The sequence below is a fragment of the Pezoporus flaviventris genome, unplaced genomic scaffold (assembly GCF_033815535.1).
Source record: "Pezoporus flaviventris isolate CSIRO_AGI_PZ_B2104156 unplaced genomic scaffold, CSIRO_AGI_Pfla_v1 ptg000076l, whole genome shotgun sequence".
NCBI lineage: Eukaryota > Metazoa > Chordata > Aves > Psittaciformes > Psittacidae > Pezoporus > Pezoporus flaviventris.
Window position 1 is genome coordinate 1,163,290 of NW_026892624.1, and position 119,463 is coordinate 1,282,752.

At 39.5% G+C, this 119,463-nt stretch overlaps 2 protein-coding genes across 6 annotated transcripts; one reads left to right on the forward strand and one right to left on the reverse strand.

Annotated features, from left to right (window-relative positions):
* The first annotated feature begins 1,246 nt into the window (after window positions 1-1,246).
* LOC133279414 (relaxin-3-like) lies at window positions 1,247-4,285 on the forward strand. The gene is made up of 2 exons (XM_061473103.1): window positions 1,247-1,562; window positions 3,811-4,285. The coding sequence occupies exons 1-2, from the start codon at window positions 1,331-1,333 to the stop codon at window positions 4,176-4,178; spliced, it is 600 nt and encodes a 199-aa protein (XP_061329087.1). The 5' UTR covers window positions 1,247-1,330; the 3' UTR covers window positions 4,179-4,285.
* An 8,705-nt stretch (window positions 4,286-12,990) lies between these two features.
* On the reverse strand, window positions 12,991-81,315 carry JAK2 (Janus kinase 2). Of its 5 annotated transcripts, XM_061473082.1 has the most exons (25): window positions 81,073-81,315; window positions 72,081-72,225; window positions 65,806-66,056; window positions 58,998-59,121; window positions 58,094-58,211; window positions 57,390-57,535; window positions 55,686-56,007; window positions 53,252-53,371; window positions 48,484-48,641; window positions 47,096-47,207; window positions 45,262-45,448; window positions 43,728-43,855; window positions 43,114-43,248; window positions 42,195-42,282; window positions 41,271-41,398; window positions 39,934-40,072; window positions 38,325-38,476; window positions 37,175-37,325; window positions 36,354-36,490; window positions 32,994-33,183; window positions 31,952-32,076; window positions 26,081-26,253; window positions 20,940-21,057; window positions 19,112-19,225; window positions 12,991-17,205 (listed from the first exon to the last, which is right to left on the reverse strand). In XM_061473082.1, the coding sequence occupies exons 3-25, from the start codon at window positions 66,023-66,025 to the stop codon at window positions 17,098-17,100; spliced, it is 3,393 nt and encodes a 1,130-aa protein (XP_061329066.1). In that variant the 5' UTR covers window positions 66,026-66,056; window positions 72,081-72,225; window positions 81,073-81,315; the 3' UTR covers window positions 12,991-17,097. The 5 variants fall into 5 exon arrangements, with proteins under 5 accessions (XP_061329066.1, XP_061329067.1, XP_061329068.1 ...); XM_061473083.1 differs by lacking the exon at window positions 81,073-81,315 and having other exon boundaries at window positions 72,160-72,225; XM_061473084.1 differs by lacking the exons at window positions 55,686-56,007; window positions 57,390-57,535 and having other exon boundaries at window positions 81,073-81,313.
* Window positions 81,316-119,463: the final 38,148 nt, after the last annotated feature.

Consider the following 119,463-nt stretch of genomic DNA (forward strand, 5'->3'; position numbering starts at 1 on the left):
CTTGTCTGTAACAGAGCACCAGTTAAAACTTCAGCTGAGGGAGAAGCAGATCGAGGTTTTGTTCTTCAGGAATTTCAGATTAGCAGCATGCACTTCTGAGGACTACTGACAGCCTGGGTGATGGTTACTATCACTGTCTACTGTTGAAGTGATACCACCGCCTGAAACATGTAAGACCGGACCAAAAAGAAAGCCCAAGTGTAAACAGCTTTGCAAGTTGCTCACTGTCTTAGCCGTCCATGGCTTGTTTCTAGATTCAGCTCAGTGTAAAACACCCAAGTCCTCCTTAAGAAAGTAACCGAGTCTACATCTTCTCTGCCCACTTAGGCAAATCACTCGGTTGTGGACTCGTGTCTTCTTTGTGCTCTCCCTCTAGACTGGGTTTTGAGGGCAGACACTGACAGTACTCAGGAGATGGAAAGCACAGCCCTCATGCAGAAGGATGTACAGACATGAGCTTCACTGAATTTTTAGGTAGATGAACTTCCCTGGTTTTCACGGTCTGACAGTTTACGAAAGAGGAGAGCAGCCGGTTCTTGTCCTGTTGCGCTGAAAAAAAAACCAAACAAAGCCAAACCGAAACACAGCCAAAGTATTCTTTGGGAGGCAGCACAGCTGTTTGGTGAGACTGACGAATGCCACCCTTGTCCGTGAGCGCCTGCTGGGGGCTACTGATAAAACATACAGGCATGGTGCTCCACGACCCAGCACGTGTGCCACTGAGCATGGGTCTTGAGAGTGACAAGCCTAAGAGGAATTCAGGCTTTTAAATCCCACCTCAGCCGTCCACAGCTTAAACAGTGGAAGAGAGTTTATTTCACTTTACTTGCCCTGTCTTTTTGCTTCAAGGAAGCTGGATGTAGGAGTAGTTATGCAGGTTCTGCACAGGGAAAACACTGATGAGCACGAGTTTTTCCCATTTTAAGGGCCATTGGGGAGGGCACCGGCAACTGGTACTTGACCACAGAAGAGTAAACCCGGGACGGAGCCGGAGTGCCGGGGATGAAGCACGTCCCGGACAGAGCCGCTCCGAGCCGGGAGGCTGCGGGCGAGGCTCAGCTCCGCCGCGGCAGCACGCAGCGCGTCGGCGGTGCCACGGGACCTGCCGGGGGCCGACCCCAGGCCGCTTCCGAGCGCAAGTCCCGCCCGGCGGGAGCGGGGAGCGGGGAGCGGGGGCGGGCGGTGACTCAGCGCCTCCCTCAGCCTATAAAAGGCGGGAGGCGGGCTGGTAGCAGCAGCGCGCTCGGCACGCGGGGAAGGCAGCTGTTAGGCGCGAGGCCGCGGGCAGCTGGCGCTGAGCGAGCGAGCAGGCAGGGCAGGAAGCGGAGCCATGCGGGCCAAGCTGCAGCTGCTGTGCGCTGTGGCGGCGCTGCTGTGCGCCGCGGCACCGGGTCCGCACCGTGCTCGGGGCGCGGCGCCCGCCGTGCCCCCTGCGGGCGAGGGCGATGGGTACGGGATGAAGCTGTGCGGAAGGGAGTTCATCCGCGCCGTCATCTTCACCTGCGGCGGGTCCCGCTGGAAGCGCCTCTCCGCGCTGGCCATGGAGCCGACGGCCGCGGCCGGTGAGTATCCGAGGAGCGGACAGGGCGAGGTTAGCGGCCGCGACAGGCGGACGGCGGCGCGGCAGCCCCTCGGACAGAGGTAGCTCTCGGGGCTCCTCGGTCGCCGGAGGCTCCGTGAGGAGACACGGGACAATGGGATAGAGCGGACAAAGGCTAGCGCCTCGGGGCGCTCCGCGCTCCTCCCGCCCCAGCCGCGGTCGGAGCGTCCTCGGCGCTCCAGCTCCCGGCGCCGCTCGGCGGTTCCCGCGACTTAGGAAAGGAGCCCCCAGATGTAGAGGAGGAGACGGGGCACTCACTGGTGTGGTATTAGTTGGGATAACTCGCGAAGTTTGGGTCTGTTCAGGGACCTTGCTGTGCACGGGGATGAGCACCCCTGCCGGCGGCAGAGTCTCCCTGGGCGCTCTTTACTTAAAAAAGCCAAACGCACACAATAAATGGCAGATGTAGGTAAGTGTGATGCGCCCCAGGAAGCGGTAGGGAGTGCTTCTCGCTGTGGCTTCGCTCCCTTGCCGAAGCTTGTAATTCTCCGGTCCGGGGAGACCTGTCTCGATCTCCCCTCCCTGGCAGGAGCTGTAAGCGGTGCGCCTCGCCCTCCAGAGGTGTGCGAGGGGCGCTGCTGGACGTGGGGTCCTTCTGTGCTTTTATCTGTCGCTTGTGCTGCTCTGTACAGAAGAGTTGGCACGTTGGAGGGCGGATGGGACTCTAGTGCTTCAGTTTAAACGGCAAGAACTGCTTCAGGGATCTGTGGTGGAACAGATAATGGGTAAAATGTGCCTCAGGTAACTTTACAGTCTCACGGTCCAAGTCAAATATATTAAGAAAATGTAAGCAGATGGGGTTTGGGCAGTGTTCTGAAATTACAGCAGTGTAACAGGGTAATTTTAAACCTCATTGATACTGATATTTTGAATAGTGACTATAACATTTTTAAGAAAATTGGAACTGTGGCTAAACTGTGCCACAGAAGAGCTTTTTTCTTACTTGAGTATAGTGTTAATGAAATAACACTGGACCTCAGACAGTTAATGCAGCCAGCATTTTGGGTGTCTTGGGAATGTTTTACTTGGGTTTTGGGTTTTTGTTTGTTTGGTTTTGTGTTTGTTTTTTTCTTTTTCCAGTGGAGTAAAAGATAAAATTTACCTTTGTAATTACAACAAGTTACATATATGCAGCCTCTACTGGGGTTGTGTTCTTTCCCAGCGAACTTTGTTCTTATTAACAGTAGCTTCTGAGAGCAGCAGTCAGTAAGGAGCCTGCACTGTGCTGGATGCTGTCTAAGTCATCCCTGCCCCAAAAGATTACTAAATAGCAGTTACCATCTAACTGGTAAAGAAGCTACAGCCACTTTTTTTGTACATATTCAGGCAGCTGTTCTATCTGAAAGTTAGCTTCCACATATTAATTAGTAGCATTAATGTAAATATAACATTCTCTGGGTGTTCTCATATTCTTTTAGCTTTCTGAAACAAAAAAAAAAAACATACTAACAGCGTTAAGACCACAAGACAAACACTCTGGATTTTCATTTTCACTTAAATGAAAGAGCTGCTTTTCTTCGTATTGGCTGAAGTAAGCAATGCCGCTTGCATTGCAGAAGTAAGGCCAAGAGAAACAGTATGAAGTGAAAGGAAGTAGAGCTGGATTTTTGAGAACACTTCAGTCAGTGAGACAAAGTGTGTTTCTGAGTAAATTCTGCAAGCCTCTGCCCTTGATAAATGAATGAGTGGAAAGCATAGGCTGAAAATAGCTATGGAAAAACACAATCTATAAGAAGCAGTTTACATACTTCATCCAATATTTAGTCCTCCCTACATCTGTTCTTCATATGATGCTAGTTTGTGCAGTTGTACATGGTACAGGAGTGGTCTAATCTAATTTATGGGCCACATGACATAGTACTGTGTGGTTTCTGGGCACAGGTCTTTACCAAAAAAATTAGTTTCTATAGAAGTATTGAGACTTCTAGTCAGTAACACTGAAGTTGAAAAGATAATTGTACCTCATGCATGGCTCTAGCTGTGCACTCTCTGTGTCTACCAGGCAGCATAGTCTTTAAAATGTAAGATTCCCATAAAAGTAAGCTGTAAGTAAATCATGGAGTGGAGACTCTGCAATCCTGACAAGTGTCCTAGATAACAGTACTTCGCTTGTTATTAATGGAAGGGGTTTTATTGCTGTTTTAGGTCTACATGCTCCTTTTGGTACTCCTACAGTCTGAACTGAAAAAAAAAATCTTGTCTTTAAACAGATTCTGTGAGAACAGCAAGTAACAAACTACTGGGAAACTTGAAGCTGCAGTCAGTTTCGGGTCCTGAAGTGGAGCAGCCACGGAGAAGCGGCCAATCTTTTGGATGGGAGATGATTAATGACTTGTATAATTTGAATGACAATAATGAGTATGTACCTGGGGCAGATGACTTTAAAGAACTTGTTCGAAAGGTAGAGGAGGCTGTTAAGAAGGAGAGGGGGGGAACAGGAATTGCAAACCCCATGGGGTCAAACAATTACCTTTGGGCCAAGTATCCCAGAAGAAAACGTGACTCTCTGGGGTTGGCAGGAATTTGTTGCAAATGGGGCTGTACAAAAGCTGAAATAAGTGCCATATGCAGAGTTTAAAATCCTCTCCGCGTTTACGCATGAAATCAATGTTTGTTGCAGTGCTACTTTATTGAATAATATACGGAGGAAGAAAGCTCTTGCTGTATTTTATTTGTGTTTGTGTCTGTGTGCCTGTCAATACTGCTGATTGTCTTTAAAAGTAATAAAAAAAATTTAAGTGTAATTGTAGTGACTTTGGTTTGCTGCAGTAACTTTCAGTCTGTTTTTTACTAAGCCTTTTCATTTTAAGGTTGAGCCTTTAACTTACTACAAGTGAATTATATATTTGTAGCCTTTTAGGAAGAACTTCAATATTTCATAAAAGGGCAATTACACTAAGTGTTACAAAAGTTTTCCTTCTCTGTCAACTGAAGGAACATCCAGATAAGTTATTGAAATGCACTGTGCAAAGCTGTACAGAAAGAATATTTCACCAGTTGAGATTCCACTCAATTCTTACTGAGTTTACTGATTACTTTTGAACATACTTTTCTAATTCCCTTGTAATTGCAGAATCATTTTATGCAATATTGTCTTTCTAGAAACTTTACCACAATACAACACTTGCAGCCAAAGAATTTCTTCTTCCACTCACAAATGGGCTTAGCAGGTGAATTATTAACACAATTATTCCTGTATATCTTACTTCCTGTTTTTTTCCCTACCGCTGCAGAGCAAGAGCATTGGGTGTGCTTAAAGTAATTTTTTCTACAGACACTCAGACATCTTCCTGTGTCTTATGGTGTGCTGGTCTGCTCTGCTTTAGATGTATTTCTAAGTTGCTAATAGCACAGTTGTTACCTTTGGAAAAGGCAACCTGAAGAATTAAGCCATACTCTTCTTTGATTGAAATACTGCTTAGTGAAATTGTTGCATCACTTTATTCCTTTTCCGAAGACACTACTGTTTTCGAATAACCAGGCATCTAACAATCCTTTTCTTTTTAAATTAAAAAAACAGGGCAGAGTGAGTGTTCACTATCATAGAATCACAGAATGGTTTGGGTTGGAAGGGACCTTAAAGCTCATCCAGTTCCAACCCCCTTGCAATGTGCAGGGACACCTTCCACTGGGCCAGGTTGCTCAAAGCCCCATCCAACCTCACCTTGAACACTATGCTCTCATCTTCCAGCTAAACAGCTGCAAAACATTCCTGTCCTGCTCAAATGTCTTGGTCTTGGAGCCTTTCAGTAATGTAAGTAAGAGGCTGGTGTGTTTTATGAGTTGATGACAGCAAGGACACATTGCTGGTCTGGGGGGGGTGGGAAGATACATGCTTCAGATCCTTCTAGGCCTGATACCAGGAACAATGTGTGCCAAGTTACCTGAACAACCACTTTTCCCAACCTCTTGGGGTTTGTAGCAGTGCTGCTCCACTTCTGTTTCAGAGAAGTCTGGTACTTTCCATACCTTGTCAGACTTCCTACATTACCAAATTTATCTTACATGTCCCAGCACTAGGTCTCCTGGGTCTCTTCCACACTCGCTGAATGCTGCACGAGAGAGGGAGAACCATGTGTGTGTATCTCTTTTGCATAAGGTTGATGAGCCTGCAAAATATAAACCAAGGTTTAAAGAGAAGCATTCACAGCTTTGCATTTTAAAACTTTCAGCCCAGCACTGAAGAGTGTATAGATACAACTTCCTCTGTATCCCTCAGTTCTTTGTCTGTGTTGCCTCCTGGAGGTGTGGAACAGAGAAATACCTTCAAAGAGGTACACTCATCCTGGAAAGGACTTTTTATTCATTGAAACCTCATTGTTTAATGTCTACATGTCTACTTTTCAAGGATTTTTTTAGACTACCCTACAATTCCTGGGAATCTTTCAAAAATTTATAGGAGGAAGCACAGGTTCCACTTTCTTGCTGTCCCCCTCAGACTCTCCTTTTGGCAGACCCTTAGCAGATACAGCTTTGTCAGTCTGTGTTCAAGCACACACAAGCTTTTTCTCTTATTGTGGTTCCATGCTTGGCCAAAACTTTACTCGGGCGACAGCAACCATCTCAAGATTTGTCGGTGAGCTGGGTTTGAGCTTGCACAGGGTCCAGGCCACATAGACAGGCCATATTTGAAGCTAAAAGTCATTATCAGTCAGGAGAGAGTATGGTAAAATATTGACTCCAGCTATGGTCACAGCCGTGTACCTATTCTAAATTCAAAGCTTGCTTATCACAGTGACTTGGGCTTGAAAAAAGCACCTGTCCTGCTCATAGCATAATCCTTTTGCATGGAAGTATACATAAGTGAACATTCACCAGTGTTCCCAACTTGGCTTAACAAGTCTTTCTTTCAGACTTGAAGCATCTAAAAATCTCTAGAATTTTTCCTTTGAGCCTATATTTAACCATAAACTTAGAACACAGCTAAACTAAATTAGTTGACCTGAATAGGTAACTGAAGGATCAATGCCCCATGACACAGCCCCCTGCTATCTATGAAGAGATCATCAAGGAGGCAGGCTTTTCACAGCATTACATAGGAAGAGGATGAGAAATAAAGGTGATTGATAGGTGGGACACCAAAGGCTCAGGCAGGAGATACGAAGAAGCCTTTTGCTCACAAGGGCAACCCAACAATGGGGCCAGAACACAGGGAAGTTGTGCTGCCTCCAGCCTTGGGGAGCTTTATTTTCTTGATGTGGTATTGAGACAGGTAAGCAGAAGCATTTTAGTTCATTATATGCAAATATATATTCATTATATGCTAATTTTGTTGATTATATACTGAACATTATATACTATCATATATATATACACACTGTAACTATTTTTTTACACAGGTGCAAGAAGATAGGAAACAGGAATGGCTAGATGTTTCAAATCATACTCGAAATAATGTCTTAATTGGCATGAGAGGGGTTTGGTTGGATAGTTCATACAGACAAGTATGGTCTGTTCAGGAAAGATAGCTAAGACCAAAAGGTTATTTCAAGGATGTGCATGTTTATTCTTAGTCCAGAAGGGCTATCAGATGCTAGAGTGACTAAAGATTTCTCAGTAAAAGCAATATTGATGTCATGAAGGGGACTATTGTAGGCTGTAAATTAAGAAGATAATAGAGATTAGTCTTTCTCTGGGTGACTAAAGGACTTATCAAAAGCATGAGAACTTCATACTAATGGGAAATTTCAATTATCATTTTGATGATAAAGCAGTACAGAAGGGCACAGACTACCCAGAAAATTCTGGAAATGCCTTGAAGCACTCTGAAGAAGATGGAGAAAAGAGCTGGAGGCGAATGTACTATTTAATTACAACTACTAGAAAAGATCTGACTAAGAATGTGGGCACAGTGGGCATCACAAGAAAGAATGACCATGGTATAATCATTTTTAGAAAAGAAAGGAGCATTAAGACAAATCATGACATAAAGAAACAAAACCAGTGTATCTGTCTACCTAATGTCTCTCCCCATTCTCCAGTATTTACTGAAATTACTAAGTGCCATTGACTAGCCCAACTGCACCAGTCATCTAGCACTGAGAACTGAGACTAGGCTAATGTTGTAGATGAGTGGAATGCAAGGTATTTCCAGAGGTAACAGGCAAGAACCTGCATGTGTATGATGTTTGTAAGCTCCAGACTGCCCATGCAGAAGCTATTGTGCATGGACTAGATAGACTGGATGTTAAATTTGATTTAACTTTTTAATTGATATATCAGTATTTCTGAGGAGAAGCCACTTTCAACAGTGACCTGACTAAGAGGTTTTAATGACTAAGGTAGAAAAGCCCATGGATCTGATTAGAGCTCAGTCAGCTGTAGCTCAGGCAACACATCTAGCATCCACATTTAACAGTTCTTTTCAACTCCTCTTGGTGTAATTGTTTAGCTTTCATTTTTTCATTGTTCAAGTTAGATATACTCAATCATACCCTAAGTGATTGCTAACTGGAGTTCTCTGTGGGGGAAAATACACTTGAGACGTATACTCAGTTTAACTAATTTAAATCTCTGATTTGTTAATATTTGATTTCTTAATAAAGTTTTACAAAAGCTCTGTAATAATTGTTATACATATATATAAAAAGTAAAGTTGAAATGAGCTGTCTAGGTTCAGTAGAACTGTAGATAAGATTACAGAAGCAAACCAAGAACAGTAATAGCAACTACTTTTGCAGGACTCTTTTTCTTTCTTTCTAAGAAAACAGTAATAAGATAGCAGCTGTATTACAGAGGGAATGAAATATGGTGTTAATTTTCTCCCACTATGCAGGATCAATCAGTCACACACCACCCAGCTAAAATTGATCAGATGTGCTTAAAATATGTACTGACCGCACAATTTGATCTTGAACAAGATTCTCCTTGTTTAGATGGTCTGATTTGCCTCAATTCTGCTATAACTGTACAATAATATTCTTTTCTCTCCTGGCATACTTAATCCATCTTTGGGCTCTTCTCACATTTCCAGTTCTTCTGTGAATCTTTTACAAGGTGGCAGGTGTATCTTTAGAAGTTATCTGACATAATTTCGTTCTTATTATTGCTTATTATTACAAAGAAACAAATTCTTTGAGACGTCTTGTCTTTAACATCAGATTTATCTCCACAGAGGCGCTAGTTCGAGATCCAAGATTGACAGAAAATTTTGTTTTCCATTCCATCATTTGTGATGCAAGCAGGGTATGTTTGACATCTCCCTCTCTGTTCAGCCACCAATTTGAAGATCTGATACTACAGACAAAGGAAAGCAAGGTAAAGATGATAATTTGCATAAACAGGTGTTTTGGAGAGTTCCAAACTTTTTGCTTAAGGGAAAGGTATTTATAAAATACCATTAGGCTTTCATTATAAACTTAAAATCCTTAAAATTGGATCTTAGTTGAATCTGAAGTTTAAAACCAACTCAGTTTCATAGACATTCTTACTTCTAAAGGGCCTATGGCTTTTGTTGCTGCCCAAACCTATTTGTTTGTGAGAGGCTTGCTGGCAATTTCAGATTACAAAGCCCAATTCAATGCCAGGAGTGTTTCCCTACATAGCATCTGATAGGCCTGCCTTAGTAGGCCCTCATTCTGGTGACTGAGGTTAGTAATGGAAAATGCACACCAAAATAACAGTACATTTCTATTCAATGTCAAGCCACTTGACATTGCTAAGCTTGACGTATTAAGCAAACCAAGTATAGAACAGGTATTTGACTCAGAGCCATCTCAACCACCTATGATCACCTGAGACCAGCCCCGGTTTATCATTCCCAGCTAAAAGCAGAGTTAAGCCCAGAGGACTACCCCACTTCTCTCCTGCCTCACTGTAAGGTTTCTAAGGGGCAGCTCAGTTTTAACATAGAACAGCTCCACCTCAGCCACATCCTGCCCTTGTGTGGTGCTGGACCTGGACTGGCACGTTCTCTTTCATATGCCTCTGGACTGGATCACAGCACAGGGTGCTCCTACACTGCTCCCCTCCTATCCTAAAGCAAGGCTCCACCTTTGCCAGCATGGTCACAATGCTGATCGGCCTGCTCCAAATCTCTGTAAGCTCACCAACTGAGTGGGAGATGCTGACTGCCCATCTCTGAAGCCACATGTCCCAAAGGGCCCAACAGTCCCATACAGGGGGCTATAGTTTCTCCAGGGCAGGTTCTTTTCTCCATATCGTATTGTTCCTGTAACAGCATGGTTGTCCAGACACTTGCAACATGGGATGTCCCAAAAACCTTCATAGAGAGGCTGTGATGCTAGCCCCATATCAATTTCATTTTAGCCTTTGAATTATAGACTGTACAGCAAGGTAGTAAAATTTTGCTTAGTCCTGGGAAATGAAGGGCATATCTAGTACCTTGTAAGTATTCTTCATTTAGATCTTCTCCACAGATTTGAAATTTAAGTTGTATCTTGTAGAGACCATTCAGTATTAGACACTATTCTGCTTTCCATTTAACATTCATTTCTTCTGCTAAGAGAAGACTATTAGTCAAGAGCATGGATGCAAAAAGCAGGGGATTCATTTATAAAACTGTGTTCATATTCTAAATACAACCTCAAGGTCCTGATGTTTAGTTCATGCTCCAGTCATCTAGTTTGGGGTTAGAAGATCAGCTATGCTTTTCATAGCTTTTGCTGATGTTTCCTAGGAAGCACGATTTAGCTCACATTAGTTCATTTTCTTAATGACAGCATTACTCAAAATGAATTATTTGACACCTGCCATAATCTTCACTGCAGCCACTGTGCAAAAGGTTGAACTCCAGAAAGATGAGCCCAGGGCTTGCAAAGGCCTCACAGAAAGGCCCCCACACAACTCCCTCCCAGATCCCCTTGAAGCACACAGCTTTTGGTTTTGGCTGCTGTGACAACCAGCACTTCTGCCCCATAGAGCGCAACCTGCCAGCTCTTGCGCAGAGGCAGGGCAGGGGCACAGATCCTGGGCACCATCTTCCCTGCCCTGCTGCAGCAGGCACCTGGGAACAACCAGGCAGTGCCAGCAAGCATTGAACTGCCAGACCACTGTTGCTCATGTTTCTTCTGTGCAGTGCTGTATAGCTTCTGAGTTAGCACTACTTCAAATATAGCTAAAACACTTTCTTTGAAGGCCTTTCAGTAGCACTACAGCCTTACAGGTACTCTAGGGAGGAGGAGTTAAAAAAACAACTGGTTTATGTCTAGTCACATCTTTCAGATATTACTGCTTACTGCAACATTTTCCAGATATTATTCTTCCAGTCCATTTCTTTTGACTTGTTCACATCACCAGCATCTGGCTCTATGAATTGCATGCATGGGGTTATTAAACACCTGGATTTCCCCCAGTTTTACCATTTAGACCAATTTCATTCTGCTTTAATCTGAGAAATTTTCCTTCTTTGGCTGCTCTTTGCCCTCAAATTCCTATTTTCTAGAGTTAATACTGCGTAGTGTATCACACGCTTCACACGAGTGCATGTCAGATGTGCAGTGCAGTCACAGATGGGTTGCACGGCTTTCTGAGAGCAGCTACCTCCTCTTACAAACACAGGAACCAGCACAGGCAGAAATCACTTGCCCCTCTAGCACCAACCTCGGTACTCACGTGCTAAGCAGTCCCTTTATACATTTCAGATGAGGCACTCTGGAAAATACATGGCAACTCAGTGTGTGCAGACACACAGCAGTAGTGTTTCTTAGGTGCAGAGATGCGATTTGACTTTTAGTAAGCTTACATGGATGTGAACTTCTTTTTTGTAAGTTCTCTAACAGTTTCAAATCTTTGTAACATAAAAGGAAAGGTAAGTGGCATATGGTTGTTTTATACTAGTTGTTTTGGGTTTTCTGATCTACATTCCTCAATGAGCTGATGTTTAGCACAGCTCCACATGGAAAATGCAACTGGATGCACAGAAACACAAGTACACAGCAAATGTCCCACAGAAGATTAAGGTAATAGCTCAATTTAATACGTTATTCCATCTTTCTCTTTCCCTGAAAAAAAAAACATGGAACCCAAGCCCAAGTTCAAACCCAACACAATGAATTCAATACTTGCTGTGCTACAGTATTCATTTAGCTAAAAATTCTTGAACTCCCCGTTTCTGGACATTTCTGCATTGCCTAAAATAATTAACCACAGAAAACTTGACGCATTTTAGTTTTACCTTGTCCTTCTGCTTATATTAGTATTATTTGGCTATAACATTAATATTTAATGTTTCTGCTCTTGGTCCCAGTGATTTGCATCCTGTGATTTGCATTTGGTCCCTTCCAATCTCTAGCATACTGTGATACTGTGATACACATGCGTCTGCATTTCTGGGGCAGATAAATATCTGAACTAGTCTCTGCTGCCTTGGTTGCTTTATACAATTAACATAATTATATCCCACTTGTTTTTTCTTTTAATGCCTCCCTAACCTAACAGTTTGGGGTAATCTTTGCAAACACTGGACAGTTTTATTCCTTTATTACTACCCACACAGAATGTTTCATTTGGTCTGACTGCAGTTTGACAGGTTTCTAAACCTGAATTTCAGAATTCATTAAAACCACTCTGAGTATTTATTTACAGAAGTACAAGAAGACCACCACACCATTGCATTCCATGAGAATGAGCTGAAGGCTCCATTGTCCTGCACTTTATGATACCGGGACAACATCCTTCATGACATTATTACACCCCCTGCAGTATTTTCATCTTCAAACTCCCTCCCTTTCCCAGACATTTGTTCTCTAGAACAATTAAAAATCCCAAATCATGTCAGGATAATGGGATTAGGAGGAACAGCAGAACACTACCTATAATAACCATTAAGCTTCGTTGGGATGGGATTTTGTCACATAAAATAATCTTCAGACAACATACTCTGAGAATTAGTTGCCTTTCATGTGTGGGAAGTGGAGAAAACAGTAGCTTAATTTTTATTGCCACCACAGTACAGTAACTTAAGTATGTATTTGCATGATTGTATTTATATGCATATTTTCCATTTTACCATCGTACTTCTCAAAATTTAGTGACACCATTCAACTCTGCTCAAGGTAAGTGGTGATAATTTTCATGTAAAGTTACAGGGAAGTCACACAAAAAGACAATTAAGGAATGCAAATCAAAAATTGGTTTCATAAGTTTGTGTTAGAAATGCTCAAGAACCGTAGTCTGGTAACAGGTGATCTGCTACTGGTCCCCGTCTTACAGACCTGATACTCTCTAAATACTGACAGTAAAAGGACATGCTTCTTCTTTCCAAAGTAATTGTCTTAAAGAAAAAGACAAAAATCAGAAATACCCAGTCCTACTGTTGTATGTCGTGTATTCTACCCTTTTAAACACACCAGCTGTCTTCAGTAGAGATTTAAACACCAGTAACTATTTTTAGGTATGATATAAAAGAACATTTTGGCAGGCATTTGCCATTCATCGTATTTAGTTATTTTATTTTCACTATCCAAACTCAAAACAAACGCACAATTAAGTTTCAGGTATCAATACACAGTTTCCTAAAAAAAACCACCCCTTTCATGTTCTCTTCCATAAAAGATGTGCTCAAAGTTTTGCAGTGTAACCATAAGTAGAAGGTTTCTTCTTTCCCCTCACCCCCTCCCTAAAAGTACTTTTCCTACTTTAATATAATGTATTGTAAATGTCTGAATCAAAAAGCAAAATTCAGAAGAACACTTCTTAGCCAAACATCTTTTCAGAATTGCTGTCTGGCATGGCACAACCTTAAGCAGTTTCTTTTGGTATATTAATTCTTGTATTTTTCACTTCGGTTAGGTCTCTGTGAGCATTTTACGTTTAAGGCAGACAATACACAATTCAGAAATACGTTAGTGCATATTTTTCATGGTATGGCATTTCCAGTAGACAGCAGTTTTTCGTAATTCACTGTGCATTTTACATTCCAGAAAGCTCTTCAGTGTTGAACATCAGCTTTTTTCCATCATTCTTCTTGTTCTTCTATGCTTCTACTTTTGCTCTCAGAACACTTATCCTGCAGGTACCTGTGATCACACATTCCTTAGAATCTTGCCTTCTTTACACAAGAGTTACATTTGTTAATACTTCATACAGTACCACTTCTTCCCATACATTTCAAGGCAGGTGGTCAACATCTCAAGTAAATGCAACAACTAAAAACTTAACTTTGGGACGGGGGGAGGGAGTGAGGGAGGAGAACCCTGTATTTTTACAGTTATATTCATCTGTACATTTAGTAACAATTATCTCAAGTGGAAACTTTTAATCAATACTAGGACTTGACAACAAGAATGTGAGATTCTCTTCCTGAAAATTCATTGTCTGCCTTATCACATGACAGTTGCAAGATTGTACAATCTATTTTAAAACACATTTTGAAGCTTCACGTATTTCTATTGATAGAGAACAAACCAATGTTACACTAAACAATACTTGTTTGCAGATATTCTGTGAGATCTAGAATAATATACGATATATTGTGCACTTAAGAGAAAAATTCTTTCACTTCAAATGCAAGTGCAAAGCAGTAGTTCATATTTCAATTCTATATCATAGCAGCAGCCATGTATGCATAAACCAGCACTTTTTATACCAAAAAAAAACACAAAACAAACATCACGGCGTTTGAGTAGCATGATTACACTAAAGTATGACAAATGCAATGCCAACTAAAGAAAGTACTTAAAACAAAGAACTGAGTCTGTTAATACAAAGACTATATAAAGATGGCATTACTCAACACTACTGTAGATCTGAGAGCTTTCAAAATGCAGTGCTTTTTGGTGGTGTGGGGTTTCTTTGGGTTGGGCTTTTTGTTTGTTTGTTTGTTTTTTAACAAGGGTTACTACGATTTGCAATAGCAAATTCAGCAAAATCACTGCATTTACATCCCAAAGAGTTTTTTGAGAACACCATTTTGTCTCCTCCAGGACCTAAAATTGACCCTGCAGATGATCACACATCTCCCCAGTGTCCTAAGCACTACTTGGTCCTATTCACCCAGCTAAAAATATACCAAATGATCAAGCCCTTTGCACAAACAGGCTTGTAATAAAAGTCTGTATGTTCCTGACCAACAGCACAAAATTATAATGCAGTGTGAAGATATGGCTTTCTCTAAAAAATATAAAGTATTAAAGCAAAAAAAAAAAAAAATAATCCACGAAACACTTTAAAATGATCCTTGAGTTCATCACTATGTTTATACAATCAAATAAACTGTGTAATCAGTCTTACTAGAGTAGAACAAGAAAAAGACTTTTTATTCACTTCAAAAAATAGCAGACTGGAAGATTTCTTCATTGGATTACATGAGCTTCCCTGAGATTTTTACATAAATTATATTTAGTCTACTATATATTGGAAACCAGTTAACTACTGAGTGTCATACACTGCAAATTTTACATAATTCCTGCATGTGTTATCCAGCTAAAATGCTGTTTCAATGCTTTAAAGCTTTATCTTCTTTTGTTACAAAAAACACGTACATACAACTGAGACTACAAATGCAAAGACATTTTTTGCACAAAATTTAAAATCCTCAAAGCAATATATAGAAATGGAGAAAACAGATGTTACACTGAACAAAGCACTTCAAAGTTCTTCGCAGCTTAAAAACTGATCATGAAATTAGTTTTTAAAATTGTCTATGAAGTGCTTGACGGCAAGAAAATGAACAGAAATATTGTTAAATGCAATGGGCAGCATTCTGTATTTAGCAATCTCCCATATTACAAAATAGTAATTTTGTATGAGTAATTGTGGGAGAGAAACATCATAGTGGTACAAAACATTGCTATACTGGCACTGTGTTACACTAAGTATGGATTTTTATTTGTTTTTTTTTTAAATTGAGGTACTTAAATTTCTGACAAGATGGATGCAGTTAATCACACATCTTAAGGAGGACCCACAGTGAAAGTAACTATGTTTCACTGACTTAACTGCCACAAATTGTGTAAGTGAACACTTTATTTTTAAATACAAATCTAGATATCAGGTCAGTTTGCTAAGCTGCATATCCCCTTAATTGAACTGCTTTCAGCAAAAGTCCAAGAAAAACAAGCATTGTACTTTGCAAACAATTATGCTTAAGTAAAACCAACAACAACAACAACAACGAGATTACTTGAATTAAACAAAACCTGCAACTTCACTGCTCTGAGATACGAGATTATCCCCAAGTTTTATGCCTGGAGGCAAAACCAAACACTTGTCCAGAAATTTTTGTTAGACTTATTTCAAAAGCTGTATTTTACAGCGTTAAGTAATCTGTTCAAGGTAGCTCTGATCTCCTTCCAGTTCTCACTAACTGGGCTCATGTCCTTGCCTTCCACCGAGTGTGAAAAAATTGCACTTGTAATTCTTCCTTTCAAATACTCGCATTTTGGGTATTACCAGGGAAAGAAAAAGGAGGTGACTTGGGCCACTTCATTACAAAACAGACTTGATGTGGTTGTGACTGGCCGTTCAGATACTGAGCCTTAAGCGTTCTGTTTTTTTGTACTGGAGGGAAGGTGTGACTATCTAACAGCAAAGTGAGGAACTGTGAAATTGAGGGCATTTTCTAGATTTTTCATTCTGCTGTAAAAAAGGTCCCAATTTACAGATACATTTACAACTGCATGAAAATTACAAGAATGGGAAGAATGAAACAGCAGCATTTTAAAACAGTATCTTTAGCTTTTCCAGAAACAAACTGAAGATACTGCCTTGTATAAAACGGCTTAATTTCCACTTGTCATCACTGTATATTCAATTTTACAGAGGGAATCTAATACTCAACTGAGGAAAAGAAGACTAAGAAAAACTGGATGTTTTTTTTCATTTTAAATTAAAATTTTCACATGGGTGAGCAGGATTTCTGGCTCTCCAAATTAGGAACAATTTATTCCCTTCCCCTCAAAATACTTACAGTACATAACCCAGCCTAGTATACCTCTTTGCATATATTACTGGCTGATAACTGATTCAGGCATGCACACTGAAAGTTTGTGGGTTACACAACCACTTCTGTTTTATTATACAGAGAAGCCATTTCTGCATCAACACTGAAAAAAATGGTAAAACTGTATTAACAAATGAAAGACCTTGTGCAACACACAAAACAGGGTACCAAATCACTATACATCCAGTCTGAAAAGACTTTACTAGAAGTCTTTTCTGTGCATCTCCATTTCAACAAGGAAATACACTGGGCTTTTCACCTTGTAATCTCACCATATTTTAAGTCACCTCTTTTTTTTCATTGCCAAGTAAGGCAAATAATGGTATTTTAGACTGACCATATATTAGAATCTTTTACTTAGAAAAATAATTCCTCTCTCCCCATTGAGAATTTCAACATATTCTCACAGTAACATCCCGATAAAGAAAACCAGCAGGATTCCTCACTATGCAGATTAAGATAGGAACTTTGCCACACAGATTTTACATTCAGCTAAGATGAGATACACATGTCATGCATACGCCAATTATACACAGCAGACCAAATATGTTTTGTTCTGCATTCCAACATATCATCTGAAGGAGGGACAGTCTTCTCATCCACCCATGTTGTCCCTTATGTGATCCACTCGTTGAGCAAGATCCCTAAAGGTGGGTCGCTGGGTAACATTGTTGTTCCAGCATTCTTTCATGATAGCATAGATCTGGAGAAGAAACAAAGAAAATCAGTGGGTTTAAACCACGACACCATCCAACTTAACTTTATGCTTTCAAGCAACAGTGTAGTGCAAGAGTGTGCCTGAAGTCTTGCTATACCTCTCGGTTTACCTGCTTGATCCCAATGACAGCAAGAAGTGAGGATAGCAAGCTCTGCAAAAGCCTTTATTATAACAGGAGATTTAAAAAAAAAAATAGTATAGAAATTCACTCAGCTAGATTGTAAAATTTTTAAGACATTTGTTATTTTGCTGAGTTTTTATCTTCTTGCTTGCTCTTATTTTTTTGAAAGCTCAAGAATGTTTAAAATTACAAATACTTTAACAGTCTGACCAAAATCAGATTAACAAAGACAGCAGTTAGAAGTTAAGCTTCCCCTGCAACATTAACATACACTTCTCTGAATCAGGATATTTAATTCTCAATTACTCTTCATGTATAATTGGAAAGAAGGCAGAAAACTTCTCATATTTCCAACAACTTTTTAGATGTTGCTTAAGAGCAATCTGCACAGCTCACAGGAAAAAAAGGTAGTTATCAGTTCCTTTTTTTTTTTCCCCAGCAGATCTGAAACTCCTGCATCGATCAAGCTGCTTTAGATACACGTGTCAAGCAGCTTGTAAACTACAGACATCTGGAAGATTTAGTATCTGTGATGTCTGGCCTTTCAGAATGAATTTGGAAGAGCAGTTTCTAACAAAAGAGAAACTTTTCCATCTTGCTTTGGTATCTGAAGAAATGTCAGATATTGGAACCTTTGCATTAGTTTGCATAGTTTCCGTAACACAGATTATGTATTATCTTTTATATATGACATTCAGGTTATCTACAAAAAGCCAGACCTTTACAGTTCAACAACTCTGGTACTCATAATGCAAGAAAGGTTACTTCAGAGACTTCTTCCCCTGTGGCTTCCCTGCTTCATCTGTACTACTCTCTTCGCTGCTAGCCCACTTGCCCTCAATCTCTCCTCTGTTTCTAGTTTTGCATGGGTTATTTCTTTACAAGCGCTTGATTCCAAAGGGATGCAAGCAATAGATCTGAGCTGGAAGTTGCACATGTTAAAAAGCGTAACTATTTTAATTGCATTCTTTCCCTACTGATTCACCTGCCCAGCCCTAAAAGGTTTGACTCAAGCTGAAGTGCACCTGTTCTGACTTAGAAGTAGCATGAAAAGTGTTTTTTAAAACATTTGGAGTGATAGCAAAACCAAAAGAACACTGAATTCATTTGTGTGCTCTGAGGATGGCTTTGCATACATATACACTTCTGTATCTGTGAAGAACATGAATACAAATCTGAAGGCCCTGAACACAGAAAATCTGATTTCATTGCTCTTGGCTGAGAATGCTTGCCAGTGTGTAAGACACAGGATAAACATAGATATTCCTGTGCTTGAGGAAGGAAGAGCAAGAGAACAAAAGTAATCAAGATAAGGAGTTATTTAAATCTTGGAATTAAACATGGAGAAAGTTCTGTAGATATTAAGATACTTCTGGTAAATGTTACAGACTTCTGCAGAATCCATAGTTCACAGCTTTGAGCAAGAACTTAATGGAACAAGCTCTGTAGACTAATCTCACTGCCTCAATAAATTAGTATTTTTAAAATAAAAGCCCAAGTGCTTCAGTACAGCAGTCAGTCATAATAGTCTTACTTCATATATTTAGATAGACTACATTCTAGGCTCCTGAGGGAATGCAATCTGAAGGATCAGGAGAAAAATGTAATTATAGTAATCGTGCAACTGATAAAGTAACAGCACAGTCATTCTGCTTGCATAAATACTTCAGTAATCTAAGCAGAGCTAACAACAGTTTGCACTTTTGGGGTACTCACCCTGACTGAACACCTTTCAGGCTATCATAACATATTAATACAGTAATACTTCACCTCATCAGGGCATCCATCTGGTCTTGGTAGTCGTCCATTATTCTTCAAAAGCTCTATCAAATGAAATACAATCATCTGCCCTTGTTTATCATTGCCAATCATGCGCATGAATTCCTGAAACACAAGGTGTCATAAATAATTTTTAAGGAAAAAAAAAGATGCTGCAATACTCTAACCAAGCAAAAATTCTTTATAACAAGACTTTATAATAATGGAGTAGTATATAACAATGACAAAATTTGGGATTTCAAGTCAAGAGAATGTATTTTTTGTGCGTGTGGATAAAAATAGGATGATACATATACAGTTTGAAGCTCTAAGTAAAAAATTTTCAAGAATGTTGATCAGCACCAGATGATTAACCAGTTTTAAAAGGATAAACCTCGCAGCTAATTCTGAAGAGCTTCCTGAAGTATTAAAACAAGATCTTGATGCTTGGAAAAATCACAGTGAAACAGAAAACAAGTCATACCATACTGATGTATTAAAAAAGATTAACCACTAACTAGAGGCCAGAAGCAGTAGCATAATTAAAACATAGATAAAATTTTGCTATTCAAAAATCAACATAACCCAAAAGGCAGATTAAAATCTCAGACTGTCAGACATTAGAAGTACTATTAACTGAAAATAATTTCTAAGCAGGACACACAGGAATTATTTTTCTTCCAATGCTAAATAAATGTCTTTAATGATCCTTTACATGAAAATGTGAAACAAGTGTCGGTAGAATGTGCAAATGGCTAAAGCTGGGGAAACATTATGAAGACTACAAAAGCTAAGAGAATGTCACGGCTAATTGGTAGAATTCATTTTTCTTGATACATACCACCAGGATAACCAACTTGATGAAGTGGTGGATGCACATGCAGAATTGATTTATTCAAAGTATATTCCACCCAAGCCCATGACTTACTCTACCACTTTTTTTGCCATTTTACCACTTCAGGTGTCTGCAGTGTTTATATTATTATGCAGGAAGAGCTGCCCCTACCTTGGGAATTCTTCCTTCATAGCTTAGTTATTGTACTGAATTACTAAGAGGTCCAGTGAGGTCAATGAAAAGATCTTCCAAATGTATTTTTGCCTGTCATCACTGTTCAGTTCTCAAAACTACACTTGCCAGGACTGAGACACTGGCCAAGGGTAAGGACAGCTCAAGCACATATACAAGGCTCAACAATCCTCTGTTGTGTCTGCCAGATACAAGATTGTGAATCTCGTTTCCAATTTGGAGAATTGCTGTTTGGTGTACAAGTAGCATTTTTCTCCATCGACTGCAAATTTGTCCTTAAAGGTGCCTCCCAACAGATTGCAAAAAGCCACTCTCTTTCTTGAACTTCAATAACTTGCTAACTTTGGGTTCTGGTAACAAAACAGAACAACTTTAAGTTACCTTATTTAAATCACCTTAATGTTTACATATTTGTTTGGCTTAGCCTTAGGTTTGGAGTAGCATTGGGAATACATGACATGTTGCAATGAAACAGCTGCATCTGAGACTACTCTCCACAAAAAGTAAGAACAGTCTATAAAGAGAAATTTTATTTTTTTTTCAAACAGTTAGCATTTACAGAGTGGATAAGATCTGCACAGATTATCAGATAATTTTCAATCTCCTTTCCCTCTTATGGCTTGATATTAATATGTTTTAGCATGTTGCTGCTTCTGGTTGGATGCTGCCTCATAAACACTAAGGTATCTCCAGAAAATTATCAGTAAATATCAACTTGTTTACAATCAACTTGTTTACAAACAATCTTTATATTTTTAAAAAAACTAAATAAACAGACAAAAAACTTCTGAGAACCATTAACTAGGTACTTACAGCTGGTGGGCTCTTGCTCTTGTCAATGTATGTGAAGAGTTCATACAAGACGACACCAAAACTCCACACATCTGAGGCCACAGAAAATTTGCTTTCTGTCAGAGATTCTGGAGCATACCTATAACACATGGAAATATTGACTGTTCTATGCAACAAAGCTCGGTTTTGAAGGTACTTCTTTTAATAAGACTTTTTTTTTTATGAATAACTGTTCTCTGTTCACAGACATTAGCGCATTCTCATTTTCTTCCATTACCTTCATAAGTAACTGTTCTTTTAATAATAGTTAATTGGTATTGAAAACATAAACCGCCTTAAACACACACAGTTAGTGATAACTATATCCGAGTCTGCTTTTCTTCCAACAAAGCTGTGAATATTTTTCTTATCTGTAGTGCGAGTAAACAAGATTTTGATGTGATAAGGCCTGGAAAGAAAGTCAGTTACAGCCAGTAAGTATCCTTTCATCATTTTCAGAAGCTATGCAAAATGTCCTTCTTTTCCAAGCAAAGCAGAGCTCATTGCAGCATTACTGCATTTTGGAATAACTCAGGCCTTCTCTGGAAGCTTCACACCCAAATACAGACATCTACCTGAATACTCAACCCAGCATCTTGTCCTTGCTAATTACAATCTGTGGGATTGTCCTGTTGCAGCAGTTATTTTTATGCCTAATAGCTGGTGCAGTGATGTGGTTTGGATTTAGTCAGAGTACAATGCTGATAACACACTGATGTTTCAGTTGTGCTCAGTAGCACTTACCCTGATCAAGGACTTTTCAGCCTCTCATGCTCTGCCAGTAAGGAGGGGCACAAGAAGCCGGGAGAAAGCAGAGACAGGACACCTGACCCAGACTAGCCAAAGGGGTATTCCATACCACAGCATGTTATGCCCAGTATATAAACTGGGGGGAGTTACCTGGAAGGGCTAGATCACTGCTCAGGTTGGGCTGGGTATCGGTCGGTGGGGGATGAGCAATTCTATTGCACTTCACTTGTGTTTTCTGAGCTTTCATTTCTTCTCTTGTTGTTTCCTATTATTATGATTGGTATTCTTTCTATTATCACTATATTTTACTTTACTTCAGGTATTGGACTGTTCTTACCTCAACCCGTGGGGTTTATATTCTTCTGATTCTCCCCCCCATTCTGCCCTGGGGAATAGGGGAAGGGGGAGTGTGAGCAAGTGGCTGCATCTTGCTGAGTTACTGGCTGAGTCTAAACCACAACAGGGATTTAACTCCACTTGGTCAACAGAGGCCCTACCCAACAGATCTCAGCTAGAGAATATGTATGGCTAGCGTTTAGGGAGCCAAAAGGTCCATAATTTTAAAGCATCCTGGGAAACAAGCCCTTTAAGATTTCCTTTATCTTTGAATACTTTTCATGTTGCATCTACTTCTTTTCAACATTCGGGTAATTTTTTGGTTGGCTTGTTTGTTTGTTTTAAGTATGTTGAAAAGTCCCATGCAAGTGACTTTCACAACGCTGGGCAACTGGCCTGAGTTTGTACTTAAAAACTCCACAATATGCAAAACAATTTGGCTGATGCACTGGTAAAGATCTGTAATGATGCTGCCAGGAAAAAGCGGCAAGTCGTAGTAGTAGGGGACTCGACTTTGAAGGGGACAGAAGCACTCGTCTGTCGGCCTGACCCAGTCTCAAGGGAGGTGTGTTGCCTACCAGGGGCATGGATCAGGGATGTGGCAGAGAGGCTGCCTGCTCTAGTAAGTCTCACGGACTATTACCCACTTCTAGTGATCCATGTGGGTGCAAGGGATATAGGTAGTAGTAGCCTGGGGAACATAAAGAAAGACTACAGAGCCCTGGGAGAGGTGGTTAGGAACTCTTGAGCTCAGATGATAGTCTTTTCATCAATTCTCCAGGATGAAGGGGAGGACCTAAAAAAGCTAGGACGATCAGCCAGGTTAATAAATGGTTAAAAGGGTGGTGTCATAGTCAGGGGTTTGGGTGTCTTGAACATGGGACCCAAGCTTGTAGGCCAGATCTAGTGGAGGCCGGTGGAGCTGGTCTGATAAAGAAGGGAAAGAGCAGTTTTGGTATGAGGCTTGCCAGGCTGGTCAAGGATGCTTTAAACTAGATGTGTTGGGGGAGGGGGGCATCATTCCATCCCAACTCACCCAGTCAGTTGCCAGAACCTATAATAAATGCTTGGAGCAATGTAGAGATATCCCAGCCACTCCAGCCAGTGAGCCGGCTTCAGTTGGAGCTCGGCTCAGATGCCTCTATACAAATGCCCGTAGCGTGGGGAACAAACAAGAGGAATTAGAGATGTGTGCACGTCTATGGGGGCATGATATAATAGGCATTGCAGAAACATGGTGGGATGGCTTCTATGACTGGAGTGTTGGAATGGAAGGTTACAGGCTCTTTAGAAAAGACAGGCCTGGCAGGCGGGGAGGGGGAGTTGCCCTTTATGTTAGGGATAGGCTGGAGAGTATGGAACTGTGTCTGGGGACAGGTGAGCAGTCCACAGAGAGTTTGTGGGTCAGGGTTAAAGGGAATATAGCTCTGGGAGACATTACTGTGGGGATCTGTTACAGACCGCCTGATCAAGGAGAACCTGCGGATGAAGCACTCCACAGACAGATAGGAAAAGCCTCACGCTCACAGGCCCTTGTTCTCATGGGTGACTTCAACCACCCTGACATCTGTTGGAATGACGGTACGGCCCAGCACAAGCAATCCAGGAGGTTCCTCGATTGTGTGGAAGACAACTTCCTTCGGCAAGTAATAGAGGAGCCGACAAGGCGAGGTGCCGTGCTTGACCTCGTGCTCACCAACAGGGAAGGGCTCATTGGAAATGTGACGCTTCAGGACAGCCTTGGATGCAGCAATCATGAGATGGTCGAATTTGAGATCCTCAGGACAGTGAGAAGAGCGTGCAGCAAGCTCACAGCCCTAGACTTCAAAAGAGCAGACTCTGGCCTCTTCAGGAAATTGCTTAGTATGGTTCAATGGGATATAGCCTTAGAGGGCAGAGGGGCCCAAGACTGTTGGTTGATATTCAAGGATCACCTGCTACAAGCTCAGGAGTGCTGCATCCCAACCGGAAGAAAGTGCAGCAGGAGGGCCAGGAGACTCCTTGCATGGATAAGGAGCTCCTGAGGAAAATTAAAACGAAAAAAAGAGGCTCATAAAATGTGGAAGCAAGGACAGGCAGCCTGGGAAGAGTACAGGGATGTTGTCTGGGAAGCTAGGGACCAGGTTAGGAAAGCTAAGGCCCAGATAGAATTAAACTTGGCTAGGGATGTTAAGGATAACAGGAAGGGATTCTACAGGTACATAGCGAATAAAAAACAGACTAGAGAGAATGTAGGCCCCCTCAGGAAGCTCTCAGGAGAACTGGCTACACAGGATTTGGAGAAGGCTGAGGTTCTGAATGACTTCTTTGCCTCAGTCTTCACTGGCAAAGGCTCTGACCAAACCACCCAAGTCTTCGAAGGCAGACGCAGGGACTGTGAGAATGAAGACCTTGCACCCACTGTAGGAGAGGAACTGGTTCGAGACCATCTTAAAAATCTGAACGTGCACAAGTCCATGGGACCTGATGAGAGCCATCCATGGGTCCTGAAGGAGCTGGTGAATGAAGCTGCGAATCCGCTGGCCATCATATTTGAGAAATCATGGCAGTCAGGTGGAGTTCCCGATGACTGGGAAAAGGGAAATATAACCCCCATGTTCAAGAAGGGGGAAATGGATGACCCAGGGAATTACAGACCAGTCAGTCTCACCTCTGTGCCTGGCAAAATCTTGGAGCAGATTCTCCTGGATGGCATGCTAAGGTACATGAAAAACAACAAGGTGCATGGTGACAGCCAGCATGGCTTCACTAAGGAGAAATCCTGCCTGACCAACTTGGTGGCCTTCTATGATGGGGCTACAGAACTGATGGACAGGGGTAGAGCAATTGATGTCATCTACCTGGACTTGTGTAAAGCGTTTGACATTGTCCCACACGACATCCTTGTCTCTAAATAGGAGAGACATCAATTGGATGGATGGACCACTCGGTGGATAAAGAACTGTCTGGATGGCCGCACACAAAGAGTTGTGGTCAATGGCTCAATGTCCGTCTGGAGACCAGTAACGAGTGGAGTCCCTCAGGGATCGGTGTTGGGACCGGTCTTGTTCTGCATCTTTGTCGCTGACATGGACAGTGGGATTGAGTGCGCCCTCGGCAAGTTTGCCGATGACACCAAGCTGTGTGGTTCGGTTGATACCCTGGAGGGAAGGAATGCCATCCAGAGGGACCTCGACACGCTTGTGAGGTGGGCTGATGCCAACCTCATGAAGTTTAATCAAGCCAAGTGCAAGGTCCTACACCTGGATCTTAGCAATCCCAGGCACAGCTACAGGTTGGGCAAAGAAGAGATTCAGAGCAGCCCTGCAGAGAAGGACTTGGGGGTGTTGGTCAACAAGAAAATGAACATGGGCCGGCTTCAGTGTGCGCTTGCAGCCCAGAAAGCCAATGGTATCCTGGGCTGCATCAAAAGGAGCATGACCTCAAACGAGGTGATCCTGCCCCTCTACTCTCCTCTTGTGAGACCTCACCTGGAGTATTGTGTGCAGTTCTGGTGTCCTCAACATAAAAAGGACATGGAACTGTTGGAATAAGTCCAGAGAAGGGCCATGAGGATGATCAGGGGACTGGAGCACCTCCCATATGAAGACAGGCTGAGGAAGTTGGGGCTGTTCAGCCTGGAGAAGGCTGCGTGGAGACCTCATAGCAGCCTTCCAGTATCTGAAGGGGGCCTACAGGGATGCTGGGGAGGGACTCTTCATTAGGGACTGTAGTGACAGGACAAGGGGTAATAGGTTAAAACTTAAACAGGGGAAGCTTAGATTGGATATAAGGAGGAAATTCTTTCCTGTTAGGGTGGTGAGGCACTGGAATGCGTCACCAAAGGAGGTTGTGAATGCTCCATCCCAGGCAGTGTTCACGACCAGGCTGGACGAAGCCTTGGGTGGCATGGTTTAGTGTGAGGTGTCCCTGCCCATGTCAGGGGGGTTGGAACTAGATGATCTAAACATCCTTTCCAACCCTAGCCATTCTATGATTCTATGAAATTGTAAAAACTGAAAACATGTCACAATTTCGTACATCAAAACAAGACTTACCAAAATATAGGGCTTTCACCAGGTTCCTTTACTTTGTAGTATTCTTTGTCTTGTGGCAAGACTTTTGTCAATCCAAAATCTCCAATTTTAACTCTGTTCTCATTTTCCACTAAGATATTCCTTGTTGCTAAATCCCGGTGAACATACCTTTTTGTGCCCAGATACTCCATGCCCTAGACAGAAAGTTCACAAACACAACAGAAAGTTACTTTTACCATTACGTAGTTGCACTTTCCTTTAAGGGGCGAATTAAACTCAAAGTTTAAGTCATTTGGTAATGACTGTTACCAAAATTGGTATGCTTGGACATTTGTCTTCTCTGAGGAGTTACTTTTTCCAAGTGCAGGGATTTCTCTTACCTGAAAGAAGATAGACTAAACATGTGCCAGAGGCAAGTGCTTTTTCATTACATAACTGGACAGCTGTTACAGCTCCCTTCTGCGGCCAAATGCAGTTTGTTGGTGACAGAAGGAAAACCAAATTTTGGGCTAAACTACACAATCCAGGGCAGACGCGAAGACTGTCCTATTTACACATTTCATTTAATCTTTTCTTCAGTTTGTACTTCTGCTTTCTGAAACTTTACATTATGATTACCAGAATTTGGAAACTATTCTCTGACAGATTTCCCACCTGTGTGTTTCTCTTCCATGTGGACCATTATTCACCAGCAAAGTTATGCTTATTGTTGTATTTCCATGGGTTGCTGTAACAAAGCATTAGCCTGAAGCCATGTCTTCTCTTGCTGCTGCTGATCCCTTTTTACCAATGTACGCAATCCTTTTTGATAACAATGAAACGCAGCAGAAGCCAGTGTGTAGTGGCATTACTACAAATCAGAACATCTTCCTTACAGAGCAATAAATGGTGCACAGAAGTAGACCCTGCACAGTGTTGAGACACCCAAATCATATGAAAAAGGAAATACAAAGCAAGCTGTCAGTTTCAGAAGAAAGTATCTCACTGTGACAACACAAGTGAAAAAGTTATAAATTAAACTAAGAGTATTGTTGAACTGAAATTTACGAACATTAAAGTTATACTATTAATACTTAAAGATTTATTTCTCTCTCTCTCTCTTTTCTTTAAAGTGAGAAGCCTCAGAAATCGTTGACTTCGAAGCCTGACCTTCCCCTCAGGGTCTCGCTACCTCCTTGCGCCGCTAGGTGGCATCGCTGACTACTCACACCCAATTCCAAACTCGTTCAAAAATGACGCTAATTTTTCATTACCTGCCTATCCACTGCTATCCTGAAAAACACCACACCCAGGTTTTTCCAAGTGACACCCCTGGGTTTCTGATACAATCGGTCTATGTAAATGATGTAACTTTTTCTTGCTACTACATGCTGTACTTAAACAGTCCTAAAGTTCTTTCAATTACAGTAATCTTTCTGTTCGCCCGAAAATACCTGACCTAAGAGTGGTATAAAATTGAAAACATGCAAATTCTAAGTGGAGATCATAATCCAGTGGCACTAATCTAACAATGGAATTGAGTTTAACTGTGATTTCAAATGCTTCATTAAAGTTGGACTCTGCAGCAGGAACACATGAAGCAGTTTAAACACTAAGAGATGGAAAACTGTCTTTTTTTCTTCTTGATTATGGATTTTTTTCTTAATTCCTATCTTTTCCTATCAGCCAGCACAAACAAAATGCAGGACCAAAAGATAAAAAAAAGAATATCCAAAAACTAGGTGCATGGAGAAGTTAACTGCCTATTAAAGGCGTAACGAGTTTGGCAGTGAAGTGCCTCTTGACTGTAACAGGAACTCTCACATGGCTAAGGACTGATCGTACCAGGGACTCCTGTTCCCTGTCTGAGGTGAGAAGCAAGAATGGGGATAATGAGTCATCCCCCTGAAAGCCTTGGAACACTCCTTCCCCTGAGCACAGCCTGAAGTTTTGATAGGCAGTTAACTGCCAGATGCACAAAGAAGTAACTTGCCATTCTATTGTCAAGATTCTTTGACGTTAAGGACAGAGTCCAATTGCTTGCCACCAGACAAGCTGTACTAGTGGCACAAGCTGCACCACGTCGCAGCTGCACTGATTTATACCTACAGAAACATCACCACTAGCAAACGCTGTTTATGAAAATGCTGCTTTTCACACTACAAGATATGCACACAAAAAATTACACCTTTAAGTCAAGAACCTTTTCCTGGTATAGTAGCAAGGAACTAAAATACAGCAAGCAAGCAAACACATCTTAACCCTCATGTATTTTCTCTCATACATTTGAGAGAAAAGCTGCAAGGCAGAAGGAGAAAGATTTTTGATTTAATAACCCAAAATAACAGAGTGACAGAAATGCACAGCAGAAAGAAGAAATATGAGATGCTGAAAGAGCAAACATTGCAGGAGAAGCAAAAACAGCTAAAGGAAAGGGAGAAATATGATCAACTAAAAGAAGAAGGAAAAACATTTATATCCCATTTTCATAATACTAGGTACTCATGTTTTTAATTGTTTTGAAATAACAGAATACTACACATTGCTTTGCAGGTTGTACAGCAACAACGCAAAACAAGACATAAACGCTGTAATTCTTAGACTGCTTCCATTAGAAGTGAAGATGCTTCTTTAAGATCAAGTCCATTATGGACTTCCCACATTTCCACACTGTGTACCCATGCTTTGCACTTGAAAGCAGGGTGTCTTCCCACTTACGTATCTTCAGAAGGTGTATTCTATCTCTCTCTTGACTGGCGCTTGGTACTTACGAAACAGTCATTTCAACTGCTATTTTGATTTTTCATTGTCATTCTTAAGTCTACTAATATTTGGATGCTTCTTTTATATGTGTGTAGGTGCGCACATACATTAAAAACTTTTTCTTTGTGCCTTTTATATTCAGGTCCTTTCCCATGGTTTCCTGTCATCCTTGCACTGCCTGCAAAAGCGAAAATCCACCTTCCAGCCCTCCTATCGGATACCTCTGTCTCATAGACCAGGGTCCAGAGACACATTGCCACTGCTGTTCCTTCAGTCTTCCGAATGGGCCTGAAGACTTACATTTGCAAGCTTCACAGATTATTATGAGAGCGAAAAGTGCAGGCACCTTACAACCCTTCAGGTCACAGAATGAAACAGGTAAGCGGCTGACTTTGTGTGTTCAAAAACCACTGTTGCATCTTTATTCTATGATAGATTGATTCACTCTCACTGTCATCCTAGTTGGTGGTGTTTGCTTAAAGGAAAACTGTTTTCAGTGACTTACCAGCACTGATAGTTAACAGCTATTTTGTTGCAGAAGTAGTACTGAGAATTTCTTATGTCTGTTACTGGAGAATGACTTCGAGACACACGTTAGAGGATCTTTCAATCCTCTGAGTAGGTGGTCACATGTTCAATCCTTCCTCTCTGTTTAAAGACTGACACTTGTCACAGACTTGTTAACATTTTCTGTTTCCCAACCTCATGTGCTGGTGCATCTCCCCATCCACCCTCTGGGCTGCTCTACAACCTCAGGAATCCTCATGGCTTTTGTGTAATCAGTTGGGCAGTGAAGTGCCTCTTGACTGTAACAGGAACTCTTGAATGGCTAAGAAGGGAGGCACTGATCGTACCAGGGACTCCAGTTCCCTGGCTAAGGTGAGAAGAGAGACTGGGGATAATTAGTCATTCTCCTTACAGCCTTGGAACACTCCTTCCTTTGTTCACAGCCTGAGCAGAATGGTAGCACTGTTACTGAAGTTACTGACCCATGTTGTATTCAGGTCAGAAATTTACTAATGCCTAAAGTGAATCATCTTGCAACCCTATGAACAGCAGGCATAAGTGAGCACCCCTGAGCTCTCCTGGACTGCAGCACGCTGCAACCAGCATCTCCTTCTGGATGGCACATATCTCAGAGCTCATGAACTCTCCACATTGGCAATAATCAGAGACTGTCATCAAAAGCTGACAAACGCATCTGGGCTGAAGTCCCCCCACTCCTCGAGGCTCAACCCTTACCTGCTGAGGAATGTCAAGACATTTGATATGAACATTTGACTGACTTCTAGGGCAGTTTTTAACCAGTATCCTTATACGTCTTTGTGACTGTAAGTGCATGCATGTGTATATAAACTGACATAGCAAGTGCAGTAAATCCTATTTACTGACTTCATAAATGTTAAGATCCACCCTGAAACTGCAGATTGCTGCTAGTAAAAGCCATCTGTGGTGAATTAATTCACTTGTAACCTTGTCTGCGACTAAGAGTAGACCCAGCCGCACCTAGGCTCCATCACTTTAGAAAGCAAGCAAGTCTACTCTGAGCTTCATGATGCCACAGGAGGATTTCTTTATTCAAGTCTGAGACTAAGATTGGACTCAGTTGCACCTAAGCTCCATAAGGACTGTGGAAAGCAAGAGGATCTACTCTGAACCTCATGACTTAATGGGAGGGTCTCCCTTACCTTTTGTGCCTTCACTCTCTCTTATCAGTCAATTTCAGTTTGATTTTAGTTCAATTTTTCTTTGTATGTGTCATTCATGTAAAATGTAACAGAGTGAACCTTGCCACTGAATTTTGGTTTTGTTTTATAAATTTGTATTAAAACTGCTCTTGCCAATTAACTTTGATGATCATTCTTTGAGCAACCCTAAATCACACCTTTCACAACACTGCATACTGCTTGCCCATCAAGGAGTTTTTTGCTGAAGACTACCCATCCAGCTTTGCTTCAGTGTAACACATGAACAGGTGAGATTAGCTGCTGCTGAAGGTGCCTGTGGCATCCTTCTGCACATGCCCCAGGTTCAGTAGCCAAAACGTTTGGATCAGTCCAGTTTCAAGCAGGAAATTACCAAGCTCTGTTCACTTCAAAGGAAGTCTGAATTCCTGGAGAAGATCTCAGCTCTGGCAAAGACACTGCTGCCTGATTCTTGTCAGGCCTTCTCTAAAGATCTGCAGAAGGAAAGCTTCTGCTCCAAATGTTGCATAGCAGAATTACCAGACATCAGAATATCTATGGGCTACACACACTGAAAAATACTCTTTGGTCAGCTACTGTCTCCATGTCTTTGATGTGGGGACTGGGGAAAGGAATTTAAAAATATTTCTGGTACATGCCTTAAGGGTGTGGATGTCTTTCCCCTGCTGCCTTTTCTCTCTTCCCCCTGCTTCCCCACTTTCTGTTTTTCTTTTCCCAAACAACTGAACATGGAATGAAATCTAAAGTGTCTGTAGCTTCTTGTATCTAAAGAAAAATAACAGAGTAATACTAGGATGGTCATTAAGTCTTCTTTCTGAGGAAATAAGATACCACAATAAAGCTCAGGTGTTTGCCCACCTCTTCACAATTTTAAGGATCTTCAGTACCAACCAATGGGACTAGCAAATAATTTATTACAGCTCTGAGCACTTCAATGGCCTCTCTTTCTTCATACAGAAATCATGTATCTTTGCTCTTTCTGCTAAATAAGCAAATATTTACAGTTTAGACAAAATTCCTTAAACATATGCTGTTATAGTAGTTTTACAGCTGAATGTCCAAGTTCTGAAAAATCAGTTATACTATGTCATGAAGAGTTTGCCTGGATGAGTGCATTAACTCCTGCAAAACTTTATTTCAACTCTCGCTAGGGAGAAAACAGGCTTTAATTCTCTGGGACAAAATATAAGCTAAGCAAACGATGAAATAAACAGAAATAAATGAAGTATATTCTTCCTTAGTCAGCAGATAGGCCAAGTCTTGGCATCCTGTATTTTGTCCGGTTTTTGAGTACAGGAATATATACTGCTACTTTTTTTAGGGTTATGTGGTACTAGTAGCCCAACAATGACATAAAAGATACACCAAGGTTGTTTTGAGACAAATGAGACAAGGCCAAAACCACAAATTTCTTGAAAAATGTGAGTCATCTGAAATTTCCTACCTTGCATATCTGAGATGCATACAGTAAAAGCTTCTTGTGGTCCAGCCTCTCCTTGTGTTTCTGCAGATAATCTCGTAAACTTCCATATGGTAAATATTCCATGATTAATCTTAGATTCCTACGACCTTTTATAACAACAACAAAAAATACACTTTATTTTCCTGTCATTTTCCAATGACAAATTTTGAAATATATTTACTAATGTCCATGAATAAAATAGAAAATAGTCTAAATACCAAAAAATAAATTATACGTACATCACGATGCAATCTTTCATGTATTAGTTAACTGTATTTGTTCAGGAAATGACAGTTACTTAAACACAATAATTGGGATATGCTTGATATACACCAAGTCACTAATCAAGATAGTTTAATCAATACTTTAGCTACTACTGCTAAGGCAAAGCAGAAGTGCCACGTGTGTGTATCTGTGTTTATGTAATTCCTCCTCATTGCTGAGATGAAATTCAGAATGGCAACTGACATCAACTGGTCAGCAATTATACCATCTTTAAAGACTTAGTCTGATTCTTAACTCAAGATTTTAAGTTTTACATTAAGAGCCTGGGCAGAACCCATGCTTTCATTCATCAACTTCAACAGCATCAACAATTTACTCAAACACATCTGCTTCTAAAACTTTTTGTCTAGTCTTTTATCATATAGGCCGTAGAAGAATTGGTAATACCCACTCCAGGACATTACATGGAGTAAAAAACAAGAACAGTTACAAAATGGTTGCATTTTCCCCACTTCACCTTAAATTATTTTCTAGGACAACTTTCACTCTAAGATAAAGAAACGGGGTAATTAGTCAAAATGGTACTTTCTCTAAATCAATCAAATAATGCAATGAGCTGACTGAATAAGATGCCCACCTTGTACTGAGTAGTAGTACACAGCAGTCACTACTTTGATTTGTGCTCTCTAAGTCTTGGTAAAGTTATGACAAGTCAGTGACTTCCATAAACACTTGCCTCTCTGAACTCAGTATGGATACTTAAGTGTAGACATGAAGGTGTATTTAATATAGCACATACCTGCACTGTAGCATACTCCTTTGTATTTAACAATGTTATCATGTTGCAGAGATTTAAGAATTTCAATTTCTCTTTCAAAGTCCCTAAGATGCTCTTCTGTGCTGTGTTGCAGCTTCTTCACAGCCACCACCTCTCCAGTATTATCCTGCAGTGGGTCGTAGCGGCACATCTCAACACTGCCGAAATTTCCCTAGATCACAAATGGAAATACAATTAAAAACAAGTCCACTTTCTTAGTCTTTCTTAGCGCTTGTGCATGCTGCCTCAGTGCTCACTGGATGAGCATTCAGGTGACCACAATTAATTATGTGAAATGTCATAAAACCTCCCTGAGAGAAAAGAATACAGATCATCTGTTAAGAAACACGTTCAATGAAAGGAAGTGAATAGCACAGAAGGAATCAAGGGGTTGAGGTCCATTTATTCCTCTCCCCCCCCCTTCGCAGATTTCCATTTGCACTTCCAAATTGTTAGCTGGCACACTACTTCTGCAGCACCTGCAAAAATCCCTTCATTTAGGTTCCTCTCAGGTATTAATTCTCCCCCAGTTCTTGGTGGCTCTTCCCTCATTTGTTTCAATGTTCTACCTTTTTCTTTTTCTTTGTTTATGTCAGTCAGGGGGTGATTGGTGACAGCCAACATGTCTTCACTAAATGGCAAATCATGCTTGACAAATTTGGTGGCCTTCTATCATGAGGAAATGGCATTAGTGGATAAGGGAAGAATGACTGATGTCACCTACCTGGACTTGTGCATTTGATGTCCCTCACAACATCCTTGTCTCTAAATTGGAGAGGCATGGATTTGACAGATTGACTTGGTGGATAAGGAACTGGCTGGATGGTCGCACTCAAAGAGTGCACGTGGAGACTGGTAAAAAGTGGTGCTCCTCAAGGGTCAGTACTGGGACTGGTGCTGTTCAACATCTTTGCTGGCAACACAGACAGTGGGACTGATGAACCCTCAGCAAATTTGCTGATGATACCAAGCTGTGCGGAGCAGTCAACATGTTGAAGGGAAGGGATGTCATCCAGAGGGACCCTGACAGGCTGGAGAGGTGGCCAGTGCCAACCTCATGAAGTTCAACAAAGCCAAGTGCAAGGTCCTGAATGTGGGTCAGAGCAATCCCAGGCACAACTATGGGCTGGGCAGAAACTGGACTGAGAGCAGCTCCGAGGAGAAGGACCTGGGGGTGTTTGTTGATGGGAAGCTTAGTGTGCACCTGCAGCCCAGAAAGCCAACCATATGCTGGGCTGAATCAAAAAGAGTGGCTAACACAAGAAGCATGTGGACCTACTCAAGTGAGTCCAGAGGAGACCAGAAAGATGATTGGGGCTGGAGCACCTCTGCTATGAAGACAGGCTGATAGTCTTTCAGTACCTAAAGGGGACCTACAAGAAAGCTGGAGAGGGACTTGTATTTATAAGGGCCTGTAGTGACAGGACAAGGGTGAATGGCTTTAAACTGAAAGAAGAAAGATTTAGATTAGGCACTAGGAAGAAGCTCTTCACTATAAGGATGGTGCAACACTGGAACAAGTTGCCCAGAGAAGTTGTGGCTGCTTCATCCCTGGAAGTGTTCAAGGCCAGGCTGTATGAGTCTTTGAGCAACCTGGTCCAATGGAAGCACCCCCCCCCCCCCCCCAGGGCAGGGTGGTTGGAACAAGATGATCATAAGGTCTCTTCCAACCCAAACTATTCTATGATGATTCTGTGTTTTTTTTCCATCTTCCTTTGTGCAGTCATCACCTACCACTCTGTTCCTCTCCCTATGCTACACTACTGTTTACAGTTAGAACCAAGCCATCTGCAAACACAAGTAGTTCTGCCATTTCGCCTTCATGCTTGCTTTCACTAGTAGCTGAAGTCAAAGGAATATACAGCTATCACGCCAATAAAAACCATAAACCAGCAAGGAGCCACTCTGAGAAAATGGTACTTGGTGAAGATCTACCACCTGCACCTGGTCATCTCTCTAGGCATCACACAGGCAGGCTGCAGTGACTTGCAAAAGTAGTAACCAAATGCAGATTTCTAACACCTAAAACATTCAAGGCCTAGATGTATCTCAAAAACATTACTGAATTTAGGGACTGCGTATTCAGACTTCCCTGAATACGGATGCATAAAAACCCCCGAACTCCACCAGTTCTATGGAAGTGTCGTGGTTTAAACCCAGTCAGGTAATTCGTTCACTCACTTCCCCCCCTTTCTTGCCCTCCCCCTGCTCCCGGAGGGACGGAGAGGAGAATCGAAAAGAATGCAACTCCCACAGGTTGAGATAAGAACAGTTCAGTAATTAAGGTATAACACAGATCACTACTGCTACCATCAATGATAATAATGATAAACGAAATAACAAGGGAAGAGAATACATCACCTCAGCACCAGCTGACCGATAACTCGCCCCCCCCAGCCCGACCAAGCTCTGACCCATACCTCCTCCAACCCTGCAGTCTCCCAGCCCTTCCGGCTAACTCCCAGTTACCTCCCGGGCATGACGTGCTGTGGTATGGAATACCTCTTTGGTCAGTTTGGGTCAGGTGTCCTGTCTCTGCTTCCTCCTGGCTTCCCCTCCCCCCTGGCAGAGCATGAGGCTCACAAAGTCCTTGGCCAAACCAAAACATCGCTATCAGCTCTGTTCCCAGGCTGAAAGTCAAAACACAGCACTGCATCAGCTACCAAGAAGGGGAAAAATGACTGCTACTGCTGAACCCAGGACAGGAAGACTGTTCTGGAGCCTTTTAAAATGAATATCATATATTTAAAAAAGAAACAAAAATCTGTCACATGCAGCTCTGCATTACTGAAAAAGATTTTAGCCTTTCAGTATGACTTGATTCACTGTAGACACCATCTATCCTTATTCTAGCTAATGATACTGTGAAAAAGATCTAAAAGGAATCGTAAAATCAGCTAGGCTGGAAGACTTTCAAGACCCTCAGTATCATCAAGATCAACCATTATACCAGGACTGCCAAGACCAACACTAAACTGCCAAGACCAACACCACAAAACATGGTTTCTGAACACTTCCAGGGACTGTGATTCCACCCCTTCCCTGGGCATCCTGTTCCAATGCCTGATTACCGTCTCTGTGAAGAAATTTTTCCTACTATCCAATCCAAACCTTCCCTGGTGCAGCTTGAGGCTGTTACCTCTTGTCCTATTACCTATTGCTTGGGAGTGGAGACCGACACCCACCTCACTACAACCTCCTTTCAGGAACTTCACATTGTGGTCAGATGTGACTGAAATTACTGATTTCTGTAGCAAAAGTTTCAATATAAATAATATATATGGGGTCATGGTAAAAAGACAGTTCTTTCCTAGGCAATTAGAGAATTTCAAAATATCCTACCTTTCCAAGTTGCTGTAAAAACTTAAGATGTCTCTCTTCAAACTGTGTTGGGTCACGATCTTCAAAAGCACCAGAAAATCCAAGTGCTCCAATTCTCATATTTGGCAACATATCACTTTCTGTTAAAAGCTCATAATCTGAGTGATAGGAGGAAGAAGAGAAGAGAGAATGGGAACAGGAGGGACAGAGAAATTAATAGGAGATGAAGAACCATTATAATCTTTTCATGTTATACCTTTGCCTGGCATACCCCAAGCTCAGCAGAGTATTAATAACAAATGTCTGCATAGTAATTTGCAGTCAAAGATGAATTACAAATAAGCCAGATGACTTGTCCTAACTCACAGCAAGTCTTGCTTTAATTTCCCAATTTTCTCTTTTTACAGGCCTATTACATTTCAAATTTAGCAACTATTATGCAACATTTCCACTGCTGCAGAGGGCAGAAATGAGCTTGTAATAACATGCATCTTCCATTTGAAAAAAAAAAAAAGTATTTATTTTATTAAGAGAAAAAAGACAGTTAAGAAGCATAATAAACTTGGTTTAAAGACTAGAATGTTTGGGACAGGCAATAATCAAACCAGAAAACTGCTCTGAATGATAATGCTGACTTTTAATGTGTTCACCTTTAGAAAAAAATAAAAAAGTTCAGAGTGTCTAAACACAGTGTTTAAAACAGTCATAGTGTCCTTACAAACTCAGATTTCTGGGGGTGCTCTGGAGAGTGGTTGTGGATCAAAATACCAAAAAGGAGGGCACCAACCAATGGGAATCAGGGTCTTTTTGTCTAGCGTATTCTTCTTGTAGCACAGACTCACCTGGAGTGAACAAACTATTCAAGTCACGTATAATTGCTCTAAATGAAGGCCTGAAATCTGGCTCATAATCCATACAGTTGTTTATAAGGTTTGCTAGTTCTGTCCAGTTGGGAGCAGGAAGCTGGTGCCTATCTTCATAAAACTGTAGTTTCTGGAATTAAAAAGGTAAAAGGCAAAAGATACAGCTCTCAACCTAGACTTGTTATCTCATTAAATGTACATCTGACCAATTTATGTGAAAAGCCAAGGATGACAATACAGCAATGCTGGCATAATTTAGAGTAATTAGTTCAGAAATTCCAAGTCAGTTACTGGTGGAAGATAAGAAAATAGAGAATGATACTGAGAAAGATGATGTCTCCTTTACTGGTGATTTCATAAAACCTCAATGGGATAGATCCGTTAGAAAATTCTATCCACCTGTGAGCTTGCTAAGTTCCTCCAGCTGTAAAAGGCTTTCTGAGTATTATTAAAGAATGTGTATTAGTAGAGCAGAGGAGGGCAACTTCTGAAATACCTAGTTATCTATAAACTAAGTCTAGGTAGACATTGGAGCTTATTGTAAGAGCTGATTACAACACCTGAGAAATCAGAACAGGCTTTGTGAGAAGGTAACAGCCATTTTAAATATAATACTACAAACCTTTTTGTAGTGTAGTAAAGGCAATAATCTTTTTTTTTTAATTGAGGAAGCAAATATGTAAGAAAGAATATTTTTATGGAATGTGTTTCCCCTCCATGCCCTGCCCCTAGTTTAAATAGTCAACATTTCTGGTTTAGCTAAAACAGTAGAATTTTCTGCAACACACACAGTCTTAAATACTCTAAGATATTCAATTATTAGAACAATGCTAATTAAAATCTATGTATATTGTTAAGAATACTTTTTGTCTGAAGTCATACGCTGCTGCAACAAAGCAACAGAAACATGAACAAGGTAATACTGGCAATACTGTACTTTGTCCCCATGAAAAAAAAACAAACAGCATAAAAACAAACCTCAATCATCACTTCTGATGATAAACTAGCAGTAAGTGTTCTTTCCCTATTGTGGTAAAACACTTTACAAGCTGACACAGTTACAGCAACAGATGTCTTAAATTAGAAGTGTTCAAAGAACTGTTATGACTGCAGACTCAGTAATGCTTACTCTTGAAGAATCCAATGCACTCAGAGGTTTATCTCCTCCACTACAGATTTCCCACAAAGTAGTACCAAAGCTCCATTTGTCTGTGGCCAGGCTTAATTGTTTGGGATTCTCAATACATTCAGGTGGCACCCATGGTATCCTCTCAAGAAGAACTGTGCAATCATGCAAAGGAAACATCATGTTAAGATGAATAATACAACCAGAAAATTCTCTAACACATTTGATTTCTTTAAAATGACTTCAGAATACTTAGGTATATCATTCTGCAATGTGCTTCTAACAGCTTCACAAGTTTTTGTTTCTGCCTAAAATACCTCAAACTACAGAATACCTACAAAAATGATATTTATGAATGAGAGTGGAAGACCACTAGTTTTATTGTAAAATAAGCCTAATGTTATGAAACTGCTTTAACATCATTTCCATTATTTTTGATTCAACTTCTGCATTTCCCCCAGTATTACTGAGACCTACTAGCTACTGCGAGGAAACTAGATGGCAAAGAGTAAAAAGTACTCTGCTAGAGGTTGGCACATTATGGCACAGAAAAGACTCCATAACAAGGAATTGTTTCTCTTTACTTTCAGCTCTGAAAGCTTCATTGTCCTGGGTTCAGCAGTAGCAGTCATTTTACTCCTTAGCAGCTGGTGCAGCGCTGTGCTTTAGACTCCAGTCTGAGAATGACGCTGGTAACATAGATGTTTTCAGTTGTTGCTAAGAAATGCTTACTCCGATCAAGGACTTTTCAGTCTCATACTCTGCCTGTGAGGAGGAGCATGGGAAGCCAGAAGGTAGCAGAGACAGGACACCTGACCCAAACTAGCCAAAAGGGTATTCCATTCCACAACACATCATACCAGTATAAAAACTGGGGGGCGTTACCTCAAAGGCCCAGATCACTGCTTGGGTAGGGCTGGGTATCGGTCGGTGGGTGGTGAGCGGTTGTATTGTGCATTACTTGTGTTTATTGTTTTATTTTCCTTTTCCTTTTTTAGTTTTATATTCTCTCACCTTGTTACTTCACTTATCATCATTATTATTGGTGGTAGCAGTAGTAGTTTTGTGTTATACCTTAGTTACTGGACTGTTCTTATCTCAACCCGTGGGGTCTACATTCTTTCAATTCCCCTCCCCATCCCTCCGGGAGCAGGGGGAGGAATCGGGGGGAGTGAGTGAGCGGCTGTGTAGTTACCAGTTGGGCTTAAACCATGACATTCACCAAGCTATAAAATACGACAATTTAATCTTGATCAATAACAGGATACTAACCCCAGCAGCTACCTGCAGACACAAAAGACTTACTCATGGTACCTAACGGCATCCTGATAGTACTAACAGTGGGAAAAAAAAAAAGTTGAAAATGAGAACAGTAAGGAAGAAACCTCACACAATGGAGAACTGTGGCTTTATTTCCTGTAGCTATCTGATGATAAAGAAGATACACTCAAACCTGCTGACTAAGACTGAAGAGTTTACTTCAAAAAGACATACGGAAGAAGGAACTTTTTGTAACAGAAGTACCTGAGACAGTGGTCAGAAAAATAAACCCACCCCAAACTTATTTTTCAAGTCAAAAGCATTAAACAAGAAAGCTGACACGAAGACTTACTATCTCTTGGCAAGACTGTAATACTGATGCCAGGATCACTTAGTTTTATAAATGGAAGATTTCCAGACTTCCTGTCTTCTTCTCTGATAAGTAAGATGTTTTTTGCACAGACATTCCCATGAACAAGGCCTTTATCCTCCTATGAACAGGAAAGCATCTTTTATATACTTAGAAAAATTTTATGGTTGAAGAGGTATTTGAACCAGTACTTTACAGCATGAGGGAAACATCAGGAAATAAAACAATGACCACAGATTAAGTTGATCAAATCTCAGACATTTCATCAATTTCTCTCAGTTACAGTTTCTAGCTAATTTTCACTCGTTTAAATTATCTACCTGAAGTTTCTGGTTTAAAACTATTTAATGTATAGTAACTCAGAAGGATACTGATCCATCAGTATGATCCATTTAAAATAAATCTAAGAACTAATAAATTTAAATTGGGGCTGTTCAGCCTGGAGAAGAGAAGGCTGCGTGGAGACCTCATAGCAGCCTTCCAGTATCTGAAGGGGGGCTACAAGGATGCTGAGGAGGGACCCTCCATTAGAGACTGTAGTGATAGGACAAGGGGTAATGGGTTAACACTTAAAACAGAGGAACACTTAAAACAGATATAGATTGGATATAAGGAGGAAATTCTTTCCTGTTAGGGTGGTGAGGCACTGGAATGGGTTGCCCAGGGAGGTTGTGAATGCTCCATCCTTGGCAGTGTTCAAGACCAGGTTGGACGAAGGCTTGGGTGAGATGGTTTAGTGGGAGGTGTCCCTGCCCATGGCAGGCGGATCGGAACTTGATGATCTTAAGGTCCTTTCCAACCCTAACTATTCTATGATTCTAACTTAATATTTAAACTCTATTAAAGGGAAGATTCATCTAACCACATATTCTGTCTTGAATAATGGCTTTTTTTGTTGAACTAAACCGACTGTAAGGTTGGGACCTAATGCACAAAAAAGATGTACTAGCAGTCTGAACAGCACAATGTTTTCCCCACCCAGTGGTTAACTACTAACACTACCAGGAAACAGTTATGGTTCAACATCATGAGGTGAGGTGGGAAAAGCAGGAAGGACTGATTCCTGGAAAAAAGAAAAAGAATTTTTACTGGAAATGTGTTTTTATTTCATGCTACACCATTAAAAATTAATGGGAAATTCAATCACACTCTGTGCAAGATAAGAAGGATCTGTCCTTGGCTATATGGTATACAGCCAGCCTGTTTTAAAATACCCTCCAGAGTTTCAAGAAGTAGGGCAATAGCTCAGCTATTCTATACTTATTAGCCTGAAACATTTGAATTCAGACATTAACAAAACTGAAGAATAAATTACTTACCAGAAAATGCATGGCTAATGCCAACTGTTTGGCTACTTCCAGCTTCCACAAGATATTGATAACATTTTTGTTCTTTTTCAAGTAAGTGTCCAAGGATCCAAACTTTACATATTCTTGTACAAGGATGTCTGATTTAAAATAGTAAAAAGAGTAACAATTAAAACCAAGAATAAATAAAGGAATTTCAGGATAGATTCATTACTCTAGTATTATCCACCTTTTCCTTTGATACCTCGTTAGTTAACTAACTATAAATTAGAAGCTATATGACATCTGAGAATTGCCACAAACATCCATTTTATAGAATGCAAACTTTTTATAATTATGTGAAGCAATTTTCATCAAATCTGTACACGAAGTTTGTAAGCCACAGAAAAAAATAACAGTAAGCCTCTCTTCCTATTTCTTAGTAACTGTGTCTTGCCAAACTAACAATTCTCTTGCCTTCACAAACAGAACTGTCTGTAGAGGTCAGCTGTAATACAGGGAGAAATAAGTAACCATATACGTCTTTAGATATATTTTTTAATTATATACTTATCTACCTGAAATTTTACATGCAGTCCCTGTGCATGGTACAATAAATAAACTAGAGAAAACACTCAAGGGCTTTCCGGCAAAGAAACTGGTGTAGTAAATACTTGGCCAAAACTTTCCAAAATGGAGATTTTCAGATGGAACAGATATGATTGTGAGTAATTTACACAGCTTACTATTCACACAGATTGTATTTACACAGTTTCTCGGTTTTCTTTGTCACTGTATTAATTAGTTCTGACACCAAGACTAATAATGCAATGTGAACATGTATTGGGTATCCAGCTGGTGTGACAAGTTGTTTTGTTTCTTTTCCCCTGCTTATACCCCAAATCAATGGCAAAGTCTGTATAAAATTAATACAAAAAAGAATTAATTTTTACTTACTCTCTTCTCCACATACGCAGACTCCATAGTTTAACACCAAATGTTTGTAAGAAAGCTGGCTCATCATACTTGCTGCCTCAAAAAAGGACTTTGAGGAAGGAGAGAGATTTAGAGAGAATAAATATCACTGGAAACACCCCCACCACAAATTGCATAATTTCTAGTAGTTTATTAAAGCCATACGCATTTTTTTAAACATTTTATCTTCCATCTCACTGCAAAGACCCTGTGTAATATATTTTATGTTTGCGGTTGGTTTAGGGTTGTCTATTTTTTTTTTTTTTCAATAACTGATAATCCACATTTCAGAGAGGTTAGCAATCTCTTTTTCTGCAAGCAGGTATATATCAACATTTTAAAAGGAATCTTTTCTTCCATTTCAGTTAACCAAGTAAACTGTAGACAAATTCATGACACACTATTCAGTTTCCAATTCATTCTTTCATAATGCACTATGCAGTTTCCAATTTATTTCTTCATAGCACCTTATTAAGTTCGTCCACTACTACCAGACCTTACCTAACCCTTCAGAAAGGTTTTGATGCTTTTATTTCTTTAGCCATTTTTTTAACTCTCCTTAGTGCCATCTCCAACTGCATTTGCTTGTGTACTGATTATTCACCCAAAAAAACAACAACAAAATTAGCACATTTTCCTTCAGGAAATATATTTGCATTTCTGCACTCCTGCTCTTTTTAACAACTGTTTTTCACTTACCTTTAGAATATATTACCCAGCTTATTAAAATTAAAATGCATTGTAGTTTATTTATTGTTTTCAACTGTCCAGAGTGTATGTCTACACTGCTTGGTTCAACATATAACCCTCTACCATATAAAAAATACTCACTTATTGTAACAGCAGTAATGCTTAGCACAGCATGCACACACATTACACAGCAGCTAACAATCACACCAACCTCAGAGTAGTTTCTATGCACTTTATCCAGAACCTTTAAAAGAACTTCAGTTTGATGGAGCTGGCCATAGTCTCCCACTTCTTTCCTTACACCTTTGAAAATCTTTGTAAACGTTCCCTGTCCAAGACTCTCCTCCTAAAAGAAAGGTAGAAACCAGATGGGGAAAAAATCAGGAATTTCTGCCTGTTTTGCAGAAGATCTCTTAACCGAACACCCTAAATGATGTATATGCCAATCTTCACAGCTAGCACACCTCTAGATTCAAACTGAGAGGACAAGGAAGCAACTACATGAGAAATGGCTTAAATCTTTGCTTATTTTTTACTGACAACAATGACCTCAGGAAATAACTTGTTGCAAGAATCAGAGAGGAAGAAGTTCTGTTAAAGACGTATTTACACATTCCTATAAGTAAAGAAAACTAATGTAGAATTAAAGGGAGGGAAAAAAAAACAACTTTTCTCTCACAATTTTAACTAAGGGAAGATTACAGTAAAATCTCCTAGCTCAGTAAATCTTCTAGCTCAGATAAGGCTCTTTTAAACTTACAGCGAGTTTTTTAAAACTTAGTGTGCATTAAATCTACCAGTGGAAGAAGTAACTAATGGACTTACAAATATCAAGTCCTCATTCCGGATTTTGTGAAAGACCATCTGGTTGACATTATTGTGTCTCTGTAGTGTAGGTGATGAAGGTACATCAGCAACACTATTGCTTCTGAAGACTAGGAGATTTGACTTATCTGTGAGAAGAGAGTGGGGAGAAAGAAACCAAAGTAAATTTATAAAACATAAAACGAAACCAACATTATTTCAGAAGGTTTATTAATGAGAAGCTGTTAATGCAACAAAACAGGTATCACACTGGAATCAGTTTATTCAAAAAGCCACACCGTATTTCATTAAACAAATTTAAAGTCCAATTTTTTCTAGTCAGCAAAAGCATGTAGGTTCATGCAGCTATTTTAAGTTTTTTAAATACTCCTACTTTTGACAAACATTCTGAAATCATTCCTGCTTCCTTTCATATTTCAACCTCTGCTGTATTTGTAATAACAATATGGGACAGAAAAAGGGGAGGTAAGTCACCTTCTTTTATATTACAAAGTTTTGGATGTGCCTATTTTTCTGATGCTTCTTAAAGCTTTTACATATTTTTGCCCTGGGAGTACTTTACTGATTCTCATTGCCTTATGCCTGCCAGAGTAATTATTCTTTGAGTGATCCTGAAAAAAAGACTCTCCATGAAGTAAAGCAAGTCTGTTAGTAAACTAAAGCCAACAGATACATATTTGTGGGTATATGTGTGCATGCACGTGCAATCATATTTATGCAATAATTTAAAATTCTGATGCATATACACTTTTGGTTTTGATGGAAATATGGTTGCACTATTATCCCCTGTAATGTGCATATGTATTTACTTGTCAAATCTTTTCTAAGCTTTTTAATCTATTTGCTAATTTCAATCAAATTTGAGAGAGAGAAAAGTGGTATCAAATAGTCTGTTCTCTCATGTTTTTCATTAATAAGAACTTGGATAGAGACAAAGACTACATTAACGTAAACAGTACTGCTAATAATAAGCAAAAAAAAGGCAGATGTTACCAGAATTCATAAATAAAGACACTATGAAAATCAAAGCTAGTCGAAAATCTTTTATTTGCATTAAAGCAAAATCCACTACTAAAACAAGGGCTCTAGCCCACACGTAATTTTCAGTGTTAAAACGAAGTTGAAATCACAGTGCAGCCTTTGTATAATTCAGCTATCAACAAGAAAATCACTGGCATTGTTGGTTCCACTGCTTATAAACTGTCCTTAGAAAGAAATTATACATTAGGTAGGTCTTTCCTTCTCAAGGCATGAAAACACATTACTAAAGAAGAAATGCTGCTATACACAATCCACTGCAATTAAGACACCAGTTTTCCTTCTAATTAATGAAACTGGCTACCCTGATTCTTTCTGGAATACCGTCTTATAACAAAGTAAAATCTGGCAGACAACAGAACTGAAAACTATGATGAATAAATAGGTCAGCAAAATTTTAAAAAACCCATACAAACCTATCTATCTACCCACCTGAGAATCATTTAGTTTTAATTTATTTTTAAATCTTAGAAAATGCTTACAAATGATCTCTTACCTTTTGGTTTTGGAGGACAGCATTTGACAAACTGGAAAATTATACTGTCTGAACGGACAGTTTCTGTCTGGTAACAGGTCAACAGATCTTTAAGATTACTGAAACTTCTCTTGGTTCCACTAAGATTATATTCTCCATTCTCATTCTTCGTAATTAAGCAGTGCTTATAATCAGTGGTATTCTCTCGCTGCAGAGATTATTTCCATTAAAAATAAAATCAATCAATATTCAGTATTTGAAAGCTTATTTAAATGTATAGTACTCTGCTAAGTAAAGAAAGAATGCTTCAGCAAAATATTACTATAATTTGTTATTTTGTTCTCACTACATAATACTGATTCTGAGAAAACATGACTCTACTCCCATCACTGGAATTAGTATACTGATGTTAAGAAAAACAAATGTTACGAAATGTGCAAAGATGGGGCTGAGAAAACAGATAACGAATCCTAGGAAAAATCCTTCAGAGCTACCAATGACAGCTTCTTCACCCTTACATGAGGTAATATCAAAACAAAATTTTGTTGGAAGTAACAGCCCAGATATTCATACTCTATGTCCTTCTGGCAAGCATTTCTAGACCTCAGATGTATTTCTTGTTTTCTGTCATCTAAGCAATTTGTTTCCAACACATATTTTCAATATGCACTGAGTTATTTTTACAATGAGCCTTGAAAACATATCACTAAACATTTTTAAACAAGAGGAGCTCTTAACAGTGCTTCCAACAAATTCTTAATATCAGAAGCCTGCTAAGAGCTTGCCAGAAAGACTCAGAACAAGAGGAAAAAACCAAACAAACCAACATGGCTAGGTCATTTAATTGTAGGTTTAACTCACAAGCTTGACATGCAAGACTCTTGAAGTCTGTTCAGGGACTGATCTCTCAGCCTAAAAAATTCACTACCAAACACACTTCACTGACTGGACATAAAGATTTTGTGACACTGATCTTAAAATGGCTGTTTACTTCTGCATCCACACATTAAGGTTATTTTACCATTTTCAGAGATGTACATACTTCTGACAGTATTTAGTGACCTTGCTAGCTTGCTATAAATCAGAAGAAAAGCTCATGTATTACCTCTATTACTTTAGCTCTATTACTTTAATTAAAGACAAGCACATCCTTTGAACAAGATAATGTAATTACGTAACAGTAATATTAAGGTACTGTATTATTGCTAAGTGCAATCTCAGAGAAGAGGTACTTCTGGTTCTTCAGCTGCATGAAAATTGCAGGCATCTCAAGGGTGGCTGCCACTCTGGCTAACACAAGATACCCAGCAGGAGATCTGTGTTTACATAAAAGCTGCAAAAATCCAGCTGGCCTAGCACTGAGGACCGGGAAAGGACCCAAACCCAGAAGAACCTGTGAAGGAGAGAGACTCTCACATCACCACGGGCTGTATACTCAGTCTATCTAAGCCCTATTCAGAAAATGAAAAAAGAAAGGGTCAGTGGAAATCCTAGTGAAAAAAAATTCACTAAAAAGCCCCAAACTTTAAAAAACAAAACAAAACCCAACAAACTGCTCTACCACCTAAACAAGTACTACATTTCCAAGAGCTATGTCACCATTTCCAGGACTCTCAAGCTCTCCCCTCCACCTGTCTTACTCTCCTAAGCACATGCTATGTGTCATTAGCAATTACTTAACGTACATGTATTTTGATGTTTCTCACAAGACCCTGAAACCTGGCCAATCTGACCAAAGTAGCTATGGAATATACACGTTCTGAAGAGAAAATTCAGAACCACCCACTTAACATCCTCAGCTTATTATTATAACACAAAAAGATGATACAGGTACTATGCAAGGCAGAATACAAACCTCTATAGCAAAGGTGAGGAAGTATTTTTTAAAATCTTTAGGACTGCAACGAAGAACGTAGAAGCCAGTCTGATTACCCGCTTTCTTCAGTTTACTGATAGCAAAGTCCATGCTACAGTAAAAAGAAAATGTTTAATATTGCATAATTTCAAAATAGAGGAACATCAGAGATTGGCCAATAAGCACTACTATGAGATACCTAATACAACAGCAATTCAAACTCTTCATTTTTTACAGCTTCAAATAATCTTTTTGTCCCTTTGCTTTCCAATATTCAGAGACATATATACAGATGTAAAGGGCAGTATATTAATTTTTTTTAACACTGAAAACACTGCAATTATTTCTTTGATGAGAAATCTTACAGTCTAAAAAAATATGTATCTCATGTCTTATGATATGATTTTCAACATCATATCGTTATTATGGAAGAAGTTGTAATAAAGCTGGCTAATGAATAGCAAAATATTTGCCTAGGTGAAAAAGGTGGGTTTAACTTGGAAAGGACTAATGAGAAAGAGAAGCTGAAATAGAACATAATTTATTACTACAAGAATAATTCCCCTTAAGCCTTGCTAACTGACTATTTCTACCCATCTTATGAAGAATAAAATGGCTTGGAAAGATCTAGAATCATTGCACATCCTTATAAACACCCTAAATAAATACATAGCAATAGTCACTGGTGCAAGAAAAGTGGTTAGAACTGTATAGGTCTCTATGCCTCTCTTCCATCTCTTCTGAAGGTTACAGCATCTATCCTCTTTCTGGCACTGGGAAATTTACAGAACTATTCTGTATTAGCCAAGTAGACAGTGCTAGTTTCATGTAACATATCCTGTATATATCAGTTTAAAGCTTTCTGTAGCTAAAGCAAACACACACTTTATTCTGCAAAACAAAACATTTCTAAGCTCCCATGTGTGTTTATGTGAACAACAATACTACAAGAACTATTAACTTGCTCGAATATTGAGGAAAATGTTATCTGAATTTGCCTTTTTCCCTTGGTAAATCAGATAATAAAACTGCAAGAGGCTGCAGTGAAAACATGAGATCCTCTGTCTATGACACTGTATGCTGCTGCCAGGGTAGGAACTATAATTCCGTAAAATCAGCATCATGACTTTCCTGACTGTATCACTTGAAGATAAAATGAATTCTAATGGAAAAAAAAAAATAAAACCAGAACCTTTCTATTTACTTTTAATACATGAAGAAAATATTGCATTTTTCAAAGTGAAAACTAAGAGGAAAAAATGTAAAGCATTTTATGTTACATAAATTTAGTAAGTACACATTTCAAGATGTCCATCATAGTTCACAGTCAACTGAAGTTCACCTTTCAAAAAGAATATCACCTTGTTTTATTGCTAAAAATTGCTTACAAAATTGGTCCATGGCAGTTGCTTTGGATATTTTCAAGAACTGATGGTGGTGCTACTTCTTTACAGAGATAATGGTGGGCATCTGCAGTTAATCTGTAATATCCATCAATTAATGATACAAAGGAGAGAGCTTCTCTTAATGACTGGAATTCAGCCTCCTGTTAAGTTGCCAGGGGAGAATGAAGGGCAGAGAGAATGAGAGAGACAGAAGAGAGAGGGAGAGAGGGAGGGAGGGAGAGAGAGGGAGAGAGAGGGAGAGAGAGAGAGAGAGAGAGAGAAAGAGAGAGGGAAAGAGACATTCAATTTTAAATAGGCAACACAAAATTCCTGGACACAGTAATGGTTTAAAAGACACAATAAAGATATAAAAGTAGTTTTTAACTACTGTTCATATAGTTGTACTTTCCCAGTGCCACCCAAAGCTTGTTAGCAATCTTCAGTGTTCAAAATAAACCACAAAACAATCTGCCGTAACAAAACCCTTACTCTATATATGAAACAGCAGAGGAATGGTAAAAAGAGGGAATATCTGAAAGGGAAAAACTGAGTAGATACAACTCAGCATGGCAGACACCTACCACACTGGCAACATGGTGTTGGGTTTTTTTTTCCTAAAAGAAAGGCTTTTCTTATCAAAGGGGCTGCCTTCAAGTAGCAAATTAAAATCTCTAGAAAGGTACCTGCCTGAAAATTGAACTACTAGTAAGCAGAAACTGGATTCCTGAGCTAGATCACTACAGAAGCTGACTGTTAACTTCTATGAAGAGAGGTACAATGGATGGAAGCCAGGGGAAGAATTACCTAGTTAAAGAAAAACAGGGTGTGGAAAAGGTCTACACAGAATACATTGAACTGGTAAGAGCAGGGCAAAATTAAATCCATCTGTAACGATATATTTATTACTGCCAATAAGGGAAAATAGGGTCTATTTTAATAGAATTATCTATATTATCTTAATACATTGACAGTTGTACGAGAGCATTAAAGGCTGTCTCTACTTCAACAGAGAAGTGTTACCCTACCATCTACACAGCCATGTTGGATTTCATTCAGTAGCATAGTCCAAAAGAACAGGCTTTAGTACATGCTGTACAAGTTTGCCCATGACACTGGAGACACACTTAGTGGCTGAACACAATTCCTTGGCGAGATCTTTGCTCGACAGCAATAAAAAGCTAGTGCTCTTGATCATATGCCAAGAATTGTTTTATTGAAAGAGGACTTGGAAACAACTATCTTTCCATTTCTTATACAATCAGAAAACCCACAAACAACACCCTAGAAATCCAGCCATTTTAATGAATCCATACATTCTAAAATTGTGTAAATACATTTTGGTAATGAATTCTATTAGCTTTGTAACAGGTTAAACTAAATTCACAAATTTTAATTTACATCAGCTAGTTTTGGTATGTAAAGTGTCCACTCAAAAATCATTAGCAAAAGAGCAGCTACCCCACTTTTCCTGCTCTGCCTTCCTCTTCACTAGCCTTTTTAGACAAGCTCTTAGTCACTTTTACCCTCACAAGCATATGCAGTCAATTACCACTACTGAGAATTTTTAAAGAAAATCTTAATGGCTCAAGGGAGCCTCTTCTGTGTGAAAAGCTATTAAGCTCTCAGCAGCACAGATATTTCAGCTACTCTTCTGTTTCAACAAAAAGCCTTGCAATATTTCAAATTCTTAACATGCTAATTCTGTGCCATTAATCCAGGAAATTAATGTGAATCGTAATTCTACTATAAATGAAAGCAAACCATATACTTTTCTTTTTAAAAAAGCAACACCAGAGAGACAATAAAACTAGTTAATTCTTACTGAAGTATTTTTTGAATTTTAAAAATACGTTTTTACAGAGAATAGTACATAAGTTGTACAAAGGTTTTTCACAAACACAGAAGAGAAGGAAGATCTCTAGTAACATAAATGCCAAGATGGGGAGCCCTGAAAACCACATATCAGTCACAGAAATAAAAGAAACAGCTTGTACTGGGTTTGAATGGCAAGGTTTTGGTGTGGGGGAGGTACAGCCGTGGCTTCTGTCAGAAGCTGCTAGAACCTTTCCTGTGTCCAACACAGCCAATGCCAGCCAGCTCCAAAACAGACCCACTGCGGCCAAGGCTGAACCCATCAAGGATGATAGTACCACCTCTGTGATAACCATTTAAGAAGCAGGGAAAAAAACTGCTGTGCAACAGCAGCCAAAGAACGGAGTAAGAATATTTGAGAGGAACAACTCTATGTACACCTAGGTCAGTGAAGGAGGGCAGGAAGTGCTCCAGTCACAGGAGCAGAGATTCCCCTGCAGCCCATGGTGCAGCCAGTGGTGAGGCAGCTGTGCCTCTGCAGCCCATGCAGACCCACGGTGGAGCTGATTCCACCTGCAGTCTGGGGATGATCCCACACTGGAGCAGGAGGATGCCTGAAGGAGACTGTGACCCTGTGGAGAGTCCACGCTGGAGCAGGTTTGTGAAGAACTGCAGCCTAAGGGAAGAACATGCACTGTAGAAGTTTGTGGATGACTGTGCCCCTTGGAAAAGATTCCATGCAGGAGCAGGGTGAAAATGTGAGGAGAAAGAACATCAGAGACAATGCGTGATGAACTGATGTCAACCTGCATTCCTTGTTCCACTGTGCTGCTCAGGGAAAGGAGGCAGAGAAACTCAGGAGTAAAGCTGAGCCTGGGAAGAAGGGAGGGGTGGAGGAAAACATCTGAAAGATTTGGTTTTAACTCTTCAACCTACACTGATTTGCCTGAGTCTGTTTTGCTTGCGAGGGTCACAGAGAAGGCAGGGATACTCAATGCTTTCTTTGCTTCAACCTAAATGAATTAAATGCTTAAATCTAAGGTCAGTCCTCAAGAATCCTTGACCATGAGATCAGGGAGAAGGTCTGGAGAAAAGAATTATTTCCCTTGGTTGAAGAAGACTGGGCTAGAGATTAATGAAACAAACTTGACATCACAAGTCCATAGGCCCTCACAGGATGCTTCCATGAGCAGCGAGGGAGCTGGCAGGTGTCCTTGCTAGGCCACTCTTGATCACCTTTGAAAACTCACTGCAATCAAGAGAGGTGCCTGAGGACTTGAAGAAAACAAATGTCACCCCAGTTTTTAAATGGGCAAGAAGGAGAACCCTTTGAACCATTGGCCAGTCAGCCTCACCTCCATCCCTAGAAAGACAATACAAATCTGGGAAGAGAGGCTCACACCCCAGAGTGCTGTGCTGTCATTCAGAAGGATCTGGACAGGCTGGAGAGGCGAGGAGAGAGAAATCTTCGGAAATTCAACACATGCAAGTGCAGGGTCCTGCATCTGGGCAGGAATAACCCCATACACCAGTACAGGCTGGGGGCTGACCTGCTGGGAAGTAGCTGGGGGTCCTGGTGGACAACTAGTTGTCCATGAGCATGCAATGTCTCCTTGTGGCCAAGGCAGCCAGTGGTATCCTGGGCTGCATCAGGAAGAGCATTGCCAGCAGCTCAAGGGAGGCAACCCTCCCTCTCTGCTCAGCTCTGACGAGGCCTCACCTGGAGAACTGTGTCCAGTTCTGGACTCCACAGTGCAAGAGAGACATGGAATCCTAGAGCAAGTCCAGCAAAGGGCTACTAGAATGATTAAGGGTCAGGAGCACCTCTCATATGAGGAAAGGCTGATAGGCCTATTCAGCCCAAAGAAGAAAAGGCTCAGGGGGAATCTGGTCTATTTATGTAAGTGTCTGAAGGGAGGCTGTCAAGAGGGTGGGCCACACTCTTCTCTGTGGTACCAGACAATAGGACAAGAGGCAATAAACAAACTAAAGCACAGGAAATTCCATTTTAAACATGAGGAAGAACTTTACTGTGAGGGTGTCTGAGCATTGGAATACATTGCCCAAAGATGTGGAGTCTCCTTCCCTGGAGATATTCAAGAGCCATCTGGACATAACCCTGAGCAACGTGCTCCAGATGACCCTGCTTCAGCTGGGAGGTTGGACTAGGTGATGTATGGTGGTGCCTTCCAACCATCTATGATTCCATGATTCTTTAAAGAATTTAAACAGTAAAAATGTCATTTCTTTGGTTTCCATGCTCATTTTCTGTGTATCATCATTCCTTGAGAGCACTTCAAAGCCTTCTTCAATGTGTTGGCACACAGCTTACCCTGACAGCATGGAAGCAGCATATTTGATATGAAAACCCAGACTTGGGTTTAAGACTTCAATAAAGAACCAATCTGTGTATCGGAAATTACCCTCACCTAAAAACATCTAATTCTGTATCATTCAAAAGAGCTTTGAAAGCAAATGACCTCTGGTCTTCTGATAAACCTCTTAATGCTGCCTGAAATCCATCCAGTTTTACATCATGGTAATTGATTATACAGTACTATAAACACCAGTACCTACAAGAAATTTGAAGAGGGCATATAGGAATAGGACAAGGGTGAATGGCTTTAAACTGAAAATAGGGTAGATTTAGATTAGTATTAGCAAGAAGGGTGGTGTAAGGGTGCTGTAAGGGTGGGGAGGCACAGGAGCAGGCTGCTCAGAAAAGCTGTGGCTGCCCCATCCCTGGCAGTGTTCAAGGTCAGGCTGGACAGGGCTTTGAGCAACCAGGACTAGTGGAAGGTGTCCCTGTCTGTGGCAGGAGGGCTGGAACTAGAGGATATTTAAAGGTCCCTTCCAGCCCAAAACATTCTATGATTCTATGATGACAAATATCACAGCAACCATACAGCCTACTCAAAGCAACATCTATTTGAAAAAACAGCAAGCAAAGTAAACTGACCAGATTCTTGCTGTCTTGTTTGTGAATAGTGACAATTCTTCTCTCACTGGAGCCTTCTTGGCTTGCTTGTTTAATGCTGACATCAATAATATCAGGAAAATCACAGTATGTTTGTAAATCCTGCAATGAATATTCATTATATGTCAGTCGTAACATGAATAGCAACAAAAAATCCCACCTATTTTCAGCAAATTCTTACATCTCTGAACGTGTAAGCTTCCAACAAAGAATGATAAATCCTTAAATATGCTGTTACAGATAAAGAAAAGCAGTTTTTTGTTCCCAAGACCATAACTAGGAGCATCAGTTAAAAAATGCACTAAGATCCAGGAACTGTTAATGGAAATATCCATGTATGAGTGGGTTTGTTTCGCTTGGGTGTTGGGTTTTTTGTTTGTTTGGTTTTGTTTGTTTGTGGTTTGGTTTGTGGTTTTTTAATTGTAGATATTTCTATATGCTCTGTAGTATTTTGTGAGGATTAACAATTGAAACTGAGAACCCATCATTAGCATCCTTATTAAAGAGGTTTAGAAAGCCTATTAACAATCCAAAAACGTCACGTCTTTGTTCAGAGCAATAAAAGCTGCAAAATCTGCTACCAAAGAGATGGATGTCGTATGAATGAAGAAAGCATATAGCCATGATCATCACTGACTCGGTAACTTGAAGCACTGATCCTAGTTTTATGTGAAATCCAAGAAATACTTTTCTCTGATTGATAGCAAGTTCAGGTAGTGTTTTATACTCTATTATTCTGTACTACTTCCTTCAGTCTTTCACAAGTCAAATTACAATGTCATACAAACCATACTTTGTTTTGCTTTCAGTAGTACTTCAGATGATAGGTAACATTCTAAAATAAAGGTAGATTTATCTATTTAAAACTATTTTCCAAAGTACATATATTTTATTCAAGTCAGAATACCCCATTTATATGGCTGCAAGCATATCCTAATAAACAGGTGTAACAACCAAGGCTTTAAGACTAAGTGGGTATCATCTAAAATAAATCAGCTCAAACACACTGACGTCCCTGAAGCACTGTTTTTTCATCTGGTGGTTGGAAATGTCAACTGGCAAAACAAGTATATAATCTAACCCCACATATGTCATTCCGGCTCTCAACCCCCCCCCCCCAAATTTGTTTCAATTCAGTATCTTAATAAAGATTCATCAGTAGAGTTTGCTGAAACAAGAGTTATTACACTTACAGACATTTATTAAGTTTTCATAACCAATTTTATAAACCATTTCTGTAGCAGTGAAAACATATGCAGCCTACACTGTGTCTCTGTCAGTAAGTAGGATAATATTACTATGAAAATATAATTTGGCAATCTTTATAGGAAATATGATCAGTTTAAGCACTACAATAGGCTTCAACACAAGGCCCAAAAAGTACAATGTGCACAAATTTTGTACATCTAACCCAGAAATTGAAAAATCTTCTTATGTTAGCTCCTGCCAGAGCAACTGGCATGCGGACTAGGAAAGGCAGAGGGCTGACGGGTGACAATTATGAATGAGGTAACTACATCTAATGTAAATCTACAAATACTCTAAGAACACACTTAAAATCAGGGCATGGAACCACATTTTTTTGTTAGGTGTTAAAAAAAAAAAAGGAGTTTTACAAATTATTATAGCACACTGTAAAAATACAACCTTTTGTAGATTGGTCTTGACTGCTATGTATTATGCATCAAAACTAACAACCTAATGAATGCAGTTACTTTGGAAAGCTGACATGCTCCACTTCGCCTTTAATTCAACTTCTGGAAAATCCCACATTCTCAGTGTATACTGCTATAAGTTTGTATCAGATTCTGGTAAATCTGACAAAACTAAGAGTTATGCTGGGAAATCACACAGAGGAGAAATAATACAGATAAATAAAAATGCAACAGCACATGCTTACTAGCACTTATTGGAACAATTCTGTGTCTAATTCCTGAACAAAGAGTACATGACTCTGCAGTCACAGAAATGTCACTTAAAATTTGCTAGCTCCAACACTGATAGGAGTCTGATTATAGAAAAATCTACCTGGTTTTGGAGTCCTTAGAACACTGCAAAGAGAATCTGCTGAATTTGTACATTTTACCTACAACTGGAAGTGGGGTAATTACTTTTCCACACTGATTTTTTTACAGTAAAGAAGGTCTAACACAGAATCTCTCATTTCTCAAACACAGAGGTATTACATGTTCAAGTAAGGGCTTTCTTCTAATACTTCAACAAAAACATAATTTAAGAATTCTAAACTGTTTAAGTCAATACATTTCTGTGAGCCTCAGCTATACAGAAATTATTTGAACACTGTGAAGTAAAATTTACCTAGCAAATTTACCTGGGGTAAATCAGAACTTCTAACATAAGATAATCACTATTACATGATAAACTGCACAATTATTAAAATAATAAGAGAAATTACCTGCTCTGCCAGTGTCTCACAGTCTTTAAGTTTTCCTCTTGAGCACTGAATTCCACCATTTCCAGTTATTACAATGGTTGCAAAACTTTCCTCTCCAGAAGGATCTCCACCAGGTTCCTTTACTTCAAAAACCTCTGAATAGAAGGCAGTCTGAAGGGTTTCCAGATTTATAAGATACTTAAGTTTCAAGTTTCTGGCAGTAGCTTTGCATTGCCCAAACTGTTGTATAAATTTGCGGAACCTGTACCTTATTCTTTTCCGCGTCAAAATGTGGTAGTCTTGGATTTTTGCTCGCACACATTTAGGCAAAAACATTTTGTAGCTGTGAATAAATAACCAGCAAAAAATCTACTCATTTTATCCATTAAATCCATTAAAGCAATGATGATTAGTTCCGTGCTAAACAACTCATCATGAAAATAATTTTTCCTCGAAATGTATAACCTTAATCCTCTAAATAACCTTATTTTTTAAACTGTAGGATAACAAGGATCCTTTCTTCAATCTGTAGTATCTTATTTCAAATACAGCTGTCTCTTCTTCAATTTTCCATATTTCCCCCCTCACTCAGTTCAACATATATTACATAATGCATTTTCCATAAATCCTGACTGTTCTAGTCATCACTGAAGTTTTGAGCTAAGGCAGCAAAAGTTAAACAGCTGCTTTGTTTGGTGTAGAAGTTGGAAAGAGGATACTGCACAGACAGAGGCAACTGCATTGATAAAGAACAACTTTCCTGGCTGAAACTGTTAAGTGGTAAAATACAATGTTGTGGTTGGTTCTCACTGAAGTTCCTATATCTCAGTCCATATTCTTTATCAAAGGGCAAAAGAGTAGTTTGTCACCTGCACTAAGCTGGATGATTTGTTGTCTCATTCCCTTTTTTACTCCTTCTGCTAGGTTTCATTAAAAGACAAACATTAAGCATTAAGTACTAAGCAAGGACAGAATTAGCTGTGTAGAAACCAATTAGGTTGATAAACCAATACGAACTGATAAAGTCATGCAAGTTTAGCAGAGATCAGCCCAACATGCTTAAGAGCCTGCAGGGCATGACATGACAAAAGAGGCATAAGAGAGCTTGGTTTGTTCATCATGGAGAAAAGAAGGCTCAAGTAAAGTATTCGACTAACAGTCTTCAACTAATGGATATGGAATGGTTTGAATTAGACTTCTCAGACATGCACAGTGAAAGGACAGGAGGCAACAGAGGGTAACTGGTATCACAGAGAAGACTGATTAGATACAGAGGAAATCCTCCTCAGTGAGGGTGATGGTACACAGGACAAAGTTACGCAGAGACATGGTGGAATCTCCATCCCTGGACATTTTCAGAACTTGACTGGACAACATCCGGAGTAACTTTACCTAACTTTGAAGTTGGTCCTGATCTGAACAAGGGGTTGGATCTAGACCATAGGTCTCTCCCAACAAAAATTTTTCCCATCCTTTCCCACATAAGTAGCTGCTGCCTTACCTCTCATTACGAGAGCCAAATCCATCTACTCAAAACCACAAATGGCCACTGTGATACAATCTTTCTAATAATTTCTAGTTTACACTATAGCTAAGTTTACAGAATCAGTATGCTAGAATAGATCAGTTGCCAACAGCCGAACATCTCCTCACAGATGCTAATGTGCAAAAACTTTGGTTTTAGATATCAGATAGGTGTGACACAATTATGAAGTATGGAGTCACCTGACTGAATTGTAAATAGCCAGTGGAGTTTGGTCCTTTTCTTTGGCCACTCTCATCATATCCAGAACAGCCATTCCAAGGCATTCTTCTTGTGTTTCGTGAGTAACAGGCATCTGTACCCATCCATCCAAAAAATCAGCTCGCCACTGAGAAAGAAGAATGCAGGAATTAAAGTTAAAACTGTAGCACTGCTGCTCATCAATAAAAAGGGGGGTTGGAGTGTAGTTTTGTTTTGTTTGTGGTTTTTTTCGTTGGTTGGTTGGTGTTTTGGAGAGTCTGTTTTGGTTGTTTTTTTTTTTAATACTACACTCTCCTCAATGAACCCCTTCATCCACAAAAAGCTGCGCGTGTTCATAATGGATACCATGCTTAGAAAGACTGTTTTCAAAGCCTTGTCAAGTGTCGAGAAGGTCAGTGTGGAGATGATGCTTTTCTACACTGTGTCAGTCCAAAATGAAAATGGAAATCACACTGAAAAACTTGACAGTGGCACAAGAAAGGTGCTATACACTCTCACTGCTCTCACCACAACTCCCATTAGAACTTCATCTCTTCAAATATTCGATATGACAAGGAATTTTTCATTTTGAGAGGGCTTCAAGCTGTCGAAACAGCAACATGTTTACTAGAAGAATACATGAAAGAGAATAAATACTAAAAACATTTACCATCCTGCATTAAAAAAAAAATCAACCAAATCATACCTGTGCAAATAGGTAAGACATGACAAGATCATCAAGAACAGGGCTTTCTGCACCTCGAAGAATGCCATACCGATATGCTCTGCTGCTGCCATTGCAATACCAGTGGGGAAAATAAAACCTGTTATGAAATATTTATGTGAACATCAATAACCAGATACTCCTGCTTACCAACAACAGACATTATCGCTTTCACAGAAATGCAATTAGTGCTGGCGGGTTTGGAGGACCAATATGAAATCCCAGCTAGTCAATGGAAGGCTTTGGATCCAATTTTTGGTGTCTTAGAGTACCACAGCATTTAAGTAGGGTGATAAGCTGTACTGGTAGGAACAAGGAGCTGTGCAAAGCTATGGTCACTAATCTGAACATAGAGAATTTTGTGTTACTGTCTCCTAATTTCCTTTGAGACAGCTCCTAAAGAAACAGTGAAGGCCAGACTATGCTATGTCAAGTAAACAAAATCTTTTACATAAGGACAACTGTGTCTGTAGCTTCAGATGTTAGAGAGAAGAGAAAACTTATTTGACTGCAGACATCTGTCTGATTACACAGGATAATTGCTCTGTATTGCAGAATTTCTAACAGGCAAGCACAGAGGAGATGAAATGTAACATTAAGAAAAATACTATTTTTATTTCTGCTTTTTATTTTTTTTTTTCAATCTGACATGGCAAACATATGGTATATATATAATTAAATATGTTATTCAAACCTACTCTGACAATTTTGAGTCTTCTCTTATCCAACACTCCCACCAACAATCTCACCAATAATCTGTCCGTAACTTCTTGGAGAAATTATGGTTCAACTAAATATCTTATTGGTTGTGTTTTCTCACACAGTCTTGTTTACCATGAAAAGTGGTAAGCCAATTTTGAGTTGATCAAAATTCGATTTTGATTACCTTATACGGTAAATTAGGGTGAGCCTGGTTGCTTCATCTACATGGAAGATGTGATTTGGAGGATACCACATTCTCTCTGTTTCACACATGAGTGCAAACATGTTATGATACACTGGCATGATACCTAAGCAGAAAAGCAAATATAAGAAACTCTCTTCAAAAACAATCAACTTTATTTAAAAAAAAGTTAAATATATATATATACACATATACATACATATATATATATATATATATATATATATATATATAGTGGGTTAAAACAGCAGATTGGCACATGCTCTCCAACTACTCATTGCACTAGTCCATCATTGTCAACAGCATTGTAATCATCATCCAATTACCTGCAGACTGTTTTTGCTGGTTTACTTTCTCATTATTCCTTTATGTTCTCTGACTGCGGACTGTTTACCTGTTATCCTATGCCTCATTGTTAGGTTACAAGATTTTCTCTATATGGCATCTAATACAATGGCTTCCCTGCCTCACAGATTAGTCAGCTAAGAACAGTACCTTTTTCCTAAACCTGATCTAGGCACTGATTTTAAGATTTTAGACTGATGAAAAATTAGAAATAAGAAAATACAAAAACAGTCACTGTGACTAAGACAACCACTTTCCATTTGTATTTTAGTAGCTCAGTAGAGGCCAAAACCAAACATATATTGTTAATTAAACAAAATTCAAAAATATCTTTTTTTCCATCTCAACAACTCAGGATTGTTTTAACGAGGATCCTATTAAACACAAACTAAGGGAAATCAGTTGAGAATTAACTCTTCAGCAGAACCAGAATTTTAATTTGGCTTTTTTGGCTCCCAGCTGAAACTACAGCCTACCGTAAGGCAAATGCTGCAGCACTGTACTATGCAATGCTTTTGCTATGATTTGGAAAACCATTTAAATACCTGAAAACTCATAGCACAAAAGGATGACTTCAACCACTGACAAACATTTTGAAGACATGAAGATATACAGGTCTAGAGGATCCAGGATACAGTAGGATGAAAATTGCAGTATGAAAGTCACAGTAGGTCAAAAGGAAAGAAAACCATGTTTACATTGGGGCAAGACACTTCGGGGAAAGCAGACAGAAATTACTGAAAAAGAAACCCCAATCCAGACAAAGACAACAAAAGTAACTTAAAAGACATTAAGAGACATAGGTGTCCCTGCCCATGGCAGGGGGTTGGAACTAGATGATCTTAAGGTCCTTTCCAACCCTAACTATTCTGTGAGTCTATGACTCTAAAACGATTCTGGGAAGAGGCAAAGTACCCACGACCCTGCCCAAAGACTCAGACTGAAATCACAGAAATTCACACAAGAAACCAGGAAGGGAAAAAAAAAAACCATGAAACTCAGCCTTATTTCTTTATTGCTGTTCTGAGCACCTACTAAAAGGGGCAGACCCAAATTTCTTTCACCACATCTGAAGTGCATGTAAGACAGTTAGTTAGAAAAAACTACTCAATTCCACATACAAAACAGCATAAGCTTGTAGAGCAGAAAGTAATCCAGTCTTGAATAACAACTAGCTTAAATTCTTTACAAAAAGTGATTTGGCTCTGTAGGGGGCCATTAAGAGGGCTAAGAACAAGAGGTCTATTGTGCAGATATCAGGTTAAACTGCTGAAATCTACAAACTAATCATCTGACACTTGTTTAAGCTAAAGATTGCCAAAATATTCCAGAATTACAGGTCCTAACACATGACCTTCTATGAAAAGGAGTCAGACTACAGGAAACTACAGAAATGGAAAAGATTAAAGTAACCAAAGAGAAACCAAAACTAAACAAACCCCCCAAAGGAATAGCCCTGAGGGGATTAAGTAATTGAAGCTGTAAATGTAGATGTTGCAAAGTTATGGTGCAGTAGAGCATATCTGATCCATCAGAGCTTGGAGACATACTAAATTAACTCAATTTTATGGAGTTAAAAAGAAATCTATACCATGCAACCAATCATGGTTCTCATTTGATGTGTGATCATATCTATATCAACTAGATTACATTAAAGATCAGTTTTTTTGTCTATAAAGCAATGACAACTGACTTTGCAGACTTAAGGCTGTATGGTTTCTGCATCCCAAATAATTTCAGATCAATTACAGAGTAATGCATGTGAATCACCAGCCTATTTCAGGATTCTAGCCAGATGCTAAACACCATTGGAGACAATGCTGAATATTTTCCTAGTCTTATTAACTCATTTCCCCTAGCTATTAACAATCCCACATAAGCATACTGAAGAACAAATTTCCAAGTCATATGCTTATATTCAAATGTTAAGCTGCCATATTTCGCAAAATACATTACAGATAAAGCCACCCAACCTCTAAAAAAAACTGAGCAAAACCAAAGAAACCCAGAGATTTTTCAATCCAGATCATATCATTGCCATTCTGAAACTTCAACTAAGTGAAGAGCCTGACTTTGGAATTCCCCCTGCAAATCAGAAATTTTGGCATTAAAAAAAGAAAAGTAAAAAAAAATCTGCATCGCTGTCTTCTTATGTGTGAAGAGTAAACTGTGCACTCATCCATCCCTCACACTTTAAAATTCATTATTCTGAATGGTGATTTGTACTTTTCATTGCCAGTGCTCAGTGATGCATAGATTACATGTTTTTCAAGAAAAGTAGCACATTTTCATTCTTCTCTTTTTCTCCCCCTTAAGAATTGCGCATTTGTGCCAGAATATTCCTGCACTTGAAAAAGTTTGAAGATTATACAAGTAAAGCAAACCACCTTATTGGAGTCTTGAAAGTGGTCCACAAAAATCTGACAAAAGCGGAGGGACTAGAAATTCTTATTTCATGTAAATCTTGCCAGTATTATTAATGGCAGGGACTTTTCAAGCAAATGGTAATCTCGGTATTCAAATGTTTTTTCCAGAAACAATGAAAACCAAAAGACTGGGGGTGGAGGTGGGGAATCAAAGTCTTCTGATGAAGCCCAGACATGTCAACAATAGTGAAAAGTTCTGAGAAATGTATTTTTAACACTAGCCATCCTATCAAATCAATCAGTGATCAATTAGGAGAGAAGACAGTGACTCAGACATAATAAAGCAGAATTGTTCTCCACTTCTCCAGCAAGGGCTATTAAATAAATTTTCTGGACTTTTGCAAAGACATAAACATGATTATCTCTTGGCAAGTACTTTATTTTGTATACAAGGTGAAGGAGCCTCATGATACTATACAGTCTGTAAAGTAACATCGTGCAAGGCTGTAACACAGCAGAATTTTATTCCTCAAACTTCTCCTCTAAGCCTAAAACCAGAATTATTTGCATAGTAGTTTCTTCCTTTCCTCATTATGATTTTAGATCTCCACATTCAGACAAGTCACACTACTTCAGTTACCAGGGTAAGTAGCTAGTGAAATAAAGTTTTTCTCTATTTCCTCCTTTGTTGGCATTAGGTACCCTTTCACCCACACAGTACGTTTTCATTAGGCACTATCCTTCTGTAAAGAAAAATTAAAACCCAGAAACTGTGAATCACAAAAGCCATGACATCACTACAAAATGTGGAAGCCATGTGCAGTCTACAGCAGAAATACTTCTTATGAAACTGTCAATTCAAGCGTATAGTTAAGTCACTAGACATATACAGATGAAAGCAATTAGCTGCATGGAATTAATGAGTAAAGACAATTCTAAAAAAGTCTATTTTCAAAGTCCAATACAAACAGCAGTCAGTTCGCACACAACTGTCCAGTAAACTATCTAAGACTTAGAAAGTCTTGTACATAGCAGATGGAAAATTGCTTAGCTTTTCTTATATAAAAATAGTATCTTGCCCTCATCTGTCATGTAAACTGGAGGCTTACCAAACCGGCACCACATTCACTGTCTCTATCATGTCAGAAAAATCTTTTCTGAACAGTTAATTGAAGGACAGATTTCCTTTCTTGGCAAAGCAGAGTTTCCTTTCCTGACTCAGAGTTCTGACTAATTCATTCCTCACCTTGGGAGGCTGGAGCACAGGAAGGTGCAGGTATTGTGTTGTGTGACTGAAGATTTTCAATGAAGGCTATCACTTCAGAAAAAACAAAACAACCTCACTCACACCCCACAAATCCCAAAACCAAAAGACCCCCAAAACCCACAAGGGGCAGTTGTAATCACAGGTAACTCTGAGATATGTGAATTTGCAAAATTCAGAATGTTAAGGAAAAATATGGTTAAAATTCTGTAGCTACTAATAAGCAATCTCAGGTACTGAGCCATAAAAGCAAGAAGTACCGCATACCATCACATTATGTAACAGTCAGTCCCTTGCGTTTAACTGAATGCAGACACTGACAGTGTTTATTCATATTAAATGTTTTCCAACAGTATTTTTACTTCGGCAGAATCAAAGATTCTCTGCTATCTTAAGGGGTTCCAGAAAGCACCAGCAGTTTTCAAGGAAGTACCATGGAACTTCCAATCTCCTTGCAACTTAGACGGGTGAGAATTAACAGGTTCCTAGGTGGAATTTCAGGATATCAACATTAAAACCAAAATAAAACAAACCAAACAAAATCAAACACAGAAGTCTAGAAATTCAAGGGGTTTTTAACTGTCAGCTGCTTGTAATTTAGCAACCCAGTCAGGATTGTCAAACTGGTTCCCTCTTGGGATTCCAGTTCCTCTAAAGTTAATATCTCAAGGGTTTAACGATCCTAACAAAAGGGGAAATCAGAACAAATAAATTCAGATGTACCCTACAGAAATTTAGGGTTCATATACACCAGCAGGACAGGCCATGGCAGAAATGCAATATGCTAATCAAAACTACGCTCCTTTAACTTTGTCAAAACATTTTAAGGCTTGCTATTTAAATGTTACTTAAAGTCACTAGCTCTGCATACTTTGATACTAATTTATAAGATTTTCAAGAATATGGCATAAATTTAAACCTGCAGCCTTTTCAGCCTTTTCCACCAATTTAGAAAGAAATATAGCTACAAATTCCATTGAGAAAAAAGTTGTATAATATTGCCATAGTAGCTGCTGGGCAGAAATCACTCTTCAGAGGACTCTGTCTATGTCAGCTCTACAAAGATAAAGGCTCAACATGATAAAATATTTCATATATACAAGCAAGTATAAATCACTAGTTGTATACTTTAGAAACTCTGATGAAGAATGATGAAACAACAGAAAAATACAAAACCAACTTGTACTATTCACACAAATTATTTTTAACATTTGTACTACCTATACCAGCAAAACATTAACTGGTACCCCACAAAGCTAGAAGTCTTGAGAAGCACTTGTGAGGTCCCACAAAACAAGCAATATAGTATGAAGTATTCAGATGATCTCCTGGGAGGCAGGACTAACTGGATTTGTGGATTAGCAAGAATTGGGTTTTGCATGTTTGTGATGTGGGCGAGAAGAATATCATACATGGCTCAGGCCCTTTTTCTTTTCTTCAGCTGGAGGAAAGAGACTATAGAACCTTGGGAATACAGTGGAAGGTATCGGAAAGATCTTCATTTGAATCACCATCAAAAAGATACCTTAACTTAACTCTAGGTCAAGCTGTAAAACTCAGACCTATAAGGTCTGAATCAAGAGTGGTGAATTCTCATTAAGCTAAAACTTCTGAATACCACACTACTTCCTCATGATCTCCCAGAATGAATCCTGGGCAGCGCTTCTGCTGAATTCACTGTTTTGCTTATCTGTTACATGAACAGCAACTCTACAAACTCAGATCTTAGTCGGACTCTGCCAGGGCTGAAGATCCCCAAAGAACAATGGGGCTTCAAGCCAGGATAATCTTTGTCAAACTACCTACTCACAGCATGAAACTCAACAGCATGGAAAAAACTGACAGATCCATCCCAAAAATAGTCATTTAAAGCATATTTAAAAACATCATACCAAAAAAAGCCCCAAAATCACAAAAGTGTAAGGTGTTTCAAGATAATAAAATATACAGACTCAGCAGCTTTGTATCTGTAACCCAGTATAAAAGAAAGATTTGGAATTACAAGCCTTTCTTTCAAATTCATTTGCACCTGAAATGTGGTACTTGGAAAGTTAAGACACATCTAGTCTTGTACCACTGACAGCCCAAAAGAAGATACGAAGATGCATGTACATTTATGTGTTCACATTTGCATGAGAAGCAAGAAGACAGTCACTTTAATATCCAAAGTTTATTGGAATTATTTTTTTTATTCACAAATTCAAAATCAAGAAAGATGCATGCACAAAATGCATGCCTGAAGTATTTTTGCTCTGTGTCTCAGCACATGACAATGTTAAACTCTGAGTATATGTAACAATTCAAAGGCATTCTTACATATAAACATGATTATTTCAAATACATTCTCCTGTCATTTACTCACTTTATTTTCACAATATTACACACAAGTAGTCATCTCTAATAGAACAGTTTCCATCTGCAAAGTGATTAAACATGTATAACAGCCAATATATGCATAACTTCCAGGGCCAATCAGTTTTGTATGGTTGCATCAGAAAGCAATTCAAGTTATTTTCAGCTCCTGCTGTGATTTAGCTATCCAAACTATATGTCAGTTCAGTGAAAGAAGACTTCAAGGTAAAGTATACCCTCAAATTATTTTAAAGATGGCAGTTACCCAATTATAATCCCAGTTTTGCAAGCTCTCTAACAGGAACAGTTTTGCAGCCTGGTGCTAACTACTGCAAAAAGAACAAAGAGGTTAGCATTTTAGTTAAAATGCCACCACTTTGACGGGCTCTGGATTATTAAAAATTTTCTTGCATTAAGCTGAATTTCACTCCCTCATTAGGAAAACTGTTATGTATGTACTTACCACAGGCTTTACAGGCAACAGCACAGATCTCTTCTGCAACATATTCTCCAGCTGGAAATTGAAGGTAATCTCCTCCTGTCTTCCCAGGAGAATGATAAAGGTATACTTGAAGCAATGGTTCTGTCTGCCTGGGTGTGTTGCTGTTGCCATGGATGTCACCATTCTGATGGACAGTAGAAGTTTCTGTACCTTCCATATTTGTCATTGTAAGACAGGCCATTGTTCGGTTTGGTTCTGTTCAGACCATGTGCCTAAAAGAAATGTAACGTGTAGTTCTTGACTAACTGTATTTGGTTTTGCTTATAATACTCCTATTTCATGACATTACCGTTCTGACACAGGAAAAACATTAACAGCTAAGAGAATGACTTAGAAGGTTTACTAAAGTTTCTCCTTGATTTACTATGTAGCTCTAGTTTGAAAAACAAAAGACACTATGACAGGAAAACCAAAGATATTAACTGGGAGTCCCACTAGAGGATTTATTACCTCTCACTGGATTTTAGACGCTGTATACTTACCTGTCCAGTTGAAACATGCTAGTTAAATCTGAAAACTAAAGTAATCCCTACAATGACATACGTACAACTCGTTATATTCCCTGTTTAAATACAAAGACTGCACTGGTAACTTACAAGACAATTAGCTAGATTATTAGCTGGCACTGATGAAGAGAAGGGCAGTAACAGCACCTTTTGGCTGAGTTTTAATCTTAAGTAGACACATAAAAGAAAACATGTACTAAGTGAGGTGAGACTCTTAGTCAGAAGACTTGGTTTGTATATATGAATCAGAGGACTCCCAACATCGCCTTCTTTCAGGCTAATAATCTGAATTTCATTTGTAAGGAATTCAAGCTAAAAATCTTCTTTGATAAATATAATCAAAGAAAATAAGAGACTAATAACTCAATATATAACCACATATATAACTATATATATAATAATTGTTTATTTGTTTTTTAAAGTGAGTGACCGCATATTCTGAAAGCCAGATGAAGAATGTCTTTGCTCTTCTTCAACTCTTTAGGGCTCAGTGTCGGGACTGGCACATTCAACATCTTTGTCAGCAACATGGACAGTGGGATTGATGCACCGTCAGCAAGTTTACCGAAGACACCAAGCTATGTGATGTGGTTGACACACTGGAAGGAAGGGATGTCATCCAGAGGGACCTGGAGAGGCTGGAGAGGTGGGACAGTGCAAACCTCATGAAGTTCAACAAGGCCAAGTGCAAGGTCCTGCACCAGGGTCAGGGCAATCGCAGGCACAACTACAGGCTGGGCAGAGACTTGGGAGAAGAAGGAGAAGGACTTGGGGGTGTTGATTGGTAGGAAGCTCAATGTGACCCCGCAGTGCGCGTGCACAGCCCAGGAACCAACCATCTGCTAGGCTGCATCAAGAGGAGCGTGACCAGCAGGTCGAGGGAGGTGATCCTGCCCCCCTACCTTCATGAAACCCCACCTGCAGTGCTGCATCCAGCTCTGGGGTGCCCAACACAAGAGGGACACGGACCTGCTCAAGTGAGTCTAGAGGAGGCCACAAAGATAATCAGAGGGCTGGGGCACCTCTGCTATGGAGACAGGCTGAGAGAATTGGGCTTCTTCAGCCTGGAGAAGAAAGGCTCCAGGGAAACCTTGGACCAGCTTTCAATACCTAAAGGGGGCCTACAGGAAAGCTGGAAAGGGACTTTTTACAAGGGCATATAATGACAGGACAAGGGGGAATGGCTTTAAACTGGAAGAGGAGAAATTTAGATTAAGAAGTTCTTTACTATGAGGGTGGTGAGACACTGGCACAAGTTGCCCAAAGAAGCGGCTGTTCCATCTGTTGCAGTGTTCAAGGCCAGGCTGGATGGGGCTTTGAGCAATCTGTTCTAGCGGAAGGTGTCCCTGCCCATGGCACGGGGTTGGAACAAGATGAATCTTTACGGTCCCTCCCAACCCAAACCATTCAATGATTCTGTAACTAAATCGTAATTTTAATCAGTCTAATCCATGTTCATGATAAAAGCTTTGACCACAGTGTGTAAGGCTCGCTTTTATTAAAATTGATATTAAGCAGCTACCACCTGGAATTCAGCATTTCATATTTTCAAAATGCGCAGTAGGTCTAAACAAGACATCAGTTATAAGGATTTGGGTTTTTTTTATAATCACTGAAAGTTTTGGACCACTATAAAGTCTCCTGAGGGCTTTTTCTTCTCCAGGCTGAACAACCTCAACTCACTCAGGCTTTCTTAATGAGAGAGGTGTTCCAGCCCTCTGATCATTTTTGCGGCCCTCCCCTGGATTTGCTTTAACTTGCCTTCATGTCTTCGCACAGCTGGACACAGGATTCCTAGTAAGGCCTCACAAGACCAGAGCAGAGGAGTAGAATCCCATCCCTTAACCTGTTGTTTTTTTCTATATAATACAAATGGCTTTCTGGGCTGCAGGTGCCCATTGCCAGCTCATGTCTCATTTTTCATCTACCAGTATCCCTGAGTCCCTATTTGTAGGGCTGCTCTCAACCCCATTTGTACCCCAGTCTGATACTGAGGCTTACTCCAACCCAGGTGCAAGAAGAGCTTGCACTTGGCCTTATGAATCTCTTGAGGCTCACATGGGCCCACTTCTCAAGCCTGACCAGGTCTCTCCGGGTGGCATCCCTTCCCTCAAGCCCATCAGCTAGCTGACTACTCAGCTTAGTGTCACCTCCATACTTCCTGAGAGTGCACTCAATCCCACTGTATATTGCTGATGAAAATACTGAACAGTTAATAAAGATATTCAACATTAAAATGTTACTGTTTCATTTAAAATATGTTTAATGTTTTGGATAGGTAGACGGGTGTTACATTCCTAAATGTGCAATTTTCAACAGCTTTTGTTTATATTGAACCATGTTGCTGTATCATAACTGTTTAGAACATGATTTTTTAAAATTTTCTGCTCCCAACTGAGGGAAGGATGAGTGTACAAATATATATTTATGCGGGTGAAAGATGACTTGTGCTACAGAAATGGACTGCAATGGTTAAGTCAGCAGAAACACCAGGCTGAAAACTTTTAAGGAGGAAAACATTCACTTCATGCTCTATGTGACAGACAAAAATACTAAATTACACAATGCAGAAAGATAAAATTATTCTATTATGATGGTAATTCTAGGGGAAAGAAAAAAATAACAAAACATAACAGAGGAAAAAAAAGAAAAAAGAGACACCATCATCAAGATAATGCGTTCGACACTGTCCCACATGACATCCTTGTCTCTAAATTGGAGAGACATCAATTTGATGGATGGACCACTCAGTGGATAAAGAACTGTCTGGATGGCCGCACACAAAGAGTTGTGGTCAATGGCTCAATGTCCGTCTGGAGACCAGTAACGAGTGGTGTCCCTCAGGGATTGGTGTTGGGACCGGTCTTGTTTAACATCTTTGTCGCTGACATGGACAGTGGGATTGAGTGCGCTCTCGGCAAGTTTGCCAATGACACCAAGCTGCGTGGTTCGGTTGATACCCTGGAGGGAAGGAATGCCATCCAGAGGGACCTTGACACGCTTGTGAGGTGGGCTGATTCCAGCCTCATGAAGTTTAACCATGACAAGTGGAAGGTCCTACACCTGGGTCAGAGCAATCCCAGGCACAGCTACAGGTTGGGCAGAGAAGAGATTCAGAGCAGCCCTGCAGAGAAGCACTTAGGGGTGTTGGTTGGTGAGAAAATGAACATGGGCCGGCAGTGTGCGCTCACAGCCCAGAACACCAACCGTATCCTGATCTGCATCAAAAGGAGCATGACCAGCAGGTCGAAGGAGGTGATCCTGCCCCTCTACTCTGCTCTCGTGAGGCCTCACTTGGAGTATCATGTACAGTTCTGATGTCCTCAACATAAGAAGGACATGGCACTGTTGGAGCAAGTCTAGAGAAGGGCCACGAGGATGATCAGGGGACTGGAGCACCTCCCATATTAAGACGGGCTGAGGAAGTTGGGGCTGTTCAGCCTGGAGAAGAGAAGGCTGCGTGGAGACCTCATAGCAGCCTTCCAGTATCTGAAAGGGGGGCTATAGGGATGCTGGGGAGGGACTCTTCATTAGGGACTGTAGTGATAGGACAAGGGGTAACGGGTTAAAACTTCAAAAGGGGAAGTTTAGATTGGATATAAGGAGGAAATTCTTTCCTTTTAGGTTGGTGAGGCACTGGAATGGGTTGCCCAGGGAGGTTGTGAATGCTCCATCCCTGGCAGTGCTCAAGACCAGGTTGGACAAAGCCTTGGGTGAGATGGTTTAGTGTGAGGGGTCCCTGCCCATGGCAGGGGGGGGTGGAACTAGATGATCTAAAGGTCCTTTCCAACCCTAACCATTCTATGATTCTAAGAGAAAAGTACGTAATTTTATTTCCCAAACAAAGCAACACAAAGAGCCACTGTACCACATATATATTAAATCTGAATTTCTCAGTGCAAGTGTCACTCACTACATTCCTTGGACCTGGATCTAAGGTGGGCATACAGAAACAGTCTGGTTTGTGTTGGAAGGGACCTTCAAATGTCGTCTAGTCCAAGCCCCCTGCAATGAGCAACGACATCTTGAACTAGATCAGGTTGCCCAGAACCATCCAGGTTGGCCTTGAACGTCTTCAGGGATGGCACATCTCTGACCTCTCTGGACAACCTGTGCCACTGTTTTACCACCCTCATTGCAAAGAATTTCCTCCTTGTGTCTAGCCTGAACCCTCATTCACACAGCCAGCAACCTCTAAATGTAAGAGACTTGTGCTTTCAGTGGTAAAGGCAGCACACAGGTAACAAGAAAGTGTTGAATTAAGAAAAAAAAAATGCATTTATGTTAACCCATTAGGGAATTCACATTTCTTATGTATGTAAGTCAACAGTATGCAATGTAATGTTTGTGCTCTACCATTTGCTTATATAAAACATTCACGGATTTTATCTCCAGAGAAAGGCTTATTTAATTAGCACAGAAATTTTTCTAAAACACCCCAATAATAACTCTGTTGAATATAAACCTTCACCTGAACTGGCAGATTCTTTTCATTTAGATCATGTGGTATTATGTCTACCCAGCACTGAAGGGAAATACTGTTTATAGAACTGAAAACCTGGCCAATTTCCAATGCGAACTAAACAGAGTTGTTTGTGCTGAGCCCTCCTTCATAAAGTTTGTGCATTTAGAAACACACTTGCCATTTCAAAAAAAAAACAAAAACAAAAACAAACCCTCATCATTCCCTGTTTCTATATAAAAATCTCCATAACTAATAAGAGAATTTTGCTTGATCATACATAAATATGTGAAATAACAATAAAATACAGCAAAAAATGTAAAGTAAATATACAAAGTAAATACAACATGCAAAATAGTCTACTCCTCCCTTTGAATGCACCCAGAATGAGACTTTTTCAGGTAAGCTACATTACCGCAGATTTATCTGTTTGCCAAAAAGGAGCTATGTCCACGCATATCTGGAAGCGAGTGTCTGACATAAGACTCAGCTGAAGAGAAAAATGTCCTGTCCATTTATCCATGTAACAACAATGTGTAACAGAATCTGGATGGAACATAAACATCTTGATTTGGAGATCAAGTCTACTAACTATAAAAGACCTGACTCTGGTACTGATGAACAGAGGATTTGATTTAATAGGATTATTTTAATGTTCCTATTCTGGATACTATTTCAAGTCACAGCTTCTAAAGAATGAGATTAATCCTTCCCTGTCTTGCTCTAACTGCCATCACCAGTATCCACAACACATTTATATGCCGCCGTCTGTTGCTGTCTGTACCTCTAGTTCATCTGAGGATTAATTTTACCAGCCACACCAGACTGCACTGATTCATACAGTTCTTTTTTAAGTCAATCAGAAAGAAACTGATGAGACTGAAACCCAGTATTTATGCAAGAGATTTCATTATAATGAGGACAATATCCTCATTATCATGAGGACATACATAGTCCTCATGATGCAATAATATGGAGCGTTCATGGACCTGTTCACAATAACATTTATTATTTCTTTATTTGAACCATGGGGTGTACAGTTTTGCAAAATCTAAACTCTTTCATGCAAGTAATTCTCCCCCCCTGCAGCTTACATTTTTAGGGGGGTTTTCTGTGGGTTTCTAGAGAAACCTGCAGGGTTAGGATCTTAACTATACCACTTCAAACACCTAAATTTTAAATTAAACACCTAATTTTAAAACTAAATTTGGGAGGTTCAAATATCAGAGCAATCTCGCACTACAGATAAATCCCCAACTGTTAATTACCGTTTATCACCTGAGAAATCTCTGAATGAAACATGAGAGTGATGGAGCTCTTTCAATAAATATGTAATAAGTCACTCACTCACTGCTGGTATCCACAGGAGGTCAGACAAAGCAGGCGCACAAGCAGTGGTAGAACATAATGTCTCTGCAGTAAAAACACATATTTACTATTAGAAAAGTTAATGGCTATGAAGAATAAAAAACACACTTGTTTAGGAATTCATATCTGTGTTAAGGTACAGAGTGATCCACTCCATCTCATTTGCCCAAATTCCCATCTTCTTTGCCAAGATCTTTTTAAATCTAGGGTTTTTTAAATACAAGCTTTAAAAAAACCCCAAACCCAACGTTGGTTTAAAATGCATTTTTGGTACTGAGACTGCTCCTCAGTTCTAGCAAGAAATTGGTATATGAAATCCAACCTGAAATATAGTTACCAATTCCTTTTTTTTATTCAGTCACCATGTTTTCCTTTTCTGTGAATACAGCATCCATTTAAGAAAACTGTTGATGTCATTACATGAAGAAAAGAGAAACGGAAAAGTAATTACAAAAGGAGACATGGTGTGTTCACTTTCTGTAGCAGCACTCCCTTTAGCCAGAACAATTCATTCTATTTAAAACCCACTCATTTCAATTCATGTGGAAGTCAACACCAACTGTCTTGTAGCAGGAAGGAGGGCACACCCCCCTTGCTCTCCTTGCACAACATTTCCGTGGTTTCAAGAAACACCACTTGAAAGCACTTAAACATAACAGCAACTTCCTGGACCAGTGAAAAAAATGATACATTCCCTGTTGGGACCCTCCCAGTGTAGAAGAGGGCCTGACAGAGAAGCAAAAATGCATTTAAAAAGTAAATAAAAGGGGAAAAACTACAGTTAGAAGTTCAAAGGGGCAGAATTCCAACTGGGAGAACGTCAAGTTTTGTATTTGATGACTCTTCAAACAGAAATCTCCATGGACAGGACACAGGAGAAGTAAATCAACACAATTTTCTTAGCACCACGCTGTATCTACTGAGTCTACCATCACTGCCCTAAGAAAAAGGAACATATCTCAACAAGCAGTAAATTCAGCTTCTCTCAGAAGTTAGGCTGTTATGGCAACAATCAGCTTTTCTCCGTGGCAATGCTGGCTCTGGAGATAAGCAGTTCTGCCGTGTTTGGGCAGCTGTGTATTTTGTATACACCTCCAGAGATTTTCCTTCAAATGCTGTCTAGCCAGCCAATTAAGATCTGATCCAAAGTCCAGTACAATCATTGCAGATTTTCCAGACCTGTATTAAAGTGCCAGAGGGAGAAAGAGGGGTTGTCTGCGGCAGAGCAGTCTATTACTGACCTACTGAGCACACATTCCATGCACACTGATCTGAGAGCTTGAGATCAAACAAAGCACAGAGCCACCATCTGCTCGTGCAGGTTTCAGATCAGGAGGTATTGCTGTGTACTGCAAAGTGTTTTCTACTTTTGAAGTACTGTTGCATGTTCACAACTGCCTTGCATTCATCATTCCCAAACAGGTTCTTGACTCTCAGTAAAGCTGCATGAAGATTTACCTCACTGCAGTTAACTATGCAGTTTTTCCAAAAACTCCAGATCAGTTGCATAGCATCACTGGCTGTATGAGACAGCCACTGATGAACTGATGGAACAAATCAGGTTAAGAACTCAAGGCACTTGTACTCTCTGCCTAGCATTTTGAATAAGCTTAGCGATATTGCAGCTTACATTTTCAAGCAAAAAATTGGACAGAGCAGCCTAATACCAAGTCTATTCTTCTTCACATGACAAACATGAAAAATGGTCACTTGCTTATGAATGAGCAGCGCACAGGTCTGGTCAAAAAGCATGGAAACTTGGGAGACTAAAAACTCAAGCCAAACAAGCTCACTATGGTTATTCTGACATTCTTTTTCTAAAGACATACCTATTTACAGGATTGGCACCAAGACCTTATAAAACTATTCAGTTTATATCTTTCAGACTAAGTCTTACCTGACACAACCAGGTCTTCTAAAAGCAGAGTTGCAAAGAATGTTACCTGGAACATACCTCGATGCCCAATTCCAAAACGAAACAAACTAGAGTCTAATGAAACGCAGACAAAATAAATTTTTCACTTCTAAACCAAGATTATACTAAGAAGAAAAGTCAGCTTCCCACTTGTAATTGTTTTTGTTAGTTTGGTTGGTTTGCACTTAATATAGAACACCGAATCATAGAATAATTTGGCTGGAAGGGACCTTCAAAACTCATCTAACAAAACACCCCCTGCAATGAGCAAGGACATCTTGAACTAGATCAGGTTGCCCAGAACCATCCAGCCTGGTCTTGAATGTCTCCAGGGATGGTGCATCCACCACCTCTCTGGGCAACCAGTAGCAGTGTTTTACCCCTCTCACTGCAAAGAATTTCTTCCTCATGTCCAGCCTGAATTTCCCCTTTCAGTTTAAAACCATCACCCCTTGTCCTGTCGCAGCAGGCCCTGCCAAAAGTCTCTCCCCATCTTTCTTATAGGCAGCCTTTTTAAGCACTGGAAGATGCCCTAAGATCTCCCCTGACCCTTCCCATCTCCAGGCTGAACAACCCCAACTCTCAGCCTTTCCACACAGGAGAGGTGCTCCAGCCCTCTGGTCCTTCTCTGGGACCCTCTCCAGCAGGTCCATGTCTTTGCTATGTTGAGGACTTCAAAGCTGGATGCAGCACTACAGGTGGGGTCTCACCAGAGAAGCAGAGGGGCAGAATCATCTCCCTTGACCTGCTGCCACACTCCTTTGGATGCAGCCCAGGATACAACTGGCCTTCTGGGCTACGAGCACACATTGCTGGATCATGTACAGTTCTTCACCCACCAGTACCTCCAAGTCCTTCTCCTCAGAGGTACTCTCCATCCTTTCATCCCTCAGCCTGTATTGATACCAGAGGCTGTCCCGACCCAGGTGCGGTACCCCGCACTTGGCCTTGTTGAATTTCACAAGGTTCGTATGGGCCCACCTCTTGAGACTGTCCAAGTCCTTCTGGATGGCATTCAGTCCCTCAGGGATGTCAAAGTGCATCACTCAGTGGTACACTTAATATTTAATTATAGTCTTCCCGGTTCAGTTTGAATAGAGACAAATGGACCACAACTAAATTTTCTCATAACGTACACCCAGCAGACCTGTTATGCTTTGAAAAGTTTAAAATCTTAAAAAGGTAACAACAGTGTTTATATTCTACATGTAACAGGCAGTATTCCTTGCAAATCTGGTCTGGTGATTTCCTTTATGTATGTAGTTTTGGTAAGTTTTGGGGTTGTTTTTTAAACACAGAAATATACTAAATTCAAGGAACCAAATGCACATGCTGCTGTGACAGGCAGTAAAGTACTGTATTTTAAAAACATCAGCACGTACAGAAATGCCACTGCTTCTTAACGGAACCAACGAGAAATTCTGAAGTCTTTGTTTAGTCAGAACATTCTACATCAGCCAGTATTTCACAAAAAATTTACAGCAACAGATTCACATCTTCCTACCACATATTTATGAGAAACATTCTTCTGATTAACTTTATCGGAGTATTCAACAATCACTTAAAAAATATTAGGCAATCTGGAAAATCTGATAACCTTTTCCATGCTTAGACAACAGATGCCAAGTTTACATACGAAGTTAATCTGTGATTTAAGTGCACCATCTTCTGCACTAAGAAAACTCTTTGTCTTTTCCCATGTAATATTTATACTGACTTTAAAAATAGCTTTCACAAAAATATTAGATACTGTCTTAAAGCATATTTCAAGATGTTTTGTAATTAAAAAAAAAAAGTAGGTCTCCAGATCTCATGATCTTTTTCCAACATGCTTTGCCTATTGGGGGATCTAAAAGTTGCCCAGCCACGAGGTAAAGCCACTGACACATAGAATCACAGAAGAACAGTTACGATGGGAAAGGACCTTAGGATCATCTTGTTCCAACCACCCTGCCACAGGCAGGGATTCCTTCCACTAGATCAAGTTGCTCAAGCCCTTTAACACTGCCAAGGATGGAGCATTCACAACTTCATTCCAATGCCTCACCACTCTCATACTGAAGAATTTCTTCCTTATATCCAACCTGAATCTTCCCTGTTTCAGTTTAAACCCATTACCCTTTGTCCTATCACTACAGTCCCTGATGAAGAGTCCTTCCTTGGCATCCCTGTAGGCCCCCTTTAGATAATGGAAGACTGCTATGAGGACGCTTCTCCTGTCTTCATATGGGAGGTGCTCCAGGCCCTTTATCATCCTTCTGGCCCTCCTCTGGACTTGCTCCAACAGCTCCATGTCCTTCTTATGTTGAGGACACAAGAACTATAAGCAGTATTCCAAGTAGGGTCTCATGAAAGCAGAGTAGAGGGGTAGAATCACTTCCTTTGACCTCATCACGTTTATAATGTGGTCCAGAACAAAGACAGAACAACTGCTTATAAAAGAAACAACTGCACAAAGTGACTCCAAATGAATTTTCCTGTTTTATCAGCTGTACATTAATATCACACAAGGATTTTTAATGTTACAAGATTTGAATCCACATGGTAGCAAACAGAAAAAGAAGGAAGATGACAGACAACCTAACATACCAATGACAAAACTTATACTAAAAAAAAAAGCAGAGAAGCAAAAATAACATTTGCTTACAGTTTTCACTTGGCAAACCAGTACATGTATCAGCAATTCGGCAAGAGCCCATGAACTTTTGCACAAGGAAAGAGTAATGATACTGGTTTGATCTGCCTGCACGACACACAGGGACCAAGTGGACAGAAGCTGTTAGTATGAGGATTTTAATCTTTTCATTCTGGTTAGGAATTAAGACAAATAATCATGATTTCTAAGTTCTTTACAACACAATGAAGTCCTTGCCCTAGCTTATCTCACAAAGAAAGCTATGTGGGGTGCTGTTAAGAAAAGCAGAACGAACAATACACTCGAGAAGCAATAGATCAATAGAACAATACCCCAGCATCACAGTAACCTGCCAAGTAGGTGAGTTACCAGAAAAGCAATCAAATCAAAGGCCTGCCCACAAGCAACAGCTCTGCTTGGTTTTCATAAGAACTTTGGCAGAAGTCAGTCTATATCTGCAAAACATTTCAGTTTCACCATGATAATAAATTTCAGCAAAAGGCTATTTCATCATCAAATTTCCAAGCAATTCAAATGGTTGCCTAATTGTTTTGGCAAAGATTACCTCCCAAGACTGTGACATTTGTGGATCCTTAGTCCACTAAGTGCCACTATTACCTGCACAGCTTTATATGCACATAGGAAAAGTAACCACAGTAGGTCAGAAAGACCTTCTACATGAAGGATGTGGAAAATGTCTCCAATTTCCTATGATTCTCTTACACATATCTAAAATTCTTCTTAAGTGGTACAATAAATGATGATGACAGCAAAATTAGGACTGATACTTTCACAAGTATGCCACAATATCCTATACTTTTTGTGAGCTATACTAAAAACTGAATTCTGTTTAATAGCTCAGACCACGAAATAAGGGTTAATTAGTACAGCACAGGTCTTCCTTAATTGATTCTTTGACATCTTTCAAAAAGACAGAAAAAAAGGAATTGCCAGTGCTCCTGTGTGCATGAAGCAAATTAACTCAGAGTAAAAAGTGTCTCTGAGGATTGCTCACTACTAGTCTCATTCTGCTTAGTGGCTTTTGGTTACAAAAGAAATGCAGAACACTGTCGTACATCGACGCCAGTGCTTTGAATATTTAATGTAAAAACAACTACCAGCAAATTACCAAGAAATTAGGAGACAATAAAGAAATAATAAAAAAAAAATCACATTTCAAAGTGGAAAAAATATTCTGACTCACCACTGAAACAGAAAAAAGTATTTTTCTATTAAAAGGCATTTTTATTGAAAACACTGTCTAGGGGAAAAACACTTCAATGCTAGAGAACACATATGACAGTTACAGCTAAAATCACAAGTTAAATATTGAAAGTAGAAAGAAAAGCAAAAAGTACAGCAGTAGCAGCAAAGTAGTTTGTCAGATTGCTTGGCCTTCTTAAACACTGTAAGAGTGAAACAGCAGGGCTGTTATGCTAGAAGACACTGTTGAAGAAAGCAAGCTTTCCTCTTCATAACTGAAGAAGGATTTATCAAAATACAAACGAAGTTATTGCTGCAGTACTGTGCAGACAAAGAACAGCATCAACAGTTGCAAAAGAGATGCCAGTTTAGCAGATGCTGTCAAGAATCAAGCAGGCTGCACTAAGCTTGCCATTTCATGCTGCTGGCAGAGTGAAGAACAGCGGCAAAGCAGACACTAGCCATCTCACAATGGAAAAGGTTTCAAAACTGCTGCTCTTCTCTCAGCCACCAAAGACCTGTCCTTTTTCCTGTGGCAGGCAGGGATTTCTCATGTGAAGGTGTGCTCTCAACAGCTGCACTGTGGAAGAAAGAGAACAGCAAAGACCCACCACTTGCTGTAATTTGGTACTTCTGAAGGACATCAGACCTCCAACAAAGTTCTTTGTCCTCTCCAACCATGGGAGTGCTCTGGAGCTCTGAGTCTACAAAAAAGGTATCTTCTAGGCAAATAAAAATGAAACAGTTTCATCAAACAGATCTATATCTGGTAGAAAATACAAGGTTCTTTTCCTTCACAGAAAATAAAGGGTTTCTTACAGCAAACATTTCTGTGAGGAAAACCAGACATAACGCTTTCCAGTTGCCACTGGCTATTAGGATAAACTGCCCAGCTTAGAGTTGGTCAGGAAGCCTTTTTCAAGACCTGGATTTTAACAAGTTAAAGCCTTTTGGACTGTCATCTCCCTTTTCTTGTGCTCTTATCTCACTTCCCCAGTCTGGCAACTTCCCTCCTCAAAGGTTAGTAAAGCTACTGCCTCTACAGTAACTGTCATGTATGTTTACACTTTTCAGAAAGTCCTGAGGGCTGCAGAGCTAGAATTTTCTTCCTGTGAACCAAGAACAGAAGATTATGTGGCGGGGGGAAGGGCAGTGACACCAGCCATCTCCTGCAAGCAAGTAGGAGGTACACAGAAGGAGGAAGAGCCAAAGTAAATACAAAAAGTGTCAAAACAATGTTTAAAAACCTTCTTTCCCCTCCATGAGTTAAGCCACTTATTTTATGTTTCATTCTCTTCCAACAGAGCTTGAATTTAATAGCATCAAAAGAAAAAAAAAAAGGGGGTGTGTGGGGGTGAAGTATAAAAAGATCCTGATTACTGGCCAAGTATCACAATAGCATTAAGAAAAAACTGTGACTCAAACCTCAAAGACTGATTGTGAAAATTTGCAGTCACTTTATGTACAGTGAGAAATAATGACACACATATGAGTACCGCCATGCCTCTTTGCTATATTGCTATAGATTAAAAGGTGTCTCCAGTTTCAATAACCAGAATATCAGGATTGAAACTGCTCTTCTCTGTCAAACTTCTAAATCTCTACCTTTAGAGATTAGAAGTACACCTTCACACTTCACCATACATGGCAAAGTTCCATGTAAAATATAACCATAACCCCAGCCACCTTTTCTGCCTACAAAAATAGAAAACAAAGATATATACTATGTTCTTCACTATATTATAAGATGTACCCCCTGCTCCAGCATTTGTGGGTTCCTTGGTTTCTTTCCCAGTTTTCATCACCTGACAAAATCAGAGGGTAAATAAAGTGGTCCTAGACAATAAAATTGCATAATATGCTACATAATAAAACACGCATGACCTTGTTTCCTGTAACATTTTTCAGTGAAACATGTGGGGGAGGGAAAGACTCTCCCTCAGATTTACCAGTCATCAAAAATACAAAAACATCTGGATCAACTAAGCTATCCCCTTATGCATATCCCAGCTTCTACACTATCTGAACAGAATCTGAACACATGTGCTTCAACAAATTAGCCCTTTACAGAAAAAACTGACATCATGTAAACAGGATAACATTTAAGTCAGAATGAATCAGCAATCTTTACCAAACAGGCAAGAGCAGAAGATGCCAGTGTCTGGTTTGGACACTCCGGAAAGATCCCCTTCATCTTCAGCCTCCGCTGCTTTCTCAGCTTTAGTTTAGAAATTGTCTTATCAGTAGGCCAGACCTGATGTAAATCTCATTTAGAAATTCCCTCCTCAAGGTGCAGGATTTTCTAAGGGATTTTGGTGGTTTTTACACACACGAACACACACACACAGAGGCATGCACCTCCCCTTGGAAAAGCATACAGTTATGCAGAGGAAACGAAGCTAGCTCTTTATAATGACACATCAGTTAAAGAAACCTGGAATACTAATACTATTCGGAAGTGCTTAACTTTGCATTACCTGTTTGTAGAAAATGTAAATCCATGCAATGCAATGTATATAAGATACCCTGCATTTTCATTCGAGTCTTCTTTAGTATTGCAGAAGCAGCTCAAAATCTAGGCAAGATTACACCATGAAGTTCTAAAACAGGTAATAATAAACCTGCCTTAAAAAACGAAACAAATACAAAAAAAAACAAACAAGCCAAAACCTAAACAAACCCCAAAACAACCCAACAACAAAAAACAAAAGCACAGCACCTCCCTCCTTGCCTCCAACTTAGATCCTATGCAGATTCAACAAAGCTACAATGGGCATTGTGCATGAACTAAATCACATTTACAAATCCTTACAGAATTAAGGCCTGGCCATATAAATGCAAAACAGTAAAATATGAGTAAGACCCTCTGAGATATCCAAGCAACAATCTTGTGAGACTGTGCCACAAAAATATCTGAAATTACATTATGTCTGTAAATTAATGTTTAATTAAAATACTAACACTCTAACTCAAAACTACAGAAGTGTATTCACAAGCCTATCAAAAAATGATCTGGAGTTCAGTTATCATATTGATATTGCAGTTTCTGTTATTCTTTGAGAGAAGGGTTGAATAAATTATTGTTGAATAATTTATGAGAGCAATGTTGACACTTTATAATTCGTAAAAATGTACTTACTTGATAGTTACTTTATGCTTCCTTAATCACCAATGGCCTGAGAGCTCTCCACTTGCTCCCTATCTGAAATACCAGCCATCTTTTTGCAAAGATATAGCACTACATGCTTTGCCAAGATCACGTTATCTCTATAAACACAGATTGTCAGAAAAAAAAATGAAAGAAAAAAAACCCCAGGGCTCTGAAAGTAAACAAAGGTTTGTCATAAAAAGTACCATTAGCAGAGATTCTGCAGAACTCTAATGATAATGACAGGGAAAAAAACAGGTTTCATTAAGAAGAGACACATCTATTCACACGGCAAGATTTCCAATTGCTTTCTCTTGTACTTCTTTTTTTTTCCTTTTTTGTTTTTTTTTTTTTTTGGGTTTTGAGAGAGAAAATGAGAGACTGGTACTTCTACCCCACTGGAAAAGAGTCAAATTATCATTGTGTCCAGTACTCAGAGAACTCTGGGTTTAGTATGATTATGCAATTCAATTGTATGCTTTATTTTAAAGATAAAGAAAATACTCCCAATTAAGATACACTTACAAAGATCTCCCTGTATTTGTATTACATATTTCCCTAAGTGTTGAGCAAAGCTTTTTTTCATGATTCTTGGTATTATATCCTGAAAAAGCATAAGGAAACTGCAGAAAGCAAGAGCACATGAATTGTGACCCAATAGATCAAAAAGCTCCAGCAGACTGCGGATTTAAGAAAAAAAGCATAATAGAAAAGCAAACGATAGCAGATATAATGACTGTAGAATAAATACCTATTTGAAATGCAGCATTTTCTCTTTCAGAAACAAGAACATAACACTGCTGGAACAAAGAGTAAAGAAAGCAGTAGATTCTGTATTTCTTGATTTTTTAGATACACTGATGCAAAATAACATTTCAGGTAAACCTGTGTTACTGAATTTGGTGGTGGATGAGAAGAAGAAATATAACTGGTCTGTGATAAATAGAAGACCAAGTAAAAGATACAGTGTTCCTTTTTGGATTTCAAAATGTGCTGCTATAGACTGTATTATTATCAGTTCCTTCATGAGGAAGCATTAAAAAGTAAAGATTAAACATTTATAGCATGATGCATTTTTGAACCAATAAGTTGTTTATAGGAAAGTTGCATTACAAATTTCCAACTGAACAAGTATTCAACTGTTCTTAAAAGTCTGCTGACAGAAAACTAGAAAAAATTTAAAACGTTCAAGTCTCTCAGTAAATAAGTCAATTCCAACACAAGCTTTGCTGCTGAGCCCCTAAATCTAGCGCTTTAATCTACATGTCAATCTTGGATGAGTTCCCACTACTCAGTTTGCAGTTTGCATCTACTAGTTTGCATCTACTCAGTAATGCAAACCAAGACACATCAGTTCCTCCTGCTAGACGCCACTCCTGGTCAGAAGTCTTTCTGTTTCTATGCTGCCTAAAGGGGGTATTTTCCTACTCACTTTTCAACGGAAAACTCAAACCTACCCAAGACGATCTGTTAAAAATTTAGGATCCTCTGCTCTCTAAACAATAGAACAAGACAGGCTTTTTCCTCGATCGATCTCAAACTCACAAACCACTTCAGTTTTCTACAGAACTGTTCAGCATATTATACATCCTTATTTGCAGCTTCACCTCAGCCAAACTAAGAATCTCAGGCCTCTCTGCCAGCGTTTTGGACCAAGCTGCAACAAAGAGGTAGACTTCTGTGGACCTTGAGAACCACTCCCCAAGGCAAACCACAAAAAGACCAAGTATTCCATACTACTTAGTATGTTGTTAGAGGTGACAAAAACCAAGCTAAAACAATGATGCAATGAAAAACCCAGCTAGCTCCCCCAAAAAAGGCCTGTTAAAGACTCTTTGACACTTGTATTTCATTTAATTAGGTAAGCTGGAGCTAAGTCTAGAATACAAGGGAAATGGAGTGCATTACAGGCAAATTTTTTTTAGCTTGCAAGCTACACCAAATGTCTCCAGCTGAACTAGTCACTCTACAAGGTTTTGCACATACATTTTCAGGTATAAGACTAATTGCTGAGACCCACCAAAGTAAGTTTAAAACCAACCCTAGTCTCTTCTGCTATGCGTGCTTTGAGCTCTTGAAAATATACCCTAACAAATTATTATAAATGCTATTAGTTACTGGATTTGTTAAATGTATATTCCAATTAGCAAACAAAATCCAATTTAAAATCCTAAGCAGCAATTAAAAATGTCTGAATGTAACAATTCTGACCAGGCATTCAGTAACTATAAATGGATACCCTGTACCACCTGCTGCCCTTAAAGCATTCATCACATTTTACTGCTCACCTACCAGTAAATGATTTTTTACATAGATTTTATTTTTTTTAATTGGTCCATAATAAGGACTTTGACCACCAGTACCTGAACAGTCCACCCACACCAAGATCCAAACTAAACATCCCAGTATTTGTCTGCCAATTCATCAAATAATAACTGAATTGAGTTTCATTTTGCTAAAGCAAATAAGGTCACAGTACAATTACATCCCTCTGACAGGCACACAGACAAGAAGTAAAAAACAAAAAAAAACAAACCCACCCAAATATCAGGAGAAGCCAGACTCTGGCCTTAATTTTTCTAGGCCACTGATAACATTCTTTGCTATCAAACATATTTAAAAACGAAACCCCAAAATACAGCTTTGCTGCAGAAAGCAGAGCATACTTCTGTCAGCAAAGAACTTGGCCTCAGTGTCATCAGATTACTTCCACTATTACAGACAAGTCTTTAACTATGCACAGTAATCTCCATTCCATTTATGTTGGACTTCAGTACCAGGGTGCTTTACATAAAACGCTGTCACCTTCCTTACTTTCCAGATGTAAAACAAGTACAAGGATCTAAAGTGCTTGCCCACGTTCACACCGTGAGCCACTGGCAGATCTAATATAAACACAATTCTTTGTTTCACAAAATATTTAACAAAACTAATTTAACTGTAAAGAATGACATAATAATTCCTTCAACAAAGGCAAGTACTTGAAAAATTAAGTAGCACTATAAAGGAAGTGCTATTGAAATCTCCAAACTGCTCAAACACTGCAAAATAAAATCCATTTTAAAGTTCAACCCTTACCATAACTCTACATGCACAGTAGTGCTTCAGTTTCATTTCTCAGTTCTAGTATACTGAGGAAACCCAGGCAGGGGAAAGAAAAAGAAACTCTCCTGAACACAAGAAGTTCAACACAAAGGGCATGCATAAGGAGAAAAACAAACCATACCAAGGGGGAAAACAAAAAAACAACAAAAGGGGAGGAGAACGGGAAGGAAAAGGCATTAAGAGTGAAAGCCATAACTGCAATATATTTAACGCCTTGAAGTAACACAACACAATGATTCTGAAAACTGTTTAAGATTTCCATTCTCAATTACTCTTTAGAGTTTGGTAAAAAGAGAATTATGTAATAGATATGACACTACTGCGAACATCGCTACCAAAGCCAGTGGGTGTACTGTGCACCTCATAGGTGATCAAAATATCCCTCATGCCTTCAACAGAAACAGGATTCTTTGTGGCTCTATCATACTGATCCAGTCTAAATGCCATTACAAAGCAGACTTAATGCCTCTGCACTATTCCAAGCAGTAAATAAAACAAGTTCATAGACATGGGCTCTTGTTATTCTTCCATCCTCATTCAAGACTCATGAGTTCTAAGAGAAGTGTTTATCTCATGCAGCAGATGCTTCCCCTCCCACTTCCCTGTAAAACTGTTCATAGACAGTATCACCATTTAACTCTTGACCTCATCTACCTACTGGTATAAGCAGCATGCATCACCATGACCGCATGTGAGGATAGTATAAGCTGGGACAGATCCTGTGAGTCACTTCAGACAGACACAGTCAGAACTGCAAGAAGTGGAAACTGCAAGAAAGCAGTTTCTTCTTGAGAAAAGTTAAGGTAGTTTGAGATGACTCTCATAATCGATAAAGGATGTTAGAAACCTCCTAAAACTAAAATAACGCTAAGTGGCAGAGCATAACAGTCTTCCCTTGCACTTCCTTTTACCAGTCACATGCTCTTGTTGACAGCAAGACTGGGTAATGGGAGGATTCACCCTCTGGTGAAGGATTCCATCGCACCTGATGTGGAAACATCCTAAAGCCAAATTATTCCTCTCTCAGACTATATCCTGTCAAGCAATATATGATCTGACTAAGCAACGTACGCACAGCAACCGAGTCACATCTGAAGACTTCAGCTCTTTTTACATGTCACACAGAGTCTCTGCCAGAACTAAGAGTGGGCAACAGGAAAAAAAGTGCAAATCACTGGGGGGGGGGGGAAGAGAAAGGAAGTCAGGATGACAGACATCAGAAACTTACAGTTACAACACAATGTGAGATCTCTGTAGGAAGATAGCCTTGTAGAAAATTTGAGAATCCCTTACTGTCCAGCCTGTATGTTGCTTGAACAGTTCTCAAATACAGAATGCATTATTAGGTCAAAAGCACATATTAGTATGCCAAGCCTGAGCCCAAATGTCTCAGCTGCTTTCCTTCTTTCCCTATTCCCATTCCTACTGCCCATCTTGCTTCTCTAATAGAGAAATTCTCTTTACTCTCACCTCCCAGCCACAACTGGGAACAGAATCAGGTTCAAATTGTAACTCAAATAACCTCAGTCACTTAGCATGTACTCCACCTTATTTAAAAATAAAGACTAATTAAGATAGTTTATAACTAATTAGAAGTCTGTGGACTGTTAGGCAGGCATAACCTTAATACAGGCAAGATGAAAGAGATGATTGTGTATAGGCAAATGAAAAAAAAAATAGCATGCTGTACCTGCTTGATATCAGTAGGTATACGAAAATAAATAGTAACTACTAAACATGACCAGAAATCTGGATTCCACTTAATTCCTAGAAAAATCCATAAGGAGGAAGGAGATGAAGGCATCCTGCCAAAGCATTCTGTTTTGTTTTAAGCTATGGAAATGTAATTGAATACAAATGAAAATTCGGGAAGAAGTTTGAACTACTCCCGAGAAGAAAATTCCTTTTCACAGCATTATCTGCTGGAAGGCAGTGACAGACACCAGAAACATGAGATACTACATGATGGGAAAGGAATGATGTAAAAGCAGAAGCCTCACTTGAAATGGAAGATCCAGACAACGTACTGAGTCATATGTGGGCTAGAAATCAAGAAAAATAGGGTGGGAAAAAGGTAGTTACCTGCTCTAGTTTATCTCTTGCATGTCTCGATTCTTGTCTTGTAAGAAAAAGTACACAAGACTATTTCTTTCATTTCCCCTCCCATCTCTGGCAGATGTGGTCTCTCCAAATTAGGTCCCAGACTCACCCATAAATCAATTTTATGTGACTCCCCATCAAAGACTCTCACAGTTCCCACAGGTTCTGTGAGTCTGCCCAGCATCCCTGGGCTACAAAATCAGATACTGTATAGCATATGGTAGGGATCACATCCCACACTACAGGATAACAAATTCATTAATTTTTCCATTCCTATGGTGTCCAAATCATAGCTACATGTAAGCAGAAATAAGCACAAATAGCTGCTGCTAAAAATATACTATAGGTGGCTGGTTGGGTTCCATTCTCCCCTCCTTTCTGCAAAGAAGGAGATACTATTTTTCCATCTTTCTCACGATTCTTTGGTTCTTCATCACTCTCCAAGCAACATTAACTTACTCCCTTAGAATGCTGGAAAAAGTTGATGGAGGAAGATTAGATCATATTGCCAAGCCTCGTGATGGTGATTAGGATCTGTAAGCCAAGAATCAGTAATTTCTTCCTCTTTTAACATGGGGAGTAAACGGCAGAAATCTCAAAGGCACCTAATGATTTTGACCACTAGAAGGGCAGCTAATGCCTTTGAGCACTGAAATTAAAGTGACACCCTCCTGATCCTGACATCTGCAGACCTTTTTTCTGATGAAGGTAAATGAAACCTCTAAAATCCTATGTTAAACAGAAAAAAAAAAGAGAAAAGGGGAGAACAGATCTTTCTGGGGAAAAGACTACCTACCATCAGGGCTGATTCTGTGGAGAAAGAGAAAAGGAGACTGAAGGAGTCTTTCAGTAGAACACTTGAGCAAAACCAACCTGGCCAGACACACATGTCCAAATCATCTTTTGAACTTTCTAATTTTTTTGTGCATTGTGTAAAAACACCAGTAAAAGTAAGTTATTCCTCAACAAACTTGAGCCAGCTCGGCACACGGGGACCTGCTACTCCAAATGACAGAATAGTGTGCTAACTACTGACAAACACTGCCTGTTACAGTCAGCTAGTCCTACTGAAAGAAACCAGAAGAGCCAATACTTGTCGCAAAATGCTCCTCCAAAAGAACAAAGCAGCTCTAATCCTTGTCATCAACCAGGTACCCTCTGATCTGCCATCCTCAAGGAGGCAGAGAGATAGGGAAGCAGCTGTGTTATTTTCTTATCATCTGGAACATACAAAGAGCCAAACTACAAATGATTATAAGCATCTGGCTGTCTCCCACGTGCATACAAAATAGAAACGTAGAAATGTTTCTGCAGAGTCCACCAGCTCATGCATGTGGATTTCAAAGCTGTTCAATTTTTTCTTGGCCAGTCTATGCAAACCTCCACTCAAATCAGCTTTGCTTCTTTGTGGACACAAAAGACTATCTAAAACTTTCAAAACACCCTGTCTAAATACAGCCTTCAGCAATGTATGCCAGCTATGCCACTGATTCTGCACAGATCTTCGAAAGGGTGTATAAAATACATTAGTGTCAGTCAGCTGCTTCTCTAGCCAAACAGACATGCAATCAGTACTGTGGTCTTGATGGACAATCAGCTCCCAGACAGCTTTTGAAGCACTCTGTCGTTTCCTGGTTTCTTGCCACAGTTCTTCCCCACAACTCACCTTGTTTTTGTAATATGAGTCTGAAGGCTTTGCAACCATACAAACTGGTTGGAGATTCAAGCACAGACTAAGGGGAAAGAAACTTGGATATTCATGAGTGCTAAAAGCAAGGGCAAACAATTAGCTGATCCTCACCTGCTGATGCCAAGTTAACATTGTTCTTTCTACTGCGCAAATCCTCAGCCACCCTATTCATTTAGGTTTGAGAAGGCTTGTATGATACCAAACACACAAAAAACCTCCCACGATGGATGGTGCATGTTTTGTCTATTCACTGAAGCAGCTATCAAAGTTAAAATGCACTTGTACATCTCCTTCCCTCAGCTGCTTAACATACTATTATCATAAGTGATGGATTTATGGAAAATTAGAGACAGGTACCTGCCTTTCAAGTAGGGTTTTGGGGTTTTTTTTCAGCCTTTGAAAAGAATTCAAATTAAATTATAATTTTTTTTTTTTTTTTTTTGCTTCAAGCACTTGCCTTAACTGCAAGACTAGTGTAGGTTTTTTAATTAATAATATGCAGCTTTTAATGACAAGTATCAGTTTTACTATCAGTAGGTATCACAGCAGGAAACAGCCCATCACAAATGATTTTGCAATTATTGGGGCTTCCCTAGACTACCAAGGTGATGAGCTTGAAAAATTTAATTTCTCTTCCATCACCAGTATGTGGTATGAATTTCTGTGATGTGAATCTGGACTACTGCCCAGATTCAACTGTCTACTGTACGGGAAAAGAAACTGATAGAATGATACCTAGTAAGTTCCTAATTAATTTTTACTTCTCTGGATGTTGCTCATAGTGATTGCTTGAAACCCAGTGGCCACTGTTGACATACCAGACAATACAACACCTTTTGACAGAAGTCTCTAATAGACTGATATTCTTCACTAGCATAGACAGTATGAGAGAAATTAATTAGTGCTTAAAGCCACGTAATTTTCAAGTATGTGAACTTACTATAATAAATGTAACGAACATGGGCCATATTTTTTCGACAAACACATTATCTAAGTCATCTAATTGCACGCATTCTGCACTATAGCCACAACCTAACTGCAGTCCTTACATCCTTTTCATTGAACACTCAGAATAGGTATATTTCAAAATTTGATGATTCAAAAGCTGAACTTCTAAATGTTTGCTTCCTTCCAAATAAGCCCCATTTTCTGGTCTTTAATGTCTCTTGATCCTCATAGTCCGAGGTGCTACTTTTACTCCTACAGTGAAAGAGCAACAGTTAAGTATGTCTGGAATATCTATATTCTGTGATAACTAATGAACAATGAAAGAAAGGCTCAATTCTTCACACTCGCCAGTTACGAAACAGTTTTTCATTAGCTTATCACTTCCATTTCTTGCAGTTATGATGAAGCATTCATTCCTCCTTTTCCTTAAACTGCTGTGTAACAACCACTCTGACACCTGTAAATACAACCTCTGTTTTGAAATATCTCCAGAGAATTTATCTACAGCAACTAAGGCACTTGCTTGTTGATCAGGCTCTTTATAGTGCAACTATTGCAGTCCTTGTTAATACCACATTCAAGACTTTCTTGTATTCACGGAACCACAGAATGGTTCTCCCATTCCTGTATCTTCAGAAAAATCTCTAAGCTGTGATTTAAGACAGAATGGTATTTAATGCTTTGCAGGGATTGTCTTCACTACTTTTCTTCTTTCCTGATTTTAGACTAGTCAAACTTTCTGTATCAAAAGTTCTTTATTTGAGGGATTCACTTGTTATTCTTTTTCCATCTATCTTACTTTAACACTACATTACCTTGTATCTTTAATCCTTTTCCCAGCAGCATCATTCCCATGCCACTGCCAAAAGCCTACAGGAGTGTTCTGAACACTAAGACCAGCAACATGTTAAAACGAAAGAGGTTTAACCGCATCTTGGTTTTGGCTGACATAGAGTTAATTTTCTTCATAGTAACTAGTAAGGGGCTTTGTTTTGGATTTGTGCTGGAAACAGTCATGTTCCAGTTACTGCTGAGCAGTGCTTACACAGCATAAGAGCCTCTTTTGCCTCTCACACTACCCCACCCTCAAGTAGGCTGGGGGTGCATGGGAAGTTAAGAGGGGACACAGGTGGGACAGCAGATCCCAGCTGACCCACTGGATATTCCAGACCATGCAGTGCCATTCTCAGCATATAGAGCAGGGGGAAGAAGTAGGAAGGGGAGGGCATTCAGAGCGATGATGTTTGTCTTCCCAAGTAGCCATTACATGTGATAAAGTCCTGCTTTCCTGAAGATGGCTGAACATGTCTGCCAATGAGCAATACTGAATTAATTCCTTGCTTTGCTTCGCTTCTATGTTTAGAGCTTTTCCTTTATTTATTAAACTGTCTTTATCTCAACTAAGAGTTTTTTCACTTCTACTTTTCCGATTCTCTCCTGATTCTCTTCTCCATCCCACTGTGGGGGGAGTGAGTGGCTGTTTGGTGCTTAGCTGCCGCTGGTGGTTAAATTATGAGAAACTGCTTGGCAGAAGGAAGATACTGGCAGCTGGTAAGTTAAAAAAAATAAATCAAAAAATAGTTGGCATAGCGCACAGGGGAAGAAAGTCACCACTGCATTTCATTTTCCGAGTGAAAAGGGACAGGTTGGTATTATTACACATCATCCGGTTATAACATACAAAAATCTTTTAAATGAAGAAAAACAACTGCACTGCATTTTTGAAACAAAATCAAGAAAGTTAATGCATTTTCTCATTGTCAGATGATGGCTTACGTTAATTTGTACTGCTAGTCACACCACAACTACAGTGACTATCTAGATGTTTCCAATTTCAATGTTTATGCAAAACTGTTAATATAATAATTTCTAACTGTTAATATGAATATGAGTGATATGGTTTAGCGTGAGGTGTCCCTGCCCATGGCAGGGGGGGTGGAACTTGATGATCTTAAGGTCCTTTCCAACTCTAACTATTCTATGATTCCATGATTCTATGAATAAACCAAATTAATATCCTGTTAGACTCATTACTGTAGACAGAAGAGATTCTTATACTTCTGTAGAATGCCCTTCTCTAAGCACCTATGATAATATACATCCCTCCTCCTCCACTCATTTCAATTCCTTATCCTAATACTCTCAATCCCCAGACAAACAGGTGCCTCTAGTTTTCCTCACACCCCAGAAAACTTTAACCTTTGATCCTTGGCTAGGTTTTGTCGCATTTGTGGTTTTGCCTGATCTCCCACTGAACCAAAGGAAGTATTAATTCTCACAGTCTGCCAAAGGTCCTCCATCAAACAACATTTTGCTCTTTTATAATGCATCTCTACAGTCTTCAGCCCCACATTCTACCTGCCACCCATTGCACAATTTCTCTCCATCAGCACTAGCCACTTCCCATTTGATTTCCTTCTGTTCTTTTCTCAGTTTACTCACATAATTAACACACTTCTATGCTTACCCCTTTATTTCTCCCCCCTCCATTCTTCCCATCCTCATACCTGCTCTGACTCGTACTTTTCTCTCACCTCACCAGTACCTTCAAGCTTCTGTTTCCACTCAAGCTGAGGACCACTTTGCAACTGATCAGCCTGAACTTCCAGCATATACAATTCTTCTCTAACATTGTGATTTTACCAAAAGGACCTTCCCTCCAGTATAAATGAACCCCATGCTTCTTAGGTTGCACTTCAGACTCCATTCTCCTGCCTCTGCTTCTTCCTGTTCTGATTTCTTCTCAGGGCTAAGTCGTCTTACCTTTGTATGCTTCTGTTTTTTTATCTTACACTACATTTCCTCTATTTAATGACATCACAAACTGCCACACCTGTCTGACCCATTCTTTTATCTATTTCCAGTAATTCCATCCCATTTTCTGACCTTGCTTATTCTTTCCTTATTCTACTCTTTCATCTTCACAGTGTCTGTTTCTCATTCATTTCCCACCCCACCAGACTGATGCAGAAATCCAATCTCCCTGTCCCACTGTTGTTCAAAACAAACCTCTTCCATAGTACTTCTTTTGCCAAGAGGTGCTCTCCATAAAACATCCACCGTAGCAATGATGCATTTGCAACTGTTTCCCTCTTAAGATTCTCACAGCTACCTCAAAAAAAAAGTAAACAACAAAACCCTAAAAAGATGTTAAAGCACTGCCTTCCAACTTGACCGTTATTGGCCCCTTGCTCATCTTCCTCCTCACCTGTATACTGTCTTGTGTGTAGCATCTACGCCGATTTTCCTATTCTGCACTTGTGTACCACCTATGCAGCAGTCCTCAGCCAAGTTTAGAGCTTCTGAGAAGTTGAACAAACATTAACTGTACTTAGAAAAATACACTATAAGGGAAATACTGCACAGTTGAAGCTGCCCACCCAATAGGCTCAGGGAAGTCTTGTAGGCCAGATACAACTGCTTAAGGGCAGTATCTTGAGTTACTGTTTTTTCCTAGGTAAGTATATCTATTAAGTCTTAGGTTAGTGTGTCATAACAGATCTCTGGATGAAGCACAAATAAATCAATCCCTTCTCAATTATTTGTGCTTACAAAAATTCTGCTAAGCCAACCAATATGAACTGAAAATCTCTGAACATTTGACTAACACTTATTTTTGTTCCAAACATGTATGAACTGCCATATGTAATTTAGTTCCAAAACACTTTGAAAATATTTCAGTTTCCTACCAGCCATGCTGGTTTTTTTTCCTTTTTTCATGAAAAGGAAAAATGTTTCAACTTCTTTGTTGAAACAAAAAAGATTTCAGCTGCATGGAACATTCAGTTCCAGTTTCTGAGGCAGATGATTACTGGCCTTCTGAAAACAGTAATACAAATATGAGCACTACTAAGTTTCCAAAATGTATCTGTTTTCCTGCCTACAAAGAGTGAAAAAGGGAAAAATAAGAGCTAACGCACTCCTACTGGGACACTTGTAATTTGCAAAGCAGATTCCACTTTTTAAATCCATTTTCCTATGGACGGAAAATTTCCTATGGATATAGAAAAATGACAGCATTTGGCAAACTAAACTTATAATTCAAATAAAAGTAAACTAAAATATACAAAACATAAACAATGAGGTACATGGAATGGGACTGAATTGATTTTGATCATCTGCCTTTATAATAATGATGAAACTTAAAAGGTGACAGATTCTTAGGAATCATATGTGGTATTACGCTAAAGGAGAAAAATACAGTATTCATAGGGACTTTTCTACTTTCAAGACTCCAGGCTTCTGCTACCACCACCAGATTAATTCAGTGTTCCTTTCTCACCCAAAACTAGCATTAGAATCAGGATAAAGATGACTTTGTATTGAAATCATCACCGGGATAGGTTGGTGAGAACAACAAAAATATCTCAGTAACATGTTTTGTAGGAATATGCAGACAAGCAATGTTATTGGCTAGATCAATATTCCAGGTGTATACCCAGCTGTCTTGTCAATTGTATAGCACAGATTTGGGCTGCTTAATGATCTGGCCATCTTCTGACATGTTTTCAGAGGTTTACAAGGACACACCTAGGTGAATTAAAATATAAAATTCACTCAAAATACTAACCGATTTTGATGGGCGTTGGACATTTCTGACAGCTCTCAAAATCCCTCTGGCCTTCAGACATGCAAATCATCACACTGGAATATCTTAACAGTTCTAGCACAATTTGATACTGCCCACCCCCCACATGATTAACTTTAAGATCCCACATAATTCCTGATTTCCACAGAATGTCCCCCTTCTTGTCCAGTCTTTCCACTCTCCACCTTTTCTTGTCACTTTTACATTTTTTTTAACTCCCATCCTCATGACTAGGCAATCTGCTTTTTCAGTGATCCAAACAAGAAAGAGAATTATAGTAATTTATCTAGCTTAGAGAACACAGAATCATTACCAGCCACTCAACAAGTCAAGTAATTCCAAGTAATGAACTCAGACTCATGAAACCATCTTTGACAGGCATTTTTAGACATGAAAAAGATACCTACCATGAGCAGTCCTTGGACCATGTAATACAAGCAGGCCCTTGTAAAACTATAATTCCACACTGAAATAACTGGATAAACATGGCAAGAAAGGAAAAGAAAGCAAACAGGCCACTACCCTCTCAAAAGTAAGACACAAATCATGGCAACAAGATTAGGCAGGACTGCAAATTCACTTGGCAAAGACGATGACTCACACTGGAACACAATACGGGGTGAAGCAGAATTATACAATTTATGTATTCAGAGATTGAGACTTGAAGAGGAAGGCAACTGATCTTCTCCAGTGACACCTCCTTATCCTCAAATAGGAAAAGATAAGCATACACTAAAGGAAAAATCCTGGTTGTACTTCTGTCAAGGCACATCTGACTATGTAATTGACTGGCTGACCAGCAGAGAGCTGCATGAACTTGAAAGAGTCCATCTCAAATAGGGTACTAGTCAACACAGACTATCTGGAACAGCAGTAGGGGCAGCACTTAAACATGTAAGACAAGGATATTAGGCATGCATACATGCTAAGCATGAATTTACAGACCCCAAGAAAATTGAACTCACACAAATACATTGATCCAATTCTCATATACAAATGCCATGCATCTTGCTACCATATACGAAAAATGCAGATGGATCTGCAGAGTTGGAGTTCTGAAGAAGTTCTTACATAAAAGTATTTTTTAAAACCATCAGCTGCTGGCAAAGCCATGGATGCAGGAGAGATGAGTGTTGCCATTATTGCAACTTCAAATGATAGCTTTTGAATGCATGGGGGATCAACATATAATTTATGAAGTCCAAAGGAACCTTACCTTATACTCTTTACTTTTCAGGATGCGATCCCGATTTACTCTGTCACACGCTAGCTTTTCAGTACATAAACAGATCCATTTAATTATTTAAATCCCATGAAAAGCCAGAGAAGCTTTTAAATAAATAGATGCAAGTATACTTAAATATAAGGACTTTATCACTAAGAGAAATGTGTATGTTGGCTTTGGATACCCATGATTTACATCTCAAATTACAGAACTATCTAAAACCGCAGCAGCCAAGAACTGGTATTAACCACAACTAACACAAACAAAATTACATATGACAGAAAGACCCATATTAGCCAGCTTTTATCCCAGTTTGAAGGGTTTAAGTTACACACTTCTTTGAAAGATACCTATTGTATAAACATGTCATAGAAACAAAAACCCAGTGAACCAAGTGCATTTACTTACAAACATACCTGCAAGAGACAGATACGGTTTTAGTTGAAGAAGCAGTTCAACTATTTTTGAATGCCTGAAAACCAGACGCACTCCTATTTTCTCATGACAAAACTTAAGATTACTCTAATTATTTGACAGTTAACTAACTCTAGTCCCAAATGTACTTAAAAAAAAAAAAAAGTAATCTAATGTCTCCTGAGAGAAGAGTGGTTTCACACTAGCTTAAACCTGTGAAAATCTGGAATGCTGAAGCCCCATTCTCACTTTCACCTTGTCAGCACTTGTGACAACATTCAGTAAACCAATTTCAGCTGGGACTATTTTAAACTTTTCAGTAGGATTAGGTCTCTGTATTTTTTCACTCCACAGACACTGGATAGCTAGCACAGGTGCAGAGAAGAGTATGGGAAGGTAGCCCAGTCTAGCACTAACATACACTAAGAAGGAACTGTATCCTCAGTGAATGCACCACCAAAACAAAACAAAACTGAAATTTCTCCAAATCGACAGCAAATACAGGGTTAATAATAAAAAAAAAAAAAAAAAAGGAGGGTTAATAAAAGCTGGCTCGTGGCTGGAAACTTACATCCTCTTAGAAAGAGACTCAAAGAAAACCTCAAAATGAAAGCTTTCATACAGGAAAAAGGCCATGAGCATACTTTTTTCACAGCAAGGCACTTTTAATTAACCAAATATAGCCCTACAGGTTCAGCAGGTTTCTGCAACGATTTCAACTTAGTATCCCATTACTTTCCACTTCAAGAAACAAATGAGAAATGTAAGTTAAGAGAGGTTATTATACATACTAATTATGAGTCTTAAAATAATGATCAACATAGAATCAAAATTAAGCAGGGTTATTTACTCTGGGGTTATGATTATTCATACACAGGTGCAATTCATGCAAACATCATCTTTGGTGTGAGAAAATACACTGTTTTCATATAGCAACAAAACAAAAGTACTAACTACTACATGTGAAAGTGACAAAGGCTGATATAAATTCTTATTAGCAATGAGAAACCATAGGCTAATATAATTGAAAGGCATATTCGGACCAATATGCCTGTTCAAAGCAGGGTTAAATTATGCCAGGCTCAAAGCCTGTCTAGTGAAGTTTTCACCATCTTCAAAGATGGGTATTTCACAACCTCTCTGAACTGCTCGTTCCAGTATTTGACTTCCCTCCTGCTGAAAAATTTTCCTGCATAACTAACAAAAATTTCCCATGCTCTCACTTGTGTCTGTTGCCGCTCATTAAAACACCATGTACCTTCAGAAAAAAAGTCCAGCTCCATGTTCTTTATAGCGTCTAATCAGGTAGCTGAAGACAACAAACAGATGTTTCCTCATGCTTCTCCAAATGGAAACACAGTTCTCTCAGACCCCTGTACAATACCCCACTCCTGTTCACCTTTAGGCATCCTTCACTGGACACATTCCACCATGCCAATGTTGATCTAGTACTAAGAAGCTCTGGAATAGCAACAATCAGACAAAATGACTGCCCTTTCAAATAAAATATTCTTTTCAAAGAAATATTTTAATGATACAAATGAAGAGTTAGATACCTAAGAAAAATGCAGGCCACACCTAGGGAACAACTGAGTATGTCCTGAATAGTAGCTATTATAATGGCTTAGTGAGAAATCATTCAATACAGATGTTCACTACAATTCAGTAGTAAACATATCTTACAAACACAACTCATATATATATATGTCTTCTTTACACATACATACATATGTGTAACATTATGCATGTTCAGTTTTTCCTATTTACTTTATAAATAAAAATGTATATATACACATCAAGGGACTTAGTCATCAAAGGTGGAAACAATTTTACCTCTACACAGCACTTGGCTAAAATCCAAAACAGGAATATAGTTCTGTATTCCTTGCAGGAGTTTCATTTATTTAAGATTATTCTAGTTTGAAGACTTAGACAATAAATCACAAATATTAAAATGCTTAACAACTGACAAGAAAAACAAGACTAAATCAGAAATTAAAACTGTCACTTATAAGCATTTGTCGTCATCACTGAAGTTTCCTGTATTTGACACAATCACTGACTCAACTTGCTGGAGCAGCTTCTGATTCCCAAAAGCCTACAAAGCAATTCCAAGACCTATATGAGAAAGAAGGAACACCAACCCAAAATTCTACTCTTACACAGGAACTTTGCTATGCAACAAAAACAAACACAAAGCATCTGGTCCCGTTTTAAAAGTTCTTTGCGCTAACAATAACTTTTTCTCCAAGCAGTGTAAAGCAAACTTTACACTGAGACAATCTCTTCCATCAAACTTTGTAGTCTAACGTGGAAGCTTGCTAAACTTGTACCAGTAACTTCAAGGCTTTAATAGTAATAACAGGACCTACTACCCAGAAACATTCCCAAAGTGAGTGCTAAATGTACTGGTGGTTGCCTCCAAAAGGCTGTATCTTCTCTTCTGTCTATAGAACAATCTTTTGGTTACCTCAGTAGTAACCCAGAAATTAAGTTTAATTAAAAAACTAAATTCTTGCTACATAAAACCTGCTTAATCTATTCAGCTACTAGCCGAGTCACAGATTACTCAAATATTTATCATGGCCACATAGCTTGAAATAAAAATGAAGCAGCATTCAAATTAATTTTGTTGATTTCATAAGGCTTTGACTGAAAGCCCAAGCAGTGAACAAAATATTTGAATCTTCACAGCTCAGTAGGATTAAGGAGTCTAACATGTTTGTTTACTTGCTTTCTGCCTATTAATCTAACACATTTTTAAATCTGAGTCTCAAATGATCGGGGTACTTTGAAAAAGGCAATATCAGAAGCTAGGTTTCTAGTGATAATACTGGATCATTTGAATAGAGGTGTTTGGTTATTTGAAAATGCACAGGAATAACAAAAATATGACCTGGCTGCAGATTCTCTTTAAAGGCACTTGAAATCTGTCTGCTTGAAGAGTTGCAATCATATACACAGTTATGATGGTTCTTTTCTTTTTAGCATTTTATGGACCTCATTTTATACTGAATGTAATCAAGTAACAGAACCAGTGTTTTGATGAAGGCCATCTATATGTAGCTCTAACAGTTCTTCTTTGAATTCTTTCAACTACTAAAACAATACTGTGTATCTAGGTAAAAGGATTTTGTCAGCTTAATGCTTACCCATTATCACTGCAGCAGCAGTACTAGAAATAAAAAAAAAGATGAATACAAACCCACTAGCCTTCTCCATCTACGTTACTAAACTCCATTTAACTCAGTTGTCCTTTGACTCAATCAAGAAAGTTTCAGTTCTCAAAATAAAGAAACCTTTCCCTATTCTTGTCCCTCTCTCTTCTCAGTGTTTTCTGCTCAAGGATCTCGCTCCTCTTGCTTATCAGGCTTGTTTGTAGGAAGTGTTGCTAACAGTGACACCAAGCTTCCACATACCTTCTTATGCCAGCCTTGCCAAACCTCTTTTCCTCTCTTACCTTATTAGCAATTCTACTCTTTCTGTATTGCCCAGCTACTGAGGACCCCTTTACTGGCCCTTCATTTCACAAGCTTTTCCAATGTGGTAGTATGACTCAGACAAGTGACTAAATATTTCTGCCTTTACCACACAAATGCAAATATATTGCCTATACTGGGCCTGCAAAGCCTCAAAATGATTCTCATGCTGAGCCTCCAGTCCAGCAGTACTGTAATTATGGTGACAGCTAAATCTCCCTTCAACATTCTCCTCTGGCTTTCTGTTTTTCCCTTCTCTTTTGTACATCATAATCCTGTCCCCACCCTCAAAAAGACAAAATGAAAAACAGTGGAAAAAAGAAGGAGGAAAAAGAAACCCCACACCTTCTTCTGTTCCTTCCACTTTAATCTATACTCCTGCTTTATTTTGTGAAAGTGCCTCACTTTCAATTCCTTTTCCTTTGTTTATTTTCGGCATTCTCCATTTCCTCTTTCCTTTCCTAGCACCAGTAGGACTCCTCAAAGGAACTCATTTTGCCCCTTTGAGAAATTTGGGGCTTTTTTCCCTTTCTGTAGAAGACAGAAAAAGCCAGCTCTCAGTACTGTTTCATTTCTTTATCACTCAAGAACATACAAGTTGCTTGTGGAGTTGATAATCTGCAACGTCTTCTTGTGTAACGGCTATCAAGTCAGTAATTAGAAATAATCCATTAATGTATAAATTATTGATCAGGTTATTTATGTGATGACTGAACTTTAAAAACAAAAAAATATTCTCTGCAAACAGGCTGCATTTAAAGACTTTAATGGAGGAAATAAGTTAACTTAGAAATTTATATAAACCCTAGAAAAACATGTATTTAGAAAAAGGTTCTATAAAACTTTTTTTTGTGCTATTGTTAAGGGTAATGCTGCTAAATTTTTCTTGCTTCTGCGCCGCAAATGACTTAATTTCTACCCAACCACAATCCAGTTTAGATTACAGCATTACTTTCATTAGTTTCCACACTATTAGTGAGCTAAAAATCACCTACGTTTTTATGAGAAACACACAGTTGCAGATGTCAAATGATGTGTTACTGTTATTGAGTCTAGATTTCATGCATTTATTCCCAATAAACAGCCTAGTTACCACTGTTGTCTTGACAGTGAACATCACATTCTTTACTCAACCAGGATTTCCAGGTTACAAGGGCAAAACCAAAAAGACAAATTAACAAACTGACACTCCCGCATGCAGTCTGTGTAATCCATAGCTGACCTGTCATTTCTTTCATTACCATTTAACACTAAGTACAGCTGCAACCATATAGTGAGATTAGCTAATGCCAGACTTTGTGTGAATGTGTGAACTAGTCCAACAGTAGCATTCTGATGCTTTACTTGCTAGGGACCAAGAAAACTTTTCAAATGTTTTGAAACTAGCAGAAAAAGTAGCATTAGTAATAATACATTTCTAATGCTCTAACCACATTTTGAAAGCATGTGAAACGTTCTAATAATGACCCAGATTAACTCCCATGTTGCATAAAAGAGGCATAATTTTAAATACAGAATGATAAATGTATACTTATGCACGCAGTAATGGTCTAAAGATTCCTTCATACAAAAAAACCAACCAACCAACCAAACAAAAACAAACGACAAAAAACAAAAAAAAAAAAAAAAAAAAACAAAAAACCCACCTGTGTAACATTTTACTGTAAACACTGCATGTACAATTACGTATTTACAAGTATGAAATTGTTTCATTAACTTAAACAGTTCTAATCTCATGTAAAAATTGACTACCCATTGTTAGTACTGTTATATTTCAATTATGCCTTCAAAAGGACTTCACTCACTATATAGCTGTAGCAAAAGGAGATAAAGTATGCAGGAACAAACAGGAAAAAAGAGATCACAAATTAAGATTGCAAAACTAATCCTGCATACCATCTGTGACAGAACCAGAGATGTGATAAAATAAAAAGGTTTGTTAAACTGCTACTTTATTTCATCAGACAGGCTAAAAAAAGGACTGCAAACTGAAATACATGTTTCTGCTCATTCCACTGTTAAGAAACTAAAAAGCTATTTGTGAAAAATAAGCCAGAAATGTGTGCATGCACGTGTGACAGATACAGCATTTGCTGGGGAAATAAATTCTTGTTTGCTTTAGAAATTGTTTTAATTAAAATTATGAATTACTGCTCACATATAGATAGTCTGACCACAGTGAATTAAAAGTGAGCAAGACACTGCATAGAGCATGAATAGCAGCCCCAAAAGCCTACAAGCAATCTTTTTCTAGATCAGTTGTCTGTACCAAGGTTACAAAAGAAAATATCCAGTCTTACCACAAGAAAGGACTCTGCCATTCTCAACACATCAGCTTCACTGGTATTTGAAAGTACACAGTACTTTCCAACTGCTGTAACTGCTGGAATAATTGAACACTTACATATTAACAGTTAAGTTTAAAAAGACATAGACAAGGACTTGTTTTTTCTGCTCTTCTAGTACAGAATCACTGTACCCAAAATTTCTTGCACCTTTTTACCCATCTCTGTCACCTGGCTTGGGTTTTTTTTTTTACTCTCGTTCATAACACTGGCTTCCTCCCATCACCCCTGTATTCCAGACTAAGTATCAGTTCTCATCCAGTCTACTGCCAAGCCACCTGCCACTCTTTCCTTCCAGACAGATATCGATTCTTCTCGTTACCCACACTTCAAAATAAATTCAAATCACGATACCACACCCTCGCCCACTGAGGCTAACAGAACTGAATCTTCTCACAATCTGTTTTTCACAAGCAATTTGCTCTTCCACTAATAAATCAAAACTAATTTCCTCTTCAAAGCCTGTAACAGTTCTCCAATTAAAAATCAATTTCCCAACCTCCCAGACAATTTTAATACAGTTTAGCCCACCCTGCAAATATATTTGCCGTATAGTTTCTTATCTTAGTATTTCTTTAATGTAATGTGCTTTTTGGTTATTTTATTTTCTTCCCATTTTCCCATCCAGAGGTGCACAAAACTTGACTGGGGAGTTTGCTCTAACAAATCTGAGGATGACAACAGATCCAGAAAGACAAAAGGTTATTTCATCAACGTAAACTGAAAGAGTAAATATTTGGCTGACCTGCACCCTGAAGTTTGGTTCTAAGGACACTCTGATGACTGTCAAGTTCAGAAAGCAATCTTAAAACCTACTTGAATCTGAGAACACTACCACAGCTAATGGTTCTTTTATTCATGGGACTGGAGGAAGGAGTATAAAAAAGCACAATAGGAGAGATGTGACTGAACATGACAGAAATATTCTGAAAGAGTAAAGAGATGGTAAGAAGGTAAAGAACAGAGAGGCATCTGCAGAGATGAAGAGACAAAGGTGTTTCCATGCTTGTTCTCTCCTTAGTTCAAGCCATTTTATTTCCAGAATCCTAATGAGCTCCTGCTTCTTCCTGTAAACTCACCTCCTGCTTCACGACTGCAAGAAAGGACAGCAACAATATTTTTACTCTTGTGGGAGAAGAAGAAAATTCCTTTTCTTAAAGCACAGGAAACATAACCATTCAGAAGCAGTAAGGATACATTATGCTCTGTCCCCAGTGTCTTTGAGTCATTCTACTTTTATTTGTAGGTTCAATATAGTTATCTTGAGTGTGGTGCTCTTTCATATTAGAAAGTCCACTTTCAGTTTTAAAAAACTTTTATTTTTTTGTACCATCAGCTGTGAAAGCTTACCAAATGAGTCTACAAGTCAATTTAACTGTGTTGTTGCATCTTGTATGTTTCTGCCAAGGAGGCTTTTATGTTGTTTTTGTTCTCTTAGTCTCTTTCTTCTCCTTGTGTTATCAGGGAGGATGATTTCCCATCTGATTTCCCCGACAGCAAAATGATGTCCATCAGTTTTGTTTGTTTTGTTTCTCTAAAAGCTCAGTGAGTAACTGGAAATTATGTCAAGATAAGAAAGATACTGCACCAAACAATAGATAAGGATTCTAAATTAACTGTAATGAATTATAAGAAATTAAACATTAAATGAGAGTTTCTATTTGCTTCTGAACCAGAAAAAGGCAAAATTAGTTTCAACTAATATCACTGCATGAATGCTTACTGCTTCCAAACAGATACATTTCTCAACTAGAGGAAGATAATTAAGACCCAGATTTCTTGCTAAACAATTTGAGATTTCTTATGATCTCTTATTTCCCCTTTTGAACTAATCTTAAGTTATCACGAAAACAGCCCAATATTTTAGCTCATCTTATTGTGATAATAGAGGCAGCAATATAAAATTGAAAAAGCAATACAAAACAAGAAGCAGAAAAGGAATGCAAGTGTTCCAACATTGTAACTAGTTTCTCAAGTAAAAGAACAAGTCCCAGTAATAAATCAAATAATCTTAGGAATAAAAAATATCAATAGTACAAACTTTTATTAAACAAATTTAGATATAATTAAATGATGCAGAAAAATGGCACACTGATTCATCATACATTTATGCTCCTCAAGGGAAGAAACTTATATTCCACAATTAACTTTATTAGTAAGCAAAGAGGTTACAGAGCAACTGTGAAGAAAGACAAACATTAAAACTAACTTGACTTGTAAACTTGTACTCAAGATTTCATCTTGATAAAAGAACTAACTCCTACTGGCACCCCTTTGTAACTAGGTCTAAAAGACATTCCAGCAGAACAGACCACATTCGTCTCAACTGGTTGAAATTTAATGACTTGACAAAAAACAAAAGGTAGTTTACTAAAAGTGTAGTACTCCAAAAGTCTGAGTTGATTTAACAATCCATGAATCTTAAAGAACCAAAGGGAATTAAATATATATATATATATCTCATGTATGTATCACATATAAATTACATAGAATTGAGTACTCAGCATTCTGAGGGCAAAACCCATTAATTTATTCAAATTAATTGAAAATAGCTTGTTTTAAGTTAAGACTGAAATTAAAGAGAACATTTAACAAAAACCATTCGTTTTGCACATTTTTTATGCTGTTGTTCCACGCATTTTATCACTGAAGCAAATAGTTCTTTGTACTAGTTTTTTAATTAAACAAGGCATGCTACATTGCATATTTATGGAAGAAGCAATAGAACTTAATGTGTTCTATGCAGACTTTGAGTTTTAATTAATTACATTATGCTAAAAGCACATTGGCTATGGTTTCCAAGACAGTAATTTTTAATTTATTTCTGCCATGATGCATATAGAAAATTGGAATTTAACAAAAGCACATACAAAACTAAAAATATGCAGTTTACATTATTAAATACACCACTTCTAAAGAAATGCTACACAACCAAATTTATCTAAAAACATTTTACGTTTCAAATTGAGCAGTTCATTAAAGACGGGAAGCACTATAATTATATGAGCTCAGCAGATTGTTTCTGGTCATAGTGCCCTTCAAAGGTTTAAAACCAACGTATCTCATAATTTTATGAGTAATTTTTTACATAAACTGAGAGAGGAAAACGTTCCTAGTTTGACTGTTGAAGTTTCTGACCGCCTCCTGTCCTCGCTGTTCTTCAGAACTTTGCCAATACTCAAGATCTTACTCAAATTTAAAAATTCCATGTCCAGGCCCTATCCCATACCCCCAGTAGAGAAAAAACACTGATAAATGGGAACAAGATCACAGCAGAGGGCATAAGCATAGTCAGGGACTGTAGCATAGACCCTGGGGAGATAGACTGGGGAGTGAGACCCATTCCACCTGGAGAAGAAAAGACTTTGGAGAAACCTAAGAGCAGTCCCCAGTACCAGCAAGGAGGATATTCAGAAGACAGTCAAGCTCTGTACAGGACAAGAGATGACAGGCATTAGTTGAAACACCAGTAGTTCAGAGAGGATCTAAGCAGCAAGTTTCCACCCTGAGGCCAGCCCAGCAGTGGATGTGTTGTCTCCATCCTTACGACTTGAGGGGATACAGCTTCAAGACTCATTCTGCCCTCATTACCAACCCTGCTTTTGGCAAGCATTTGGAGCAAAAACCTCTGAGGTCCCCTCCACACTAAATATTTCTGTGATTCTATAAATACGTATCTCTAATCAGAAGTTACATTACTTAGTCAAATTTAGGTTTTAGCAGCATTGTAATAACCACCTCCAAATGCTTCTGTTTAGAACAAGCATGAAGAAATCCTTTTGATGTGTATTAACTGCCTGTCCACCCAAGATCAGGGATGATATGATTGTGTTTTCCTTCTGCATGTCCCCTTAGCAAGAAAAGAGACCATCACTTTTCCTTGTTCCATGCATATTTAACCTATTATTTTAACAGTGTGATAAAGAGCACTCGAGGTCACTTTGGCATTCTCAGTCAGAAATACTTCAGCTACATTATGGCAAGTTCACCAAGACAGACTTCAGATGCAGGAGAAGGAGAAAAGTAGTTTGACACATTAATACAAAGCACCAAGTACGCTACATGATGCTTAAAAGACAGCTTTCTCCTATTTTCAGAAATGGCTTCAGGTAATCTAAATATAAAGCTGCTCAAAGATACCTCACAGGGTTGGTAGAGCAGTCCACAAGATTACTGCAGGAGTAAGAAACAAGACAGGCCATGCCTTCTAGCATACTACAGCATGTGGTTAACTTGCTGCAGTATCAGCTAATGTCAAACTTCAAATCTCCTTCTAAAATGTCTGACTAAGAAATATCATTTCACCAACTTGCAGTCTTCTAATCACAGCATAATAAAACGACAAAAAGAGACATCTTGTATTATCACCTCATCCCAAAAATTCTACCTCAGGTTCAAGAGTTCAAAAAAAATTATGTGCCAGAACTCAACAGAACCACCATAAAATTGACAAACACCACAGTTGTTTCTACAAAACAAAGTAACATTTTCTAACATTCTAAGGTTAGTTTAAAACTCAGTTTTGCCTGAGTTCACAGGCAAAAATACTGATAAGCTATCAGTCTCAGTGAGTGGCAAAGGTCTTAGAAAACAGCCCTGTAAAAGTACCAAAGCTCAAGAAAATCACAGAATGGCTTAAGTCTGCTGCAGTCTAAAGGCACCCTTCTAAAACACTGTTAATACACCTGAACCAGCTTGAGTAGCAAAAGCAACATTAAATTTCCAGTGTTCTTTGCAATTTACACACCGTACCTTTCAGCAGCTGTAGTATAAGCTGGTTAAGGTACATCCATGTGTGTTACAATCACACATGCTAACTTTAGTGCAGACATTGCTTCAAACTGATTTGTTTCAGACTTATACTGGTGCAATCTCATTAACCTCAACCAAATAAACTCCCTGGTTTATTTATTCTCTACTTTGCCCGAGCCTATTTCATCACACTGCTGCTAGGTCTGCCAATGCATAACAATGAAAAGTGAATATTCCAGCTCATTTTTCACACCCACCTTGCACATGGCCTACTAACAAGCCCTACTAACAAATTTTTATTCTCATTACCAGAAACTTAAATCTAACATGCTTCTCCCCAGCTTCTGCAAGCACACTTTCAAAATATCCACTGGAATTCAGTGACGCCCCATCATTCTTTCAATGACCAAACCACTATTTTAGTGTGCTAGATTCCAGCTTTAGGGATCAAAAGACATATAGGAATAGTATGTTAGCCTACTGTTAGCCAGCTACCTTGAAATCACCTTTAACTAAAGCCAGGTTAAGACAAAACCAACCAGAAGTACTTATTCACAAAACCCCTGGCAGACAGCATAGTTACAAAGGTTTATGAAGACCCAGGTGTATACGGCAATTAAGATAACCATGCACCTATTTACATAGTTGCTAGAATAGTTCCAAAGTCTCATCCTTTTGGGAGCCAGCTGTTGGATTGACACATGCTTTATTGCCCACAGCTGAGGACCTGGGTCTTGTGCAATTCCATGCCCTCAGAATACACTGGGAACCCAAAATTTCTTTTGTAGCTCAGTCCATCTTTGGGGTTATCCAGGATATGGTTACACAACATTTTCTCTGGCACTGCAAGCCTGCTTAAGAAGTTATCATGTCTGTCTCCTTCCCTTGTCCCACTTGTTCCAAAAAAAGAAAAAAACAGTTTTATTTTAACGTGGTTCACAGTTGTGATAAAGTCTACACCACAGCCCTACAAAAGTCTGTTGCGTTTACAAAACCAAGGGAGCAGCAAATACCAGTGTTTGTCAAGAGGCTGAGGAAAGAGGCAGTTTAAGAGAACACTTAATACATACCATGAAAACAACCACCTCTACCTTTCTCTTGTATCTCTGGGACTTTATGATTTATAATTCCTCACATAAAGGCCAAAACTTTTTCTCTGCTTGTATTCCCACCCATTTTTCCCAGCATTAGGAATTCTTCTGTCCCTTGGCCATCAATTGATAAGTAGGTATAGTTTGCTTTCTACTGCTCCAAAGAGCAAAACCTCAAGGTATCAAAACATATATATTAAAAAAAACTCTATGCATAGCAGACAATCTGTCAATATAATAAAAATAAATGTTTCTTTAAAACTGCATAAACCTGATTTTACAAGACAATAAAAACTGAAGACATTTCCATGTACACATTATTGTATGATTGTAATATATTCCACTATAAACTAAGAAATAAAATTTCTACTGGTTCAAAAAAGAAACCAAAGAGTGGTTTCTTGTAGTACCAGTGCTGCAAAGTATGGTAAAATAATACTGGGAGTAAGACTGGAAATTCCAGCTGTAACTTCCAAAATCATTTTGCAAGAGAAGCAGTTCTCCCCATTGTACATCTCATACTGAGAGGAAATGTCCTTGGTAGCTTGATGATAAAATTGAAAAACATGCAAGCTTTTAGGTTCACCAATCCTCTTGGCAGTCTTCACAAAACCTATAAAATAGAAGTAGCTTCGCTTTGTGTCCAACTTTGATTCTTTCAACTCAAGCTGCACCAGGGGAGGTTTAGATTGGATATAAGGACAAACTTATTCACAGAGAAGGTGAAGGCATTGGAACAGCCTGCCCAGGGAAGGGGTGGAATCACTATCCCCTGAAGAATTCAGAAACTGTGTAGATGAGGCCCTCAGTGGCATGGTTTAATGGTGGTTTTGGCAGTCGTGGGGTAAAGTTGGACTTGACGATCTTAAAGGTCTTTTCCAACTTAGTTGACTCTATGATTCTATAATGAAAAGATTTAAAAGGTCTCACTAATTCAACTCCTTTTACTTACTCCATTTTCTAACGACAACAATTTGCCTTCTCTACCTTTGTAGACCGTGTAGTGGAATAAGCATGTTTTTGATTCTGCTTGTCCCTGAGGGGATGCCCCCTCATACAGACTAGTTGCTATCCAGACCCAGCTCCTGATTTCCAAGCATACATGAGTACTCCTTCATATAGGCCAGATGCAACAAACAGTAAGTGGCTTTATTTTCCCTCTGCATTTTGGCAGCCTTTTGCTCTTTTGCTTCAGGAAGAAGAGAGAGCTAGGTACTGCTGTCTCTAGCAACTGTATTACAGTTAACTTCTGAACAAACACAATCCAGTACTGCTACATTTTGCAGAACCAGAGCCAAACATTAAAGAATGTCAGAATTCTCCACAACTGGGAAATGCTGCAAAAGAAAAGACTTGCCTTTGTCCTCAAATGCCACCCTGGAAGTCAAGTTTTACCTAATATATTCAGTAAGACCCAGACACCACCTGCAGCCCTATTTCTGTAACTGAATCCAGCCAAGCAATCCCGTATTTTCATGTTGAAGTTAACAGGGCTCCCACTCTAAATGCACTTGAACTCAGGCCTCTAAAAATAGTTCGAGAAAAACAGTACCAAGCTTACTGTATATTTACATGTATCAAGATTAGACATTTAAAACTCAAAGCTTTTCTTACTTCATGAGCTTGAGCAGGATCAAAATTGAGAGCTAGCCAAGCAAAAATACCAGAAGACAGATAACATTTGATGCCAACAAATACAAAATAATAAACTCTTGAAAGAATAACTTGCATGAAAGAATAATCTCACATGGCATTGAATTTCAAAGCAAATATATGTCTTGAAGTATACTTTAAGTAAACTGGGCTGCATCAAAAGGAGCATGAGCAGCAGGTTGAAGGAGGTGATCCTGCCCCTCTACTTTGCTCTCCTAAGACCCCACTTGCAGCACTGTATGCAGTTCTGGTGTCCTCAACATAAGAAGGACATGAAGCTCTTGGAATAAGTCCAGAGGAGGGCCACAAGGATGATCAGGGGACTGGAGCACCTCCCTTATGAAGACAGGCTGAGGAAGTTGGGTCTGTTCAGCCTGCAGAAGAGAAGGCTGCGTGGAGACCTCATAGCAGCCTTCCAGTATCCGAAGGGGGTCTACAGGGATGCTGGAGAGGGACTCTTCATTAGGGACTGTAGTGACAGGACATGGGGTAACGGGTTAAAACTGAAACAGGGGAAGTTTAGATTGGATATAAGGAGAAAGTTCTTTACTGTAAGGGTGGTGAGGCACTGGAATGGGTTGCCCAAGGAAGTTATGAACGCTCCATCCCTGGCAGTGCTCAAGGCCAGGTTGGACAGAGCCTTGGGCAACATGGTTTAGTGCAAGGTGTCCCTGCCCATGGCAGGGGGGGTTGGAACTAGATGATATTAAGGTCCTTTCCAACCCTAACTATTCTATGATTCTATGAGTCTAAAACAATCATGCACAGAATGTGCAGCTCAACAGAATCTCTTCTCAATACAAGTGTACACAAGACAAGAAATAAGGTGTTCCAGAGAACAAAAAAAGACATCAAAAACATTCTCATTTCACCTTGTCTTTGTGGCCTCACACAAAATCAGAACTAGTTCATAGATTTATCTGAGGTATGGACAAATACTAACGGCACTAGGGAAGGAAAAAAACCAAACAAAAACCCGCAGAAGAAAGCCCAGAAGGGACAGAGGTACAGAAAAACAAAACATCCATGAGATACCGCCTCTCTTCTAACACAGAGAAATGCTCAACCATGATTAAAAAGCGATCTTGTAACAAAAGGAACTGTGTAACGCTACTGTGGAAGATACTGTCAAAGGCACAGATGCATAAAAGGACATAGTAAAAGGACGATGCATGTATTGATTTTAAATCAATAGTTGGCTGCACCACATTGGATTTTTTTTTCCCTGTAAATCAGATTTTAAACGTTCATGTTTGACTGTGCAATATGGTGACTGCATAACCAAAATTAGATGGACAATTATCTTCCAGGCAAGTTATTCTACTGGTCTACTCAAGAAGTACTTGGATTTTCCTCCATAGAAAACTGCTTTCTCATGCAGGTCAACAGGACAGAAAGAAAGCCAGAAATGAAAGACAAAAATCAGGTACACCTCAATACCCACGATAACGAAAGGGGATTATATCATTATCCATGTGAAATAGATCTCTCTGCATTCAGTACTGCATGACCCAAAGACCTTAGCACTGGAGTTGAGGCATCACTTTTTTTTCCTTCCAGCATCTCAAAGGCTGCAACTGACAGTGACAAGATACCTTACAATTTTACCTTGTAGGCATATAACTCATTTAAGTGAGAGGTTTAATCTTCTCTGAATCAACACAGCTTGCAGCAAAAGGCACCTCTTTGCAAGCAGCAAATAAAACTGATTACAGCCCTTCCAGCAGAACTATTATAAGGAAGCTTCATTGCATATACACCTTTTTTTGTGTGTTTCAAGCATCCAGAGACAGTTCTACCTCATGGAATAGCTTGCAAAAATGTCACATCCAAAAATCCATTTACCTTCTGATAAATCACATCTAAAACAATTTAGAAAAAAAAAAAATGCAAGCATGAGCTCCAATGTTGACTCACATCTTGCTGGTCCTACTCATATTAGTCATCTAACTGGGCTCATGCTGAGAACCCTGTGGGAGGACATCTGAATTCATACGGAACCCACTGTAATCAGGGCATAGCCAGGATCAGAAGCTTTGAAACAGCAGCTCTATTAAGTTAAGTTGAAAAAAATGTAACACTGCATTGCCTAATGGCAGTGCTCGTATTTGCATACAAGCCTAAGTAAAAAAAAAGGGGGTGTTCTAATAGAAATTCTAGCCCATAAAAGCACAGTAGCACTAGGGCAAGTGTACTTCAGGTTGAAAGGCACCTCAGGAAGTCATCTAGTTCAACATCCTATTCAAGGCTCCAGTTATTTTTATTAAAAAAATACAAAAAACAAACCACGAGATTTTGGTTGCCTTCTTCCACATCAGTTGTTTCTTCAAAACCCCATTAAAACATTTTCTTTATAATTACTGCATGTTTAATTACGTTAATCTGCTTTTTAATGGAAGTTTTGTAACTTTTGATAGTGGTTCACTTATCTATAACTAGCACTACTCAATTCATGTACCTGTTTACTATCACAGCATTTTTGAAACTCGCTTATTTCACTTCTAAGGGTTTTCCAGCCAAAATGCTAGATTATTTCCTGTAACTGCAAACATCATCACTTAGCTCTTTGTTTACATAAGGTCATACTGTAGAAATGTCCAGAGCTCAGATAAAGAGACCAATAGCAAAAATGACAACCCCAAATGACGGGACGCGGCAGTGACCCGTAAGCACAAAGCAAACTGCATTTTTTACCACTTCAGCAAGAAGACGGGACTGCAAGTACAAGGCGGCAGTGACATTCACTTTGGTAGTATTCTGTGGTAATGCGTAACAGTAACCCCACATAGTTTGGAAACAGTAATTCTACAGAGATTTCAACTTTGTTTTCCATTAGCCTAATTGCTACTTTTGACTGCCATACATGAAAAGCAGCAGCAGTCTCCTTTCATTTTCCATCCTGCAGTTCCAGTCAATCTGATCTAATCAATAAGAATGCTGAACCATTTTTTGCATTCTGTGAACTTCTTGCTTATTAGAACTACCCCTCCCAGCAGCAAATACTACTTCCCTGTGTTGCTGCTGCTGGCACTTGCGGAAGTGAAAAGCTCTGTAAACAGCTCAGATTTAAGGCTCCTCCAGAAATAGCACCACTGCTTGAAATCCCTATCATTTCACACTAAAATACCAAAGTTGTTTACTACAAAATTCTCTATTAGCACCACTGAAGTCACTTGGGACTCATTCTCACAAAGCAGAAGACAGTGATGGCTACTGTGTTCCTACTGAATCCTCAAATTATCACCAACTCTAAGAAGAGAAAGTTAAATGGGCATGCCCAAGGAACATCACTGCAGCGTTACTCTCATACCAATTACTAGGAAGATTAGGGGGAGGGGGGAGGGAAGGGACAAAACAACCCTTTTTAAGAGTGTGTATAATCTCTCTACTATCTCCTGTCAATACTGATTTACCACAAAACATAAACTTGAGAACTATTTCTCTCTCACCTAAACTACCTCTACATTGACTCTAACTAACCACAGAACCAATGGAAAAGATGTGATAAAGTGGAAAGCTGTACAGAGCTAAGATGTCAGAAAACACTCACCACTAGGCACCTAATCTGAAGTGCAAAATCACATGTGAAACTGTAAGTAGCCAGCCCAGTCCTCCCAGTTATGTTTCCCTCTTCACAAGAAGCAAAAAGCATATAGTCTGTTCCTCAAACAGACATGTCAACAAGTAATGTATGAATAACCCCAGCAAGGTGTTGTTTTCCCACCTGACACACACTGCAGAGGCGAGGAGAAATATGACAACGGGGCCAACCAGGTCCTAATTAGGACAAAAAAATACCCAGAACAACCAAACACAAACCAAACCTTAGGAAGTTTTACCTGAAATTCTTTTCTTACAGAAAGTCTCTCGCGAAAATGAATAAAATCCATTAATTCACACCCCACATCTACGGGAATGCTTCTCCACCCAGACGCGTTTTCACTACATACGCACAGAGAAACCTCAGCTGCTTCTGTGGCTGACCGCCCTCCTTCTGCAGCAGCAGGTTTTGCTTTTTAATGTACTTCTTTTTAAGCGCTACAAGTAAGTACGCGAGGAAGTTCTGCGGCAGAACACGCCACCTCCCCCGAGGCGCGGCAGCCGCAGGGAGACGGCGGCTTCCCCGTCCTCCTCCCGCGGGCGGCTCGGACCCTGCGGCGCGCGAGAGAGCGCGAGTTACGCGGTGTGGGGACGGGACGCGGCAGTGACCCGTAAGCACAGCGCCAGGCGGGACGGGCCTCCCGCGCCGGCCGGGAGCCTCCACCCCGCCCTCCCCAGGTACGGCCTACCGCTCAGCGGAGCCCCGCCGCCCCCCGCGGGGCCTCGGTGCCCAGCGCCAGTCCCGCCGCTCACCCGCTGCCGCTCGGCGCCCCGCACTCACACTAAGCGGGGTTCGGGCAGGGGCAGCCGCCTCACGCGGCTCCCGGGGCGGCCGGCGGAGCTTCCCGCCGGCGGGACGGGACGGGGCACGCCGAAGGTGTACCCGCCGCCTCCCCCCTCTCCGGCGCGGGCCGCACTCACCGCGGCTGCGGAGATTCCCCGCGGGGCCCACTCTGTCGCCATACACGGCGCAGGGCACGCGCGAGGCGGCGGCGGCAGCTGAATGCCGACCCGCGCGCTACCCGCTGCCTCCGCGCGCCGGGCCCGCCCCGCCCTGGCGCGCGGGGGAGAGGGATGGGCGGGGCGCGAGGCTCCCGCCGCCCGCGTCACCACGTAGCTGCTAGGCGGGACGCTGGCGGGAGAGTGGTGGCGCGGGGCTCCGCGGAGCCTCTGCGGGACGGGGCGGGGCCGGGCTGCTGCAGAGCTGCGCTCACCGTGCGTCTGCGGCGGGACCGCGCTGACCTTCGAGTAGTCGCGGTGGGGCCCTTCACCGTCGGGTAGCGGCAGAGGAGCGACCGTGGGGCAGGCACGAAGCGGCTGAGCCCGTGGAGGTGGCAGCCGCCCCTGTCGGCGCTAGAGAGGGCCCCAGAGCTGTGCAAATGCGGAAGAGGAAGCCTTTCCTGTGCGTGCGGCTGCTGCTGTCCGCCCCTGCCCGCACCCCTGCCCCGGTGGGGATCGAGGGCTTACTGTCATTCCCAGATTCGTGCCCGCCATCGCCAGTACGGGCCGCTGTGAGGTGAAGCCCGAACTGAACTGAGGCAAAGGGCCAGCACGCACAAGTTTGGGGGACAGATCTTGCCTTGTTCAGCAGTGGTAAACAAAAGCAGTGCGTCTCTGCTGTCGTCTCGCTACAACAGTAGAGAGCGTGTTAATTGGCCAAGGAAGAAACTCGCATTCTGCGGGTGTTTTCTTAGCTGAGTGCGCACTAGTTCTGTCGCAGTTCCCAGCATTTATTGCACAGTTCTGATCTTGCAAATGTACATTTTTCTGTAACTTACTAAGTGATGAGTTTGTCTCTGATTTTTCTTGTGCATGCCAAATAAACGTGCTTCGCCTGAAAGCTCTGGAAATAGGTTGTCTGTTGTCTGCTGACTGAAGAGATAGATGGTGAGTTAAGAAAGGAACACCTGGCTCAGAGGATTTAATCTACAGGTACGCACTATGAAGCCTTTATCCAGGAGACAAAGGAAAACACAAGTTGGGACAGAGAAGAGCTAAAAAGCCATATAAAAGTTTGAGGCTCATGCTTCTAAAGTTCAGTGATTTAAAAGCAAGCTGTTAACTGTCAGCTAACAATTTGGTACTCTCAAATCAAGCACCGTTCTTTTAGGGACAACCTTATCACTGTAGTTTCTACAGTGTTATATGTGTTTGTTTACTCTTTGTGCAGAAGAGTGTGTCTATGTCATGTAACATCATATTACAGAAAACAAAATTACGCCTGTTCAGAACAGGAGTTTAACTTAGTGTGTACGTTGCTTATTTGATTTCCTTGAACATGCAGTTTAAAGGCTACCCAGTGATTCTGAAATAAAGCAAATTACAGCATGTTTTCTTCTAGTCCCTGGTCTTACTGAAAGTACCTGGCAGTGTTCAAGGCCAGGTTGGACAGAGCCTTGGGCAACATGGTCTAGGGTGAGGTGTCTCTGCCCATGGCAGGGGGGTTGGAACTAGGTGATCTTAAGGTCCTTTCCAACCCTAACCATTCTATGATTCTATACCTGTGGTATTACATCCTCTAATAATCTGCTTTTCATTTTAATGTCTCTTTCCAGGCTTCAGTGTGAAAAAAACATACACCATGTGCTGCAGTGACACTGCATGTTGCTCACAAATGGGACAAGGAAACCATAAATTAAAAATGTTCTGATGTCTCCCAAATATTATCACCTACTATACCACTGATACCAGACAGCTTAAAAGACGAGTAGTGTACTATGTTGGTTACGCTGACTGCATGTCTGAGTCTCTGCTCATCAAGATCTCTGTGCACCAAACCCTGCAAATGCAAAGAATTTTACTGAAACACATATGGAGTCCTTACATTAACCAAGTTTCAACATTTTGTCAAGGTCAGGTTTAGCTGGGCTTGCAGAACTAGCCAGACTCTTGAGTGACAAAGCACACCACCAGTTGATGAGATTGTGAAAGTGTAGTCTACATTAGGACTCCAAACATTGCAGCTTATCTAATATCAGGCATTTTTACTTTTGTTTGCCTGCTATTAAAACTAGTTTTAATGCATTTTAGCATGGTATATATAGCAAGAAACACTACCCTTTTTCACTAGTCTGTCTAGGATTGTGCATTCCTTTCATCAGTGTTCCTGCAACTCTCTTGATTTTTAACAAGCCCTTCCAAAAGCACCCAAAAATTGTCAGCATCTCGGATTTGCATCTTGTTACTCTTTAAGCATCCCTCTTTCCTTATTCTTTGCTAAATGACTGTACATTTGCATGTTAATACGCTTTGGTAGAAGTGACACAAGGGAACTTGGAAGGATTGAAGTATCATTTATCTACATCCTGTTTATACATTTAATTCCACATATTCACTTCTGTGTCAAACACAAATATGAATAGGGTGTGGTAACACATAACCACAGAATCCTAAATTAAATGGGAATGTAAAACACTAAACTTAGTAAACATATTCCCCAGTAAGGGACAAAAATACCACTAATTATACATGAAATGTAATTTTTACAACTGTTGTAGCAACTTTCTTTCAGAATTAGTTTGTTTTTCAAAGCAAGTTACAAAACTTCCCACCTGTGCAACAGGCTTAGTTTTACTTTCTTGATTACTTTTGTGTTCCAAATTGTGATAATTAGCATACAGACCAGGAAATATGTTTTTTTTCATTTTCATGTTCAGGCAGTTAAAAATGGTAGAAATGGTTCTGTTGTAGTTACTTCAAAAAATTCTCACTGTTGGATTTAGATTTATCATTTTTAGATGAAAGTAAAATCAAAGCACATTCTGTATTTGGAGGGGGGGCAGGGAGGTTATTTGCAAAACCTTCACAAGTTAGAACAAGGGTAAGGAAGTTATTTAAATCTATGAAGTCAGGCTCTGCATGTCTTTCACTTTTCCATCTACTTTTGGAGTAGGATGTAAAATTCTTAATGTTTAAAGGTGAGTATATATGTTGTAATAGCTTTTCTTCATTCTTCTCTTTGTGTAGGTTCAGCCTTAAAGAAAAACGTATTTCAATTTAAAAACCATGCTGTCTTTCAATATATGGCACAAGGAACACTCCCGAGGAAGACTTTTTTCATTATTTATAGTGATTCTCTGAAACCTATTATTTTGAGTGGTATGAGTGAATACCTCCTTCCAGGAGGAGAAGAGAGGGACAAGCACCAATAAATGCAGGTTTGCATATGATTTAGCCCCTGAAAGGGCTCACTTCTAATTCAGCCACTTTGGGAAAAATAACCCCAAAACAAGCCCAACAAAACCAAAAACCAGAACATTAAGAAAAAAGCCACCTCCCAGTTTTGAGGGTCTGAATGATAAGTTTGTTTCCTGCTAGACATTAACTTGATAATTGTTCCTCTGACAGACAGTAAAGAGCATATAAAAATCCCCACCATAATGTTTTTCTTCAAAGGCTGCTTTTGGTGCCTGTACCTAAGAATGCAAAAGGTACTTCCACAGACATTAAATCCTGCTCTGAACACTCTTCCTGGTGGAAGCTGCAGTTCTTTGACACTACCTTCTCTAATGGTCGCCCTGTTCTTGATCAGGTGCAAAATGCTGCATCACAGAACAATCCCAGAGGAAAAATGAAAACCAAACAGTAAAGCCCCACAAAACACCACCATAGAAAAATAAAAAAAACAAACCACAAAACCAATGCAAGAACAGACATCAGTTCAATTGCTGAGCAACTGAAGAGCACTCAGACACTGTAGTGACTAAAGCAGTACAAGGACTTGTATAAATTAAAGAGGAATAAAATCTAATAATGCTCCCCCCTACACTGTATCTGTAACTGCCCTGTTTCTCTTCCATAGCATTCTCCAGGAGCTTGGTAAGCTGTCGCTTTCCAACAGCTCTCTGGGATTCCCTCCAAGCAGTAGAGGGAGAAGACAGTGGAGAAGTTCTCTCCATAGCCTACAGTAATCAGGATTTGTGGTTCAGATGGAGGGAGTGTGCATGCCAGAAGTTCAATGGCATTAAATTGGATTAATGGAAGACGACATAGTGGTATTCCTGTATTGCTTTCCTAAATTGGTAGCATATACACAGATGAACCACACTTCGTGTGAACGATTTTCATCCGTATTTTTCAAATTGAGTTACTATGGTTTTGTTGGCTTAAACAGTTCCTGATGGGTTTTCTGTAAATGAGAAAGATTCAGTTTTGGTTTGTTTTTTTTTTAATTTACTTTTTAATGAAGCTGATTGCCCCAAATTGTAAGTTGCTGATAGAAGATGAACAGCAATGCATGTGCTAATCTCTACACTGCCTGGTGGCTCTATTAAATTTTCCAGGCCTTTGAACATTCTCATCCATGTGGCTCAGCGCAGGTTGGAATAGATCTGATCTGGAGATGTAGTAAATTTGTATCTTGCCAAGTTAGTTGAGTCACAGCTGAGGAGCAGCACAGGGTTTCCTGTGAAGGAATACACACCTTCCTCCTATTACAGGGTAACACCTAGCATGCAGCCTGCACGTGTGCAGCTGGAAAAAGCAGGCAGGCAAGTAAGAGCAAGCAATTGTCTTAAATGTAGAGCTTCTTGAAAATAAACTGATGGCAAATAGCTCAGTATAAATGGGATTTATACAGGGAACCACAAATTACTGCTGCTCTGTAACTTCAGAGCTTTTTGCTTTGTGTCAAAGTAAACAGGTACATATGTTAGCACCATTGAGTGAGAAGAGTCAGTAGGAAGAGCCTGAGGTTCTCATTCCTCAACAACATCTGCTAACAGAACAGAACAAAACACAATTAATGAACTGCAGCCGGAGGTGAAGGAGAACCTTCAAGTGTAGACTCTGCAAACCTCAGCTTGCACGTTTGCCAGTGGCTGTGCAGTCAAAACTCCTAATGGTTGCAACACAGATTCTTCTGGAGTCTCATCAGTATAGGTCTCCATTGTGTCACATTTTAGTTCCTAAGAAAATTTTGCTTGCAGAGGTTTTGTTTTGTTGTGTTTTCCTGCAAGACTATTTCATCTTTAGAGCAGGATATCCTCTGTGTTTAACTGGTGCCTAAACACAATGATAGGTGATTTTATATAGGGTTTGGTTATACTGCTGTACAAATTGAATGTATTTATATTCATAATAAAGTGAAGCTCAAGTTGTGCCTTCCTGGGTCTATCTATCACCAGGAAAAATTGGTTATAACTTCCCAAAAAATGTATTTGGAAGTCTGCAAACTTGAAAACCTCTCATAAACAGATTTATGAGGGACTGGGTTTTGGGGGTTTTATTTTTGTTTGTTTGGGAGGTTTTAATTTTGGAAAATCTAAGCAAACTCATCTCAGACTTTCTTACGCTAGTCAAACGTGGGAAACAGCCCACTTCCCTTATATACACACACCAGTATTTCTGCTTTCAGCCTTGGGGTTTCCAGACATTTAGAGGGGCTCAGAAATTGATCAGAAGTTAATCTAATGCAAAATTTAAAGTTTCCAGCCCAGGTTTACGTAAATATCTTCTTCAGGACTTCATCCTGTGCAGTGTTCAGGACTGTGTAATGACCTAGCATCAGTTTGTGGAAAGGAAGTTTGTTCCTACAAACAGGTATTTTCACACTTGTACATATATTAGAACTTTTTCTTGTGTTTCAAGATATTTGTGGACATTTAGATGGAAAACTCTGTTAAGGATTTTTCAAATTAAGGTTTCTAGGAGTTAAATACATACTGATTCTAAATGCAATGAACTGCAGCTCTGTCAAGGTGCTTTTGGTTATTGTAGAAAGTTAACCTTCCCGAACTTTTTTGGCAGCACTTAATCTGGCTGTGAAAGTCAGGAAGCTTCAAAAGTTAATGTTCATATAAATTAATTTCAGTCAGTAATTTCTTATCCTGCTTGGGTTTTTTATTATTATTTAATCTGTTCATGTAATTTAATCTGCTTTAGCCTGTGTGACAGGATGTGAGTGTGATACAGCTAGAAACTGAAAGGACAAAATAGAACAGGGTAAGTAAATCCCTGTAAGGTCAACTGTTGAGATTTTGGAATTTCCTCACTGGACAGCTCAACCTTAATGATATTTTTGAATGTTTGGGTTTGGTTTGGGTGTGTTTGCTGGTTTGGTTTGCTTTTAATGTATGACTAAGATACAATTACTAGGCTGCTTGATTGCTGTATGGAAGTAAATGTCATAAAACTGAATCAAGTTTATCTTACACATTTTCCAAACTGCCTGCTATATTCACATCATCACCAGAGACCTTGAAGGGCAAGAACTTTTAGTGTATACACAATTACATGAACAAGAACCTTTTATGAACTCTTTCTAAAGCTCTTTAAGTTGATTACGATAAATTCAAAGTGAAACATTTAATATGCTTGTAGGGGTTTTTTTCACTTGGTATTCTTAACTTAAGACAGTGAAGGAAAGACTCTGAGTTTCACTTTTGCTTTTAC

Bases quoted from the DNA above. Each gene is read 5' to 3' on its own strand.
- LOC133279414 (XM_061473103.1), top strand. From the start codon at position 1,331: ATGCGGGCCAAGCTGCAGCTGCTGTGCGCTGTGGCGGCGCTGCTGTGC. The intron at 1,563-3,810 runs GTGAGTATCCGA...GTCTTTAAACAG, and splicing joins GGAGCCGACGGCCGCGGCCG to ATTCTGTGAGAACAGCAAGT.
- JAK2 (XM_061473082.1), bottom strand. From the start codon at position 66,025: ATGGCCTGTCTTACAATGACAAATATGGAAGGTACAGAAACTTCTACT. The intron at 42,283-43,113 runs GTTGGTGTGATT...CCTTCCTCAAAG, and splicing joins TGCATAGAAACTACTCTGAG to TCCTTTTTTGAGGCAGCAAG. The intron at 19,226-20,939 runs GTAAGTACCTAG...CTTGTGTTTCAG, and splicing joins AGAGCAAGAGCCCACCAGCT to GAATTCATGCGCATGATTGG.